Here is a 121,890-nt window from a genome sequence, read left to right as displayed (position 1 = left end):
CATTGACAATTGTAAGTGCAAAATTGCACCTGGACCCAAAGAAAATTATGGGCTCAGGCCCAATGAGCCTTAAACAATGAAATTTGTAGAGCGTGGGCTTGAAATCTAGTTTAAAGGTACTGAGAACTTGATAACAGGCTTTGGTGTGCAAACACTTGTAAATAATGAATGATAATGGCCGATGGACCTCCTCGGACGTGAGCCGAGGACTACTGTTATATTATTTCTCTTTCTTTCTTAAAGATTACAATTCTTAATTTCTTTCTTTGTTACCGACTGCCCCCTTTTTCTTTGGCCTTCACCCCCCTTAAATACTTCTTTTCCTGATACTTTATCCACGTGTTGCTCAAACCCCCCTTCCCCCTAGATATTTCTTCCCTTAGTGCCTTTGAATAGTGACCAGAAGTTTCAGCTCTACTGTTCAGGGGTCACTTCCCCATTAATGCGGCCAAGGAGGTAGGTGCAGAGTCTTTAATGTGGAGGTGGCAGCCTTTGCTCATGATATTTTTCTAACATCGGTGTATCTAGAAGGTTCAAGGTTTCCCCCTCTTAACCAACAGTTTTTCCAGAGTTCTGCCTTGACCTTCGTAGTGAATCTACGAGTTTTCTTGGGTCTGTCCGAGGAGAAACTCACCCTCGGATGTGTCTTCGGACCCTCGGCGTATGGGCCGATTCGCAGTACTTAACAAATTCTTAGCTCCAGAACAGATTGGCCCTCCTTGCTAGAGCCCAAGGGCCCAAATGCCCGCTTGGGTCCTTTTACTCCCCACAACAATAATCTCCTTTGCTGGGCCTTTTCCACGATTCCTGCTCCATTTGCGAAAAGGTTCCAAGTATACACACCCCATTCCTGCTCCAATTGCGAAAGGAACTTCGATGACATTGCCATTTTTGTCTCACACCACCATGAGCTTTGATATCATTTGTTAGGGAGATAAACACTTTAGGTAGTTTCCTTGAATAATTAATATAATATATAAAGACACAATTTAATCCAAAAGGCCTAAGTCATATGGGTACGTACTCAATTATATTATATTAATAAGAGGTGCTACGTCCACAATATTTTTACAACATTTTCACAACAAATCATAAGTGGTTAGTTATTATTGGTTCAAATTTGAACCTAACACTAAGATTACTTTTTTGCCCTCATAATAACAACCAATAACAACTTGCCACTTAAGAATTGTTGTAAAAATGTTGTAAACATATCATTTCTCTATATTAATTACTCATTCTTCTCATCATTATTCAATATGAGATTTCACTCACACATGTATACCCAACAAAACTTACATAAACAAATTTATACAAATTTGGTAAAGAGATCCTATAATACAACTTCCTAAAAAAAGAATTGATATCTTTTTTCTAAAAATTGTAATAGCATCATTTGGGGTGCACCTATGTCTACGGTTCAAACCCACCTCTTCCTCCCCATTTTCTTTATATATATTGATTATATTCATTACCACTGATAAGGACAATAACACCAGTAATATTCATATTCCTAAGCATAATTAGGGCGCCCTAATTGCAAAAGAATAATTGCATTAGTTTTAAGGCACAATATTCCCACTAAAGCATCCATTAAGATTAGTTTCATTCTTATCTCTGCACTAAAAAGAATCGCCCATTCAACGCTGAAGATTTATTTAGGGGTGTGCAATCAACCCACTAACCTGCTAAAACCGACTCAATTTAACCAAACTCGTCGAGTTAGGTCGGTTTTAAGGGTTGATGGGTTGAATTGGGTTGGCTTATGAAATTTTTTTAATAGTGGGTCGGGTTGAATGCGGGTCATAACAATTACAAACCCGCTTAACCCAACCCAACTCACCTATATATTTAAAATTTAAATTATATATTTAATATATATATTTAGAAATATATTATATAATTAATAATTTTTTTCCCCTATTCGGCTCTTCCTATCTACAACTCAATTACCTTGCAAATCTTAACAATCTTATTTCTCTCTCTGCAGCCTCCCACTCCCATTCTCCCACTCCACTCCTACTTGTTTATAACTAAATTGGGATACTAGTTTATGTATATTTTGTTTATTAACTCAGTTGGATATGTTTTGTTTATAATTCAATTGGAATATTAACTCATGAATATTTTGTTTATCAATTCAGGTGGCAAGTGTGATATATATTTTCTGTTCAAGTTAATAATAATAGTAATAAAAAAATAAAAAAACTGTCCAACCCATGGGTTCAATTCGGCCCAACCTAATCCATGTGGGTTGGGTTAAATTTTTTTTAACCCATCATGGTAAGTTGGGTTAAAAAATCTTCTCAATCCAACCCAAGCATACCCCTAATTCACTCTTGCTAGTTGCTACCTTCCACCAAGACAATGACTTTCCATTTTGTGAAATTTGCAAACCTATGAAGACTTAGGAGACCTACATTGAAAAGCCCCAGAAATATCCTAATTGTTTCGATATTTGTGTTGCAATTTTTCGTTTTTAGTTGATAATTCACATATGATAAATATGCCTCTTGTTTTCATGGAGAAGGTATTTAGTATTAAATGATACCATATCAGTAACATCAAAATCCAATAAGTATAAGACATATTAGTAAAGAATAACTACCTTACTAACAAATGAAAGACATGTGTTAGTGGGTAATTATTTTTGTATACATGCCTTTCATTTATTAGATTTTGATACAAATGATATGGTGTCATTTGATATAAAATACATTTTCGTTGTCCGTGATAGCACACCTAATGAAGAGGATTTGGATATGGATTTGTGCAAAATTCCTAAGCTCTTTTCTCCACTTTGATAGTCAAACAATCAATAAGTACCAATAAGTACCATCAAAACGATACATTCAACTTCAAAAATATTCAAATGCAAAATATGAAGTAGCCAATTCATTCAACGTTAATTCTTGACCGTATATCCTTGATCTTCTTGCCAACAACAATAAAAATTGTACAGGCATCATATATGCACCCAACCCATTAACTTCTATATACCCGAAAACTATGGGCCTAATAGTAGATAGTGGGCCATATAAATCCAAAAATCAACGATAAGTCGGAGACTGGGCTGATCGGTAATGATAATATCTTAGGGGAAATTGCCTACCAGGCACCGTTTGGTAACAGCATGCAAGTGCAAGTTTCAAGATAGTTACATCTGTCGCAAGAAGTGGGCCCCATCTGGTAAAAAATATATCCCAAGCGGGCCCCACCAACACAAAAAACCTCTCCCATCATCATGACAACTCCACTAAGAGCATCTCCAGTAGATTCTCTTGTACTGTTTGGAGAATAAACAGTGACATTTAGTTATTACTTACCCACTTTTTCAAATACACTGTCCAACAGATTATTGATCATATTCTCTATCTCATTTAAATATTATTTCTTCATTCATTCTTTATTCTTTTTTTAACAACTACACATCTTCCAACATTTTTTTATTCAATATCTGATTATTATAATAGAAAAAAACATTTGAAGAATGAATAGTAGCCCATCAGATTTGATGAGCTACTATTCATGAGCAAAAAAAAAAAATCCAAATATAGAGAAGCTGTTGGAGACTAGTTTTATGGTCTCATTCTCTATTATAGACAATATTTTGCCTATACATATACCATTGGAGATGCTCTAAAGGAAGTCTATAAATGGGGGTCAAAGGAGTGAAAAAGGTGGTTGGTAAATTTGGGTAAGAGAAATACACGAGATAAAAGTGAGAGAAACAACTAAAGAGGAGAAGCTCATTTCTAAGCTCGAGCCTTCTTGGGAGACATACAAAGGATAGTAGAATACAGGCTAGGCCTTAAGCTCCTTCACTTGGGCCATTAATTAGGTTGGCCTCAAGAGGTTTTCCCATTGTAAGAAACTATTTACCCACCTTAAATAAGTAAATTGGGAGTCTAACTTCAAAGTTCAAGAGGCATCTTAAGCTAAGATCTCACAAAAACAATTATTGCTATCATCAATCTTCTTCATAGTAAACTAGGTAGAATCTAAACCATATGCACCTCACTAAGGCTTACATGACTAAATTAGTCAAGTTGATAATCAGAAAAAGTTCATGGAAGTTCCAATTTATAAAAGAGTTAATATCAAGGGGATTAATTGTTCCAATTAAAATACAAGTACTAAATTTACACCTACATTAAAATTGAAGGATGATATTTGTAAAGACCTCTAAATTTAGGGTTTGTTTGAGATCCTTTTATTTTATTGAAATTGAAAACTTTTTGCTGAAAGTATTGTAGATAAAGGTAAAAGTTAGCTGAAATAGTACAGTAGGTTCCATGAATAGTACTAAAAAGTATAGTAGAGCCAATAAATAGTAGCAAAAATAAGCTGAATAGTAAAATAAACTGACTTTTTAATTTTTGTCAAACACACATTTAATGTAGGACGCATTATATTTGTCCTCAGATATTCCTGGATTCATAAAAATTTCTTTTGTTTTTTGTTGCATTTTTAATACTTTTTTTTTTTGCACATTATATTTTGAATTCTAGAAGAAAGGTTATTTTCTTTTAGCTTTTAAGGTTTTCCTCCTTATATAATAAGATCCTTAATCATATAATAAGTAAGCTATGGTTGCTATTCAAAAGTAACATACTTTGCAGGTTGGTTTTTTTTTTGGCTGAGCAGAAATTATAATTACCAAAACAAAGCATAGTTGCATTTTCACCTCTAATGAAAAGTACTGGAGTAATTTATATTTTTACATTTTAATAGTAAAAAGTTTCTTGAATATCACGTCTTTCAAATCTCAATGCTTCTCGTTTTCTTCTTTGTTGAATTCAATATAGGACTTCAGTTTAGGCTCATAAGTTTTCCTTTCACAACATTTCAAATCAGGGAAATTGTATGGTCTGATGTTGAAAGGAATTGGATTTTTTCTTTTTGAAAGAAAAGGAGTTGGATTTGATGTTTAAAGGCGCAGGTCATGTGGGAGCGTTTATTCTAAGTAATGATGGAGCTAGAATGTTTTTCTAAGTAAAGTCCAACTCTATATTTTGATATTGGAATTCTAGTCATTGTAGCCTAATGATTCAGTATATATTAGGTGGTAATTAGCTAGCTAATTATACATCTGTTGCTAAACTGTAACATTGATGGGTATTGAATGTGAGCATCATTTGTGTCACATCTTAGAAAATTCACAATTACTTTATATGAAAAATAGGAGAAATGTTATTTCTAACTTTATAATTTTCTTTTTTGATAGACTAAGTTTATAAATTGAAAGTCATGTTCATTATAAGAGGACTTAAGGCCTAAAGGAGGCATAGATGAATCTTGTTAATTTTGAAAGAGATTGTTTGACAAGAATGAATATATATGTAAAAAATCACTTAAGAGTAGAATTACAATATGAAAAGTGGCAAGTTTTTAATTATGAACAAGAGAAACTGGGTTTATGACTTATGATGGTTTCATGGTTTTGAATTTGACAATAGAAATTATGAAAGTTAGAGGAAAAACTGTATTAAGGGTCCAACCTACTCACATGGCAAACAATACCAATATTCTTTGATTTGTATATCATATTATACCAAAGATCATAATGATTGGTTGCTTGTTTGATATTTGGCGATCCTTGAAGAAAATAAGGTACAGTTTATGTGGAACAGACCTAAGAAAGCCGAATGATATGATGACAGAAGATATTTGAAATGAATAATGTATAATATAAATGGATCAATGTGGTGCATAAACATTTTGGCCTCTTGTGACTGGATTTGCCTAAAATTTTGTCCACAAAGATGTAAATTAATTTTGTGCTTTAGTTAGACATATGTAAATTAATTTTGTGCTTTAGTTAGACATACCTAACTATTTGTTAGTGAAAGACAACAACATTAGCTGTAGTGATATTTATATGGTGTACGTTAATCAAGGACAAGATGGCTAGCTAGATTGATGGAACTTTCTTTCAAACAAGCTAGTTGCAATTTTTATAAGTAATTTTTCCACAAATTATTTTACAATTTTTTCATCGTAACTCTGACGTAGTAAACTGTGAGCGATTAACTATTACTTATACATAGATTTACTATTTTTTCTTCATCAATTACACTCTACCATGTCACAGTTATAACAAGAAGTTATGAAAAATTATGCGCTCTTAGATTTTTCCAATATTTTTTTTTAAAAAAAAGTACCCTTTAATGAATCACCAAAGATACATGTATTAAAAAAATAGCAAAAAGATCTTCCGACAAGATAAAAGCATCAACGTAATCTTGCCGCTAATGATCTTGTCATTAGAAGAAGTGAAAGGTCCATTATTTGCCAAGGTTTTTGAATAATGATTCCTAACCCATATTAGTGAAGGATGGTAGGTATAATTATGTTCTTTCTCTTTGATTTTTATTTCTTTATTTTTTTTGAAAAAGAAAGAAAGAAAGAAAGTTTAGAATAGTAATTTAGTGAAGGTATCTTCTCAGCATAGATTAATGAAAAAGAGGAAAAGAACAAATATGAGTTTGTTGTTTTGTTTGTGAAAAAGCTTGTGCCTTGACAATGATATTGCACCTTCAAGAAGTCTTTTTGAACTCACCAAGGGAAATGTTTGACCCTATCAACCTTTGACATTATTAACCAACTTCATTGAATTATGTAAATTCTACTTTATGCCCTTGTTTCTTTAATCTTTTGGGTATTGGAGCGTGATGTTTTTGGGTTAATTTAATCTCATATAGTTTTAAATGAAGTGAGATGGAAATTTCTTCCTCAAAAAAAGAAAAGAAAAGAAAAGAAAATTTCATTCCTTAGAAAGAAAAGAAAAAAAAAAGAAAAAAAGAGTAGAATATGCTTAAGTGTGATCACTGCGTGTGTTACATGTTTGACATTAAACAACTACATGTGAAGAATGGAAATTGTAATTTGGAGAAATTATTTAAATTTTTTATAAAAAAAAAGTGTTGACAGCTCAATGGTTTTCAGTTCGGTGTTCTCATGTATTGAACTGATACCAAAACGACACGTGATATTAGACATGTATCGTATTCTTGTCACATCTAAACGTACTGGAAACTCCTTTCATCTGTTGTTAGCTCAAGGTAAAAAAAAGGTTGTTTTGCATTACTGACCAATTATATGAAATTATTGAAAAATATTTTAAAATCAACTCTCAAAAAGAGAATGAAATGGCGTGACACAACATCTGATTAAGTTTTATGTTAACGTGAAATGATGTGGATTTGATTATTGCTTTTGATAAATACTTTATATGTTGATTGAAGTCACATTTTTAGAAAATGATTGGTCATACTTAATCAAATTCAAACTAAAATTAAAAAATAAATAAAAAGTAAACCATGATGCATGTATGATTTTCGTAATCGCAATTATAACAATAAACACAAATCATCACTGAATTTCATCCCATTAAAATTCATTGACAATTTTGGATATTAAAGATAAACACACTGTCCAATCAGTTTTCAGTGATGAAACGATTGATGGGAGTGCAATTATATAGATGACTCATAATTATCTTTAGTAAAATGTGTTCACCATCATTGAATCTTAGACCACTCAAACCTTAGATTTGTTGTCTTTTTCATTCTTTTCTTTTTTTTTTTCTGTAAATAAGGGATTGCGCTTAGATTAATTCAGAAAAATGTCTTTTTCAATCGACTTTACAAGGTATTGAAATCCACGTTTTGTGGCATAATTCCAGGTTGGCTTCATTCTCTCGTGAGACTCTAAAACATTTCTGATTCTAACACCTCTAGGTCAAAGGATACTGACCAACTACCAAGCCCGAACCCTAACAACATACAAATTGACATTAATTTTTTTTTCAAAAAAAAAAAAAACAGACAAATTAAAATAAATTGTGATAATATAAATCATATATATACGTGTAACCCCTACTTTATTTTTCAATATTTTTCAAGTTCACAAAGATTACTTCATTCTTATGACACTTTGTTCCAAGCTTATCAAGATTTAATGGGGAAAAAAAGTTCACCTTCCAAGATTAAAAAAATTATTTGATGCATTTCAAAATTAAAAATATATATTAGTACTATTACTTAAGAATTGTGTTATTATTTCTTATCATATTAAAAAATCATATGCTAAAAATTTCTCTTTTTGTTTATTAAAATAAATTTTCTCTCTTTTACAGCTTGTGTTTTATTTTTATTTTGTTAACAATCATTCTTGTAGAAAATGTGGGCAAGGAAAAAGAAAAAGAAAACCATTTAGTTAAATATGGCATTCCTTTATCCTTTTGGTTAAATACATTTTAATTTAATAAAATTTTCTTTTCAATTACTTTTTGCTATCAAATTACTTATTTAAGATTTTGCATGTCAGTTTATTGTATTGTAATTTTTATAGCTTTTAATGCTCAAGATTGAACCTATTATTTTTAATATAATGATTACATTTGTAATTTATAATCATGAACTACCATAATTCTTTTTCTTTTTCATTGTTAATAGGATGCTACCTATCAAACATAAAATTAAGAAAGTAATGCACATTTAGCTTTGCTTTTAATGAAAAATATCAAAGTTCAACCATGACCTGAGGAAGGTCTAGTTACATTTACACAATACCTAAAAGGACTAGTCAAAATATAATTAAGACTTCTCATAATTATTTACATAGCTTAATTCGACCGGGTAAATACTTAATGTAGGACTCAATACAATATACTGATCCAATACACTTCACATAATATAGGGCATTTCATCTCCCCACTTAAATTCCCACATTAGTTCTGATATCATTTTTCATGATCAAAGGAAACATTAGTCACATCTACGCTATATTCCAAATGACTAGTCAAGTCACAATTAGGGCACCTTATTATTAACACTTATATAATCTCATTCAACTTAAAAACACTAAATATAGAACTCAACATGCACTCGCATATATATATATATATATATATATATATATATATATATATATATATATATATATATATATATATATATATCAAATACTTAAACTTTAAACATTTATAAATAAGATAGTTATTAATCATAATCAACTTGATCTTTTGCAAGCATGTTGGTTTTTGGGAGACAATGCAATAAAAGAAAAAATAAATCAATAAAAGTTACACTAGTGTGGCGTTTGGTACAGGATAATATTTTAGGATTTTTAGGAATGTTTAAAGATTTCTATGTTTGGTTGCAAATCACGCTAGGGAATCAGATGCTAGAGGAATGTAGATTTCTCCCTTAAACTCTTCTTAGTAGGAATGTGGATTTCCTTTAAAACAGGTGGGAATCCAAATTCCCAAACTTAAAAAAAATTGTATTTTTTTATAAATTGACAATTAACCATTTTTCCTTATCATTTAAGCAATTAAGAAAAAATATAAAACAAATTATTATGGATTAAACTCTTTTAAAAATTATTATTAAGAATAAAAGCATTTGAAAATTTAAATAGTTATTTTTGTATTATACTTGTCATTTTGAAATGTTAGACTATAATTTTAATGAATTTGTCATAATTAATAGTTTATATTTGGTTTTTCATTATTTATTTAGAGGAATATTTTTTTAAAGGACTTGGTAGTTCACATTCAAATTTAATGATAGAATGAGAAAAATAAATAATTCATTGAAGATTCTTGGGAATAAATCAAATATTATCATCTCACATTCCTAGGAATTTTAAAAGATTCCCAATGAAACCAAACATAAGAATAACTACATTCCTAAGAATCTGGATACCAAGAGTAATGTGAATTCCCTCGTACCAAACGCCACACTAATATTTTATATTTGGTTTTTCATTTTGTATTATACTTATCATTTTGAAATGTTAGACTATAATTTTAATGAATTTGTCATAATTAATAGTTTATATTTGGTTTTTCATTATTTATTTAGAGGAAGATTTTTTTTAAAGGATTTCGTAATTCACATTCAGATTTAAGGATAGAATGAGAAAAATAAATAATTCATTGAAGATTTTTGGGAATAATAAAATATTATCATCTCACATTCTTAGGAATCTTAAAAGATTCCCAATGAAACCAAATATAGAAATAACTACTGTAAGTGTACAATTGCACCTGGACTCAAATAAATTTATGGGCTCAGGCCCAATGAGCCTTAAACAATAAAATTTGTAGAGCGTGGACTTGAAATCTAGATTAAAGGTACTGAGAACTTGATAACAGGCTTTAGTGTGCAAACACTTATAAATAACGAATGATAATTGCCGACGGACCTCCTCGGACGTGAGCCGATGATTACTTCTGTATTATTTCTCTTTCTTTCTTAAAGATTACAATTCTTCCTCCTTTTCTTAGTTCCAGACTCCCCCCTTAAATACTTCATTTTCTGATGCTTTATCCACGTGTTGCTCAAACCCCCTCCCCCTAGATATTTCTTCCCTTAGTGCCTTTGAATAGTGACCAAAAGTTTCAGCCCTACTGTTCAGGGGTCACTTCCCCATTAATGCGGCCAGGGAGGTAGGTGCAGAGTCTTTAATGTGGAGGCGGCAGCCTTGGCTCATGATACTTTTCTAATATCGGTGTATCTAGTAGGTTCAGGGCTTCCCCCTTTTAACCAACAGTCTTTCCAGAGTTCTGCCTTGACCTTCGTAGTGAATCCCCGAGTTCTCTTGGGTCTGTCTGAGAAGAAACTCACCCTCGGCTGTATCCTCGGACCCTCGGCATGTGGGCCAATTCGTAGTACTAACAAATTCTTAGTTCAAGAACAGATCGGCCCTCCTTGTTAAAGCCCAAAGGCCCAGATGCCCGCTTAGGTCCTTTTACTCCCCACAACTACATTCCTAGGAATCTGGATACCAAGAGTAATGTGAATTCCCTCGTACCACCGCACACCCTTGGTGCGATGGTCACTCCACAAGTATAAGTGCTTGTGGAGTGTGGAGGGCAAGGGTCGGGATTTAAGTCTCCAGGAGGGAGCTTCATACACATATACACTTAGATTATGCTAGAGTAGAATTCTATCTTGTATTAAAAATATATATATATATAACTTGAACATGCTGAAAGCCCAATAGCTTTGTAACATAGTATGCTCTCCTTTAAATAAATAACTATAGTTCAAATCTCCATCTCCATTATTGTAGCTATTGAATTGATTATTGAAGAAAAAAAAACTATTGATTTTTATAATTTTTATAATTTTTTTTAACTTGAATACACACACACTCATGCATGCTAAAATTGAAGTTACATTTTAGACCGCATGAAAATTTTTCCTGGGACCTCAGGACAAGGACACATGGAATCAATAAATTACTATTTTTCATATTTGTTAAGATAGTTTATTGTGATTATTATATTATAAAATAAGTAATGTTATAGCTACAAACGATTTTACAATATTTTTACAAAATGTTGATGTGGTCAATCTTTTATTGATTTTCATCTATACCTACCATTAATATCACTTTTTCATTTACCAATAATCATTCATCACATCAGCAGTTTGAAAAAAAGTTTTAAAATAATTTGTATCTCTAGCATTATTCTTATAAAATTGGCATCAATTATAGATTCATGTGAAAGCTATGTCATCATAATTTCTAATTCATGGTAATTATTTTTTATCATTAAATTTAGTAATATACTTTACCAGATAATGTACCCAAAAAAAAAAATATTGGTTGAAAAAATGAATATAAATCTGTCCTAACTTTTGACGGATAAGATTTGTAAGAAGGCGGAGCAAACGCGTTGAGCTAATTAAATCATGAAAGAAAGGGACAAAGTCACTTATCATTGAAGTGACTTATGCCAGATTGATCCCCCGCAAGCTACAGAGACCTCCTATTTCTGTGAGAGATCCAGCTCTTTTAAAAGTGCACAAGTCATTGTTTATCCCCCTTGTAAATTTGTAGTTGGGGGGGAGGGGGGTGGTGGGGGGGCCATAGAGGGATTACCCTAGTTTACTTTCATTCAACATCATCCCGTACTGAACTGGACCGTTGCTAAATTGACAATTCACACAAATTTTTATGGTCTGGGGCAATGTATTTGAATATATCGGTTTTGTAACAGGCGCACTGATAGTAAAAGAAGGAATTTCATGGGCTCTACTGTATTGAAAAGCAACAAAAACATGTAAACAAATATCTTTTTTACTCGAATGGTACATGGCTGACTGCTCCAAAAAAGCTGATATATTAATTACTGACTTTGTGAGTTGTATCATTTCGGGTTTAAATGATAATCCATTTGATTTTGCAAACTAGCAACGAGGGTTCCACGAAAAATCCTTAATTGACACCTATATTAAAGGGTCATGTTAACGGGTGTTTTTAAGGTAATTATTAATAAATTATATTAAGAAATTTTTTAACACCATTTTTATTATAAATATAAAAAACTGTCAGAAAAATTAATTAATTTATCATTTTCCTATAAAATATTTCTAAGAATAGTTCCTAAACCAATGCCCTTATGACATTCGTTAATATTTCTCTGTATTAAAAAGCATTTAAACTTACACTATATTTGTTTCGATAGAAAACCTTCTGTAAAGATTGTTTTCTAGTGTTTGGTAATATAAAAAATAAAATAAAGTCAAAGGAAAATTATCTTTGATCAACAGAAAAAAGTATGACTTATTTTTAGATATTGTTTTTCATTAAATTTTTTTAAGAAAAACAACTTTATCTCATAGTAAGCTAAATAAGAGAAGTTAAAAAATTATTTAAGGTAATTACCAAACGTAAATAAATGAGATAATTTTACGGAAAATATTTTTAGAAAATTACTCATTTTCTAGAAAATATTTTTACTTAAACAAATAGAGCGTTAACTTTATCTAGAGAAAAATAAATCCCATTGAAGTTCAATAATCTTTGGTATGAATCTCTAGAGTTTTCTTTCAATTTTTACATGTTATTCATTTATTTTTCTTCAAGCAATTTGTTGAAAAATGTTTTCTACTAGTAATAAGTATAAGTGATTTCCTATAAATACACATTAATGTAGTTATATCTCCATTTGTATTGAAATTGGAGAAAAACATCCATGTACATATACAAATGGTACTAATTAATTTCCTTATAAAAAAAGGTACTCACATTGTATTTTTCAACTATTTAGTAAACTTTAGTTATGAAAATTTGGTCCCTCAATTATCAATTTGAGTCTATTTGGTGTCTTACCTTCTAATTGAAGTTAGTCCTTTCGATTAACATTCTTAATGAAATTATCTAACGCAATTAATTACACACAACATATGTACAATTCATAACTCTGTTTATCAACATTATTAATTAAATAAAATAAGGATAAAATTAATTTAATTTTGAAAAATTATGAGACCAAATTCACATAATTAAAAGTTGTAAAGGAAGGTATACTATTTTTTTTAATTCTTAATTTTTTCAATGGGCCGGGTCAATCCACCACATCAAGGACGGAATAGGATTTTACTCTTGGAGGCACCAAATCATGAACTAAAGAATTTTGACCATTCAAAAATAAGAATGTTTCTAAAATTCAAAATAATATATATATATATATAAAAAAAAATAGAATTTGCATTTATATAGTAACAACTAATAGCCGTAGGGCCTATTTATTCTTTTAGAAACTCCTCATTATTATTTCTTTCAGAAACTCTTTATCTAATCTATTGAATTGTGTAACTTCAACCCACTAGCATCATATCCAGCAATTAATCACCTGCTACATTAAAATTATGAACCTAATTAATCATATTGATTTAGGCAATCAATTTCATGGTTTCTCAAAAAAAAGTAATCAATTTCATGAAGCTTATTGAGCATATAAATAGATTCATTCAGACCCAATCCAAACACTCTTATACACTACAAAATGTAGAGGTTCTTGGAAAAGAATAGTGTTTTTTCTGGTGGAGCTTTGGGTTTCAACACCTTGTGAAAAGGTTGTTGTAGCCATACGATATTTGTTAGATTGTTGTATCCTTGAGAAGACAAGTCAAACAAAGTCTGCACCGGTTAAAAAAATTAGCTAACCGAGAGCTTGAATCTCCTTAAAGAGAGTGAGTGTCTAGTCCAAATAGTGTTGTGTAACTTTTCTCAAAGAAATAATATCTAGAAGTATTTTATTCAGTTTCTCTTTATGTTATTTCCATTTTTATTGTGTTTGCGCCAACAATTTTCAATAGTAATTTTATATATGATTGTAAAGTCTTGCAAATAAAACTTGTTTATCAACAAATAAAATATTAAGTTGTTCTACTTGTATGCCTCTAATAAATGATTTCTTTAGGGGGCAAAACAAACAATCCGACCCAATCTAGATGAGAACATGCTAGAATGGAGGCCCAGTACAATTAATTTGTAGAGGTGGATTGTCATGGTCAACCCTTCAAACCTTGGAATCTTCATTTGGTAATTTAAAGAAAGAAAATTGGCCAAGACAATAGCTTTAATAGAGAATAATAGCAAGGAAATAGAGATTCTTTTTCAAGGTCTTCCTTAGGCTGGTCGGAGAGCAAATAGTTCTTAGGATATACACTTCTTGGTTTCACAATTCTCAATCTCGCTCTCTATTTCTCTATTTCTTCCCTCTTAGATTTTTCTTGATCCCCCTTCTAGGAGGATCTTCCTTTCTATACATAGATGCTGGGATTGTATCCAAGCTTTCCACTTGGATGGTTGTTGATCCATCCTTGGTTACTTGTCCCATCATTACTTTGTAGGTGATGGTAGGGTAGGTTGCAGGCTATAAAGGCACTGTTCAAGGGCTATTTTGCCATTAATGCAACAGACTGAGTTAGTATGGTGCATTAAATAGGGAGGCGATGGGTGCTTTATTTGGAAACTTCCTCCTTCCTTTGCTTGCACGCCACTACTTCCTTCCTCAACCTTTAACCCTATGGCCTTGGTGGTTTGCCCCAAGTCTCTTGAGGAGTGTTTGCTCCTCGGGCAAACCGCCTTCCTTGGTTTCATTGACTGGATTACCCTGATCGTACTGGACTTAATCTGATGAATAGTTGGGTCCAGTTGCTCCTCGGGTTGAATCCATTTGGCAATCCTCTTCCTCCCACAATTTCAAACTAGCAAGTATCTTATCCATTTTATTTGAATTTTTTGATAAGAACTTTAGTGTGGATGAAGCAAGATGAATGACATCAAGTTTTCACATGATTATCAATAACTTTATGAAGAAAGTTAGAAACATTTTATATATAATTTAGAAAAACACAATTTTTTAATTAAAGAGAAAGCATTGAAGATATAAAGTTATTCCTTTATTAGGCAAATATTTAATCCATTAATAAGAATAACATACCATGAGCCACAAAGGTTCACATTTTTATTTATTTTCTTATTATATATGTCCATTATAGTCTAACTAAGAAATTAATTAGAGTTGCCAAATAACATATATATTTTAAATCCAAACACAAAGAAAAAATAAAAACACCCAAAAAAATCTTTAAGTGGAGAAAAACAGTACAACGATACGCAAATCCCAAAATGCTTAAAATTTTAACTTTGGATAACATAAAACAAATAATCATAGTGTTATGCCAATCACAAAAATGAATTAGATGTTCAAGTTTATTTTTTATTTTTTTAGGCTGGCTTTTTAATTTGGTGGATTAATTTTCAATCTTTTGAGGGGCCAAATATAACTTTTTAGATCCAATTTTCAAGTTATATATACTATAAATTTAATATAGAAAAAATTCAAGAGGGCTTTGGTTGAAGCATAGTTCCTTTCATGCTAACCACATCATCAGTCTATGAGATTTATAGAATGTCTTATGTTTAGGGCGTTAGTCTAGTAATAGACTAAGACACCACTTTTCTATAGTTCAATTAGTACTTTTTTTTATATTTTTTTTTATTAAAATATGTGGTTTTAAAAACCAAATCAGATAAATTCAATCGAGAACTGAAATATAAATTAATGAATTGAGGACTGAAATATAAATCAATCCAATCAAATGCTCAAACCAATAATATTTTTTTTAGGGAAAAAACCAATAAAAATTAGTGGTTCAATTGATAAAATTTTAGAAACAAACAATTTTTTATTTTCAATTTTTTTTTGTTCAATTTTTGAAATTCAAATAATAATAATAATAATTGATGATGACGAAAAATCACCAATTAGTTACGCGGTCATCACGTACTTGAAACAACACCTGCACAACACAAAAAGAGAAGACCTTAACAGAGAGCACTGGTGTGGTGCCTGCCAAAAACCCTCCGAAGGTCAAGTTAGAACTTTTCACAACCCTAGAGTGTCAGAGTTGAGTGAAGTATGCGTATCTTAATTTGTGAGGGCTTGGAGATATTTATAGTGGCGTAGGGTTGACATCGTGCCTTGGCCAAGAGGTTCTTTCCTTCTAGGAGAGTACTACCTCTTGGGTATTCTATATTTCCTAGAGATCTTTTCCTTATAGGGAAGATCATCATCAATGGCGCATATTACGGAATCCTTCTCAATTAGAGTTCTGCTCGTATTGGGACTCTTAGAACTACTCGTGAGACGCAAGTTATTTCCATTTATGAGTCCTTGAAAACTAGGTAGACTAGATGAATGTCACGTGGCTCTTACATCCATCCACTAGGTATCCGTACATCGTGGACCCGTCCTCTACCAACCCATCGGCCCAATGCCGTCTTGTTCATTCAAACGCGTCCGTCATTTACTTTTTTATCCTCTTCAGTTGCCCCCTCACTCCTTGGGTCCGTGACTAAAAACTGGATGGACCCGTGGAGTGACGATCTTCCTGTTCCTTGGAAACCAAACCTATCGTGACAGGTTGGCTGGGGGTTATTTATGATGTTGGACACGTGACATTCATCCAGTAGCTGGTCACTCTAAACGAAGCGCCCCTTCGTATTTTGTGCCGTTTGCTCTATATAAACTCGCCTTCCCTCCCTCATTCTTAACTCTTCATAGAAATCTTGAAATCGGAACGTCACCGTCGCCTTTGCAGGGAGTTGTACCGTTCAGCCAATTTATCCGTCGTCTATCACCTTATACTGCTCAATTTCAACCGGTATGTACTCTTTTCATTGAACTTTTTCTTTTTAAATCTCCGTACTTTTTTAGACCCGTCAGTGTTTTAGGGTTTACTGTCACATGTAGGTGATTTCTAGTGCGTCGAGTAATCATTTGTTTGTCCGCAACGGGGCGGGCTACGATGAAGGATTCTCGTCAGGTTAGAAAGACCCTGACGCTTCAAGTGAAGAAAGGAATCCATCCGCTACTTCTCCTTCCTTAGATGATGAATGTTTGGAGACAGATAGACCAGAGGAGGTCTTTAGTGACGGCCTAGACGGCGTTGATCCCCCAATCCAATTCATCATTGGTCCTAACGGTTTTAGGGAGTTCGTAATGCTACCCCTGTGGACGGTTAATGACTTTAGGTCCTCGGTTAAAGAATCTCATTTCAAAACTCTTAGGGCCAAGTACCGAATTCCTGATAACATTCGTCTCCGTCCATAAGTCAAAGAAATGTTACTATAAGGGTGTTGAAGGTGTCAGGGTTTATGAGTAGATGCTAAAGGCAAGGCTCAGATTTCCCCTAAGCTCTTTCCATCGTCGCCTCCTTCAGTATCTAGGTTTGGCCGTCACACAAATCTCCCCAAACGCCTAGAGGGTTTTCCTCGGCGTGGAGGTCTTGTACGGGGCCATGTTTAACAGTGCACGAAGGTTGACAGTGGAAGAATTCTTTCACTACTACCGTCCCACTGAGATTACAAAATCGAGGGGTATGTATAGCTTTATGGCCAGGAGCCCGTTGTTGAGGCTCGTGCGCGATACACTCGACTCTAATAAGAACTAGAAGAGTAGGTATTTTTTCATGGAAGGGGACGAGTGGATGTGTCATCTAGGTGATAACGAATATATGTCCGTCGACACAACATGGGGCATAATGCCTTCGTCTGGTATGTACTAGTCTAGTTTTCACCTGTATATGCTCAAGCCTTGCTTTACTTTTACCACGTTACCCTAACTGTCTTCTTTTGCAGCTCGTGACCGTCCACAAGTCTCACTGGAGTAGTGGAGCTTCTTGGAGAAATTTTTTAACAAGACCAAGCTCGAAGAGAGGACGTGGGCTAAATTGGTTACCCTTGACACATTCTACTAGTATTGTGAAGGTCCTAAGCCCACTGTAGCTGCCCGTCGTTACAACACTAGAGTTTGCAAACGTAAGTCCGTCACTTAATGCTTTTAATTTCTTTTCTGCTTTATATTTCCCAATGCTGTATATTGTCCACTTTTGTAGAAATGGATGATGCTAAAAGAAGGACCTTCATCAAACAGCAAGCGGCTAAAAAGAAACAGGAGACTAGTCAACCTTCCAAAGGGATGAGTTTAGTTGTTCTGTCTAAAAGGACGCAATCGGAGAAATCTGATCGTCATCCTAAAAAACCAAAAACCAACCCTAAGCCTGTCGTAAGGTTGGAAGTTGAGACCAAGAGAATGGTCACTCCCTTAGGGCCAGAAAGGGCAAAGGTTTGATGAAGGGTCCAGCTACCGTCGGTGAGAAACCACCCGTCCTCCTCCGAGAGGATTTTGAGTATGCACTGGAAAAGCTCTCGTCTATCATCACGATCGAGGACTACAAGGATCTTAGCAACCATGCTACTGAGGCGATGGGAAAGACAGGTCTTTTTAGCATCGCTCAGGTACCTCATATCCGTCTTTCCTTGATTATTATCATTATTATTTTTACCCTACTTATGACTTTTTTGCTTTTAGGCAATGTTGATGATGAAGGGATTGATGGGTCGCTGTCTGAACCATGAGACGGCCTTAGACCGTTTCAAAAAAAAGTCTAACGCGATGAAGGATGAGCTGAACGGTCTGAAGGCCTGGAAGGCGGGCATGTAGAAAAAATTTGCCTGCTCTGAGCAGGTCAGGGGAAAGCTAGAAAGGCAGATGGAGTAGTTGATGCAGATCTTGAAAGATAAAGAAAAAGAGATCATAGACGCCGAGGGTCAGCTCCGTTAGGCTAAAGAGGAGGCGATCCGTGAGTACCAAGACTCCGACCTCCTCTTAGCGGAGCTTGGTAGCTCCTTTGCTAAAGATTTTGATGATGCCCTCCGTCAAGTCAAGGCTTCATATCCAGCTCTGGACGTGTCCCACGTCTCTATTGACGTTCAAGGGCAGACTTTAGCTCAATTCGTCCATTCTAAAAGTACGAATGACTTGTTTACCGTCAATGACACTCTTGTGAATGAAGATCCGACTCCAATTAAAAGTCAAGTGAAGCCCGTCGAAGGTGATGTTCATCAACCAGACAATGAAGACAAGATTGAAAACACTACCAGCAACAATAGTCTCTCTTTTTTTTTTTTTCTTTTTTTTTTAAAGGATGCTAAGGACAGCTCTGTCCATCATGTTTTTTGTATGTGGACATATTCCCTTTTGTAGGGCTTAAGTAATCCAGTTGCTTTGTTTTTTATCCGTCTATTTGTATTTTTGATTGGCTTTGATCCGATGTGTAACCCCTAATTTAGGGTCCGTCCTATAGACAATTTTGACAGGCCGTAAGGGTCCGTCCTCATGTGAATTCGTATATACAATTAAATCCTATCTATTTGTGGGGTCGGTGATTCATCCTGTTGGTGAATCCGTCCGTATGATGTTAAATATGTGTAGCCGTCCTCATAAGGACTTACATATGAAGGGCCGTTGAGCCCATCCACCTTATGGATTCGGTGAATTTCTATCATCCTATTGGATAAAACCGTCCACTTATGTGGCCTTGATGGGCCGTCATTTTCGTCCACTAGATTTATAGTTGTAATTTTTGTCCATTTGATGAATTTCATCCTTCATGGGATGATCCGTCCACTTTGTGGACTTTACTAAATTTCGTCCTTCATGGGATGATCCGTCCATTTTGTGGACTTTATTAAATTTCGTCATTCCTAGGATGATCCGTCCACTTTGTGGACTTGTGGACTTTACTAAATTTTATACTTCATAGGATGATCTGTCCACTTTGTGGACTTTACTAATTTTCATCCTTCATAGGATGATCCGTCTACTTTGTGGACTTTACTAAATTTCATCCTTCATAGGATGATCCATCTACTTTATGGACTTTACTAATTTTCATCCTTCATGCGATGATCCGTTCACTTTGTGGTCTTAATAGATGAATCTCAGCGGAAAATATTCAATATGTTCTAAATAAACTCCTCTTATCATGATGGATGAGTAAACTATTGTTCATAAGAAATAAGAAAATTGCCCTTTGGGTTCTAAGAGTGCCGTAGAAAATAAAAACTACAATTATCTGCTGAAAAAGATAAACTGGGAATGAGGAGTGATGTTATCGTTGTCTTTGTTCATCGTTTACTGGTAGTACTTCTTCAGGTGCTCTGTATTCCATAGGTTATTCAACTTTCGCCCTTCCAATGTCTCTAGATAGTACGTTCCCTTCTTATGCCATAAGGTGATCCTATATAGTCCTTCCCAGTTAGGTCCTAGCTTCCCCTAGGAGGCATCTTTTGTAGCGCCGATTACTTTCCTCAAGACAAGATCTCCAACTTGGAAGTCTCTATGTCTGACCTTAGAGTTGTAATGCTTCGCCATGAGGTTCTGGTACCGTGATAATCTTTGCTCGACCGTTGCTCTGACTTCGTCCACCAGATCAAGCTCTAAGCGCATGGCTTTATCATTCTTGCTCTCATCATGGCTCCCAACCTGATAACTCATAAGCCTTACTTTTGCTGGGATGATTGCCTCGCTGCCATATGCCAGATGAAACAATGTTTCTCCTGTTGGTGTTTTTGCTGTTGTCCTGTATGCCCATAAAACACTTGGTAATTCTTTCGGCCATATGCCCTTTGCCCCCTTGATCTGAGTCTTGATGAGTTTGAGCAAGGATCGGTTTGTGACTTCAACCTACCTGTTGGCCTGTGGGCGGGCGGGCGACGAGTAGTAGTTCCTGATCCCTAGTTATGAACAAAAATCTCAAAATGCATCATTGTTAAACTGCTTTCCGTTGTCTAAGACAAGCACCCTTGGAATACCATACCTGCAAATGATGTTCCACACGAAACTTCAGATATTCTTCTCCGTGATAGTGGCCAAGCCTCCACCTCCACCCATTTGGTGAAGTAGTTAATGCCGACTACTAGAAACTTAAGCTGCCTTTCCGCTGTCAAGAAGGGGCCCATGATATCCAACCCCCATTGTGCGAACAGCCATGGGGCCGTCATAGGGGTAAGCTCTTCTGTTGGTTACCTTATGAGATTGCCAAACCTCTGGCACTTGTCATAGGCTTTGATGTATGCATCGGCATCCTTTTGTATGGTTGGTTAGTAGTATCCTGCCCGGACTAGCTTATGCACCAAAGACTGCGATCCAGAGTGATTTTCGCAGATTTCTTCATAGACCTCCCTTATAACATAGTCTGCTTCTTCAGAGGCGAGGTACCTTAGGTAGGGTCGAGAGAAACCCCTCTTATATAGGACGTCTTTAATCAGAATGAATCAGGCCGCCTTAACCTTCAACTTCCTCGCGACCTCCTTGTCATCTGGTAGCTTGCCGTCCTTCAAGTAGGCAGCTATTGGGGTTATCCAACAGCATTCATCTCTTATCTCCTGCAATTTGGTATTGTCTATTAGTAATGAGAGTTAAACGAAGGATAATACTTGGTTGGGGACTATCATAGGTTTTAATGAAGCCGCTTTTGCAAGTTGGTTGGCACATTGGTTCTCCTCCCTTGGGATTTGAACCAATTTTATTTGGAGGTTCCTAATTCGACCCTTCACTTCCTCGAGTTATCTTTTCATTCGTTCATTCTTGCACTCATAACTGCCATTAACCTGACTGGTTATGATTTGGGAATCGGAGTAACCAACTACACTCCTAGTTTCTGCTGCTATTGCAAGGTCTAGTCCTGCTATCAAGGCTTCATATTCTGCTTCGTTATTGATTGTAGAAAAGCCCAGACGGATCATGCACTCAATCTTATCTCCCTCTGGGGTATGTAGTACTACGCCAACCCCCCTTGCGTGTCTATTGGAGAATCCGTCTGTATGGATGCTCCACATGGGAGCTTCCTTTGCCCCCTGGTCTTTCGCAAAGGTGAATTTAGCGATGAAGTCAGCTACTATCTGTCCTTTCACAGCAGGTCGTGGTTGGTACCGAATGTCGAATTCACTCAGCTCGACCGCCCATAATGCCATCCGTCTCGTAGCTTTGGGGCTACTTATAGCTTTTCCCAGGGGCTTATCCGTCAGAACATTTATGTTATGTGCTTGGAAGTATGGCTTGAGTTTTCGTGCCACGATCACTAATGCGAAAGCTAGCTTTTCCATCTGAGGGTACTTTTCTTCTACTCCTTTGAGCGCTCGGCTTATAAAATATACGGGCCTTTGCACCTTATCTTCTTCTCTAATAAGAGCCACATTGACGGTCACTGGGGAGATGGCTAGGTATAGAAACAACTCTTCTCCCGGTTTGGATGGGTTGAGTAATGGCGGAGAAGAGAGATATGCCTTCAAATCTTCAAATGCCTTACGACATTCGTCTGTCCATTTAAACGATTTTCTCAGTGTGTGAAAGAAAGGGAGAAATTTGTCCATCACCCTTGATACGAACCTATTTAGGACTGCTATTTTGCCATTTAAGCTTTGTACTTTTTTTACCATCTTTGGGGGAGTCAATTCTATTATCTCTTTTACCTTATCCGGGTTGACTTCGACACCCATTTGGGATACCATAAATCCCAGAAACTTCCCTGTGGTTACTCTGAACACGCATTTGCTTGGATTCAGTTTCATGTTGTAAGACCGAAGAGTGTTGAAGGTCTCTTAGAGGTCGCTCAATTGGTCAAACTTTTGGACGCTTTTCACCAGCATATCGTCTACGTAAACTTGCACATTTCTTCCAATCTGGTACGCGAACATCCTGTTCATCAATCTCTGATATGTGGCTCCTACATTCTTGGGTTTAAAGGGCATTACTTTGTAGCGGAAGAGGCCTTGGCTTGTAACAAACGAGGTCTTCTTTTGGTAAGCTTCATCTAACTTGATCTGGTTGTAGTCGGAGAACGCAGCCATGAAATTTAAAAGTTCATGTCTTGCGGTCGAGTCTATCAGGGTATTAATACGCGGGAGCAGGTAACTATCCTTAAGGCAGGCCCTATTTAGATCTGTGAAATCTACACACATTCTCCACTTTTCATTGGCCTTCTCGACCATCATCACATTCGCCAACCAATTTGGATAGTACACTTCACGTATGAAATCTGCTTCTTGTAACTTTTGCACTTCCTTGGCTATGGCTTGGTCTCGCTCCGGGGTGAACGCTTGTTTTTTCTGTCAGACGGGAGAGAATGAGGGTGATACATTCAATCTATGGACTATGACTGACAGGTTAATCCCCGGCATGTCCTCGTGACTCCATCCAAACATGTCTTGGTTTTTCTTTAGGAACGTTGCAAGTGCTTGCCGTACTGACTGACTAGCCAAAGTACCTATTCTCGTGGTCCGTTCGGGCCTAGAATCATCGAGGGATACTTCTTCTAACTCTTCCACCAATTCTGCTACCGTCCGCTGTTCTTCTATGTTCATCGTTTGTAGGTGGTCGTCCATCTCCATCATAGCTATGTAGCATTCGCGTGTTGCGACCTGATTTCCACGCAGCTCTCTTATCCCATACTCTGTAGGGAACTTGATCATTTAGTGGTAGGTTGAAGTCACGGCCTTCCATGAATTAAGGGTGGGTCGTCCGAGGATGGCATTATAGGCAGATGAGTAATCAACTATGAGAAATGCCACGTCTTTAGTGATTTGTTGGGGGTAATCACCTACTGTCATGGACAATGTGACCATTCTGATAGAGTAAACCCTTGTCCCTCCAAAGCCGACGAGTTGGGTGTTCGTCGGGATCAGTCGTTTTCTGCTAATCCCTATTTGCTAGAATGCGGGGTAGTAGATTATGTCAGCTGAGCTTTCGTTGTCGACTAAAACTCGGTGCATATTGAACTCTCCTGCTCGTATGCTAACGACGAGTGCATCTTCATGCGGGTGGTGAAGGCGTCATGCATCCTCTTCTGAGAATCCGATGATGGGGTTGTCGATTCGTGTCATCTTTGGTACGGGCCCCTTCAGCTGGATGTTTTGAACCATTCATAGATAAGCTTTGCAGGCCTTTTTGGATGATCCAGCAGTCGTAGTGCCCCCTATGATCATTCTTATGTCCCCTATCGGTGGTCTGGGGCGCTCGTTCTCTCGTTGGGGTGCTTGGTTCTACAGAGGATCCTTCTTTTCTTTGCTAACAAACCTTTGCAATTTTCCTTGCCTAATAAGAGCTTCAATGTGTTGCTTCAAGTCGTAGCAGTCCGTTGTGTCATAGCCGTGATCTCGATGGAAGCGGCAATATTTGTCCCTTGACCTCTTGTTTGGATCTCCTTTCAGTTTGCCAAGAAAGGTTAGGGCACCTTCACCCTTGATCTGCATCAGCACTTGGTCGATGGGAGCTGTGAGCGGGGTGAAGCTTGTGAATTTCCCCATGGGTGGCTTGGATTGTTTGTCCTCCTGCCATTCCTCAGTCCTTGCTATTTTTCGTCCTCTGTCCTATCGTGTATCTTCTTGCCTTTCCCTTTTCCTAGGCTTTTCTTCTCGGGCTAGCAGAGCGTCTTCTGCGTTCATGTACTTGGTCGCCATGTAAAGTACGTTTGACATAGTCTTTGGGTCATTCTTGTATAGAGAAAACAAGAACTTACCCTTTCGTAACTTGTTGGTGAACACCGCCACGAGTATTTTATCGTCCACTTCGTCTATGGAAAGAGCTTTCTTGTTAAAGCGAGTGATGTAAGATCTTAGCGTCTCGTCTTCCTGTTGCCTGATATTCAACAAACATGCGGTGGATCTCTTACACCTGTGACCCTCAGTAAAGTGTGATGCGAATTGGGTGCTTAACTCCTTGAAGGTACCAATGGAGTTGGGCGTTAGTCTATTGTACCAGATCCTTACGGGTCCCTTCAGTGTAATGGGGAAGGCCCTGCACATGATCTCATTTGGTACTCCTTGAAGGTGCATTATGGTCTTGAAAGAGTCCAAGTGGTCTAAGGGGTCCTTAGACCCGTTATAACTTTCCACCTCTGGCATCCGAAATTTCGGGGGAAGGGGGCATGAACTGACAGACGCTGTGAATGGAAAATCAGTTTGCTGGACCAGATCATCGAGGTCGTTGGATACTTGTCCTCTGAGGGCGTTCATCATAACGTCCATCCGTTACCTCATTATCTGCATCTCGACGACTATGTATGGTGAGAGAGTATCACTAATAGATGGCCTGTTTGTGTCCTATTGTTCCGGCCTGCTTGGAGCATTGCTACCTTCCGGCTCCTCCTGGTTTCTTCTCTCAGCACTTTTTTCTTCCTGGTCTCCCTCATGTGTGCCAAGGCCTGCATTCTTTTGTTGCAACTGCTCATCCAGATCATGATTATGCTTGGTGATGCGCTCTACCGCTGCTGCAAGAGTTTGAACTTGCCTCTCCAAGGCCGTGGTATGCGGTTTGTCGCCCTGACTATTGTTGGTTGTTGCCATCGAATGAGTGAGTACCATGCAACTTTTGTCCGGGAAGCAATACGTATGCCTTGAAGTATAGTTTCCTATAGACGGTGCCAATTGATAATGACGAAAAATCACCAATTAGTTACGCGGTCCTCACGTACTCGAAACAACACCTGCACAACACAAAAAGAGAAGACCTTAATAGAGAGCACCGATGTGGTGTCGGCCAAAAACCCTCCGAAAGTTAAGTTGGAACTTTTCATAACCCTAGAGTACTAGAACTGAGTGAGTTATGCGTACCTTGATTTGTGAGGGCTTGGAGATATTTATAGTGGCGTAGGGTTGACATCGTGCCTTGGTCAAGTGGTTCTTTCTTTCTAGGAGAGTACTACCTTTTGGGTATTCTATATTTCCTAGAGATCTTTTCCTTATAGTGAAGATCATCATCAATGGCGCATATTATGGAATCCTTCTCAATTAGAGTTTTGCTCATATTGGGACTCTTAGAACTACTCGTGAGATGCAAGTTATTTCCATTTACGAGTCCTTGAAAACTAGGTAGACTAGATGAATGCCACATGGCTCTTACATCCGTTCACTAGGTATCCGTACACCGTGGACCAATCCTCTACCAGCCCATCGACCCAATGTCGTCCTGCTCGTTTAAACGCGTCCGTAATTTACTTTTTTATCCTCTTCAATAATAATAATAATAATAATAAGGTTGTGTTAACTGGTACCATAACAACAGTTTTTTGTCGTTCTTTTTTGTGGTTTGTCTTTTTTTTTTTTTTTCAATTTTATAGTTGTGAGACTCACTTCAGAAAGAAAAAAAAAATTAAAATAAATTGTGTGGTCAGATAAACATTATTCTTCAATTTATCTAACTTTTTTATTAAGTACGTTAATCCAACCTTAACAAGCAGCCATCGCCCTAGTTAACATTTGCCTAATACTAATAAAAAAATATATAAAATCTATGAGCCTACGGTGCTAATAATAGGTAGTCTTCGTGTGCCGAGGAAGTACTCCTATGTGACAAACATCAAAACCGCGTGGGTCCCCACCCAATGACTAAATCCATCCCTCGTGGACTTTTTCGCGCACGGCCGCAGTGTTTTGTGGACCCCACACTCTTTCTTAATCATCTTCTCACTTTGTGAGCGTGATTTCCACGCGCAAACTTAAACACTGACAAGTGTCTAATACGACACGTGGATTCTCTTCAAAGCGATTATAATCAAAATCTAACATACAGAGATTGAACTTTTTTTAGGTCCTACTCTGCAAATTTTAAAAAGTAAAAATAAAAAAGAGAAAAGGAGTGGGGAGATTTGGAGAATCAAAAGTGAGGAAGGTAGTGGGGACAGAGGGAGGGGTGGGACCAAATGTCAAAGAAAACTGCCCACCTGAATGCGGAAACTGCTCTGACAGCGATTTCCCGCCAAAAGCAGACAAAACTAAAAAAAAAGTGTTTTTGGGTTCTAAGAAAAAAAGAAAGAAAAATATTACAAATAGACAAAAGAAAATACAAAATAGAGAGAAATAGTGGTACTTTATTTATGGAAACAAAGAAAATGAAGAAAGTGACCTTAGCTCGTTGAACTATACACCAAAAATACCAGTCAGCTCAAACCCACTTTTAGCCACCGGCTCTTTTTTTGTTTTTGAGTCATAGTCTGTCTGTCTTTTTTTTTTTTTTTTTTTTTGTTTGAATAAGAAAAAAATTAGATTAGTATATAGTAGTATTTTCTTTCTAATATTACTTTCTAAGAAAATCTTTGTTCATGGAAGGCTGAGTTTTTTTAAAATATTTTTTTGTGTGAAATTTAAAATTTAATTTCATCAAAGCCTAAAATTGCCTGCTCAAAGGGGAGGGGTGGATTCCACCCAAATTGACTAAAATCGCCTATAAAATAGAGTAATTGCACCGCATCACAATTAGTAATTAATCGCACTACATTGCACTGTGCAGTGTGGTATGCAGTTTTATGATAAGGAAACCATATAAAATTGCACCACACCTCACTCATATATATTTTTATTTTATATTAAATATATATGAATAATTTAATATTATATGAAGTAAATTGCCAGCCTAACTTTAGTGTGTTCCAGTTTCACATTAAAAACAATTTCTTTTTGGTTTAACACAAAATCGAAAATTTAAAAATCATTCACTTTTCCATCTCACACTCTCACTCTTTTCTCTTGATTCTCTCTCACTCTCAATAGGCATGACTAGCAATGTATATGGTACACTATTATGCACATTACAATTGTTGCTTGTCAAGCATTTTTGTGTTACATGTTATATTTGTTTAGCATGTATAATTGTGTATAGCTTACTACCATGAATTATTATTGTGTTTTTTATATATTTGTGGTACTTTTAGTTTATTGTCAATCTATCATGAATTTTTTTTTTTGTCTTGTATATATTTGTGTTACTGTTTTGTTACACATGTTTTATATATATATATATATATAAACTTACTGACTTATTGTCATGGTTGTTAATAGTAAACTAGTAATTGACCATGACATCTTGAAAAATATACCAACCCAAAACCGACCAAACTGCACTTTGTACAATGCATCAAATTGCACAGCATTGCACGTGCGACTGTAAAATTGAGGTGCGGTGTGGTTATAACTTTGGTCAAACCGTACTGCAAAGTGTGATGCTACAAATGATTCAAAATTGCACCGAACCGCACCGCAAACATTCTTAATTATAACTCATAGTTAAAAAAAAAATTATCATAACTAAATATTGATAATATTTGAATATAGACATTCGTGTCATGATAATTATTATTGTCAGGTCAATAAAACAAAGATTTTATTTTGATGTATAAACAAGATTCAATCACAAATTCCTAATTAGATAACATGTGGTTTTACTAATTGAATTAATTAAAATCTACTTATACCATACGTATTCATAATGAATAAACCACTCAGAAAGTCATCGAGCAACAAATAAAGTGATACCAAACTCGACAAAATATATTGGAGAATATAAGGTGGATACTAAATAAAGTGAAAAATTACTTTATAATTAAACAAAGAAAAGTACATAACATAGACTAAGGTTTGAATCCCCCTGCCTCATTATTATACATATCTATTAAAAAATAACATAGACAAAATTCTTAAGTACTACACCATCTCTGCATTCTATGTATTTACCATGTTACCCTATTGTTCTCCTTTATCCCAACATGAACTTGTAAAAAATGTGAAATGTATGTAGTACTGGGTTGAAATTTTACTCAAGCTAACCGGGATGACAGAAAAACAAGAACAAAGAAAAAAGAACAATTGCTGATCTTTTTTCTTCAAAAAGACACTTTTATTTTGTCAAAAGACAAATCTTCTTATTGTCAAAGTTACAAAGAACTCTTTTAATGCGAGCTTAGATTCTGTCCCTCAAATGTTCTTATATGGGCATGTTTTCTTGTAGAATCATTGGTTCATTTCTTTAAAATAAGCTTTAATTGTCAAAAAGAAAGGTTTTTTCTTTTTTTTTTTGTCCTCCGTAATTGTCAAAAAGGAAAAAGCATATAATTTCTATTCTCTGTTTTTTTTTTTTTTTTCTTTTTTTGGAGGCTAGTCGCACCGTTGTAGTATTGTCTAGTCATTCAAGCTATATGGGTGAACTTGTTCTCTATGATCATGAATTCGACAACTCAGCACAACTTTTTGATGAAAGAATTGTACTTCAAAAAATTAATCATAATGTCTAGGAAATATACATGGAAAAAAACATTCGTAGGAAAACATGGTTGCTCTAAGCCATATGCCTTGTCTATTAATTGATTACACATTTCACGGTGAGAGCCTACCATCTAATTCCGCATAGCCATTGCCTAGGTGTTATTTTGATGCTACAACAACACCTTTTAATTTCTTCTAAACAATCATATGTATCTCTTAGGAAAAATTATAGATCATGTACTTATTTTGTAAATAGAACCTCAAGCTTTTACAAATTTACATATTAGAAATGTGAAACCTTAGGAGGTGTTTGGTTTTAGTTTTTAAACAACAATTTTCAGTTTTTAAACAATATTTCACGCATTTTTACGCACTTTTTCACTCACACGTATTTCCATAAATGTTTTCAAACAACAATTTTCAATTTTTAAACACATGTACCAAATGACTCTTAATATCAATCATTGGAGCATTTATGTAAGCTTTAAAGTTTTTTTTTTTTTTGAGGAAGATGTAAGCTTTAAAGTTGAGCCTAAAGAATTGAAGACATTTTATGAGACTATGATGGCATATATCTTTTTTATTTCGTTGATAATAAGTGGGGGAAGTGCATTTGAACTTAAATTCTATTTTATTGAAAGAATTGGACAATACTATTGAACTATAAAACTCTTGAGAGTTGAAACTGTGGTTGTTGAGTGTACACATGTGAGTGAAGTTCCCTATTAAATAAAGATTAAAAGAATGAGTAATTAATATAATATAATTGAGCGCATATCTATAGGGCTTAGGTATTTTGGATTAAAGTGTCTCTATATGTTATATTAATTATTTAATTATTTAAGAAAGTTCCTTAAGGTGTTTATCTCCCCAATAGTGGTAACGTATTTCAATTGATTATTAATCATTCTATTAGATATGAATATAAAGTTTTAGATGGTTTTCTTATAATGATTATAATAATCACAGCCAAGGTTTATTTTGGAGACTACAAAAATAAATTAAGGGTTTTACTATTTTAAGGAGTGAAATCTAAAAGTTAAAGGGAAGCAACAAATTGTAATTCAAATGATTTTTATCATCTCACTAAGTACTAACAGAATTGTAATTCAAATTACTTTTATCATTTCATTAAGAACTAATAGAATTTATAAGCTACCAAATAACATTATCTCCTGGTTTAATTGAAAGGACCAAGTGGAAAAATGTAGGCTTGAATGTTCACTACATGAGAGAATTATAATTCTAGCAAAGGCACTTAAGACATGAGGCTGGATTTGGCTTTGGGCATTCATTTTAGGTTTTCTATTTTTTGCTGAATGAATAATTATTTATTGAAACAAAAGTAACTTGGACCTTAACACTTCTCTAAGTTATATATTTTTGAGAATCAAAGGGCCTATTTGGTACAACATTTCAATAAAAAAAAATATGTTTTTAAATAACATTATATGTATTTCAAGATACTTTTTTACATACACGTATTTTCACACATATTTTCAAATAACAAAATACATGTTTTTAAGTGTATGTACCAAACACCCCAGAGCTTTTAGAAATTAAAGAACTACAACATAAAGTTCACTTAATTAAATTGTGGACAACAAAATTAATGTCTCTTCCAATAATAGAAATGGTCAAGCTAAATTTTGGGTCTTGTGTATTTGTTGTTTTATTAGACGAATTATGAAATTTGACTTTTAAAAATTTTTTTTCTCAAGCTAATATAAATATAATATGTAGCAGTACAAAGAAGAAAAACATCACAACTCTCACAAGCCAAGCCACAACCCACAAGTAGTGTTTTCAACCATGGTCAGAAAAATGACTTCATTGATGGGTTAGATTAACTACTTCTATCTCTCTCTGTCTTACATGGTTGGATATTAGCTGTCAAAAAATAATAATTTCATATACTAATTTTATTTTCAGAGACTTTTACTAAAATTTAAAAACATTTTTCTGAGCTTTATAAAAACACTTTCAGGACCGAAGCGTTTTCCTTCCCCCCAGCTTTCTTACAACACGCACTCTTTTCTTCTCTGTCTCTGCCTCTGCCTCAGTTTCAGTCTCTCTCTTTCTCTCTCCAATTCTCTCCCAACACTTTCATTCTTCGTTTTTGGTCTGTTTTGCCCTTCTTCTAGTATTCTATGCCAACTTTGTTCCTGTAGTTTTAGCTAAAATAGTGATCTTTTATTGTAAAAGTACGTAGCTGATTCAGTGGTTTCAGTGAACCTGAGTACCTAATTTTTGCTTAAAGTTCAAGACTTTACAACGTGAAAACTCAACCAACACTAGCAGAAGTCTAAACTAAGACGGTGGGGGGAGAAAGAGACAAAGAGAAAGAAACAGTTTTTGTTGTTTTTTTCTCTTCGTTTGAAGGTGGGGCTAGTCAAGTACAAACACCAATATAGACCATTTTTCTTTGAGTCTCAATTGGGATTTTGCTTAGTTTTGGTGATTTCTGAGGTGGGTTTGGCTTAAAAGTTTGAGATGATTGTGAGCTCCTCCTTTTGCAATGCAGACTCTCAGTTCTCTGTAAGTTCTTGAAGCTTTAATAAAACTTCAATTTGTTTTTTTCTCAATTTTTATTCTTGCTTTATGTTTTAGTTTTGATTATTTGCTTTACTTGTTAAAATAAAATGCATGTTGCTTATTGCTTAACTCAATTTAAGATTTTGTTGAAATTTATTAGCCAAATTGTATCCATTTAATCATGCCCTGTTAACCTTCTGGCCAGAGTACTTGCTTCTTTTGCTTATTTATCTATTCTCGTTGTTGTTGTTGAACTGATTGAACGGTGGGGATTGTGTTGATGACATTTCTTGACATACTTTGTCTAAGTTTGGATTACTTGCTGCCTTAAATGTTTTGGTATCAATTAAGACACTGTTTGGTGTATTAAATAAAAGTGGTATGGCAGATTATATGCACCAAAAAGGGACAGATTTTCATTCATGCATGGTTTAATATTTAATCTGGTCCCACCAAAAACAATTTCTTCTATTCAGTTTATTCCCAATTATACTCACCAAAGATTAATTAATTATTGTCATCTAATATTTTTGTATCATATAAGGAAATGAGTAATAGGAGCAATGCTCCTTCTCTCACATGATAGTGTGTCTCACTAATTAAATATTTATAACGGATCTATAATTTATGTGTGAGAACAGAGCATGTTGCCGGAGTACTGAATAATTTTCTTAATGAAACCCGGATAAGTGTTAGTTTGGCTAATCAGCGCGGTATGGTTAAATAAATCAGGGTCCCTTGGCCCATTTGAAAGAACTCAATGGAGAGTATTACTGATGAAATAGCTTTGGTCATATTATTATTATTATTATAATAAGTGTAGATGATTCTGTTCTTCATGGATTTACGGACCTGTTGTCTGCTTGTGAGCCTACTATTACTTAATTTTGATGATAAGATTTTTAATAATGTGGTTGTAAATTGTATATAATAAAATTTGATAGATGTGTATTATATTATGTTATGTCTTATGTCTTTGAGTATCGGATTGAAGATTAACCTCTGACCAGAACAGTGCATGTCTTGTTGTTCTTGATATAAAAGTTAATAATGTTAGGATTTGTTTTGCATGGTGTCGTATACGTTTCATATAAAATTTGATTATTTAAAGGTATAATGTAAATGGCAATAAAGTATATAATAGGCCCAAGATGGGTGCCTGTGTTCTAACTAGGATGCTTCTTAAATCAAAATCAATCACATTGGATGGTCAACTTTAATATTTTTATGCTTTGGTTATTGTCACACGGGTGGCTTTCTGAAAGTTGCACCTGTGTGGATGTTTCATGCATGTGACCTACCTTATAGGAAGTAAAAGATATATCTTTCACCCAGCTTAGGTTTCAAATTCTCCATTACTGAAATGCATTTGCTTCTTGAAGTTTTATTAAGTGTTTATTTATCCAATGAATATTAGATTCAAGTTTTTCCAGGTTCTTTTGGTCAGTACTGCCCCAGATGGGTTGTCCATTTTTGGTAAAACCTGGATTGGCACTAGATTTAAGAATATCTAGGAATCTTAATCTCTTAATAAGTCAATTATTAATTTATTTACAATTAGATATAGATGATTTTCTGGTCAAATTTTGTATGTTATGTTGCTCTTTGTTTTCTGGTGTCTTACCAAACACAAAAGCTCTCTTTCTTAACTCATTTAAGCAGAGGAGGACATCGATTGGGAAATTGGGAGAACATATTTGAGAGTGAATTATGGTATTTTGGAATTACCCAGCACTTGGGTAAATGTTAGGATATCTTTCTTTCTGATGTGTTGCACCTTTAATTTTATATATCTTTATCATTCTAAATGTTTTATGATGAGCTTATAAAAGAACTAAGGAAGTTCTTCCATGATTGCTACAACCTTGAATCTGCCGAGTAAGACACACTGTTTAGTTGTTTTGGATTTATGTACTTTATATGCACATTTGCTTACTTTGCTTTTGTCTGGTTCTTTTTATGGATACTGATTTTTTTTTTTTTTTCCTATTTTAAAATAGGGAGAAGAAGAAATAGAGGTTGGGAAGATGATGGAGCACAAAAGGAGTCCATGTTCTGTTGAACAAAGCAGCCTCACTTCTCTTGCATCCAAACGACATAAGGCTGATTTATCCGCCAAGGTTTTTTTTTTATCTCCTTTTCCTCTCTTTTACAATTTTCAATTGGAGTATGGTTTCCTTTTTCTAGATAAGCAGTCTCAAAGTAAAGCAGCGTAATTACTAATTAGTATTAATAGAAATTCAAAGAGATCACGTACCTTAATTTTACTAGATTACTGTTGTGCACATCTCAAACATTTTTTTTCCCAAAGGTGGTCCAAAATTTTCCTAATGCAGTTTTGATTCCATCTTGGTGATGGTTCAACTCTTATGAACTTCCTTAGATATTCCGGGAAACTATCCTTCATTACACAACTTATAATTTTGTTATGTTACTATCTTATTTGATTACTGTAAATAGGAGAGGAAGGAAAAGCTTGGTGAACGTATTGTGTCTCTGCAACAACTTGTTTCACCATTTGGGAAGGTAAATATGGAAAATCAATATTTCTAATTAATGCAAATGCTTATGACCATTCTTCTCCAGTAGAGTTTGTGAAAAATCATTTCTGGGTTCCACATATGTTCCAGTGATGACCTTAAAGTAATTACCATTCAGGGCTTCCCTTTTAAAAAGGAAAGAATTGAAGGGATGTTGTTTGGCCCTACAAGCTCATGTCATTTATGTTATAGCTCATCTATTACAGCTCTCAATGATAAGAGTTGTTTGGCATTGCTGTGATTCTGAAGCTTTTTGTAATTTCACTGCAGACAGATACAGCGTCTGTCCTTTGCGATGCAATGGAATACATAAATTTCCTTCATGACCAAGTTAAGGTTTGTCTTTCTCCTGTTATACACTTATATTGTGCTAAACTACCTTGTAGCTCACCAATTAACTGGCATCATGTGACACTGATATGAAATACATTCCCTCTGCTGGCTTAAATGCAACTATCTGATTCTGAAGTGAATCTGGTGACATAATCTTCCATGTATTCTTTCCATCATTTAAGGAAATCTGATTTGAGTGGTTGATATTACTCATTATTTCAGTTCAGCTAAAAAAATCTTTTCTAAGGGTAGGACCACACCTTGACCTATGCTTTGCAAGATTGTTTTTCCATAGTTTAAAAAACTGTGCTTCTAATTTACTCTCTTTTACAAAATAGATCCATTCTCCTGCCATATATTACATTGTGAATATCCCTGATTCTTCTTCAGCATTTGACTTGGGGACTGTATGCATTTCAAGCTAGAGTTGGGTTTAAGCATCACTTATTTTTTTTGGTAGTTCCTAGTTTCGGTTTAAGCATTGCTGTTTCTGTTCCATAGAGGAGTAGGTGCTCAAAGAACTGAACTGTAAAGTTATTTTGCTTTAGCTTATTCTAGACTGAAAGTTGTATTCTGTTAATAATCTTGGTCTAACTCTGAGATGTACTGTAATTAATTACTCAGAACCAATTTTAATTGTTTGGTTTGTTTAAGTTACCTAATGTGAGTAAATAAGCAATCTATTATGGGATGTTGCCCGTCACAGATTGTCTTTTAAAATGAAGGGTTGATTGATGAATAGCATTTAGTGTTGCTACACTAGCACTCTTTTGAGGGATCCAACCATGCCTGTGGTGTTTGAAATTCAGAATTGGTGATTTATTTTCCATGTTTAGTGCACCTTGAGCGATGTATCAGTATTCTAGTATTTGATGATTCAGGTAACATGTTTGTCTTTGATCTCATTGCTTTTGACTTTATGGGTGCTTTCAGGTGCTGAGTGCTCCATACCTCCAAAGTAACCCGAGTAAAATGCAGGTGAGCATGAATGATCTAGTAACGTAACTAAGTTTAGAATATAATTTTAAGTATCTCTTTTCCAAAACATAACTTTGTGAAGGGTATTGTCAATTTGTCATGACTCATGAAACCTGAAACAGTAGTAAGCTTTTTAGTGCATTTGAATGGATAAGAAGCCTGATGATTGTCCGTTAGATGACTATCTAAACAACAATTCCATAGTTAGGAATGGAAACGTCAACTGCAAATGATAGTATTGGATTGCTTCTAGAATATGTGGTGTACAATTTATCACTGCAATTAAAAGAATGTTGTCATGGCTATAATTTAAGGTTCATTTAAAATGTAAAGTGGTCTAATTTTATATGTCTAAATTCTACAACATGTCTTTTTTTCTTTTTTTGCCACATCGGTCAAAAGTTATGACTTGGGTATGAAGAAATTGGTCATTTTGTCTCCAGGAATTAGGACCATACAGCCTGAGAAGCAGAGGTTTGTGTCTTGTTCCGGTCTCTTGTACTGCTGGTGTTGCTCGAAGTAATGGTGCGGATATTTGGGCGCCAATCAAGACCACTTCCCCCAAGTTTGAGAAGGCTATTTCACAATTCCAATGAGAGAATCTGTTGCTTAGAATCGACGTGATTTGGTGCTGGTAGGGTGGTGGCATAATGGGTAACTAATTTTTTTCTGCACAACGAATTTTTGTTGGGCAGATGCAAATTTGGATCTGAAAATTTTAGTATGATGCACTAATGGAATTCTGGGATGTGAAATTATCAGTCTTAAAACTGTCTGAAAGCATTCCCAACCATTCTGATTTTAAACCAGTAATGGTAGAAGCATTACAGTATGGTACGGTTATCTCGTATCTATATACTGATTATGTGAAAATGTATATTTAGGAGCTTGAGTTGTATAATGTTCTGAGATAATGAATTGATGAAATATATGGAAAGAGTAATCTTACTATTTAACTGCATATACTGCTTTTGAGTGGTGTTTGTGGTGTGCTTTTGTAATGAAACCCTTTTTGCTCTCTCTTGTGTGTGTTTGTTTGTATATCAAAAAAATTAAAAAATTGCACACTGCTTAGTCCTCAAGGTGGTTCCTGCTGTGATTGCATTTATTGACATTATGTATAGGAAAGGAAAGGAAAGGAAAGGAATGGAGTAAATTGATGAATCAAAAAAATGATGGAGTCGAACCGAAGGAACTGGAACAGAAAAAAAAAAATTATGATTCTTATATTTTATTTGTATTCCTGTCAATAGGGATAAAAAGAAGTTATTTTTCAATTAATTAATAGGAAGAATAAGGCCCTTTTTGTATTATTTTTTTCATCACTCTTTACTCAATTTTCGTTACTTATCACTCAAAATACCCTAATTTTTTATACTCACCCGTTTGGCACACATCACTTAACTTGTCATCATTCAATTTTTTCATCTTTTTGTGGGCCCCATTCCTAACTTGGTTAGAGCAAAGTAGTTAGCTTCCCACCACAAACCCATTGGAAACCCACAGGTACAAACTCCTGAACAACCACCGAATCAACCCAATGCACCAAACCTCAAACCCACGGCTGAACCAAAACTTACAGGCACCACCATAATCACCCACGTCTAAAATCTCAAACCAAATACCAAACCCACACCAGTGACCACCACAATCATACCCACTTCTCAAATCTTAAACCAATTACCACCACAATCAAACCCACGGCCCACGCCCACCGGAAACCCACAACTTGAAACTCGATTTGAAACCCATGGCCACGACCCAAACCCATAGATGAGACCCACCCCCGCTGAAACAAACCCATAGACGAGACTCACCACCGAAATGCCGACCACTGATTCAACTTTAGCCACCGATTTAACTCCACCATTGAAATCTACCACCGAAACGCCACACATCAATACCCAACTCCACCATTGAAACGCCACCACAGATGAGAAGAGATAGATTAGAGAAAAGCAATGAGAATGGAGAGAAAAGTAAAGGAAATGGAGAAGAGAAAAATAAAGAGTAAAGGCAAAAAGATCCGTTGGAGCTACTCAGGGATGGGACGAGACACTGGCAGTGAAACCCGTTTGTGCTGGAAAATTACGAAATTACCACCAATATCCCATAACTCATAACTTGAAAACAAGTTTCCATTGTTTTTGAAATCGGTAACTCAACTCTAAAAAAACTCAGTTTTCCTAACTGAGTGAGCACACAGCAAATCATCCAAACAATGTTTATTAGTGTGGGCTCCACGAATTTTGGGTTATGAGTTAACAAAACTCAGTTTCGCAAAATCCAAACAAGGCCTAATTGTTTCTCTTCTTAGAGGAATCTCATATATCTAATAATATATGCATTTTCTCTTTCACAACATTCGGGTCTCATTCATAAAGAAATCTCATATATCTAATAATAAATATATTTTCTCTTTTACAATCTGTGAGCCTCACTCAAATATGTTTTCTTAAAATCGATATTTATCTTGATATAGTTGTATTGATGATTTAGATATGTTTTCAAAATCAAAAGTCAAGAGCCTTGTAATTCAACTGACATTTTCTAATATTTTGAACCAAAACGTCCGGGGTTAAAATCCCCTTTATCTAATTGTTGTAATTAATGAATTATAAAAAAAAATTTAAAAAAAGATTTCAAAATTGAGTTCTACAAATTGAAGGAAAATAGAGTTTTAAAAATAGAAGAAAACAATCCAGTGAACCTAGCATAAACTATATACCTATATTGAGATGGTAGACTTTTACAATTGTTTCTTCTAGTTGTACAAAGGTTTTGTTCTTCAACCTTGTAAACTCTCTATTGTAATCTCAACAAAGCTTTTGCTTGCCCTCCCATCCCCATGGCTCTAGAACCTTTGGAATTTTTATAAGCAAATTTCCTCCACGAATGAACCTTGTTTGTAACCTTGAACTTCGAAAATCAACGATGACACACTGTTGAAGAAAAAACCATATGGTTTTAAGGAATCAATGGTTTAGGCTCAAGCAAAAAACTCTAAAAAAATCTCATAGGGAGAAGAAACTTGGAGAGAGGGATCTAGAACTCTTATGGCCCGTTTGGATTGAGGGAAAGGGAGGAGAGTAGAGTGGAGTAGATTTAGCACAAAATTAGCTTACTTTTAGCTAACTCTACTGTACTTCCCTCCACTCCCCCTTCTTCCTCCCTCCATCCAAACAGGTCATTAGGCTCGAGGTTTGGCTCTTGGATTTGGTATTGAATGGTAACCTCTCACCCTTTCTCTGTAGCAAGGGTCGGTTTTCTTAAAAATAGCTTAACAAGTCAGTTTTGCAAAGTTGATTTTGTGTTCATGCATTTTTGTTTGAGCTTTGTCTGAATTTTGTTTGAGTGAGATTGATTTTATTTAAGCGAAAATTATGATGTTCAAATTTAAAACCTAACAATCTCCATCTTTGGTTTCTGTTTTCTTTGCCATACCTTGATCATCCTTCTTTTCTGTTTACTCCTTACGTGTTTGGTTGTGTTAACTTTGTTCATGTATTTGATCCTAGCCAAGATAAGTTATATCATTGGGCTCCTGTGTTTTCTTTTGGCTAATCTCATACTCAAAAAATACTATCGTTGATATATTCTCATGTCTTGCAAATACTCTGTGACTACTTATGTCACATTCTTTTCCTCATCCAATCAGAGTTTGTCTTTGGATATCATTTCCTAGTCATGAGAGGGAGTCCTTCCCTTCTCCTACTCTTCCAATATCTTTTACCTTCTCCTTGTTCTCCTTTGGTACCTTCGGTTTTGTAGGTTTATTGGTGTCTCGAGATAGGCACACTGTTTCTTATAACCCTTATAACCCTGATATTATATCTTCCTAGGTTCTCGTTCAGTGATCTTTTAGGCATATTGCTTTGCAATACGGTATACTTGTGCTCAACACCATAAAGCTCTTTTTTTTTTTTGGGTCCAATAATCATGTTTCACATTGTATGCATTTCTTTACTTATATCACATCTTTAATCTCTATTCCCCCACTTCTTTGCTCTAACGTTTGTTTTTTTTTAGAGCTAAGAGTTTTCTTCTCTATCCATTGAAAAACTTACAATAGGTTATCATTGGGTTTGCTTTGCACTATCCAATACCTTCCAATGAATCCGATACAGCTGACCATGTCATTGAGCCAGACAGCTAGTACAACTATCCCTTGAAACATATCGAATCAAATATCAGTTTGTATTGGTCATACTAGGATTTTTCGACAGTTTCGGCCAGTAATATCAATTTAAGCAAGTATCTTCTCTTCTATTTCCTCTTGCTTCATTTTCTCACATTTCTTCTCTTTCTTAACCTCCTTTAGCATTAACATAAATGGCTCTTAATCAAATATTATTTATATATATATATATATGTGTGTGTGTGTGTGTGTAATAGCCCCAAATAGTACATTGATACCTAATCAATATTGAAATAATTTTTACCTCCATCCATATTGAAGTGACCTACGGTACAATATTAACAACTTTGGTATACACTATACACAGATATATGATATTAATTATCTGGAGACCTTATCTCCCATGGCACACCCCAATTTTGTCAAGATCTTGCCTTTTGTCATGATTAGTTGTTTTTGGACTTTTAAATCAGCTTAATACAAAGCATGTACTCCTTCATGAAGAACTTCACAAGAAAGTATACATAAATCAACCCTCTCGGTATGTTGTTGCTAGAAGTGAAAACTTTGTATGTTGATTGCGAAAGGCCTTATATGGTCTAAAGCAGTGGACTCTTGCATGGTTTGGTTGATCTAGTGCTGTTGTACTTGGGTATAGATTCCAATATTCTACCTCTGATCATTTTGTATTTATTCGTCATGTTACTAAAATTATTGTCTTAATTGTTTATGTGTACCAAAAGTGATTCTACACTATATGTATGGTTGATTTGAAAAGATATTTGGATAAGCAATTCTCTATGTGCTCTTTGTTATTTCCTAAGGATTTAAGTTTACTTGTTCTTCTCAAGGCATCTCTTTGCCTCAATAGAAATAAATTCTTAATCTTCTGTCTAAGACTGGTATCTTAGGTGCTTGACTTGTTGATACTCTTGAACTCCACTATTAAACTTGATGGCAAGCACTGTGATTCGCTTCTTGATGTTGATTAGTTGCGAAGTCAGGATTCCTTACCGTTACTTGTCTTCATATCCATCAGTGTAGTTAGTCAATGCATACTCCTCGTCAATCTTCCCATGCAGTTATTTGCATTACCTTAAGGATACTCCTAAAAGAAGACTATTGTTACTTTCTCTATCTATGACATGTTTTAGTGATGCTAATTGGGATAGTCTTTCTTCTAGACAATCCACCTCTAACTATCATACCTTTGTTGGAATAATCTTGTTATTTAGTAAAAGGCAAAATGTTACGACCCGATTTAGTGCCAAAGCCTAAATATCAAGCTACGATTCATACTATTATTTTTAAAAAATATTATGGATTCAATCTCTCACTTGTACCTTGGGTATACTGTCTATGCACATGCATTGTGACAATCAAGCTACTACCTTTAATAACCATCTGGTATTCCATAAATGTACTAGACATATAAAGAAGAGAAGACAATATTATTGAGTTACAAGACTCTTGACTTTTATCATTTTTTTTATATGCGCATGTGATTTTACATTAGCATAAGAATATTCTTAGTCATTCCACAAATCCTAATATAAATAAGAGACTCGTTATTCTAGACCTAGACATTTGAGAAATTCTCTCTCTCTCTCTCTCTCCCTTTAATCCCAATATTTCATATTTTACAACTCAAGTCCCTCAAAAGACTGAAATATGAAAATAAAATTTTCATTGTCAGAGTTTAAAATTTCACTGAATTTTCAGAAGGAAAATTGGGGTGTTCATAATACATTAAAGACACAAATGGGGGAAGTGACGGCAGGAAAATAACTATCTCAGATTGCAGAAGCCGCCTTAACTTTTTCTCGTAGGAACTGCAGTACATGTTCACGTTTCCAATTGTCAATCCTGTGACAAGGTAGAAAAATAAAATAAAAATCTTAGTGAAAACTGAAAAGTCAGTAAAACTACTTTTATTCCCTCAACGAAAAAGAAAAAATGCATAATTAAACATGACATCATAGACATTATTCCTTTGAAAAAGCCTAAAACTAGAGGCATGTATTTTCAGTGCCACCATCGGACTACACAACTCTCAATTGCAAATGCCATAACCAAAGCAAAGAACAGAACCCTCATATGCACCCTCCACACCAATTTCAACTAGTTTAGGCACTGAATGGAAGCTAAATCTCAGGTGATATGAGGTAGAGATTGCACCACTCTTGAATCAAGGCATCATCAATTTTACTTTGACCTTTTTCCAGCTATATCGTTGGTTTTTTTTGGGGGTAATATTTGACTTCCAGATACCCCAAAATGGTAATAAGGTTCAGGTAGCTACAAATTTTGGATGAAGGCAATATCTATATTACTCAGTACCTCTTGCTTCACCCTACAATACTCATATTAAAGCCGACAAAAATGGTGAAAAATCTTTGGAAAACTGCAATCCAACACATGGAAACATAGAGTGCAACATATGGTGCATGACAAAGTGGGACAGAGAGAAAAGGGGAAGAAAAGAGCTTTGCTGTGGGGGGGGGGGGTGCGTTGTTGAAAGAGTTGAGCGAAAGGCAGCTAGCTACAATGCATGTGCCACCTTTAAAGGTTTCAGCGTTCAACTCCACTATCATTAGTCAGGTCAGGGAAATCTCTCAACCCAAATTCATATCTATCTGTGGCTGCTGTGCCAAAAGAGTGTGGGACCAGCAACAAATACTAATTGAAAGAAGCTCACCTTATTGTTTCCTTCTGTTGGCCTGCATCATCTAGCATAATCAGCTTTGGTGGAGAATTGAAAACATATTGAACTTTAACAGAAGGAAATTGATCCTTCTCTTCTTCAATAAAGCCCACAATTTCAGGATAGAAAACCAGTTTCCTCATGCAGACCTCCAGAAGAGCACCAGAATAGGTGATCTGCAGTTTCAGATAGTTAGTGACAAATATTTCTTCTCTTCTTGAAATAAAGGAACAGAAAAATAAAGTTGAGGAGATTTAAGATCAAGATAAAATGTATTGCACATAATAAACACTACGATGTCAGCCCTTTGGACAGGTCCCCAGTTGGATATGTAGCATTGGCACGTCTACCAAGGAGCCATGCCCTTTTTGAAACAACAAATACACTTCTAGGATACTCAAATAATTTCAAAAGAATTCTTCAAAAGTAGGAGTATGAGCAAGGTGGAAGGTGACATGAGTTCAATACCCACTGGGTGCATGTCTAACTAACGAATCAGGGAAAAAAAAATCAAAAAATCAAAAGTTCTAGACGTTCAGCAAACATGGGATAGACAAGCAGAAGACACAGATATCCATGTCCCTGTCCATGCAACATAGGTTTATTCATATTTTAGTATCATATTATGATTTATGCATATTTGTATTTTCTACTCCTTTCCTTGTCCTCCCCCTTCTCGCATCGTAAAATTGCCAAAATTTTCCTTATTTCTTAAATATTCACAAAGTAACACACATGAACTTGTACTGAATACGTATTTTACATATAAATGCACAGTTCTACCATGTTCCCTCCGTCTGTGTTCAGTTATTTTAGGACTTGTCTCCTCAGCATGTTTGTGTCAAGATATGGTTCTGGCTTTGTGTCTATGGCATGCAGCAAGTTTGATCAATCCAACGATGAAGAGAACCAAAGAGCACAATAGATCATGCTTTCAGTCACCAAAGTGATGTCATGGAGCCATTTTATACCATCTTAAACCAAATACCCATGAATCAGTAGTGGTGCACAATTTTTGAATCAACTTAAAATGGTCATCAAAATTGGGCTCTCATGAAGTATTATTTAAAGGAAAATAGTTCTGTTTACCTTTTATCTAAAATGAGTATATATAGAATTGGATATTATTTTCTAGAAGCCAAGATACATGTCATGATAACTGTACTCTGTGAGCTCTGACTCTGGCCATTATTTCAAATATCACCATGACACATAACTCGTGTAAATATGCAAAATTCTCTTTTGTCTATGAAGAAACTTAAAGGGGCCCAAAATTCAAACTACTTAACTACCCAGTGTAACAAAAAAGCAAAATCGCCCTATCACAGGTGTATATCAAATATACCAGTGGAAGGTCATAAGGGGCCCAAAATTCAAACTACCCAGTGTAACAAAAAAGAAAAATCACCCTATCACAGGTGTATATCAAATATACCAGTGGAAAGTTAAACAAACATCTTTTAACTACCTTCACTCTATTGAAAGCTGCACAAAATGTCCAGTAAGGGTTTGAAGTTAATAACTAATATGTTTGTGCAAAGCCTCGAGGAAAGGGGGACAAGGATACTGGAGTCAAACAAGCAAATTTTCATGAAGGGTGATCATAGCAGATTTTAAGACTATTTGAATTTTTTTTTTTTTTTTTTTAAATGCCCAAAAGTTTAAATGCAAAGCATAAATTTTAACTTCTTGAAATTTATTATATATACGATATTTTCCATACCTTGCTCATGGAATCATCAGAATCCTCTGTGCAGCACTTTAAACAGTCTGATACCAGATCTACAACAAAAACTCTGCAATTTAGCATTTTTATAACCATGCTGAAAGTAGTGTGTACAAATCAAATGCATTTTGAAGTTCATGAGCAAACTTGAGTCCAATAGATAAGTCAAAGAGTTGAGCAACAAGACAGACACTATATCTGTAAATTTCGTAGTCTATCTAGTACAAGGTTCCCACATCCCATCACCTACTGTTGTTGAATTATAGCTCAAGTTGTAATTACCCTTTGCATAGACTACAGGATTGCTAGTTCTAGTTTTTCCCCTAGTACATATGATATTGATGTAATATCTAGACTTCACAATAGTAACTAAATTCTAAGTATAATGATATAACATCATTTCTGAAAAAAAAAATTCAGGGGAAAATGAAATACCATTGAATCAGTTCCTTTCTCCTATTTTTGTGGTTTACAAGGATAACCTTTTAATGTGAAGAAAAAAATAAAAAAAAAACACAAAACCATGACGCAGGTAATCTTCTGCTTCTCAACAACAACAAAGTTTTAGTCCCAAAATTTTCGAGTTAACCATGGATCCTCAACAGACTAATCGTAATCAACTGCAAGTATATTTCTTGGCCATTCTGTCCTAGTCAAAAGCATACTTTCTTTCACTGCTTTAAACATGTTTATTTTTACTAGTTCAATCAATGCTATTCTAGACCATCCTATTAGTCTTTCATTCTCTCAACTTGAAACAAATCAGTCTTTCTCATTGTCACATAAATTACTCTCCTTTTCTCACGACCAAGCCATCTCAAGCGACTCGTTCTTATCTTGTCATTGATAGGAGTCACCCCTATCTTTAGACAAATTTCTACAATCAGTATCCTATCTTTCCTTTTATTTTCTCTAATTCATCTTAACATTCTCGTTCAACTACATTCGTTTATGAATATGTTGCCTCTTAATAACTCAAAATTCAATCCCATAAAGCATAGGTGGTCTTATAATGGTTTTTATAAATGGATTTTTGATGAGTTCTCCCCAAGTATAAGACCAGAGACTATAAAACCTTTAAACTAGAAGCCTTAAATTAACAAATAATGATCACTACCTAGGGTAGATTTTAAAAAGATTAACTGGAAATACATATGGCCAGAGGAGAACACAGGAAACCAAACTAGTGTATGCAAACTTCATCATGATGGGAAGAACACACTAATACCTTTGCTGGAAACCCAAATTTATCTCTTCCATAATTCTAGGATACTAAGTTATTCCAAACCATAACAATCCATTTAAATTGGGTTTCTTTGCCGAACCTACAAGAGCAACATTATTAGAGATGAATGGGAGTGCTTCAATCATATGTATACAAGAGGTCCTCTTAAAACTTACACTATGATCAACAATTGCATACAGGGATCTTAAAAAAATAATCTTAACCCAACAAATCAACTGCAGTATCCAAGGTTATTAACCTTGAGAACAAATCATACAAATACCAAAATAACAATTTACGAGTTAACTAGATTCAACTTTGTATTAAATTCCAATTCTAAATGAAGAAGAACACTTCCACTTCTCATTACTAAAGACAAAAAAAAAAAAAATCATAAATAATAAAATTTACAAAGAAAAATCTTCCATTCAGTGCCAAAAAAAAAAAACTTGTATAGCTTAAATCTCAATTTTACAACTAAGCAATACATTCTAACACCAAAAGCATTCAAAACCCAGAGAATCACATAACTAATAATCAGCAAATACCACAAAAACCAACCCAAAACAAATAAAAAGGCTACCACTCAGTACTAGAAAGCATAAAAATAAATATAACCCAATAACATATCCAAAACTTGAAAATTTAAATCAAGCAAAAGACTTTCAACCACAACCTTGGAAACCCAGATAATTAAATAACTAATAATCAACATAAAAACACAAAAAACTTGTAAAAAGAACAAATAAGATATGATTTACAGAGAAAGCTAGCATTCAATGACAAGAAAAAAGAAAACACAGATACAATTATCCAAAAAGAAAGTGAATTTGTGGGTAGATTTAGATTACCTTGATCCTTGACATACTCAGCGAGAGTATTGCAATCAGAGCAAAGAGCGAGTCCCGTGAAACCCAGATTCTCACATTCCCTTGAGCTCAGTCTCTCTTTTGCAATACCCAAAGGCACTACAGCAAACAGCAATACTATAGTATAGATATAGATCAACGAACCCATCTCTCTCTCTCTCTCTCTCTGTGTTTCTGCGTCGAAGACTCAGTTTCCTTTTCAGTTTACGATGTTATTGACTTGGTAGAACGGTGAAGAGGTAAACGGTAATGTTTTGAGAGCCCACAAGGTGTCGTTTTGAAGCCCAAGAGTTTGAAACGGCTTACGTTTGGTTTGTCATATGATAAGTTTTTAATTACAACGTTAATTTTTAAAAACGATGTTCATTCATCATTGTAAATTTTTTTATGATTTAGTATACACGTTGCAAATGGCCTCTATAATTTGGGGTGGATACTGAATAAGATTTACTGATATATTATTTTATATAAAAGTTGCAATTTGTGTTAATGTGTCGTGTTTATGTCGTGTCAAAGTATATATGTATGGATATTCAAAGATATTATTTAATAAATTTAATAATCGTTTCAAACTCCTCAATACTAGCTGTAAGTGCACAATTGCACCTGGACCTAAAGACAACTGTGGGCTCAGGCCCAATAAGCTTTAAACAATGAAATTTGTAGAGTGTGAGTTTGAAATCTAGTTTAGGGGTGCTAGAAACTTGATAAACAGGCTAAGGTGTAAAAATACTTGCGAATAGTAAATGATTATTGCAAAGGAACTTCCTCGGACATAAGCCGATGACAATTAATGTATTATTTTTCTTTATTCGTTGAAGGTTACAATTCCGAGTCCCTCTTTTTGTAACTGACTGATCCCCTCCTTTTCTTTGGCCTCTACTCCTCTTAAATACTTTTTTTTTTTGGTACTTTATCCACGTGTTGCACAAATCTTATCCCCTTCCTCTTGACACCACCTTATTCAAGTGTTTAAACAGTAACCAGAAGGTTCAGTTCTACTGTTCAGGGGTCACTTCCCCATTAATGCGGCCAAGGAGGTAAGTGCAGGATCTTTAATGTGGAGGTAGCAGCCTTTTCTTAAGATATTTCTCTAACACCGGTGCATCTAGAGGGTACAGGGATCCCCCTTTTAACCAACAGTCTTTCCGAAACTCTGCCTTAATCTTTCTAGCGAATCTCTAAGTCCTCCCGGGTCTATCCGAAGAGAGATTTATCCTCGGATGCATCCTCGGACCCTCGGCGTATGGGCCGATTTGCAGTCCTAACGGTCTTTTAATCAAGAACGAATTGGTCCTTCTTGTCAGAGCCCAAAAGCCCAAATACCTGCTCGGGTCCTTTTACTCCCCACACTAGCCTTACCTATTAATTAAATAGGTTGACATGACACAACCCATTTCAACTTGTTTAATATACAATTTAACAAAAAATAATATATCCTATAAAAAAAATGAGACTTTTTTTTTCCCTTTGTTTTAGGTAAAATGGCTAGACTTTAGAGTTTCAACAAATAATTTATCAATACAAATATTTTAGTTATTTTAATTACTTAATTATATTTAGAATTCAAATTAATTTTAGAGAAAATGAAATTTATTTATATTAATTGGGTTGATTTTGGGTTAAGTAAGTTAATGTAGAATTGACTAATTTATTAATTATGTTAAGTGTAACCCATTTTTGATACTAATACTTTACACTAAACACTCACTAACCCACAAAATTTTAGATATTAATTTGGATTGTGTGGTAGATAATTTAAATGGACAAAATTTTCTTCCAAACAAGTTAGGTAGATTGATCTTCCAGCTTATTACATGGCATCTCAAATGTCTCAAATGAGCTTCTCTTAATCACACATACTAGTTAATAGAGTGATTCTAAGAATACTACAAACTTTATTATATAGAACTTATAAAATTTATGTGTCACTAATCATAAAAAAAGTAATTCAAACATTCTTATACTCTCTCCATCCCAATTTGTTTGTCCTATTTGAAAAGTCAAACTTTAAAGGAAATATCATTTATTGTCTTGTATGCCTTATAAAAATGTATAAGTTTACAAAATTACCCTTAAATAAATTTATACGTTTTTTTTTAAAGAGTTATTCTTAATGAGGCAACTAAAAAGGTACCCTAATTAGATTAATTTTTAAAAATATTTGTTAGTTTTATTTTCAAATAGTTTTGAAAATAAAGTAGGGGTATAATAGGAACATAAGTAAATTAATGTCTTTTATTTTTAGAAACAGGACAATATTTTGGGACATTCCAAAATGGAATAGAAGACAAACAAATTGAGACGGAGGGAATATTATATAGTTGGAAGTGGCATTGATCAAGTTCATTGACACATTAGTTTGTAAATATTTTTAAAATATAATTGATAGTAGTTATAGCATTTTTTCTATTTAATAATTGTGTGCATTGTTTAAATGAGTACAACTAAGCCGTAGTAGCAAACTATTGGGATTGACTATGGATCCTCAGCAGACTAGTCAGTGTAGCCCTTAATCGTTTTTCATTGCATCTAGGGTCCAATGCAATGCATTATTAGTAGAGGGACGTTTCAACATGTGTTTGTATTGTATCCATTCATATTAAAGTCATTAAATTTTAGATTGGTTGTCAACCTACTGCAAACCTCCTCCTCCTTCTTTCAGACTTAAATCCAATGTGAAAAAATATATGACACTAAGTGCAATCACAAGAAAGACCAAACATCTAGATGACTAAATCTTTTGAGAAGACCATGATGAGGTATGATAAAATATAACTTCAACATCGTCTATGGAGGTCGTTTAGGACAAGATCAGGAAAGCAAAGGTTATAAGAACCTCGTCCATAAAAAGCTCGTCCATGTAGGAAGAAGCTTGGACGAGCTTCGCATGGTCAAGTTTTACAAAACCACATCGTCTCGTCCAAGGGAGTTATCAACCTCGTCCTGAATAAGGTCGTCCATAGGGGAACGACCTTCCTGGGAAGCGAGGTACGCTTGACAGGAGGACCCTTGGACAAGCCATTGACACTTAGGAAAATTCCTGGGTGTGTACTACAACTCCTTATTACATGCATAACCTCCAATGACCGTTATGTGAGAAAAATATAACTCCTAAGTAGTTGTGGAAGTTATCTCTGAACCCTCACACCTCCTTAAACCCAGGAGAGGTTACAAGTTTAATAACTGTCTTTAAGACACTATATAAACGCTCATTCAGACCAAACAAAGGTATGTTTTTTGACATTTCCTAAAAAGTTGGAACTCCAAAATTATAGAAAGAAAAACTAACTTTGTCATCGAAGGGTTCTTGGTTGGCATCTCCGATCACCTTTGATCGCTTTTCTTTCTTTTTCAGGCCATCAAGACAGTCGGTAGTTCTTTCTAATCTGAAGCATCCAGCCTACTGATTTTCTTCGCATCATCAGACCATACATCTAGTCTCTATATTTTTACCACTTCACCACTACAAAACTGTATGACTAATTTTAACTCCATTATAGCATATCATAACTAATATTAAAATGCTGCTAAATGTTTCCAGATGTCTTTAGTCACTATTGAATCTCTAATTACCGTTGCTAGATACTGCTTACTAACTCGAACTTATTGACTACTGGAAGAGGTACTCCTGTTCTCTTGCTCGTTGAATGAACTTCAATGTTTTCTAAAAAAATAAACAAAATCATAGAATTAAGGATAAAAATAACGGTAGTGACGAGGTGACCCATTGTTTGAGTTTTAACTAGTGAATATCAGTATGATTAGTGTTTTTTCTGTAATTGGATGCTGAGTATTTTTGTTGAATGAATTAGTGAATTGGATTTTGAAGTTGTAATGAATTTGTTGCAATGATGCAATCCTTGGGGTTCACTTTCATTATCATAGAAAGTGTTGGGTTATAAGACTTTAGGTTTAAATGTATTAGAACTCTAATTTGTAATGTTGACAAACCATGATCAAAATGGTTTAGTCTTGTTTAAACGTGCTCAAAGTATGTGTCTTTTATGTAAAGTTGGAATCGAGTTGCTGTAGGATTTATTGTGTATATCTGCCTGGTTCGATCGATCGAGAATTAAACTCGACCGATCGAAAGTCGTGTAGATTGTTTTTCTGTAGAATTTTCCAACTTAGCCCAAGCCCGTTTTGTGTGTAGGGTTTTGTGTTTTGCCCTAGGTATAAAAGGGAAAACCCTAACCATGTTTTATAGATACTTTTTATGCTGTGTGTGTGAATCTTTTGTGAGATCTAGATGTGTTTGCCTTCACATACGCTTAGGGTTATCAAGATCTAGATTGATGTCAAGAGCTTGGTGATCAATTCAGTTGCAGATTCAAGAGCTTAAAGATATACAAGCGGAAGTGCTTGTGCTTGCTGGGAATTCAAGAAAGAAGTAGTCCATGGACTCGGAGCTATCATGTGGTCGTGGTAATAAGTTTCCTACTCGAGGTAGCAATAGGATGTTAGTGGTCTAAGTCACTATTGTGTAAACTTTAATTCTTTCATAGTGGATTCAATTTTACCTTGAGGATAGCTAGGTTAAATCCTCCCTAAGTTTTTTACTGGTTTGGTTTTCCTGAGTTATCATATTGTTGTGTTCTTTATTTTCCGCACTTTACAATAATATGATTGATATGTGTTAACCTAGAATTGCAAAATTTATCTAAGTTAATCACTTGGCTAAATAACTAGTTTAATCTGTTTGTGTTTAAGGGGTCTAAAAACGTATAGAAAGGGATAGGCCCACTGTTGACCGGGGGGGTTGGGGGGTATTTGAGTTGGCTTACACAGTATTACTACTAGGCTAAAAGTGAATTTTTTTTTCTCACTTAAATTAAAATGCAGGATCAAAGGACTTTAAAAGAAAAAAAAAATCTTGCTTTATGGTACATTATTAAAATATGGTCATTCCTTATCAAAAAACATTCCTAAGTTGTCACATTTCTTCCAGGCTCTACCTCTCCATGTCCATTCTTACTATCTAAGATCATATAGGGGATTTTATAAGCAGCTAGTTCTTCAACTTCATCCTTGCAAATTTCACTAACCTTTTCAAATGGCTTATAGGTATAAAGCCAACTACATATCACATAATATACGAGATTTACTACTTGGATGCCACTAACAAGCCAATAGTAGTATTCCAATCTTCCCTTATTGTGGTTCGTATCAGGCAGCCAGTTGCTTTTCTTGCCAGAATACTTATGAACTAGTGATACTATCAGTGTACCAAAAAAGTCTCCCATTGATACTGCTATCCAATAGTGTGCTGCAGCAGTACTTCTCATGCTTTCAGGTGATTGATGATAAAGAAATTCTGTGTTCCCCACAAAAATGAAAACTTCAGCCAACCCATGCAAAATTGAGGTACCAACCAAAAAAATACTAATAGGAATAGTTGCTTTTGGATCATCCAATAAGTTGTGATCAGCAGCCACTGCTTTTCTCTTGATTTCAACAAATGATGCAACAACAATTCAAGAATGTTAACCACATAGCCTACACCCATTCTTTGTAGGCATGTGATACCTAATGGATTCCCAGTGAATCGTGAGCAAAGGGTACAAAGAGACGTTCATACATAATAAGGCCAATAAGCATGGTTATGTTGCTAAAGATAGGCATGGAGGCTGGAGAAATTAGGAAGAAGTGAGACGTGACAATCCATAGTATGAGCTTCAAGAATGGTGAAGCTAAGCTGGTGTGAAGATGAGGCAAAAAGTACAATTCCAGCTGCCCATATAGGAAATATTTGGATAATGGATTTTAATTCCTCGACTCGATGAATAGTGGTAAGCCTCCATAAATTTGGTGGCTTTGAATCTGTTGCATTGCTATCCGTTACAACTGCAGCTTTATCAAACCACCTGCAATCAAATACACAAGACTCAGTTTAACCATTCAATTTATGCTTGCTAGAATAATGGTTAAATTTAGAATTTCTTAATATTTTAAAATTTTGGGACAATAGGTAATTTTGTCATGGTATCATCAGAGCACGTGATCCTAAGTTCAAACCTGTCTTTGCTCTATTTTTGTACCTCCTATTTAATCAGTTATAAATCCCATGTGTTGGGCTCCATTTATTAAGGGGAAATAAAGTGAATTGTATTCGCCAACATTTATACTAATTGAACACACTATATTAGTAATGAGCATTCATGAAGTACATATCCCAAATTCTATGTGCTTCACTCTATCTTTTTATTTTTTAAGGCATCTTAAATAATTGAATAAGATTAGTCACTATTAGATGAAGACATGAAGTACCTCTCAAAACATGCTTTGCATCTACAGTGACGTTCTACATTATACTTAAAGAATGTTTTAAATTGCTTACTTAAATTGATTGGTGTGTAGAAGCCTTTCATGCAAAGAAATGGCAACATCGAGCTCTTTATTTTCATACAGGAAAGCAGGGTCTTTTGGTACTACTTCTTTCCTCTTCTTCACTCCTGCAACAACTACTTGAGCCAATCTAACCAAAGGACCACTCGCAGGTTTGATTCTATTGTAAAAAGGTGAACCCACCAAAAAGGCTATAATTGACAAGGCCATGGCTATGGTTGGAACTCCAAGACCCCAGCTCCAGCCCACATGTTCTTGGATGTAAATCACAATAGTCAGGGCAGTTAGTGTTGCCATTCCTATGCTAAAGTAGTACCAATTGAACAAATTCCAACTTCTTGCTGCTACACTTGATTTGGTCATGTCAAATTGGTCTGCAGCAAAGGTAACAACACATGGCCTAATGCCACTTGTGCCAAGAGATGTAAGTAGCAGAGAGATGTAGAGGACCCAAAGCTGCAAGGTTGAGGCTTCCTTGCAGTTCATTTGAGTTGGGCACGGTGGAGGCTGGAGCGTTGGCTGAATTGCTGATATGGTGATGCTAATCAATCCCTACAAGATGAAGAATTAGAAATTGATAAACATTCTAAATTTTCACAAGCCAAATATATGCTCATTAAGGTCGTAGGTAATTTTAGCATTTCTTTTATATATAGAGAAGTGCCAATTAAAGTGAAAGGCTCTTGGCTCATTATTGAGGTTATTTTATTTTATTTATAAATAAGGTAATCTATCTATTTCATATGGCTAGAATGAACAATTTTTTTTTCCGATGCCAATGTTAAAATAACAAAACAAAATAGGACAAAGTTTAGCTACAGAATCGGTTGTAGCCTTAGGTTACAAACTTATTCAATATCTTTTTATTGGAGGTGAATTTTGACAAATCCACTATTAGATTACATCTTCTTCTTATATCCTCTATGTTGGCAAAATTTTAAGGAAATTAAAGATCAATAGCTATGTCATCAATACATTTTTAAATAGCAAATTTTTGTAATTTAAAATTATGCATAAAATATAAGTTTATAGATTATATAGTAAACAATATCCGATTGACATAAAATTAGACATTGTATTAAGAGCATAAAAAACATGCAATTCAACGGTTAGATTTTTAAAATATGCAGTAATATTTATTTTATTGAGTGAGTTTGTAGCCTAAGGCTACAACCAATTTTGTAGCTAAACTTTGTCCAACAAAATATAGACAGACCTGGGAACATTCCGATAACGTTTCCATTACAAATAATGTGGGCCAAATGAAGGGCCCTTAATAATTAGAATAAAGCTAATGCAAGCTTTGTATGTATAATTTTCTATTGCACTCAGAATTTAAAAAAATAAAAGAAGAAAAAATTTCTATGGCTAGTCTTTGATTTTCCAACTGGAAGAATAGAAACTCCTTCTTTTCGTTGGATAAGTGGTCAAATCTTTTCCACATAGCATTCCACTTCTAGTGGTCCAACTTTCTTTTGATTTTGTTTATTCAACAATAGGGGACAGCCAAAAAAAAAAAAAAAAACACAATTCTAGATTGGGAGTTTAGTTTAGTTTAGTGAAATATTGGGACCAGTACTAATGTGTAGTATTAAGGCGGCTTAATTGCATTTGGATCAAAGTTGTGCATATCTAACTCCAAAATATTTACCAACTAGCATATGAAAAATAGTACTAGGAACACACTTTATATATATATATATATATATATATATATATATATATATATATATATATATATGTAGTACAAGTCAAGCTGAGAACCTTGATTTATTCATCCCAACTGATGATTCATTTGACCCCAATCAGTCCCAGTTATCATCATGCATCCATCATAAAGGCAATTGCATCTCTACATCCATTGTTTTAAAAGACAAAAGGTTTTTAAATAATTATTTGAAAATCTCAAATGATCCAAGTCTTTTTGGCAGGATAGAGAGAAAGCAATATTTAATACCACTAATAAGTGGATAATGACTTCTTCGACAGAGAAGAGGAACAAGGGGAAAACATCAGCAAGGGGCTATCCTCAAGACAAAAGACTACCGGCGGGACAGTCTTTTGTAATGCATGAAGGCGCATCCTCTACCAGCCATAGAGGATCAACATCCCTTCAGGAATTTGTCCCGACAATGGTGACATATTCCAGTGGTGATATGACTATTGTTTTGCAGGAAGTTTTATCCAGGACTTTATAATTCAATGATGGAGCTTATACAGACTTACCTCACTCCATTACATGTCTCCTTGATAACCTCCAATTTGCCTTCACCTTAAAAAACCAAGAACTTTTCCAAAGAACCCTCAAAGCACTAGAAATTCACCTAGTTAACCTTAAGGCTAGGAATGAAGTCTTAACCAGTCAACTCTTTGGCAAAGAGGATATCCATTCAATGGATAAAATGATTATTATGGGCACTGATTATGCTAGGCTTAGTCTTAAGACTTAAGCCACTCTAAGAAGTGCTACTGCCAACTTGCCATCAGATTTACAGTCCCGTATTCTGAGAAGTAAGGCTATGACAACATCCCTGGACCTTTGGTTCAAACATTTCAAAGTTCTCGTCACAGCCACTATCCCTAACCCAGATGATATTGATAATGTTCTCATGCAAGCCACATGGGAAGAACACTTTGGAAGCAGCTTCAGAGTATATGAAAATAGACATCCCTTTGCTGGACTTTTGGTTAACTATGAAGAAGGGGCAGATGATGATGAGAGAAACCCGGCTTGGCTCTCACAAATGTTTGAATTTGGTTTCATCAAATTCATCAAGCTAACAAGTCATGACCAAATCAGCCAATTACCACAAATTATCCAAAGTGCTGTTAAGCAAATCAATAGCCTTTTTGTTTCCATCAAATGTTGGAGTACTTTACCAAAATGGGACAAAGATAATTGGATGGAAGTCTAGCCCTCAAAGCATCTTGCCCTCAAAGCATCTTGTCCTCATCAGTGGCTTTACCTATCAAGGGCCATGGTATGAAGGAGACACATATCTTTCAGACAAATACCCTAATGCTCTGGCAGAATGCTGGAGGAACTACTTCAATAACCAGATTCTTGATGTTAGCCAAGACCTATGGAAAGACTACCATATTATAGGTTCTACAGATAGGATCTATGTTTTTGGAAGAAGACCATATGACTCTGCCATCAGAAATCTTCGAAGAACTGGTCCTGATAATCCTAAGAAGTTTCTCACAGGAAAGAATCCTGAGCATGAACCTCTCTTATATTGTGGACTCTGCAACCACTATGCTGCGTATCATGAGCATGAATGCAGCGATGATCCCCAATGGGATCCCTACGAAGGATATCCATCAGATGCTCCTGATACCGATTAAACAATCTTGACTAGCACTCTTTAGGATAAGATTCCAATCTGGTTACTATTCCAAATCAGCACCAGCCACTGATGTGAATAGTACTCGCACCCAGCAAATTCCCCGATAGATTACTATTCATCCATCAACAACAGATGAACAATACTCCGAAAAGTAAGGGGACAAGTCACTATTCATGAACAGTAATAGTTACTGTTCACAATCATTCACAGACACAATCATTTAGAAGCACTGTTTGCTTTCGGTGGAAAAGATTTTCACCTCAGTAAAAACATTTCACCTTCCATGATTACAGCAATCTTCAAAAGACTCCAAGGCTCCCTCCAGTCTATATAAGACAGCCAAGACTCTATTTTGAAGCAGGTCTAATTTTAGGAAGAACTCTAAAATACCTTAGAGGTTTAATTGTAGCTCTAATTACCTCACTCAGCTTTGCCTCCTCTTTACAACCCAATACTTGTAATCAGATGGCACCCCTTTACACTTGTAATACCTTAGTCGGTTTTCACAACTGTAACCCCATGGCCTCAGTCGACCTTTATTTGTATTTTCCACACATGGCCTCAACTGGCCTTAGTTTGTAACTTTACCAGGCCGACTGAGGCCATGGAGTTACAGTTGTGAAAATTGGATAAGGTATTACAAGTGTAAAGGGGTGCCATCTTATTACAAGTATTGGGTTGTAAAGAGGAGGCAAAGCTGAGTGAGGTAATTAGGGCTACAATTAAACCTTTGAGGTATTTTGGAGTTCTTCCTAAAATTAGACCTGCTTCAAAATGGAATCTTGGCTGCCTTATATAGACTGGAGGGACCCTTGGAGTCTTCTGAAGATTGCTGGAATCACGGAAGGTGAAATGCTTTTATTGAGGTGAAAACCTTTTCCACCGAAAGCAAACAGTGCTTCTAAATGATTGTGTCTGTGAATGATTGTGAACAGTAACTATTACTGTTCATGAATAGTGACTTGTCCCCATGCTTTTCGGAGTATTGTTCATCTATTGCTGATGGATGAATAGTAATCTATCAGGGAATTTGCTAGGTGCGGGTACTGTTCACATCAGTGGCTGGTGTTGATTTGGAATAGTAATCAGATTGGAATCTTATCCTAACTTAATCACTATCCAAATTATAACCACTGTAAGGATCTTGTGAATCCTAGAAGGGGTCGATTGGACAACGATTTACTGAAGCTTCAGAAGAGGCAGGAGAAACCTTTCCTTTTGTCTCTAGCTGCTCTGACTGGTCCATGAGTTGTTGGGTAAGGTCTTTTAGTTCTCTGCTAGATTCTCTGGCGATATGGACGGAGTCTAGGCTAGACTGGGATCTTGTTCTGTGAACAATGGGTTTCTGGACTGGAGGAGGATAGTCCTTGTAGACTTGGTTGATGATTTGTTCAATCTTAAGACTGTCCCACCATTTTACCGAAAATTCTCTGTCCAGGAGATTGGTATTAATTTTGTAGTCCCATTTACTAATCCAGTGAATCCTGAATCTCTGGGTGAAAAGTAGAATTACTGGAAATTGGGAGCGATGGCTTGAAGTCTTATATCTTGAATCAAAATATCTTAGGGCATCTTGTAATGGTTCTGGGAAAATTTGAGGGATTGATCCAAATATTTCCCACCACTTGAGGAAACATGAAGGAAGCTGGCCAAAAAAATCTTTGCTAAACATTAAAAACCATGAATGATCATAATTTTGGTTTTAAAAGAAGAGAACTTTTTCAAAGGCGTTCATGTAGTCATAATAACTATAATGGAGTTTTGAGCCTGAGGAAGACCTATAATTCTTGAGGGTCCTTAACAAAGAAGGATGTTGACCCCAATCTTGGCAACTAACGAAGCCTGTGATGATGAACTTGTGATAGAGGACTAGGGGGGTCCCTTTTGTTGAAGATATTTTCTATTTGAGCAAACTTCTCTTGGCTGAGGATGCTCTTATAGAATTTGATATTTTTCTCTGGATGTCTGGGTAAGAAATGCCATTCTGGTGGCAGGACTTCCATGGCTAGGGCAAGAGGATCTGTTATATGAACTAGGTGGGGTTCAATATAAGAGATATGCTGGAGGAAAGATTTCTTAACATAAGAAGATCTTCCTTTCTTTGCTGGGTAAGAAGAAGGCTTTTGGGTTTGGATAGGACCAAAAGGTTCTTCTTCAATGCAAGGGTTGATTGGTCTGGGTGCTGAAGTAGCTAAGGCTGAGCTGTAACTGGGTTGGCTATGAGGTGGTCGTTCATAGTTTGGTTTTGGGATTGTCGAAACCAAATAACGATTGGCAATGTTTGATGGTGAAGTTGGATTATTCTGTCCAAGGTTCTTTGCCTGACCAGGGGAGAATGGGACAATTTGGCTAGGAGTGATTGGGACAAGCTTGCCAGGGTTCTGTGCTTGACTGGTACCAACAAGGTTTTGCTATTTAGGCAACTTAAAGGGTTGGGGCTGTACGGGTTTCTTTTCGGACATCTTGGTTGTGACTCTGCAAAAATTCACGGGTTGAGAAATCAGTAATGCTGTTCTGGCTTCCTTCAATGAATTTAACATCAAAGTCAAAAACGGAAAGTATGGCTTGCCATTGTGCAAATTTTTTTTTTGATGCAATGTTTTGAACATCTTTTTCTAAAATATGTTTTGCAGATTTACAATCAATTCTTATTAAAAACCTTTGGTTCAAAAGATCGCTTTGAAATTTTGAAATGCATAGCACTATAGATAATATTTCTTTCTTAATAGTGCTATAATTGGTCTAAGTAGGAGTCCATATTCCTGAATGGAAACAGACTATCTGTTTAGGGGAATTAGGACAAATACGCTGGTGGAGAATGCCACCATATCCTACGTTAGAGGCATTTGTCTGAACAATCTTAAAGGAATTGACTGAGGGAAGTCCTAGACAAGGGAGAGTCTTGACATATTTTTTGATATGTTGGACAACTGTGGTATAGGTTGGAGTCCATGGAGATGGATTGGTTCGAAGCCTATCAAAAAGGGGTTTGCATTGCTGTCTGAGATTTTGATAGAAGTCTGAAATGTAATTGAGGGATCCTAGAAATCTCTGAAGCTGAGTTTTGTCTAGGTTTTCATCTGGGAACTTATCCACAAACTGGATAGCTCTAGCTATGGGTTTGATAACACTTTGATGAATATCAAAACCTAAGAATCGAACTTTGGTTTGGAAAAGTTTAATCTTTGGGGCTGAAACAACAAGACCATTAAGCGTGATGGTATGGAGAAATGCTTTTAGGTGTTTCTGATGTTGTTCCAAAGATTCTGAAAAGATGAGCACATCATCGATGTATACAATAGCATGGCTGGAGAATGGATTGAAAATCTCATTCATGATGTTTTGGAATTCAGAAGGTGCATTCTTGAGACCAAAGGACATTACATTCCATTCGTAGTGTCTGAAGGGTGTGGTGAAGACTGTCTTATACCTATCAAACTCTTTGATTTGTATATGCCAAAAACCACTCTTCATATCAAACTTATTGAAGACCACTGCTTTACTAAGCTTGTTGACTAAGTTTTTTTTGTTGGGAATAGGGTACCTAATCCATTCTAAGACTTTGTTAAGGGGCTTGTAATTGATAACTAATCTAGGGACACCTCTTTCTATCTCAGCGTTTTTCTGGACATAGAAGGCTGGGCAAGACCAAGGTGATCTAGATTTTCCGATGATTCCTTTCTTAAGGAGATCCTCTATTTCTATCTTGCAGGTATCCATGAGCTCTTGGTTCATTTGGATAGGTAGAGCTTTGGTAGGGATGTCCTTTTCATTGAAATCTTTGGCATAAAGAAGGGCCATCTCATGTCTCTTTCTATACCAAAAAGCTGTAGGTAGATCAGAGCAGATTTCCTGCTTAAGTTTTTCTTCAAACTGTTTGATCTTTTCTTGGAAGGTTTTACAAGTTAGTTGTTCCTCAACTTTCTTGTATCTCATTTCTTCCTGAAGGTACTTAAGGTGTATGGTCTTGGCACTAATCAGGTTTAAGGTTTTAGGGACAGAGACAACCTGGATGGTGCTAATGTTTCTAGGCTCTGGTCTATGAAGAAACTTAAACTTGACGGTCTGGCCAAAGGGATGGGTAGTAAGTCCTTTACTATTCACTGTAAATGGATACAGTATGCACAGAAAAGGATTTCCTAAGATGACCTTATTTGTCATATTTTTGACAAGAACAAATGTGGTTTTGAAACACATGTTGTGTTGACAAACATGTGCTTTTGGAAGTTTGAATTCAATCTGCATTTTTCCACCACTTGCGGATGTCAATCGCTCCGAAGTCTTCTTGAAGTACTTGGAGGGAATGATTCCTTCTTGAATGCAGTTAAGATCAGCACCTGAATCAATTAAGGCTATGACCTCGAATTCAAAATCTTTGCTAATGACAATCCTGACTTTGGAATGCCATTTCTGGAAGTTAATCCTACTGATGGTATCTAAGAACTTTTCACCGGATGGTTCTTGGATTGGATTAGCTGTAGGGTTAACTGTTTCATCTACTTCATCAGAAGGGTTTTGTAATGAGGGACCTTCCTCATTGCCTTGATGAGAAGTATTTTCCAATTGTTGGATCTTAAGCTTTTGCTTTAAGGTTCTAATTTCAAACTTAATTTCTTTAGCTTCCTCTTGAAGGTTGTTGACTGTGACTTCCTTCTTTGACTTGGGAAGCTTATCATGGATTTTCTCTGATTCTATTTTTGGCTGCTAGATTCCTAGTTCCTGTGTATTGGTTTCCTGAACTAGGTGTCATGACTAGTTTCACCTATACTAGGTTGGTTATAGGCAAGGTTATCCTTAGCGCCACAATCTTTTCTGAGATGGTTCCGTTTACCACACTTGAAGCATTTCCCAAACTCCTGTGGAGCGAGGGTTTCAAGTTTCTTGGCCTTTCTATAGGCCTTGGAGGCTATCCTTAACCTTGGAGCTCTGTTATCCCGATTTTCAAGTTTTTTCATCTTCTGACGTTTCCATTTGGCTTTTAGGGGTTCTTTCTCTTTTTCGGTATCAGAGGAGGAACTGCTAGAGGCTGTACGAATGTCTAAAACCTTAAGCAAGGGGTTTTGACTAGTTGATACTGATGAAGGGGTGGCTGGTTCCTTCTTCACTAGTTCATCTAGTTTCTGGGCGACTATTTCTAAAGCTGTTTTGTCCTTAGGGTAACTGAGGTTGGTGTGCCTAGTTGTGGGTAACTTGACTAAGGGTGGATGAGTAGACTGTACAACTTCCTTAGTTGCATTGGGTCCTTCTATGGTCCAGGCTTTGGTAAGAACACAAAACTGCTTGCGTCTTCCAAAGTAGTTCTCAAAGTAAATGAAGAAAGGGACATTACAAGATAATTCCTTCATGAATGTCTTCCATGCTTCTAATACTTTTACCTTTTTCTCTCTGGTGTGGTTGGCTCTATAGGCTTCTCTCTTGAGTCTGTTTTCTTCAGAATCAAATTCTTTGCCTAAGGCTTTTAGATAAGGGGTGAACTCTTTCCTACGTACTAAGAGCTGGTGGTCTATGGGAGGATACTGGGATTCTTGCTGAAATGGTAGTTCCATATCAGTTCTAGATGGGGATGGAGGGGATTGCTCTCGGTTGTCTTCCTCATTGACAACTGAGCCCTGTTTGGCTGTGTAGCAGGGTGTGCTAAGTTGGGATTTGGACTGGACTCCTTGGAGTTGGACACCTAGATCTCTTCTAGACCTTGGGAATGGAGATCCTAAAGGTCTGGTCGAGCTGTACTGGGATGCAAGTCTATCTCTAAGGTAGATAGGTGACTGCCTAAGGGGTTGGTGTAGATCTATTGGGGATCTAAACTGGGATTCATCCAGAGGTGTTCTACACTCATAATCTAGAGGAGTGCTAAGCCTAGATCTGTCAAAACTTAACCTAACCGCACCGTCGGCTAATTGCTGGACAAAATCTAGATCTGAATTCTGGGCTGGGTTTTGGATCTGTAGAGTATGGTTCTCATTCTCTAAAGTCCAATTGGCTGGGAATGTGACCTCTGTCCATTTCAGGGTTCTTGGGACCTGAATCTTGGCACTAGGGTCAATGGTTTGGATGAGAGTTCTCTCCCTTCTTCCTCTTGTCAAGTGCTCTGACATTCATGTTCGTTCTCATGCACTTGTAGTAAACTCTGTTTACCAAGGCAATCTGACTGGTTCCCTGCGTCATAAGGGTTCCATGGGTCTTGATATTGAGTGTGAGGGCTTTGATGACATTGTCATCATGGATGTGGATAGCAAAATCAGGGAAACAGTCAAAATGGACTGGTCTGTTGCTAAGGCTGGTTTCTATGGTTCCTAAGAGGCTATCATGAAACCTAATATGGTGAGCATCTCTGAGGGCCATAAGGATTGAGTTGTTCAAACCTATTCTGATGAGCGGTTTAACTCCGACTTGGACTAAACCTATGTGTAGAAAGTTATGTCCTTGCTTCCTATGTGCTAAAATGGCTGATGGGGATAACAAGTAGCATGTCTCGTACTCCTTGTTTATACCATAAACTTGTTCTATAGTCTTGACATGGTAATCTATCTTGAAAGCCTTTTTTTCCAAGACCATGAGGACTTATAGATCTGACTGGTAGAAACTTTAGAGATATTCCAATCTCCTATGTCTAGATCTACATTTGATAACTCATAAGACTCTGAATTAATTATTCCTACATCTGCTGGTATCTCAGGGAGGGACGATGGTTGGGAACATCTACTGCTAGTAGAAGAGTAACTTCTAAACAACCTATTCATTTTTCTGGATTAAAAGCTTAAATCAACAATTACAACCCATTCACCTTTATCCTCAAACTTCTCAATCTAACCCTTAGATATGAAACAGGGTATACTCTTAAGACAAAAGCCTTATCTGTGCAAACGCAATCCGACCACTTACTTCCACAATGGGGGCCACCCTTCACGCCTTCCACACGGCTCACACGGGCTGACCAAACCAAACCAAGAAGATACTGGACTTATAGGGCTAACAACACAGACCCGAACTTAGAATGTCTCAATAGTACTTCTGCAACAAACTTCTGGGCTAAACACAGAAACAAGAAGAAGCAGATAATTGGGATGCAAATGTTAATTTTTGAACAAGTAATCACAAAATAATAAACAAAAAAAGTTAAGGAGGCTCAGCCTACCAACGGTACAAGTAGAAGAAGATGACGAAATAGTAACAGATGAAGAAATAAATAAATGGGAATGGAAGAGTTATCATGAAATAGATGTAAAACAATATATGGGGTATGGAAGATATATCCATGAAAATAACTCAAAATAATATAGTGCTCAAAATAACTTGAATAACTATGGCGGCAGTGCCGACCAACTTGATTGAATGATAAAAATGTAACTTACAACTTCAACTGGGCCAACTTGGCTCTGATACCAAAAGGGGGGTAAAGCCTTTTTCCAAGACCATGAGGACTTATAGATCTGGCTGGTAGAAACTTTAGGAATATTCCAATCTCCTATGTCTAGATCTACATCTGATAACTCATAAGACTTTGAATTAATTATTCCTACATCTGTTGGTATCTTAGGGAGGGACGATGGTTGGGAACATATATATATATATATATATATATATATATATATATATATATATATATTCTTTCGCACACACTTGAAATACAATTAGGATTGTGACTTTGAGTCATGATAAGTCATAATGTCAATGCAATTCAAGCGTGTGTAATCGAATGTGTATAATAATTACTACCCTAAAATAGGTTGATGGGTGCTATTCGAGAATCTTTACCATATATTGTGATAATGATTGCAATACTCAATAGTGATTATATTAGGATCATTTAATCTGATATCTACGAGAATAACATAATGAAATTACCACTTGTTCTAAAAACATAAAAGCATTTAATCATTATTTTAACTTAGCTCATATGTATTTATTGAGATAGTAGCATAAGAATAAAATGGACTTTTGCTCTTATTTTTAAAAATATCCAGCAAATTGTCCATGTTCTGAAACTATATAGCTTCGTGGTCTTGTTTTGGAAAATTGAGTTCCAAAAGAGGAGCACGGTGCTTAATAGTTTGAAAGCAAGGACATTGTATTGAATATTTTAAAATATAAGTACAAAAGCCCATTTTCCTCTTGAAAGAATAAGCAAGAAGCTCTATTTGGATATCTCCCTAGCTGAGAGAGTTCCTTAAAAATATTGTCAATCCCAGACAAAAGACAACAATAGGAAGAGACTAGTTGTACGACTAGAACAAGAATTTGCGAACATACCAAATATGAATGGCATTGTTTTGATTCCTCCAATCTTCTTCTTCTTCTTCTTCGTCATGATTTTCCTTTCATCCCTTATCTTCTCTTGCTTCTGATCAACATTGGCCATGTTCTCTATGTCCAAGTACTCCATCTGTGGTTTTCAACTTCACATGCAAAGGCAAGTTCCAAGAGGACTACATATTACGGTCGGCAATTGGCTTTAGGACCAATTGAGTGCAGAGGCAAACTATAAGATAGGTGGGACCGTTAATGGCATTGTTTCTGCATGTCATAGAAAATACTACCCACTTTGTAAAACCTTTAAACTAAGGTAAAAAATGTATATGAGTTGTATTTAGCTTAGGTGGTAAAATATCGAATGAGAGATTTGGGGTTCAATCTCCACCTACACCAAAAACCGATTAGTGTTTTAGTCTAATGATAAAGAGTTATTATCATAAGGGGACCTCATAAATTGAAATTCTCTATAAAAAAAAAGAGGAAAAAAATAGAGTATTTAAAGGAGGTAACAGTGGATATTTAAGGAATATTATTTAGATTTTAAAAAAGTAATATTATTTAATGATTAATTTTTTTAGAAGAATTTAAGGATTTATTATAAATGGTGAAATTTACTTTTTATTTTCATTTATTGTTGACACATGACATTTTATTGAGATATAATTAAGTTTGATAATTATTAAATGCTTTCACACATGTTATTGTTATAGGTTTTGACAAAATGACACTTGTCACCATTTTGTGTATTTACTAGTTTTAGGGATTCAACTTTTATAATAGGGGTAATTACACTTCCATTCTTTGAGATTTGGGAGAATAACAGTACTCCACCCCAAATTTGAAGGAAAAAAAATACTTCCCTCTCTTGAGGTTTGAAAAAATTAACACTCCCCCTTTTTGTTTATATTTGTAATGAAATATTCTAAATTTTTATAAGAATCTATTTACAAAAGCATAATAATAGTTACTAAAAAATAAAAAATAAAAAATAAATTTGGAATAAAAATTCAAAATTTATCAAGTACCAAAATACTTGCCACAGCAAATCTCTCCATAAGCTATTGAAAAAAGAAAAAAAAAAAAAGACTAAGCAAAATTCACACTTAATACTTAAAATACACTTTAATAATTAAAAATTAAAAAAAATTAATTATGAAATAAGATAATTTTGAAAACCTAGATTAATACACAACATTTTTAATATTAATTTAACCACGTTTGGTCAATTGGATGTCAAAGTAGGAAAATGTTTTTTCTCTTCAACTTTGAGGTAGGGTGTCATTTCTTCAAATCTCAAGGGAAAATAGTGTAATTAACCCTTTATAATATATGACAATGCACATTCAATGACATTTTTTTTTTCATTTATTGTTGACACATGGCATTTTTGTGAGTTATAAATAAGTTTGATCATTATTAGATGTTTTCACACCTGTCATTTGTTATAGGAAGGGACTCGCGTCACCATTTGTGTATCCATATATATATATATATATATATATATATATATATATATATATATATATATATATATATTTTACACTAAATCCATCATAATCTTTCTCAATTTTTATTTTAACATAAAACTTGATAAAATTGAGGTTTAAAACCACTACATTAAAATAATATTTAATGACATAGCAACCAAAATTCGCATGTACTGATTACATGTTTCAACAAACCCTAATGTATTTTATTTATAAATAAGTTATTTGGTAATTAGTTGATATTCAACCACAAATCCTCAAAGTTTTGGGTGCAAATATTAATCCATAAAATTTCATTTTCTAAAGAGGATTGTACTTTCAATTTCCTTGTTGATTTATAGGCTATCTATATATATATATATATATATATATATATATATATATATATATATATATTGTAAGGACACAATTCAAATTCCCAAACTCTGACTGGTGGGAGATGGGCTTGAAAGGCCTTTCTTTACAATAAATTTGTAGAGGGTGGGTTTGTAATCTAGATTTCAAGGATGGTTTAGGCAATCAGGGAAAGGATGGGCTTTTGGCCCAATGAGACAAATTAAAGAGTTGTTTGCAAAAGTAAGACAGCGAATTCCTCCTCGGACGAAATCCGAGGATAGTTTATAATAGTATTTCTTTGAGTTTGAATAAAAATTTTGATTATCATCTACTATTGGCTTTCTCTCTTCTACTCAAAAAGCCCTCCTCTTTTTCTCATATGTCTTCCCTTCTATTTATACTCATTTCCTTCTCTTCATTATCTTCCACTTTATGGTTGCAATCCTCATTCCGGATACTTGTCCCATCCATTATTCCCTAAAGCCCGCTGGGATTAGGGACCAAGTTCCAAGCTCCATACTCAGGTCCCATCCTTCCATCTATACAGTCAGCGTATCAATTACAGAGCTTTTAATGTATGGGCGGTGGTAGCAGCTTTACTTTAGACATTCCACCGCTCTTTCTATTGCCTTCCACGTGTATTGTGTATTCCCATAATCGTAGGATTCTTTATAATATAACCCGGGGACACTAAACTTCTCTTCCCATGTCCTCGGCCTAATAATCCGAGGACAAATCTACTCCTCGGACGTATTTGGACATTTAGATACTCCATGATCATTTTGATGTCTTCGGATTTGGGTTTCCAGCCCAAATGACTTCGTTGGGCCATCCTTCATAAATTACTGGGCCCAATACCCCTACATATATATATATATATATATATATATATATATATAGAAACTAATCATAGATTCCAGCATATTTCATCCACTGGATTGAATCTAGACACATGAATTTTATATATGAACAATCAATTCTAAGATCATGTACGTAATCATACGAATAATAATACCAGAGACACAAACACCCCCTTTTCTTTGTATGACATGATGACAATAATCAAGCTTTGTTCCTTAGAATTATTGTTCCTACCACCTTAATGATAAAAAAAAAAAGTTTTTGTTTCTTTCAGATCTTAACAGTATATTTGATAGCATTGTAGAACCATACAGCACCGATGACAAACATATGGTCCTAACCCTTATGAATAAAAATTTTGTAGTCGTAACAAATCAAATATCAAAAACAGATTTTTGAAGTTTTGCCAATCAAACAATAGCCAATATATCACGTATACATAAGAATAAGGAAATCAAAACGGAAACAAACAAATCAGACTTTGCTAGCTGAAGTAAAAATCCAAAAAATTAAAAATTACCAAAATTTTTAATTTTATCAAGCATATTGTATTTTGTTTTTCAAAGCGATAAAGATCATGACATTATTAATCCAAAAATGAAAAGAAGCATACATAGCTTTGATACCAGTGCTAGAAAATAGAGTACATACATCTATAGGATCATGTATTCTCTTGTTCCACGTTGTAAGTTATGCTTCCATAGCTTTAAGAACAGTTGTTCATGGTGGTGCATGCTACTAGAGCAAGTTACACAATATCCAAGGCTTAAGAGCATCCACATCAGTGGATGTACAAGTTTCTAAAATAAACATAACTACTAATTTTACACATTTGGAGCAAAAAAACACACCCACATCAGTGGGTTTAAAAATGTCTAAAATTTTGTAAATTCATCCCTAAGCTACAGTAACCGTGTATATTAACAGGGTTACTGTAGCTCGTTTATACCATTATTTTATCATTTCCGTTCGCTCCTTTTTTTTCTCTCTCCTTTCCGTGCTCAACAAACCCAGTTAGTTAAAACTCAACTCCTCATCTTCTTCTTCTTTTTCCTTAGATGCACACAAATGCAAACTCACCCACACAGAGATACACTTACTCAAAAAAAAAAAAAATAGAGATACATAAACACAGAGCCACGGATCGTGATCGGAGCCTGCGGATCGTTGATCGGGGCCGCGGATAGTAGATCGGAGCCGCGGATTGTGGATTGGAGCAGCGGATCGTGGATCGGAGCCGCGGATCGTTGATCGGAGCAGCGGATCGTTGATCGAAGCAGCGGATCGTGGATCAGAGAGGGAGAGTTGATCTGAGAGGTGGATTGGAGAGGGAGGGTTGATTTGAGATGTGGATCGGAGAGGGAGAGGTGATCTGAGCTCGTGATCGGAGAGGGAGTTGATCGAGAGGGAGAGGGAGAGGGAGAGTTGATCAAGAGGCAGAGGCAGAGGGAGAGGGAGAGGGAGAGTTTGAGAGATGGGTGTAGAGAGAGAGAGCAAAAATCAGAACTGAGTTGGGAGAGAGAGAGCGCGCTATTATATCATGTAGTTGGGAAAGTAATAAAAAATTTTAAAAAATTGATTATTTAATTAAAAAGAGTGGTAGGATAGATGAATTGATGTTGGTATTTTGTAAAATTGAATGTGTAAAATAAAAAAAGTGGATTTTTAGTGTAAAAGTGGATGTGTAAAATGAAAAAATTGATGTGAATGCTCTAAGAGCCATAGAATAGAACCCAAAGACATGAGAAAATGATGAAGAGGAAGAATATATTCTATTTTCCATGAGTTTTACATACGAGGGAGGCTACACCCTTTTGTAACCCACTCCCATGTAACCTATAATCATATTAAATGGATCCAGCGAAAAGTCATGCCCGCTAAGTATTACTATCCAAATTCTAACAAATCCTGTAATACAATATTTATATAACAATTGTAAAGAAAATATATTTCATATCTATTAAGTTTTTCTAGAAAATGGTACACGTTTGGTTAATAACGAAAGATTCTCTCTCTCTCTCCTAAACAAATCTCTCCATTGTTTACCCAAAAAAAAAAGTAATTTTCATATTTTAATCAGACATGTCTTTTTCTTTCTGCCTCTCTCAAAAAGCCACTCTCTTTTCACTCCCATGACCTATCATTGCACTTTTCATTTAAAATATATAAGTTTTTATTTTATTTTTATATATAATATTATATATCCAATTGATGTGAAAGGAATTTATTATTAATTTAATTTCAATGGAATCCGTCTTTACTTTTGAAAGTTAAGGTAATTGGGTATTGGCTGATTCTATTAAATTTTTGTAAATTATAGATAAAAGATATCACTAACAGACAAAAAAAATATCTTGCTTGAAAATTATTGACTACCAGCCCTGATCTTATAATAAGGAGAATAGCAACTATAGTGACCAACAAGTGACTCATCCACGCAACTTTCAGGTTTGATTTCCCCGCAAATCCAATTCTAAGTTGTGACTTATTAAATACTTAAAATACGACCCATGTCGGCAATAAAAAAGCCCACAGAAATATTTGTTAAGTTTTTTCTACAACTGGGTGCTGATTATTTAGGTGAATGAATTACTGAACGGGATTTTTGAGTTCTGATGAAGTTGGCTTGCACAGTATTATTACTAGGCTGAAAGTGCAAACTATTATGCTTATTTCCCTTAAACTGCAGGATAAAAAAACTGAATAATCTCCTATCAAAAAGAAAAAAAAAAAAAAACTGAATAATCAAAAATTTTAAATTAAAAATAAAACCCCCTCTTTATGATACTCTCGTGTATAGTTAAATTCCTTACCAACAATCCTAAGCTGTCTCATTTCTTCCAAGGCCAAGCTCCACCTCTCGATGTCCATTCCTACCATCTAAGATCATAGAGGGGATTTTATTCCCAGCTAGTTCTTCAACTTCCTCCTTGCAAGTTTCACTAACCTCTTCCAATGGCTTATAAGTATAAAGCCAACTACATATCACATAATATACGACATTTATTACTTGGATGCCGCTAACAAGCCAGTAGTAGCATTCCAATTTTCCCCTATTCAGGTTCCTATCAGGCAGCCAGTTGCTTTTCATGCCTGAATACTTATGAATCAGTGATACGATCAGCGTGCCTACATAGTCTCCCATTGCTATTGCTATCCAATACAGTGCTAGAGCAGTATTTCTCATGCTTTCAGGTGATTGATCATAAAGAAATTCCAAGTGCCCCACAGACATGAATACTTCAGCTAACCCTTGTAGGCAAAACTGAGGTGCCAACCAAAAAACAGTAATAGGAATAATTGCATTTGGATCATCCAATAAGTTGTGATCAGAAGCCACTGCTTTTCTCTTGATTTCAACAAATGATGCAACAATTGTAGCAAGAATGTTAACCACATAGCCTACTCCCATTCTTTGTAGGCATGTGATGCCTGATGGATTTCCTGTGCATCGACGAGCAAAGGGTACAAAGAGACGTTCATACAGAACAAGGCCAATGAGCATGGTTATGTTGCTAAAGATAGACAAGGAGGCTGGAGGAATTTGAAAGGAGTGAGACAGGTGACGATTCATAGTGCCAGCTTGTAGAATGGTGAAGCTAAGCAAGTGAGAAGATGAGGCAAAAAATAAAATTCCAGTTGCCCATATAGGAAACATTCGGATAATACATTTTAATTCCTCGACTCGATGTACAGTGGCAAGCCTCCATAAATTTGGTGGCTTTGAATCTGTTGCATTGCTATCTGTTACTATTGCAGCTTTATCAAACCACCTGCAATCATATACACAAGACTCAGCTAAACCATTCAATGAATACTAGCTTGAATAATGGTTAATTAATTAAACTCAACACTTCCTAACATCTTAAAATTTTGGGACAACAATTAATTTTATCATGGTATCAAAGCAAGTGATCCAAAGTTGAAACTTGTCTCAACTCTACCTTTCTACCTCCCATTTAAACAGTTAAAAATTCCACATGTTGGGCACCATTTATTAAGAAGAAGCAAAGTGAATCATATTCACTAACATTTGTACTTATTGAACACAAGATATTAGCAATGAGCATTTGTGAAGTATGTATCCCAAATTATATGTGCTTCATAGTTCACTCTATCTTTTGCATCTGCAATCACATTCTACATTATACTTAAAGAATGTTTTAAATTACTTACTTGAATTGATTTGTGTGTAGAAGCCTTCCATGCAAAGAAATAGCAGCATCAAGCTCTCTATTTTCATACAAGAGAGCAAGGTCTTCTGGTACTACTTCTTTCCTCTTCTTCACAGCTGCAACAATTACTTGAGCCAATCTAACCAAGGGACTACCCTGAGGTTTGATTCTATTGTAAAGAGGCGAACCCACCAAAAAGGCTATAATTGACAAGGCCATGGCTATGGTTGGAACTCCAAGACCCCAGCCCCAACCCACATTATCTTGGATGTAAACCACAAAAGTTTGGGCAGTTAGTACTGCCATTCCCATGCTAATGTAGTACCAATTAAACAAATTCCAACTTCTAGCTGCTACACCTGATTTGGTCATGTCAAATTGGTCTGCAGCAAAGGTAACAACACAGGGCCTAATGCCACCTGAGCCAATAGATGTAAGTAGCATAGAGATGTAGAGGACCCAAAGCTGCAAGGCTGAGGCTTCCTTGCAGTTCATTTGAGTTGGGCATGGTGGAGGCCGGAGAGTTGGCCGAATTGCTAACATGGTGATACTAATCAATCCCTGCAAGATGAGGAATGAGAAATTGATAAACATTATAAATTTTCACAAGCCAAATATATGCTCATAAGAAACACTAAAAATTGTTGTTAGACTAAAATAAAAATATGATTACATTCGATCCATATTAACTTAAAAAAACAGGTTTTTTGTGAAAATATTGTTAAATTTTGTTGTGTTTTTAGACTTTGTCATGTGAATAAAGGTTGGCTTAAAAATGGTCAAATGAAACTAAATGATCAATAATACAGTCATGCAAAATTTTTAAACTAACTAGTCGCAAACTCGCAATGCGTGGGGACAGGGATGGAAAAGAATTAATGGCTATATCTTTCAATTCTGGTGTTGGGCCCCCCTCTTTGAAAACCATAGTCCCCCCTTTCCTCCAATCACCCCAGCTCAACTAGCAAATACCCAACATAAAAACTTCACAAAAACAAAACATAAAAAAAATCCTAGCCAGCCCAGTAATGAGTAACAATATTATTATTATTATTATTATTATTATTATTATTATTATTAATTTTTTTTCTTTATTGGAAGATGATTGCATCTTAATGTATTAAGAAACAATGATTTTGTATATTTGTCTTGATTGATAGTTTGTCAATACTTAATGGATTCCTATTTGGAGTTTTTCTTTTTCTTTTTTTTTTGCTTATATTCTAGCTCCCCAGCTCGAAATCCTAGGTCGATCATTACTTGAGAATATATAATTATTTTGGGATGTGGTAATTAATTTTAGAAATTGTTTAATTTTTAGGGAGATCTCCCTAAAAATTAAACAATTTCTAAAAGTAATTACCATCTCTCTATTTTGACCAATATATAAGTTTATCATTTTTGGTGTTTTCGATTGATATTATTCTTCTAACTATTGTTATTATGCATTATATTTTTCTAATTTCTTTTGGTACATTTAAATTTATTACTCAAATTTTCATTCTCTTAAGGAGATTATCATAATAATCAAAACTTATTATTTAATTACAATTAATATTATTAAAATAATTGATAGTAGTCTCAACTCAAACATGTATTTTTTCCCTAAAATAAGTAGACCAAAGTGGATTAAGGTGGACTAGATGGACAGAAGTAGATCGATATGGATTGAAGTGGATTGAAATGAACCGAAATTGACCAAATTGGAGAGAAGTGGGACCAAATAGACCTAAGTAGATGAAATTGGACAGAATGGACCGAAATAAAGCAAAGTGGACCATATTGGACCAAAAGTAGACCTAAATGACTGAATGTTGAGCTGTAGTTAGCAAACATAACTCAAAAAATTAATAATAATTATAATAAGGTGCAGTTGAACCATAATCTGTGATAAGTAATATATTCCATCATAATATATTCCAATATGATGGAAGTGGTTTATTGTTAAAGTAATATCAATCAAATTTGTTATTTCATTAATATTTTTAACTAAATTACTATGCATCCTGTGATTCTATTTCTATGTGCCTATTGAAGGTTTTATTCCAGTTGAATTTGATACCAGGTTGAGAGTTAGTACACCACAAAAAAAGCATACCACAAGTACCATTTTTTATACAAAAGCAAAAAGAAAGGGAAAAAAAAAAAAAAAAAACTCTTTGCTAAGAGCTTTATATTATCTCTATCTATTGACATTGATGAAAATGATACGAAAAAATCTTGGATGAGACGAGCGTATAAGCCCTATGTCTCACCTAATACCTTCTCAAATGATACATGGTTCTCTAAATAGAAAACGAACTGGACCCTTCTACCTAGCCTCGAATACTACATTAGTAATAATAAATGCTACGCTTAAGCTTTTAGATATATATAGATATAATCTATCTCATTATGGGCCAAAAGATTTTCTCATAGTTTTCATTATTCTGATTAGCTAAGGTACGTCGAATGAACTCTCATGATGCATAGTATCTACAGTTAAAAACAGTTTTTTACAACACTAATGTGTAGTTAATTTGTATCTTCCCTTTAGACTTGTAAAGCATGGTATTGTTGTTTTTACCAGTTCGTAGATAATAGAACCAGCCATTATGGTCCAAAACCGCCCGGCAAAGGAGTCAGCAATTAAAGCACCAAACAATGGCATGAAATTGGCAGTTCCATTGAAGATGGTGAGTGTGTTGGAGGCTTGTACCAGCGGCACGTTAAGCTCTTTTGTTAGGTACGTTATCATGTTGGAATGGAAACCAGTTGCTGCAAATCTGTCACATATTTCATTTGCTGGGAAACAGAGGGGGACAATAGTTAGTATACTTGGCTCATAAATTTCTAATTATCATTAAAATAGCATGTGGAATTTAGGCATACGTATGTGTCAATATATATTGTGGCACAAAGCTTTCAAGCCTTGTACAAGCCTCCAACACACTCACCAGTTGCTGCAAACTGTCAAATATTTCATTTGGTGGGAAACATGGGGGGCAATTGTTAATGTACTTGGCTCATGAATATAATTGTCATCAAAATAGCACGAGAAATTTAGGCATACTTATGTGTCAATACATATTGTGGCACAAAGCTTTTAAGAAAAGTGATAAGTTATATTAAGAGTACATGCTATGCCATAAATATTACAATTTTTAATTAAATTTTTTTTTCTTCAAAATGATGTGTCATAAATCATAAAAAAATTAAATATTTATTTATTATAAAATTGATAGTTCTAATGATATAAAATTTTTCATATCTGCTAAGGTGACAAATTTTGATTGAAGCACAATAAAGTGATATCAATTGTGGTCGTGGTCCCATTGTAAGTGATGTTACATTAATCATAATTTATCCTCTCAATAGATTGTGAAAATTTATGAAATTTGATTTGTCCATCACATTATGGTAAAATTATTAGTTACTTTAATATTCTCCTTAAAAAATAATGAATATAGTAAAACATGAAAAAATGGAGTAAGGTTGTAGATATTTTTAGTATTTCTTGTATGCATAGGAAAGTGACAATTAAGCTGTAAGGCTCGACTCATTGTTGAGGTTAATTTATCTTCTTTTCTTTTTTTGATAAATAAGGTAATCAATTTTTTTCATATGGCTAGAATGAACAAGTTTTTTTTCGATACCAAAGTTAAAATAACAAAACAAAATATAAACAGACCCGTGAACATTACGACAACGTCCCCATTCCAAACAATGTGGGCCACATGAAGGGCCCTTAATAATTAAAAAATGCTAATGCAAGCTTTGAATGAGTAATTTTCTATTGCACTCAGCATTAAAAAATAAAATAAAAGAAGAATAAATTTCTATGGCTAGTCTTTGATTTTCCAAATGGAAGAATAGAAATTCCTTCTTCTTCTTTTCGCCGGATAGGTGGGTCAAACCTTTTACACACAGCATTCCACTTCTAGTGGTCCAACTTTCTTTTGATTTTGTTTATTCAACGATAGGGTACAGCCACAAAAAAAAACACAATTCTAGATTGGGAGTTTAGTGAAATATTGGGACCAGTACTAATGTATAGTATTAAGGTGGCTTAATTGCATTTGGATCAAAGTTGTGCATATTTAACTCCAAAATATTTACCAATTAGCATATGAAAAATAGTACTAGAACAAACTTTATTATATATATTCTTACGCACACGCTTGAAACACATTTAAAATCGTGACTTTGAGTCATGATGTCAATGCAATTCAAGTGTGTGTAAAGTATAGTAATTACTACACTAAAATAGGTTGATGAGTGCTTTTCAAGAATCTGTACCATATATAGTGATAACGTTGCAATAGTCGATAGTGATCATATTATGATAATCTAATCTGAGATGTACGGCAATAACATAATGAAATTACCAATTGTATTAAAAACATAAAACCATTTAATCATTATTTTAACTTAGCTCATATTTATTTATTGAGATAGTAGAATAAGAATAAAATGGTGTTTTGATTTGAAAAGAAGGAAAAATGGGCTTTTGCTCTTATTTTTTGAAATATCTAGCAAATTGTTCCTGTTCTAAAACTATATAGCTCTGTGTTTTTGTTTTGAAAAATCGAATTCCAAAAGAGAGGCACGGTGCTTAATAGTTTAAAAGCAGGGACATTGTACTTAATATTTTAAAAAATAAGGGCAAAAGTCCATTTTTCCCTTGAAGAGAAGAACCAAGAAGCTCTGTTTGGATATCTCCGCAGCTGAGGGAGTTCCTTGAAAATATTATTAATCCCAGACAAAAGACAACAATAGGAAGAGACTAGTTGTACGACTAGAACAAGAATTTGAGAACATACCAAATATGAATGGCATTGTTTTGATTCCTCCAATCTTCTTCTTCTTCGTCATGATTTTCATTTCATCCCCTATCTTCTCTTGCTTCTGATCAACATTCGCCATGTTCTCTATGCCCAAGTACTCCAGATCTGTGGTTTTCAACTTCACATGCAAAGGCAAGTTCCAAGAGGACCCTATATTATGGTCGGCAATCGGATTTAGGACCAATTGAGTGCAAAGGCAAACTATAAGATAGGTGGGACCGGTAATGGTATTGCTTCTGCATGTCATAGAAAATACTACCACTTTGTAAAACAGATAAACTAAGGTAAACAAAAAAAATTATAGGTTGAATTAGCTTAACTGGTAAATTTTTTAATAGTTAAATAAGAAATTTGGAGTTCAATATCCGCCTACACCAAAAACCGATTGGTGTCTTAGTCTGATGATAAAGAGATATTATCAGAAGCAGACCCATTAAATTAAAATTCTTTAAAAAAAAAACATAGAGTATTTAAAGGAGGTAACAATGGATATTTAGGGAATATTATTTAATGATTTATTTTTTTAGAAGAATTTAAGGATTTATTATAAATGGTGGAATTTAATTTTAATTTTTTTCATTTTTTTTTATACAAGACAAAAATTTTACTCTAATCTAATCTAAATGTATATATATATATATATATATATATATATATATATATATATATATATATATATATATATATATATATATATATGTATGAAACTCCTTCTTAGAGACTTGAACCCTAACCCTTGCGTCCCCACACCCCACAAGTACTTATATTTGTAGAATGACCATCACATTAAGAGTGTACGGTATAAAATTAAGTCTAAATGATATGTCTACAATATTTTCACAATATTTTTACAATAAATCCTAAATGGTAGGTTGTTATTGGTTATTATTATTGGTGGAAAAAAGTAATCTTAGTGTTAGGTTCAAATTTGAACCAATGACAACTAACCACCTATAATGTGTTGTAAAATTACTGTAAAAATGTTGTGGATATAGCACCTCCCTTTGACAAAAGAATATGTGTCACCATTTTGTGTATTCATCAATTTTAAAGATCCAACTTTTATAATAGGGGTAATTACACTCTCATTCCTTGGGGTTTGGGAGAATAACACTCCACCCCGAACTTGAAGGAAAAAACAATTCCCTCTCTTGAGATTTGAAGAAATTAACATTCTCCCTTTTGTTTATATTTGTAATGAAGTATTTTAAATTTTTATAAGAACCTCTTTACAAAAGCTTAACAATAGTTAGTAAAAAATAAATAATAATAAATTTTAAATAAAATTTTAAAATTTATCAAATACCAAAACACTTGCAACGACAAATCTCTCCGTAACCTATTGAAAAAAGACAAAAAATATTAAGCAAAATTCACACTTAATATTGAAAATACACTTTAATAATTAAATTTTTTTTAAAAATAAATTTTAATTATAAAATAAGATAATTTTGGAAACTTAGGTTAATACACAACATTTTTAATATGAATTTAACAATGTTTGGTCAATTAGATGTCAAAAGGGGGAAAATGTTTTTTGCCTTCAACTTTGATGTAAAGTGTTATTTTTTCAAATCTTAAGGGAGAAGAGTATAATTACCCCTTTATAATCTATCTTCTACATATATAATAATATGTAAAAATGAGAGAAACTCAAATTATAATTCCAAATTGGAGTTCCAATTTTACGCCATGTGTCCTAAATTATTTATTCTTAAAAAGTTTTATTTCTTAATTTTGGAATCAAATGTAGGACCACATCATAAATATTCATTTAAGTAAGTTATTAAAAAACAAAGAGTCTAAAATAAATGAATTGTAAAAAAAAAAAATGCTTCACAATAATTTTTTTTTTAAAAAATGGACAATTTACATTTTATACCTAATAATATACTTACATAATTTTTTAAAGAGTTAACAAAATATAAAAATGACTATCAATAGTATTTAAATTATATATATAGGAATTAGTAATTAGTTGATGTTCAAACACAAATCCTCAAAGTTTTGGGTGCAAATATTAATCCATAAAATTTCTTTTTCAAAAGAGGATTGTACTTTCAATTTCCCTGTTGATTTATAGGCTATATATATTCATAGGACCTAATCATAGATTCCAGCATATTTCATCCACTGGGTGGAATCTAGGCACATGAATTTTATATATGAACAATCAATTCTAAGATCATGTAATCATACGAATAATAACAGAGACACAACCCCCACTCCCCCCCCCCCCCCCCTCCTTTTTCTTTGTATGACATGATGACAATAATCAAGCTTTGTTTCTTAAAATTATTATTACTACCACATTGTAGAACCACACAGCACCGATGAAAAACATATGGTCCTAGCCCTTATGAATAAAATTTAGTAGTCGTAATGAATCAAATATCAAAAACAGATTTTTGATGTTTTCCCAATCAAACAATAGCCAATATATCACGTATGCATAAGAATAAGGAAATCAAAACGGAAACAAACAAATCAGACTTTGCCAGCTGAAGTAAAAATCTAAAAAATTAAAAATTACCAAAATTTTTAATATTATCAAGCATATTGTATTTTGTTTTTCAAAGCAATAGAGATCATGACATCATCCATCCAAAAGTGAAAACAAGCATATACGTAGCTTTGATACCAATGTTAGAAAATAGAGTACATACATCTATAGGATCATGTATTCTCTTGTTCCAAGTTGTAAGTTATGCCTTCATAGCTTGAACAACTGTTGTTCATGGTAGTTATCTAAAGCGTACGAGCCATTGTATAGAACCCAAAGACATGAGAGATAGAATGATGGAGAGGAAGATATATCATATTTTTCGTGAGTTTACATATGAGGGAGGCTACACCCTTTTGTAACCCACTCCCATGTAACGTATAATCATATTAAATGGGACTAGCCAAGTCCGCTAATACCAAATTCTAACAACTCCTTTAATACAATATTTATATAACAAGTTTAAAGAAAATATATCTCAGATCTATTACGTTTTTCTAGAAAATGGTGCATGCTTGGTTAATGATGAAAGATTCTCTCTCTCTCTCTCTTTCAAAAACAAGTCTCTCCATTGTTTTTCAAAGCAATAGAGATCATCACATCATTAGTCCAAAAGTGAAAACAAGCATACCTAGCTCTGACACCGATGTTAGAAAATAGAGTACATACATCTATAGGATCATGTATTCTCTTGTTCCATGCTGTTAGTTATGCCTCCATAGCTTGAACAACTGTTGTTCAAGGTGGTGCTTGCTACTAGTGCAAGTTACACAATATCCAAGGCTTAAGAGCCACAGGGTACATGAAAGAATGATGGAGAGGAAGAATGTATTCTATTTTCCATAAGTTGTACATATGAGGGAGGCTACACCCTTTTGTAACCCACTCCCATGTAACCTATAATCATATTAAATGGGACTAGCCAAAGGTCATGTCCGCTAATACCAAATTCTAACAACTCCTTTAATACAATATTTATATAACTAGTTTAAAGAAAATATATCTCAGATCTATTAAGTTTTTCTAGAAAATGGTGCATGTTTGGTTAATGATGAAAGATTCTCTCTCTCTCTCTCTTTCAAAAACAAGTCTCTCCATTGTTTTTCAAAGCAATAGAGATCATCACATCATTAGTCCAAAAGTGAAAACAAGCATACGTAGCTCTGATACCAATGTTAGAAAATAGAGTACATACATCTATAGGATCATGTATTCTCTTGTTCCATGCTGTTAGTTATGCCTCCATAGCTTGAACAACTGTTGTTCAAGGTGGTGCTTGCTACTAGTGCAAGTTACACAATATCCAAGGCTTAAGAGCCATAGGGTACATGAGAGAATGATGGAGAGGAAGAATGTATTCTATTTTCCGTAAGTTGTACATATGAGGGAGGCTACACCCTTTTGTAACCCACTCCCATGTAACCTATAATCATATTAAATGGGACCAGCCAAAGGTCATGTCCGCTAATACAATCCAAATTCTAACTCCTTTAATACAATATTTATATAACAAGTTTAAAGAAAATATATTTTATATCTATTAAGTTCTTCTAGAAAATGGTACATGTTTGGTTAATAATGAAAGATTCTCTCTCTCTCTCTCTCAAAAACATGTCTCTCCATTGTTTAACCAAAAAAAAAAAAAAAGTAATTTTCATATTTTAATGAAACATGTCTTTTTCTCTCCGCCTCTCTCAAAAAGTAGCCCATGCAACAAGTCACCATTAAACTACTCTTTTTTCACTCCTATCCTTGCACTTTTCATTTAAAATAAATAAGTTTTTATTTTATATTATAAGTCTATATATACTAATACTGTAATACAATTGATGCGAAAGGAATTTATTATTAATTTAAGGTCGTTAGGTACTGGTTGATTCCACTAAATTTTTGTCAATTATAAAGAAAGTATAACCAAAAAAACAAGTAAGTGGAAATATCACCCAAAAAACAAAAAAAAAATCTTGCTTGATAATTATTGACTACCAGCCCTGATCTTAAGTAGAAAACCAACGATAGTGACCAGAAGTGACTCAACCACATGACTTTCAGGCTTGATTTCCCCCACAAATCCAATTCTAATTAGTGACTTATTAAAGACTTAAAATACGACCCATGTTTGCAATAAAAAGGCCCACAAAAATATTTGTTAAAGTTTTTTCCATAACTGGGTGCTGATTATTTATGTGAATGAATTACTGAACTGGATTTTGGATTTCTAATGAAGTTGGCTTGCACAGTATATTATTATTAGGCTGAAAGTGGAAACTAGTCTACTTATTTCCCTTAAACTGCAGGAAAAAAAAAAAAAACTGAAAAATCAGTAAATTTAAATTAAAAAAAAAAAAAACCACTTTAAGATGCTCTAGTGTATAGTCATATTCCTTATCAACAATCCTAAGCTGTCTCATTTCTTCCAAGGCCAAGCTCCACCTCTCCATGTCCATTCCTACCATCTAAGATCATAGAGGGGATTTTATTCCCAGCTAGTTCTTCAACTTCCTCCTTGCATGTTTCACTAACCTCTTCCAATGGCTTATAAGTATAAAGCCAACTACATATCACATAATATACGACATTTATTAATTGGATGCCACTAACAAGCCAGTAGTAGAATTCCAATCTTCCCATATTGAGGTTATCAGGCAACCAGTTGCTTTTCATGCCTGAATACTTATGAACTAGTGATACAATTAGTGTGCCTACATAGTTTCCCATTGCTAATGCTATCCAATATAGTGCTAGAGCGGTACTTCTCATGCTTTCAGGTGATTGCTCATAAAGAAATTCCAAGTGCCCCACAGATATGAAAACTTCCGATCCGGTTAACCGGAAACCATCCCTTCGAACGGTTCTTTTAACGGCCAAACCCGTTCAACATAAAAAAGTCAGTGAAACATATGAACCGAGGTTGAACCGCCCGGGTTTAAGAACCGTGGGCGAGTCTTACGGTTTAAGCCAAGCTCTTTAACAAAAATAAAAAGCAAGCTAAAATGATTTATTTCAGCCGGTAATAAGACAAACAAACATAATATTTTACCTCAGTGCAGTAGTTCGCCACCTAACCCATCGCAGACAACGCAGGTTGCCCCTGCTTCTTCTTCTTCTTCTTCATTGTTCCTTCTCTGCTTCTTTTTTTGTTTTTCGGGGTCTTCCTCCAGTTTAAGTAAATGACTTGCTTCAACTTCATTTTTGCTTTTTAGTTTGGTGAGCCTAGCACGTGTGACGTGACAAAGCTTTGGAAATGACAAAAATGAGTTTGAAAGTTCCTGACTCGTATATTGAGTCTTGGGCACCTCTCAATATGAATTATAATAGGGTCCATTGTTTTATAGTTTTGTCGTTTTTGGCTTTTGTTTATCATTTTTTTTTACAATTGATGACGTTATGTTGGTTTTTGAAACATTATAATGAAAGTAATGATATAAAAATATATTTAAAAAATATTCTTTATATTTATTCAGATTATTTAAGTCATATTTTTTTACGAATTTAATATATTTATTTATATTTTAAATAATTATTAAATTAATTATGATATCATCACGGTTCGATCTGAAGTCCAACTTCAAAAATCTTAAATCTCTTTCATTTACGGTTCTGTGAACGGTTTGAATTTTGTTGCAAAACTAAGGTGCCAACCAAAAAACAGTATTAGGAATAATTGCATTTGGATCATCCAATAAGTTATGATCAGAAGCCACTACTTTCCTCTTTATTTCAACAAACGATGCAACAATTGTAACAAGAATGTTAACCACATAGCCTACTCCCATTCTTTGTAGGCATGTGATGCTTGATGGATTTCCTATGAATCGACGAGCAAAGGGTACAAAGAGACGTTCGTATAGAACAAGGCCAATGAGCATGGTTATGTTGCTAAAGGTAGACAAAGAGGCTGGAGGAATTTGAAAGGAGTGAGACAAGTGACGATTCATAGTGCAAACTTGTAGAATAGTGAAGCTAAGCAGGTGAGAAGATGAGGCAAAAAGTAAAATTCCAGCTGCCCATATAGGAAATGTGCGTACCCAATTATGGTGGTTGGGCTCGACCCCTCCCTAGGCTCACAATCTATTTGTATTGTGGGTTTTGGATTTCCTACTATGGGTAGTCTTATGCTTGGTGACTTGGATGTTCCCTGATTTCTACAAACCCCTCTTCCCCGATATTGCGCTCCTCCCTTAGTCTGATCGTTCCTTCTCCCAGCTTTCTTTCTCTCTAGAATTGCCAACCCCTATCTCTCCTTTTGTTCTTCTATTTATAGCCTTAGATGAGTGGAGGTGTCATGATTATTCCCCTTTACTAGTGCAATTGAAGGTCTAATACTATCATCTTTAGGTGGGTTTCAGGTGTGAGAGTGGTAGTGGCTTTGGAACTAATTCCCACCTCCAAAAACTTGCCCAACAGCGATATCCCCGAAGGCACTACCGGGCAATCGGTCATAGGATATCTCCAAGCTACGATGTCCCCGACCAGGTTAAAAAATGATCGGGGGGATTCGCTTGGGGTATCCAGGCACAGTCCTATCTCAGCTTCGGGGTACAAATTGGGTCTCGGGGCGCTTGAATTGAGGCCAAAGGACCAAAGATAAGGGTAGAGTTAAAAAACACATCGCGAGGCTTGGGCCTGAGGCCTATAGGGCCTGGGGCCCAACCCTGTACAATAGCAATCGCAAGGCCCAAGGGGTCTGGGGCTCAACCCCATACAGGAAACATTCGGATAATGCATTTTAATTCTTCAACTCGATGTACAGTGGCAAGCCTCCATAAATTTGGTGGCTTTGAATCTGTTGTGTTATTTTTTAGACCCCTTAACACAAGTTGATGAATCTAATATTAAACTAAGTTGATTAACAAGTTCATTAATAAGATCTAGGTTAAACCAATGTGTGTAAAACAAAAATAATGCGGAAATATAAAGAACACTCAGATATGATGACCTAGGAAAACCTAACCGGTAAAAAACTTGGGGATGATTTAACCTAGCTATTCGCAAGGTAAAAACAGATCCACTATAAAAGAATTGAATTTTTTACAATAAGATTTAGACCATTAACATCCTATTGCTACCTCGAGTAGAAAACTTACTATCACGACCACGTGACAACTCCGAGTCCACAGACTACTTCTTTCCTTAATCTGTAGCAACCACAAGTTCTCCTACTTGTGATTTTGAGACTCTACTCAAAGGTTTCAGATCTTCTTTAAAGTTCTTTATACAACAACTGAAGAAATCATCAAGTTCTTGACGTGAATCTTGACCTTGATAACCCTATATGTGTGTATGAAGGTAAACACCTCTCAAATCTCACAAAAGATTCAACACACAACTCTCCAAAGACTTGTAAAACATAGCTAGGGTTTTTCTTTTTATATTTGGAGTAAAACACAAAACCCTACACGTCAGAAGGGCTTAGGCTAAATTGGAAATTCTATAGAAAATTAAATCTACTCGACTTTCAATCGATTGAGTCTAATTTTTGATCGATCGAGCCTTGCAGATTTTGACCAATAAATCCTGCAATCACTCAATTCCAATTTTACATAAAATCACACTTTGAGCAAGCCTAAACCTAGACTCTATGTTTTGATCATGGTTTGCTAACAAAATACATATTGAATTTCTAATACATTAGTTCCTAAAGTCTTAGAACCTAACATGTTGCATTGCTATCTGTTACAATTGCAGCTTTATCAAACCACCTGCAATCATATCCACAAGGCTCGGCTAAACCATTCAATGAATACTTGTTAGAATAATGGTTAATTAATTAAATCCAACATTTCCTAACATCTTAAAATTTTTAGATAACAGGTAATTTTATCATGGTATCAAAGCAAGTGATCCTTAGTTGAAACTTGTCTCTGCTCTACCTCTCTACCTCTTATTTAAATAGTTAAAAATTCCACATGTTGGGCGTCATTTATTAAGAAGAAGCAAAGTGAATCATAGTCACTAACATTTGTACTTATTGAACACACGATATTAGTAATGAGCATTTGGGAAGTATGTATCCCAAATTATATGTGCTTCACTCTATCTTTTGCATCTGCAATCACATTCTACATTATACTTAAAGAATGTTTTAAATTACTTACTTGAATTGATTTGTATGTAGAAGCCTTCCATGCAAAGATATAGCAGCATCGTGCTCTCTATTCTCATACAAGAGAGCAGGGTCTTCTGGTACTACTTCTTTCCTCTTCTTTACTGCTGCAACAATTACTTGAGCCAATCTAACCAAGGGACTACCCGCAGGTTTGATTCTATTGTAGAGAGGTGAACCCACCAAAAAGGCTATAATTGACAAGGCCATGGCTATGGTTGGAACTCCAAGACCCCAGCCCTAACCCACATTATCTTGGATGTAAACCACAAAAGTCAGGGCAGTTAGTGTTGCCATTCCCATGCTAAAGTAGTATCAATTGAACAAATTCCAACTTCTAGCCGCTACACTAGATTTGGTCATGTCAAACTGGTCTGCAACAAAGGTAACAACACAGGGCCTAATGCCACTTGAGCCAAGAGACGTAAGTAGCAGAGAGATGTAGAGGACCCAAAGCTGCAAGGCTGAGGCTTCCTTCCAGTTCATTTGAGTTGGGCGTGGTGGAGGCTAGAGTGTTGGCTCAATTGCCGATATGGTGATGCTAATTACTCCCTGCAAGATGAAGAATGAGAAATTGATAAACATTCTAAATTTTCACAAGCCAAATATATGATCATAAGAAACACTAAAATTTTTTGTTGCTGTTGGTGTTAGAATAGAATAAAATAAGATTACATTCAATCCACCGCAACTCAAAAAGAAGTTGTTGTGAAAATGTGAGATTTTGTTCTGCTTATACTGTCATATGAATAAGTGTGCATAAAATTTGTCAAATTTTTCTACCAAAAAAAAAAGAATAGTCAAATTAAATTAAAAGATCAATGATGCAGATCTTGTACACTAATATAGTCCATCTCATTATGGGCTAAAATATTTTCTCACAGTTTTCATTATTCTGATTAGCCAACGAACGTAGCATGTATATGAAAAATTACGTGCGTTTAGTGAAAAATGATTTTTTACAACATTAATGAATAGTTAAATTATAGTTCCCCTTCTTAATTTATCAGTAAAATGGATTCTTTTAATAGTGATATTTAGACCTGTAAAGCATGGTATTGCTGTTTTTACCAGTTCATAGATAATAGAACCAGCCATGATAGTCAAAAACCGCCTGGCAAAGGAGTCGGCTCTTAAAGCACCCAACAATGGCATGAAATTGGCAGTTACAGTGAAGTTGGTGAATGTGTTGGAGGCTTGTACTAGCGGCATGTTAAGCTCTTGTATTAGGTACGTTATCATGTTGGCATGGAAACCAGTTGCTGCAAATTTGTCACATATTTCATTTGTTGGAAAACAGAGGGGGCAATAATTAGTGTACCTAGCTCATGAATATAATTACCATTAAAATAGCATGAGAAATTTATGCATACTTATGTGTCAATACATATAGTGGTACAAAGCTTTTCGAAAAGTGTGTTAGAAATATATAGTTGAATGATTAAATTTATCATCTTATTAACTTAAATTTTTGGGACAATTTGTAATTTTATATGGTATGAGATTCTAAGTTTGATTATTATCCAGTATTTTAACAAAGTGGTAATTTATTTAAGAGTACAAATTTTAATACATAAGATTTTTTTTTAACAAAATGATCGATGTTTCATAAAAAAAAAAAAAAATTAAATATTTATTTATTATGTTGTCAATTTGTAAACTCTCTCTAGTAAGATTGATTAATAATTCTAATGCTATAATAATTTTCATAACAATGTGATAAATTGTGATTGATGTAAAAATCAAGTAATATTAGTTGTGGTTTCAGTGCAAGTAATAGTGCACTAATCACAATTTTTCACCTCTAACAATTTGTAAAAAGTTATGAAATGTGGGCCAAATGAGGGGCTCTTATAAAAGAAGGTTTTTTATTTTCCATACAGAAGAATAGAAATTCCTTCTTCTTCTTTTCGCTGGATAGGTGGGTCAAATCTTTTCCACGCAGCTTTCCACTTCTAGTGGACAAAGGTCTTTTATTTTCCAAACAGAAGAATAGAAATTCCTTCTTCTTTTCGCTGGATAGGTGGGTCAAATCTTTTCCACACAACTTTTCACTTCTTGTGGCCCAACTTTCTTTTTATTGTGTTTGTTCAACGATAGGGGACAGCCAAGACTAAACTTAATTCTAGATTGGGAGTTTTGTTTAGTGAAATATTGGGACCACTACTATTAAGGCGGCTTAATTGCATTTGGATCAAAGTTATGCATATCTTGAGATTTATTTGACTCCAAAAGGAAAATTGGTAAATCTCAAATTAGCATATAGGATACAAGTATACATAGACTCCATTATACACATACATTTCAAGTGTGATATTAAAAAGGGCTTTATCACTTGCTCCGCGACACTAACTGCCGCATGCAGTTTTGGTGTTGGCGTGTAAGTGTATTTCCTTATCACTATATGTGTGTGTGTGTGTTTCTAAAAAAAAAAAAGTGTAAGAATATGTGTAATAAGGTGTGTATAATAATCACTACCCTAAAATAGGTTATTGGACTGTTTTAAAAAATCTTTACCATATATATAGTGATAATGTTGCAATACGTTAGTAATTATATTAGGATTGTTAGACATTACAGCCCAAGTGGCCTAAACCAATTCTACACTCATGTACTTGTAGAAAAAACATATTAACCTTATGTTAGTCTATGGTTAGCTTAAGGATAGTCAAATATTCTCTAATATATAAATTCTACATTGGATACATTGTAACACAAGTGCTTAATATTAATATTAATATGCCGCCACTCCCTCGGTTTATCACTCTGTTTTTTCTATAAATTCACAACTGCTACGACCTTTAACCAAGTCTCTCTCTCTCTAATGTTCTGGTTCTCTAGTAAGAATCAAACCATGGCAACCCACATAAGCTTCTCATGCTTTCTTTTACTCCTCACAATCTCAACCATTGCAGGTCTCTCTCATCAATCAGTACTCTCTTATTTCCTTCAAAAACTATACGTGTTTGTAACATTCTAACGTTTTTATGCTTTTTTGTGTGTGTGTGTGTGTGTGTGTGTGTGTGATTGCAGAGTCAGCTTCAATAGGAATCAACTATGGCCGAATCGCCAATAACCTGCCCACACCAACCCAAGTGGTGCAGCTTCTCAAGAAACAAGGACTCACCTGAGTCAAGCTCTATGACACCAACTCAGACGTTCTCACTGCCCTAGCCAACTCGAACATAACCGTAGTCGTTGCTCTCCCAAATGAACTCCTCTCTTCCACAGCGAAAGACCAATCATTCGCTGACAATTGGGTTAGCTGTGTCTCACTTATAAATTCATTGTGATTTAATTGATTAAATAGTCTAAATTAGATTTTATAATAGGTTTACTATAATATATACTTTTTATAAATTTAAATGAAAACAATTTAGAAAACAATAATAAGATAGTAAAGCAAACAATAATAAAATATATAACAATACCTCATGTTTCACAGAATCAACATAAAGCAAAAAATAATTCCATTAAACAATTAGTAAGATAGTAAGATTCATCAAATAATATTTATAACGTCGAGGAATTATAATTAGTGAGTGCCTCTGTCAGGCAACTAAGCAACTAACTAGCACTAATATTACCCCCAAAAAAAAAAAAAAAATCACAGTTGTCGATGGTCTCTCCCACAACGGCGCTACCGTGCTTAGTCTGTTATCTTTTCTTCAATCATTTGTGATTTTTTTTTTAGGTTAAGGTAACGTGATATTGTTTTATTTTTGCATTTTTTAATGTTTTATTATTATTTTTTTTTATCAATTTGGGTTGGAGTCTCCAGGTTGATACTGTTTTCTTTTCTCTTTCCCTTCTTTTCCTTTCTCTTCCATTCCCTCAGCTTCAACCATAGCTTAAATGTCTGTTGAAGACACCGAGATGTGCCAAATTCTTGAGTCACACAGAAAACCGCGATTTCGGGCCCCGATTTTAGCTTTCATTTTGTTCTTCCTTTATTCCCATTTGGTATCATTTTTGTTGTTCCTGTCCATACTTCCCCCTGTTGTGAATTAGTTTGGGGAACTTTAGGTATTGATAACTTATGTCTGCAAAATGTATATTGGTTTTGCTTTGGCTTTTTAAATTTAGCGGTCTTAGTTTTTAGTTTTGAGAAAATGCTCAAATATGAGTTCATTGGAAAATATGTTTATCTTCAATCTTTCCATTGTGATATAAGAATCATGACAAGTTTTGTGTCAGTGTAATATTCATGTCTGAGAAGATAAAATTGTTGTGGGATTGGTTTGCAAGTACATGAAATGAAAGATTTCAATTAGGGGTGTTAATGACTCGAGTTGGTTCGGGCTGTTTTCAATCAATCCTCCACTTGAACCGACTTCGTGAGTTGGGAACTTTCTCACTGGATAGTGACAGATTGATTGGTTCGTAGTCAGAGATCAGGTTGCCTTGTTCAATGAGTTGGTGGTGATGGATCTGTTAGTGGGGGAGAGAGAGAGGGATGGGACGAGGGAGGTAATAAGGATCGGGTTTGGTAGGTGAAAATAAATTTCTTACACCCAATTGAAAACCCTTTTTTTTAGGATTTAAATATGTGCTTATTGAATGGAAGTTGAAATTACCTGGATGGGTTGAGTTGGTCCAATCTTCCTGAGTTGGTTTTTTGTGGATTGATGGGATGGTATAGGTTTTAATATCTTTTGAAGTTTGGATTGGGTCAACAAAATTTTAAAACCGAGTAACTCGACCCTACACACATTATTAATAGTTTGAAAAATATATCTTTTCTTGAATTTATTAGTAGTTTGATTTATTTTGGATTTTGGAACAAAATGTAAATTTTTTAGTTGAATTATATTAGTATTTTAAAATTTAGTTGGATGCAATTGGAATATTAAAGTCAAATTATGTAAGTTTTAATCATTTATTGAATGAAAACATTTTAGAAAATAAAATAAATTCGACAAAATAGCCTAAACTAGACAATCCAATCCACATCCATCTTTTTGGAGTTGGTAGGTTTTTAAAGCTATTATGGGTTTTGGTTGGATTAGAGATTTTTCAATGTGAGTGCTTAATTGGGTTGAAAAATATCTCAAAATTAACCTAATCCTATCCAATTCATGCTAACCCAACTTTTTGGGTGCAATCAAGCCTAGTCAAATCACATGGGAAGGATTCTCTTCATTTGAATTCCTTTTACAAACTGACACATTATTTAAAATTTTAGATAACATGACAATATATACTTTTAAATTTGTAAAATCTAATTTAGACTATAATATAAACGAAATGAAAAAGGTTTAAAATGGAGATAAGTGAGACACAATATATCAATTAAATCACAATGAATTTATAATAGGTTTACTATAATGATGTGTGATATTTAAGTCCTTACTGTCACCCAACTAACAGAAAATACTGGCGTGGCTAAAAAAACTGGCATAGTGGTAGCAGTGTGGCACTACTAATGGAAAATGCTGACGTGGCTAAAAAGACAGGGCTGGATTCTCTTGATCTTTTCGATGGAAAATGTGGTTGGGACTTAAAAATCCTTCCAAGAGTACAAACTTTCCTTTGGAAGTGTTGTCATAACAGCATAAATTGCACTCTTAATTCACATAAATTGGTTGAACACTTCTTTATGTTTTTGTTGGGTTGTTGGCGCTAAGATTAAATAGTGTAATGTCATCGTAAGTCGTAAAATTTAAGGTGAAATTAATTTTAAAAAAACCATATAGTTTCAAGGAGGTTTCAAATTATGAAACCTTATAGTTTTCTAAGTATAAACTAATAAATTAAACGGTTAACTTTTATTTCTCTGTCAGTAACAGTAGGATCCAAAGGTTCCAATGCATGTAATATTTACTTAATCTATATTCTATATGTACACACCATTCATTGAAGGTGAAAAATCTATGGGCTTGGTTTCTTTCTTTTCCTTTTTATTTTTTATTTTTTATTTATCATCCTTCATTTGTGATACCTAAGAGGATATTGGGAGTGGGTGTAAGGAATTTAAGGGCTGTCTAAGAGCTTGGATGAGGAGACACGTTGCCCTTATATATTTAATTATCAAATAATTTTATCTTTATTGCTCATCTTTGTTTAATCTCACAATAGTTTCAGGTTTTGATTCCCATATTGTGGTCAGATATAATTCTGCTAACTTTAGGTCCCTTCTTTTGCAACATACCAGCGGAATGGTCTTGAAAGAATTTTGTATTCATAAAAAATTGTGCATTTAGTCTACCTTCATTGGTCATTTGGATTAGATCAATGTTTAAATCAACTATACTATTCTTTCTAAATTTTCTCTAGCCTGATGACCATTGTTTGATTTTCTCGAGGCGAGGATTAAAGAATTGGCCCAGCAACTACAATAGATTCAACTAAGCAACTCCAACCAAATGCAGCACTCCCATGCACCCTGAAATCTTCTATTGATTCTTGCATACGTTAGTTTGGCCTAATGGGGGCATAATTAGTATATTAGTGCTTCCAACTGCTGTGAACAAGGTTATGTTGTTTATCTGTAGGTACTCCAAATGGTGTTTCCCCTCTTATATTCAAATGATAGGCTGTGATGAAAGACTCATTTTAGATTTCATTTGAATACACCTTCAAGGGTTACTTTGCTTAATTGTTTGTATCCTCGATTTCAATATTGAATCTCTTTTTTTAGTAAGTAATCTCAATATTGAAATTGATACACATCATAGGTGTTTAATTTGTAGGTTTGAGTTTAGAGATCAAAGAAAGTGTTGTAGCAATATACCTTAAAAAAATAAATATTTTTTTGTAGTGTTAGTTTTTTTGTAGCAATAAACATTTATCTTCTTCTCCTATTCTTCTTCTCATTTTTTAAATTTTTTCCTCAAAATTTTTTATTATCAATTTATCACTAGAGAGTAGAGAGCTTGAGTTGTGTTGAGGCAGAATTTGAAAGAGTGGGTGGGCTAAATGATGCAGAGGTTTAAGGCTGCCTTGTTGCTGAGGCGCAACAATCTTCGCATTCACAGTCTTCGTTTCCTCAACCAATACCACACAAGAGCTTTCTGTTCTCTTTTGGACACTACTATTACCGATGAACTTGACAACCAAGTCAGTTTCAACTTTCAAGAATGCCCTTTTGTCTATTCTCTTTCTTTAACCCCCACACGCTAACTCTCTTTCTCTCTCTGTCTCTCTCTGCAGGTATTGGTTGAGGGCAAAGCTTGGTATAGAACAGCAATTTTGAACAGGCCTTTGAGAAATAGTACTGCAATGGTGTGTGTCTTTTACTAGATACTCTTTGTTACTTTGTGTGCGTGTTTGTGCTTTTTGGCTATTGGATTGGCACCCAATTTGTAAAAATTGGCTCAATTGAAAGATTTGTTGTCTAGGTCTTTGTTTTTATGGTGTTTGGTTGGGAATTATTATGTTTAATTGGGTTTACTCCAATTGTGTAATATCCTGTATCTGTGTTGTTATATACCCTCCATTTGGTTCAACTGAAAACATTACTTGGGTTATTGTTTTTATGGTGTTTAAATTGATAACTATTGTTATGCATAGTTATATGGCTTGAGTTTGCTCCGAGTAAAGCTAGAGACACAACCAAATTCACAACTAGTTGAGGTGGCAAATTATGATTTGTAAATTACAACTTGCAAACTCAATTGTTGTGAAAAAAGTTGTGGACTTTATTGTGCCAGTAGACTTTTTGTGGTATTGTGATAGTAGAGCTAAAACTATTATAGGTTCTTTGTAACAGGTTTGAACAATGTATTTGATGCAAAACAGGTTCTTTGTAACGGCAAAACAGGTTCTTTGTAACGGGTCTGATGCAAAGCGCACTGAAAAAAAAAAAAAGAACCTATAGCGGCGGTCAAAAAGCGCCGCAATAGGTGCATATTTTATGTATTAAATGAAACCCTATAGCGGCCTACGCACATATAGCGGTGCCGTGTATCCGCTGCTAAAAGTCAATTGACACGAATTCGAACGTCGTATGGTGGCGGTTTTATGCCCGTTGCTAAAGGGCGTATCTACAGCGGCGGGTTTTTGTACCGCCGCAATAGAGATACTGCGTCGCAACAAGGTTGGCGGGTAGAACCGCTGCAACAGCCGCCGTTGCAATTGGTGAAATGTACCTATAGCGGCGGTTTTTGGGGCTTTTAGCGGCGGTTTTGGCCCGCCGCAGTAGGCCAATTTTTTTGTTGTGGCTTTTTCATTGTAGATGTGGACTGTCAAGCCGAACCACATAAACTTTTATGTGTGCTCTATTTTTCGTGCTTCCACTCATCATTCAATCATCACACACCATCACACAACTTTAACAAGAATCATCTAATCTGAAACATACGGTGATAACATAATGAAATTACCATATGTTCTAAAAATTGATAAAACTTTAACAAGGATCATCTAATATAATACATACGGTGATAACATAATGAAATTACCATTTGTTCTAAAAATTGATAAAAAGAAGAAACAAATTTAACTAATTAATCATTATTCTAACTTAGCTCATATGTATATTTTGAGATGGTAGCTTATAGATACTCAAACACAAGAATAAAATGGTGTCTTGATTTGGAAAGAAGACAGTCGTATGACTAGAACAAGAATTTGCGAACATACCAAAGATGAATGGCATTGTTTTGATTCCTCCAAGCTTCTTCTTCTTCCTCATGATTTTCCTTTCATCCTCTATCTTCTCTTGCTTCTGATCAACACCGGCCATGTTCTCTTTGTACAAATACTCCATCTGTGGTTTTCACCTTCACATGCAAAGGCAAGTTTCAAGAGGAGGTCTATATATTATGGTCGGCAACTGGATTTAGGACCAAGAACAGTGGAGAGGTCAACTATATGATGGACGGGACCCACAGGACTCCATTTGGTCCTGTGGGTATTATTTTCTACGACATGGAAGCCATACCATTAATTTAAGTGCAAATACAACCTCAATTAGTGCAAATATGTCATAAGAAATTACATCTCACCAATGGACCAAATGGAGTCTTGTGGGTCCCGTCCATCATATAGTTGACCAAATTTATGGAGGCTTGCCACTGTACATTGAGTCGAGGAATTAAAATGCATTATTCGAATGTTTCCTATATGGGCAGCTGGAATTTTACTTTTTGCCTCATCTTCTCACCTGCTTAGCTTCACCATTCAACAAGCTCGCACTATGAATCATCACCTGTCTCACTCCTTTCAAATTCCTCCAGCCTCCTTGTCCATCTTTAGCAACATAACCATGCTCATTGGCCTTGTTCAGTATGAACGTTTCTTTGTACTCTTTGCTCGTTGTTAGGTTCTAAGACCTTAGGGACTAATGTATTAGAACTTCAATATGTATTATGTTGGCAAACCATGATCAAAATATTTAGTCTAGGTTTAGACTTGCTCAAAGTTTGGTTTAATATAAGTTTGGAATTATTGCAGGAAATTATTATTCTATTTCTGCAAAGCTCGATCGATTGAAGAATAGACTCAATCGATCAAGAATCGTGGATCAAGAATTTTTTGTAGAATTTTAGTCGGCCCAAACAGCAGTTCAAGCCCATTAAGGATTAGGGTTTCAGATCTATTTCTTCTAGTAAATAAAAGAAACCCAAAACACGTTTTTAGAAGGGCTTTTAACAGAGAGAAGAGTGTGCCTCTTTTGTAGATCTAGGGTTTTGTATCCAAAAACTCTCTAGAGTCTTTTTATTTGTGCTGTGTGTTGAATTTCTTGTGAGATCTAGAGGTGTTTGCCTTCATACATACTTAGGGGTATCAAGATCGAGATTGATGTCGAGACCTTGGTGATGGTTTCAGTTGCTGCATAAAGAGTGTAAAGATATACAAGTGGTGTACTTGTTGATGCTGTGGATCTAAGAAAGAAATAGTGCGTAGACTCGGAGTTGTCACATGGTCATGGTAGTAAGTTTTTTACTCGAGGTAGCAATAGGATGTTAGTGGTCTAAGTCGCTATTGTAAAACTTCAATTCTTTCATAGTGGATCTGTTTTACCTTAAGGATAGCTAGGTTAAATCCTCTCTAGGTTTTTTACTGGATTGGTTTTCTTAGGTTATCATATCGTGTGTTATTTATTTTTCTGCACTGCTTTACATGATATGATTGTTATTGTTTTAACCTAGATCTAAATAATTTACCTAAGTTAATCACTTGGCTAAATAACTAGGTTAATCTGTTAGTGTTTAAGGGGTCTAAAAACTGTACACTCGTCGATTCACAGGAAATCCATCAGGCATCACGTGCCTATAAAGAATGGGAGTAGGCTATGTGGTTAACATTCTTGCTACAATTGCTGCATCATTTGTTGAAATCAAGAGAAAAGCAGTGGCTTCTGATCACAACTTATTGGATGATCCAAATGCAATTATTCCTATTACTGTTTTTTGGTTGGCCACTCAATTTTGCCTACATGGGGTAGTTGAAGTTTTCATGTCTGTGGGGAACTTGGAATTTCTTTATGATCAATCACCTGAAAGCATGAGAAGTACTGCTCTAGCACTATATTGGATAGCAATAGCAATGGGAAACTATGTAGGCACACTGATTGTATCACTAGTTCATAAGTATTCAGGCACGAAAAGCAATTGGCTGCCTAATAGGAACCTGAATAAGGGAAGATTGAATGCTACTACTGGCTTGTTAGTGGTATCCAAGTAATAAATCTTGTATATTATGTGATATGTAGTTGGCTTTATACTTATCAGCCACTAGTGACGTTAGTGAAACTTGTAAGGAGGAAGTTGAAGAACTAGATGGTAGGAATGGACATGGAGAGGTAGAGCCTAGCCTTGGAAGAAATGAGACAACTTAGGATTTTTTTTTTTTTTTTGAGAAGGAACTTGGATACTTTTATTATTGTAAATGAGTTACATTCGAATGTAAAATTGAAACAATATGAGGAGGAACATCTTCCATCCAAACTTGAAAATTTGGCACGCTTATAGCATGTTTCGCTAGATTATGAGCTACACTATTGCCGTTTCTCTTTACATGAGAGTACAACACTCTTTGAAAATGACTCGAGAAAATTTTTACATCCTCCACTAGCAGACCCAATGGGCATTGGTACTTATCTTGTGATTTCAAAGCTTGGATTACGCCTAACGCATCGCCTTCAAGTATTACATCTTGGAACCCCAGCTCATGTGCAAACGACAAGGCTTTCAGAGCAGCCAACACTTCAGTCTCCTTTGCCTTATACGCCTGAGAAATCTGTTCTGAACATGAGGCTAAAACAGCACCATTGCAATCCCTTATTACAACTCCAACACTTGATTTATTTAAGTCCTCAAATACCACTCCATCAAAATTCACTTTCACAAAGCCGGCTTGCTGTGCTCTCCACTTGTTTCTTCCAATTCCGTGGTTCCTCATCTGCAAAACTGATGGTTCGGTGCTAGCTCTGTACTGCACCTACAATGCAGCAGCTTGTACAGCAGCTTGGTGCAATGGATCAACTTGTAAATTGAGCCTCACCCTATCCCTTTGATTCCAAACCATCCAAGCCGTGAATGCTAACAGCTCCAATGATTTTCCCTCCTCTATCATCCATGACAGCAGCTCCCTTACACCTGTGAATTCAATTTTGCACCTAAACCCCCATTTTTCCTGATCAGCCCAAACAATATCCAACTTCGGACATGACCACATAGCATGCATTGAGTCTTCTACTACCATTTTACACCTCTCACAGATCGGATCCTCCAAGATTTTCCTACGCATCAAAGCATGTTTGGTTGGAAGTACATCACGACATGCTCTCCACATAAAATTTTTGATCTTTGGTGGAGCTTGCATCTGCCATACTTCCTTCCAAACTTTCTTATGGCAGATTGGAGGAGTTTGGGAGTTTAATTGCAGCTCCTCTTCTTCCTTAAGGAATCTATATCCGGACTTGCAAGAATAAATTCCTGAGGAAGAATAAGGCCAATACAAGTTATCTTCTGCCACATGTTGACTTAGGGGAATTTTCTTTATCAACTTCGCATCCTCTTCCACAAATAAACCATCCACCATCTCTTCATTCCATCTTCTTGTGCTTGGGTCAATAAGTGAGTCTACGGTATGATTTTCAAAACTTTCCAACGGGCAAGTAGGCAGATACGTTGGATGTTTTCTTGGCAGCCAACGTTGCTGCCAAATGTTTATTTTGGTGGAGTTTGGATACAACTTCTGCGTTTCCACGTCGCGTTTTGCTTCCTTTTTTTTTTTTTTTTTTAAACCCAGCCGCAAGGTTTGACTATTCAGCCATGAACAGTGCACAAATGCACTGTTCATGGGTCCCACAAATTTCACTTTTCAGCAACTTTTTCATTAAAAATGGGTCCCACAGTACTATTCACACATTTAAAAATTATTTTGTTACAGTGTTTTCAGTTTTCAGTTTTCAGTTTCAGCAAAATAAGTTCTATCCAAACGGACTCTTTATCCCCACTTCACTATCATAAAAGTGAAGAAGTTGCTATGCAAAGTAAGAATTATTATAGGAAAATAAGTTCGCTATGTTTTAATGATAAAAGGAATCAAGGACAGCTCCACATTAAGCCAGGGTGGTCATAGGACCACACCTTGTACCTTGACATGGAAAAAGTTTTTTAAAAATTTATGATTTTTTTACCTTTAAAAAAATTTGTGACCACCCTAAATTTATTTAGGCCCAATGTAATTAAATTTTGGACAAAATTTGGCAACAAATTTGGTCATAGACTAAGACTACAGCCCCACTTAATATATATATATATATATATATATTTTTTTTTATTGGATGTGAATTTTAACAAATCTACAATTGGATTACATTTTCTTATTATATTCTCCATACATGAAAATTTTCAATAAGACCAAAGATCACTAGCTTTATCATCAATCAAATGTTTAAATTTTGAGTTTTTGTAGTCTAAAATTATACATAAAAAATAAGGTTATAGATCAAATAGTAAATAATATCCGATTGGCATGAAATTTGACATGAGTTTTAAAAATATAAAGAATATGCAATTCTATGGTTAGATTTTCAAAATATGGAGCTAGCCACGATAATTTGTTTAGTGAGAGCGGTAGCCTCAGGCTACAACTAAGTTTGTAGCCAAGCTGTTTCCTTAAACTTTGGTCCCCTTAACAATATATTAAACCCTTACAAACAAAAAGGAAAAGCCTAAATTTTTTATTATTAATTGAACTAAAATTTAGAAAGAAATGTAGCTTTCAACATTGATAATTAAACTATCATATTACGATTTTAAAATAAGAAAACTCGTAGAAAGAAATTGTAAGACTTTATGTATTTGCGTGTGGGGTTTTTTTTTTTTTTTCAATACATGAAATTCTCTTTTTATTAAATTTTGTATAATTTAAATTTGATAATGATCACTTTGAAAAAATTTCTTGGAGCCACCACTGAAAAGAATAGTATTTTTAAAAAACAATGAACTAAACTTTACTTGAGTTTCATAATCGTTAGAATTAAATATGTTAAGAGCATTGCAAAGGGTCTAAAATAAGCATCTTAAAATCTAACCAGTGCTAATTTTATACAATACAACAATGTTGTTCATTGCTTTGAAGGGTCCCTGCAGACTAACTTATGTATATAATAAATTTAAATATATTACGACAGGTTAATTTTCCTTAATCTTCGATATGAAATTGCTTAAGTAGATTATTTATAAAATTTTAGAGGGATATAATTTTTTTTCTTATAAGAAAAAAGATGAGTAATCAATACGCTCAATTAAAGTCAAATTCATACAATGCAAGACTTGGACAAACATTAATTATTAGTTGTATTTTATTCATGTGATACATAGCTTAATCAAGAAATGTATGTGAACTCAAGAAATATTTCAATAATATAATTAAAATTGAATAATAAAAGAGCTACTGGAATTAAAAAAAATGATTTAAGTTACATAACCAATAATGTAATAAAAAATTAAAATTTCTTTGAAATATTGAAACTTTTATAAATAAGTTTTAATCAGAGTATTAATTTTTTAAAAGATTGGTAATAGAATTTCATTTTCACTTAAAAAAAAACCTTATTCATAATTTTAATATGTTTATAATTAGTCACACGCCGAAATTTTAGCAGGATATTAGAAACGTATAAAATTAATAATGAAGCCTATTTTAATTTCTAAAGTTCTGAAACCCTCAAGTTTTAATTAGATAAAAGTAAGTTGATTATTTTAATATTCCTTTAGTACATCACATGTATATGGAGAAAAATGAAAAAAAAAGAAGAGATTTTGAGATAACATCCACTTTTTTTTTTTTAGATAAGAAATTCGTAACTTTCATTAAGAAGAAGATAAAAATAATACATCTTGAGTCAAAGAAGACTCAATCATATTATGATTTTTCCCTATCCAAGTTACATAATCGAAAACATCCTTGACATGTTGTGCCAAGTTGTGTGTTGGACAATTGTCTTCCCACTTGACGTGGTTCACTTGCACTCTTCCAAAGTCTTGTAGCTTTTGCCGAATTCCCTCAATAATATTGCAAATTGTACCAAATGTTCCATGCTATCATGAGTACTAACTCCAGAGTATCATCCCCCACACGTTGTGAAAATTTCAGATGCCACAATGTTCACAAACTTAGGGAAGACCAAGCGATGGGTATCAAAAGTGAGTCCCGAGAGCTGCCAGACCTCAGGAGCCTCATCACATTTCCAAAAGATATGTGCACTACTTTCAATTCCAGCTTCACAGGCTTCACATGCAAACTGGATCAATTAGAACTTTCCTTCGACATAAATTTGCCTTTGTCGGCAATATATTCTTGCTTGCTTTCCATGCGAAGGACTTGACTTTGTTCCATGCGAAGGACTTGACTTTGTTTGGGATATTTAGCCTCCATATTGTTTTCCAAAATATTTTAGAGTTCTCTACGTTATATGCTTCCCCAGAGGTGTTGCCTGTTCCAAATCCACTGCCAATTTATATGCACTACGAACTGTAAAATTACCCTTTGGTGTATAGGGCCATATCAATCGATCACCAGGCAGTTTTGTACTTAAAGGGATGCTCAATGTAGCTTTCGCGTCATCGGGGGAAAAGAATCGCTGGCCGGATCATATCAAACCGCCAAGCCTGAGTACATGGGTCAATGAGAAGAGAGACCTTTGCAAGATAACATCCACTTGATGAAACCACACCTGCAAGATGCAATTTTTTATTTTATTTTATATAGTGTATATTATAGTCTGATTTAGACATAAGCTTATATAATATGTGATTTTTTTTTTGATGGGAATATAATATGTGATTTTATTGTAAATGTTTGAGTAATTTGTTTGGACATAAGTTTATTTAATACGACTTCCGTGACCCCATTTTATTACGCTTTGCAAATTGCAAGGAAAATGTAGTCGTTACATAACTCATAAGGAAATTTCTATTAACATCAATGTGGCATTATTGAGTCCATGATCTCTTGGTCATGATCACTTGCCCTTAAAAAAATAATATTATATTCCCTTCGTTTCATTTATCTTAAACGAAGGAAAATAAAAGGCAAAAAGACGAAGTATTTTCCTTCATCCCCACGGTCCTCCACCCATTTAGGCCATGAAATACAGAATAATTTAAATTCTTTATTTCTTAATTCCAATCTAAAGATTCATAAAAAAAAAAAAAAATCTAATCTAAATAAAGTAATGGCCGAGGTGATGAATTATTTATATAAATATTGAACCATACATTTAAGCTTAGACAAAATTTGGTTACAAATTTAGTTGTAACCTTAGAGCATCTTCAATAGGCTCTCTAAAGCCAATTACGGAGAGCAAAAAAAAAAAAAAAAAACCCTACAATAGCCTCTCCATCTCCAAATTATTTTTTAGATTTGCTACAGTAGCTCTCCAGACATAAAGAGCACTGTAGCAATTACTGTAGCACCTCTAAACAATATTTTCCCTTAAAATAAAACCCGTTTGAATAAAAAATGACTTTTTTCTCTTTCCTCCATTTCTCTTTCTTTTGCACTCCCTCTCTCTCTCTTGCTTCTCTTTAGAAAAAAAACTCTCTCTTTGCTTCTCATCAGAAAGCAACGATGAAACACAAAATCGACGAAGCTCTCAATCAAAATACAAACACAAATCACAATTTTAAAACTAATCAAATTAGAACCAAAAAAAAAAAGGAGCAAAGCTGACCCATCTGAGTCTCAGTGGGGAGGAGAAAGAAGCTTGTCCTCTAGCTTTTGTCATCCACCGACAATGTGAGAGAGAAAGAAAGAGAGAGAAAAATAGAGGAAGATAGAGATAAGGGAAAGGTGTGGAGGAGAAAAAAAAAACGGAAAAAATGAAAGAAAATAATCATGCGGATGAAAAAAAAAAGAGATAAGAGAAAAATAGAATAAAAATTAAAAAATTAAAATTGAGAAATGCTACACGATATTTAAATATTGAACCATACTTATATAAATATGGTGATGAATTACTTATATAAATATTGAACCATACATTTAAGCTTAGACAAAGTTTGGTTACAAATTTAGTTGTAACCTTAGAGCATCTTCAATAGGCTCTCTAAAGCCAATTACAGAGAGCAAAAAAAAAAAAAAAAACCCTACAATAGCCTCTCCATCTCCAAATTATTTTTTAGATTTGCTACAATAGCTCTCCAGACATGAAGAGCACTGTAGCAAGTACTGTAGCACCTCTAAACAATATTTTCCCTTAAAATAAAACCCGTTTGAATAAAAAATGGCTTTTTTCTCTTTCCTCCATTTCTCTTTCTTTTGCACTCACTCTCTCTCTTGCTTCTCTTTAGAAAAAAACTCTCTCTTTGCTTCTCATCAGAAAGCAACGATGAAACACAAAATCGACGAATCTCTCAATCAAAATACAAACTCAAATTACAATTTTAAAACTAATCAAATTAGAACAAAAAAAAAAAAAGGAGCAAAGCTGACCCATCTAAGCCTCGGTGGGGAGGAGGACCTGCAGTGGTGGGAGGAGAAAAAAGGTTGTCCTCTAGCTTTTGTCATCCACCGACAATGTGAGAGAGAAAGAAAGAGAGAGAAAAATAGAGGAAGATAGAGATAAGGGAAAGGTGTGGAGGAGAAAAAAAAAGGAAAAAAAGAAAGAAAATAAACGTGCGGATGAAAAAAAAAAAGATAAGAGAAAAATAGAATAAAGAATAAGAAATTAAAATTGAGAAATGCTACACAATATTTTCACAATACTTTCACAATAAATCTTAAGTAGTTGGTTGTTACTAACTAATACTAATGAAAAAAAATATTTAAGTGATGTGTTCAAATTAAAATTAGTAATAACTTACTACATATGATTTATTGTGAAAATATTGTAAAATGTTAATAACATAGTACTTTTCATTAAAATTGGATGAATGAAAGAAGACTGAAAAAGAAATATTAAATAAAAAATGAAGAAATAATATTTAAATGGGATAGAGAAAATGATAGAGTCTGTTGGAAAAGTATATTTGAAAAAGTAGATATGTAAAAGGTAATATAAACTCTTCACTCTTCAAATAGTACAAAAATTTGAAGAGACTGCTAGAGATGCTCTTAGGTTACAACTCTCACTAAAAAAAATTAATATTACTACATATTTTTAAAATTTAACTGTTAAATAACATATTTTTTTTTATGTTATTAACACACCTATCAAATTTAATGTAAATCGGATATTATTTACTATTCGATCTATAAACTTATTTTTATGTATAATTTTAAATTACGAAAACTCAAAACTTAAACATTTGATTGATGATATAATTTTTTTAATTTTTGATTTTAGAAAATTTTTGCAAATATGAAGTATATAAGAAGAAAATACAATCTAACGGTAGATTCATCAAAATTCACATTAAATAAAAAATATTAAATAAAATTATAATTTTAAATTAAAACTAAATTTGTAATCAAATTTTGTCATTTAAGCTGCATGGAACGGATTCCATAGGACACGTACAGACGTGTTCTAAAAGATCAAGAGGAGAAGAGAAGTGTTTTAGTCAAATTCCTCTACTCTGATTAAGGTCCAATTTCACACAGACATCTGTATCCCTCACAACCATAACCTACCACAAAGGCCAAAATCTGAAACTTTGGATGGGATAGACAGTAATTCTTTTGTCTTGATACTCTTGCCATTTTATAATAAAAGATTCCTATTGATATGATTTGCACCATGCATATACATTTTGGACTCCTATTACACCATTTTTATAAAAAAGTTTATTGAATTAATATTTTAAAGATCTCACTTCAATTTCACATTTTCAATACTTTTGGTATGCATGTTAAATTTTTTATGAATCAGATGTTGTTTGCTTTTCGATTTATAAAAAATAAAAATCAAAATTTAAACATTTTACAAATGAGATATTTATTAATTTGAAATTATTTGAAAATTTTGTAGAACATAAAAGGATATAAGAAGAAAATAGAATCTATTAGAATATATATATATATATATATATATAAAAAAGCAATGATTGTTGCACAAACGCTAACACGCTGTATACACACACCAGTGCGTATGTGTAGTGTGCGTAAGAGTTGCTTCCAATACAAATAATACACAAAAGACAAAATCCAGTTTCTATAATCCTGTGTGATAGAGTGTACTGAGACCTCATTGAATATATGATGTGGCAGCTCCTGATTGGTGGCATAAATAATCCCTTTTCTGCCAGCTCCGGACAGAACAAACTCAATTAGTGCCATTATATGTGACAAAAGACATTACATCACAGTAATAAAGTGCATTTGTTGGTCCCACCTATCTTATAGTTTCCTTCTGCACTCACTTGGTCCTTAATCAATGGCCGACCATAATATATAGCCCACTTAGAACTTGCCTTTGCATGTGAAGGTGTGAAAACCACAGATATGGAGTACTTGGACAAAGAGAACATGGCCAATGTTGATCAGAAGCAAGAAAAGATAGAGGATGAACAGAAGATCATCATGAGGAAGAAGAAGAAGAAGCTTGGAGGAATCAAAACAATGCCATTCATTTTTGGTATGTTCGCAAATTCTTATTCTAGTCGTACAACTGTCTTTTCCTATTGTTGTTTTTTTTGTCTGGGATTGACAATATATATTTTCAAGGAATTCTCACAGCAACGGAGATCCAAATAGAGCTTCTTGGTTCTTCTTTTCAAATCAAAACTCAATTTTATTCATATGTTTAGTGTGTGTCTATATATATATATATATATATATATATATAAGTTGCGTTGAAGTTACACCTGGTGTAACTCTAAGCAATATTACACCACCCAATAACTTATTATTGAATTAATATTTTGAAAATTCAATCGTTGAATTATATGTTTTATATATTCTTAACATGCATGTCAATTTTTGTGTCAGTCAAATGTTATTTACCATTTTATCTATAAACTCATATTTTATGCATAATTTTAACCTACAAAAATTTGAATTTTAATAATTGATTGATGACATGGATATTAATTTTTGATATCCTTGAAATTTTGCAACCATGAAGTATATACAAAGATAATGTAATCTAACGATGGATTTGTCAATATTCGCATCCAATTAAAATATTAAGTGGTGTAACATTACTTAGAGTTATACCAAGTATAATTTGAACCCAATTCATATATATGGCTATATATATATATATATATTCTGTTTTTGATAAGTCTTATGTTTGAATATCTATAATCTATGAGCTACCATCTCAATAAATATATATTAGTTAAGTATGAATAATGATTAAATGGTTAAATTTGTTTATTTATTTATTTATCAGTTTTTAGAACAAATGGTAATTTCATAATAATATCACCGTAAGTATCAGATCAAATGATCCTAGTATAATTACTATACAACATTGGATTATCACTATATATGGTAAAGATACTGACTTTTTATATGTGCTAATTTGAGATTTACCACTTTCCCTTTTGGAGTTAAATAAATCTCAAGATATGCACTAACTTTGATTTAAATGCAATTAAGCTACCTCAGTACTATACATTAGTAGTGGTCCTAATATTTCACTAAACTAAACTCCCAGTCAAGAATTGTGTTTTGTTTTGGCTGTCCCCTATTGTTGAACAAATACAATCAAAAGAAAGTAGGACCAATAGTCCTAGAAGCGGAAAAGAAGAACAAGAAGAAGGAATTTCTATTCTTCTATTTGGAAAATAAAAGACCGGCAATAGAATTTTCTTTTCTTGGCTGAATGCAATTGAAAACTTTTCTCTCTCTCTCTCTCTCTCTCTAAGGTCCCTTTCGTTTGGCCCACATTGTTTGAAAATGGAATGCTGTCAGAATATTCACGGGTCTGTCTGTCATTACCTTCCCTAATTGTTCAAAAGTTAAATTAAGCATATGAAAATCATAAAATACTACATGAGTAAGGAATCTTTTGGAATTTATTTATTTGGTTGAAATTAAAATTTTTTTTTATGAAAATATTAAAAATAAGGTAAAATTTAATTAAAATAGTACAATAAGATTTATGAATAATACCATAAAGTGTAATAAAATTTATAAATTATAGTAAAAATAAATTAAATAGTAAAAATCTGTTAACATTTTTCAATGTCCTTGTCTTGAGTTGTGGAGAGTTATGGAAGGTCTAAATATAATATATATTTTTATTTTATTTCTTTATATTTTGACTCATGGTGGGGTTGATACCTCTTTTTTGTTGGAAGAATGGTGGGTTGATACTTACTTATTGTAAAAAAATTGTGAGATATTTTTGGGACACTAGATGAACTTGTACCAGGCAGCAATTCAATAACTTCTGCATGAGCTAGATTAACCACAATAATGGAATTTCCTCCCCTTCAATAAGAGAAGGTTTAGAGTTTAAAAATCTTGACAAGGAAGATATTTTTGGTAAGGGCTAAGGGAAGTGAGTATTGAGATGATAATAATTGTGATTTATGTCACTATTATTAAATGAATACTGATATTAACCTTTTTTTTTTAATGATTGGTAGTGATGATGTAGGTAAGATTTATATAGAAAAATTTGTTGTAATCCTAACATCACTCTTAGAATAGATTATAATCACTTATCTTGAAGGCTTGAAAGCTTTGTGCCACAATACATATTGACATATAAGTATGCCTAAATTTGTCATGCTATTTTAATGATAATTATAAATTCATGAGCTAACTACACTAATTATTGCCCCCTTTGTTTCCAGCAAATGAAATATGCGACAAGTTTGCAGCAACTGGTTTCCATTCCAACATGATAACATACCTAACACATGAATATTCAAATTATAGTTTTTTTTTAGTGATTGGTAGTGATGATGTAGGTAAGATTTATATAGAAAAATTTGTTGTAATCCTAACATCACTCTTAGAATAAATTATTATCACTTATCTTGAAGTCTTGAAAGCTTTGTGCCACAATACATATTGACACATAAGTATGCCTAAATTTCTTATGCTATTTTACTGATAATTATAAATTCATGAGCCAGCTACACCAATTATTGCCCCCTCTGTTTCTCAGCAAACATAATATGCGACAAATTTGCAGCAACTGGTTTCCATTCCAACATGATAACGTACCTAACACATGAATATTCAAATTGCAGTTTTTTTTTAATGATTGGTAGTGATGATGTAGGTAAGATTTATATAGAAAAATTTGTTCTAATCCTAACATCACTCTTAGAATAGATTATAATCACTAATCTTGAAGACTTGAAAGCTTTGTGCCACAATACATATTGACACATAAGTATGCTTGATTTCTCCTGCCATTTTAATGATAATTATAAATTCATAAGCCAACTACACTAACTATTTCCCTTTCTGTTTCCCAGCAAATGAAATATGTGATAGATTTGCAACAACTAGTTTCCATTCCAACATGATAACGTACCTAACACAAGAGCTTAACATGCCGCTGGTACAAGCCTTCAACACACTCACCAACTTCGGTGGAATTGCCAATTTCATGCCATTGATTGGTGCTTTATTTGCCGACTCCTTTGCCGGGCGGTTTTGGACCATCGTGGCTGGTTCTATAATCTATGAACTGGTAAAAACAACAATACCATGCTTTACAGATCTAAAGTTCACTATTTATAGAATCCCTTTCACTGATAAATTAAGAAGGAAAGCTATAATTTAACTATTCATTAATGTTGTAAAAACAATGGCTTAACTAAAGGCATGTAATTTTTTCTATTTATTATGATGAGTTCATTCTGCTTTTAGTCCTTAGCTGATCAGAATTGTTAGAAATACTGAATTGAATAGTATTGTATTTCTCACCGAAAGAATATACATAAGTGCCTTTATATAGGAGGCATATGAGTGCAGTACAAGTAAATATGAGTGTAGTACAAGTAAGAGTGCTATACAAGTAAGAGTGCTAAACAAGTAAACTAGTTTGGGCTTAAAGCCCACAACACTATATATGTTAACAGCCCCCCTCAAACTCAAGGTGGATGTGAGACCAACTTGAGGTTGTCAACCAAAGTACGAAGACGTCCCTTAGGATGTGACTTGGTGAAGATATCTGCAAGTTGATCTGTAGAGGAGACTGAGATTAGCTTGAGAGCACCATGGACAAGATGATAACGGATAAAATGACAATCGATCTCGATGTGTTTAGTCCGTTCATGGAAGACATCATTGTGAGCAATATGAATGGCACTTTTGTTGTCACAATAAAGAGGAGTAGCAGAGGATGTCGACACACCTAAGTCTTTGAGAAGCCATCGTAGCCAAAGAAGCTCAGATGTGGTATCGAAGGGCACGATATTCGCCGCACTAGAACGAGCCACATGAGTTTGTTTCTTGCTTCGCCAAGAAATCAGAGAAGACCAAGAAGAAAGCAATACCCAGTGGTGGACCTTGCGATCAATGATCTCCTGCCCAATCAGCATCAGAAAATGCACGGAGAACAAGAGGAGACCGAGCAGAGTAGAAAAGACCATGGAAGAGAGTGCCCTTTAGGTACCGAAGAATGCGCAGAACAGCAGCATAGTGAGTCGATCGTGGAGCAGACAGATATTGGCTCACCTGGTGAACAACATAGGAAATGTCTGGACGAGTAACAGTGAGATAAACTAGGCTGCCAACTAAGCGTCTGTAAAGAGAGGGATTAGACAATAGTTTCCCCCCTGAAGGAGTTAGATGCGCATTAAGCTCGACTGGAGTGTCAACAGTCTTGCTATCAGTGAGTCCAGCTCTAGACAAGAGTTCAGAGGCATACTTGGCTTGAGTAATGTAAAGTCCATCTGTAGAATAAGTGATTTCAAGACCCAAGAAGTAGCTGAGATGTCCAAGATCTTTCATCTCAAACTACTGACTGAGAAAATCCTTGAGTTCTTGAATGCCACTGAGGTCATCACCAGTTATGATCATATCATCCACATACAGGAGAAGTAAAATAGTGCCTTTGTCAGTGCAACGAAGAAATAAGGCAGAATCATAATGACTGGCCATGTAACCCAAACGAGAGATGGTAGAGCTGAACTTGGCAAACCAAGCACGTGGAGCTTGTTTAAGGCCATAAAGTGCACGTCGAATGTGACAAACCTTGTTTGATTCAACAGAGAGACCAGGAGGAGGTTGCATATAAACTTCTTCACTCAAATCCCCATTAAGGAATGCATTTTTGACATCCATCTGGAAAAGATCCCATTTACTCGGCGAAGAATAGCCTAAGAGGGCACGAACAGTATGAGATACGAGCAACGGAGCAAAGGTCTCTTCATAATCAATCCCATACTCCCGTGTAAAACCTTTTGCAACAAGACGAGCTTTGTAGCGCTCAATGGACCCATCGAGCGAGTCTTAATCTTGTAGATCCACTTACAACCAACCACAGATTTCCTGTGGGGGAGAGTGGACCAAGTCCCAAGTATGGTTTTTAGATAATGCATCAAGTTCCTCTTTCATTGCAATCTGGCCATAAAGGGTGGTGGAAGCCTCACGATAGGTGTGAGGCTCGTGCAATGTAGCAAGGGTAGTGTAACAATGATAGTCAAGTAAATGTGCAGGAATGGACCTTACCCGAGGTTGAGTGACGAGGTGGAATGTCTTATACATGATCTTCAAAGGAGCGTGGAGCAGGGGAACCAAGATCAAGGTTGGGTAGCTCGTCTTCGACCTGCTCATCTTCCACCTGTTCATTAAAAGGGGAACTAGGAAAGGGATCAAGGATTTCGGTGGTTAGACAGAGAAGTTAATAGGAGAATCAGAGCGACTACAAGAGGATCAAGACTGTGAGGGTCGGGAGCAAGCTACAGAAGGAATTTTCGTCTCATCTGGAAATAGATCTAAGCAGGAAGAGGAAGATAAAGAAGTACGGAAGTGAGAGAGCTCAACAAAGAGGCGATGTTCCCAAAAGACAACATTGCGGGAGACACGAAGACGATGAGAAATAGGATCATAACACCGATATCCCTCGAGTTTCGCCATAACCAAGAAAACAACAAAGTCTTGACCTAGGCTCAAGTTTGTTATGCTCATGTGGTCGAAGAAGAACGAAACAAGGTGAGCCGAATGAGCGTAGGTGGTGATAGTCCGGGAGGTGACCCAAAAAGGCGCTCATATGGAGTTTGATTTTGAATGACAGGATCGGGAATGTGATTAATAGTATGAACGCATGAAGAAGAGTGCTTCGCCCCAAAAAGGAGCAGGGAACTTTGGCAGAGAAGAAGAAGAGCACGAACAAGGTCAAGAATATGACGAAGTTTTCGTTCGGCTCTACCATTTTGCCGAGAGGTACCCGGACAAGTTAGTTGATGAACAAGGCCATAGGAATGCAAAATAGCTTGGAAAGCATATTGAGTGTACTCAAGAGCATTATCGATCGAAAAAATTTTGATACGTTTAGAAAATTGAGTTTCAACCATTTTTGCAAAATTAGAATACACTTGCAATAATTCGTAACGACGTTTCATATTAAAGATCCGGCTATAGCGAGAGTAATCATCAACAAAGACAACAAAATATCGAGATCCACCAATACTAGAGACAGAGGAAGGTCCCCAAACATCGAATGAATAAGGTCAAAGATATCAAAGTGGATATAGATTCACTAGAATTGAAAGGCAAAGCTGGTTGTTTTCCTAATTGACATGAAACATAATCAAAATTTTCTGTAGACACTGAACCTAGCAAACCTCTAGAAGCCAATTGTTGTACACGGGAAGAAGATGCGTGACCAAGTCGAGCATGCCAAAGAGCAAGAGAAGGAATAGAAGAAACCGGCAGAATGCGACAATAGAAATAGGAGCAACAAGTGGAAGACGAAGGTTGTCCACGGGAAACATACGCCCAACTCTGGGACCGGTCCCTAGCTCCTGTCCCGTCCTTGGATCCTGTACAATACACCCAGAATAATCAAATATGATACGATAACCCAACTCAGCTAATTGTCCCACAGAAAACAAATTGTAAGAAAGGTCAGGAACATTAAAGACCCCAAAAACGAAGAGGTTGGAGGTTGAAATGGAACCTATATTATGTCCAGACATTGTGGAACCATTTACTGTGCGAATAGTAAGAGGGTTTGGTGCAGGTTTAAGTTCAGAAAATAAGGACGAGTGAGGTGTCATGTAATTGCAACAAGCAGAATCCATAAGCCAAGAGGAAGGAGACATACCGGACAAAGCTGAGAGAGAAGAGGAATAAGATGCATTACCAACCATACGAATGACATTGGCGATGATGTTTTTAAGGTCATCTGTGGTCATGGTGAAAGTGTGACTTGAAGACTTAGACTGTGCAAAGACGGGAGCCATTGGTTGGACACTCTCAATGTTAGCAATAGTGGCAGAAGAACCTGAACCAGCTGATTTATTGCGCTGAAAGCAAGTCTCAATATTATGGCCAAAACGTTTGCAAAAATTGCAAAAGCGTTTGCTAGATTGTTGGCGACGATTGTTGCAAAAGGAAGAAGACCTGGACTGCAAAAAGTCAACTCCAGAAAAGTCAACGGTCAAAGGTCAACAGTCAACGGTCAACGGTCAAAGTCAACGGTAGCTGACGTGGTAGGCTGATGTGGTTTGCTGACATGGCAGATGACGTGGCAGCTAACGTGGCGCTGACGTGGCTAGGGCTGACGTCAGCAGGATCAGTATGGCGCGTGGAGGCGCGTGAGCAGCGCGTGGCGGCGCGTGGGCGCGTGGAGGCGCGTGGGCACGTGAACCGAAGTGCAGAAACTTTTGGCGGCGCGTGGAGACTCCAATGACTGTGAGGTTTTCACGAAAAGATAGATCGGAGCAAGACGATCTTCGTGGTACCTTCGAAAAATTTTTCAGAGCAATATTCACGGCGGTGCCGAAAAAGGCAGTGGTCTTTGCAGTGTTCGGACTCCTCAACGGCGGCTGATGCAGATCCGGAACCTGAGGACGATGTCTGGAAGACTCGAAGGTTCAACGGCGAAAGGCTGTGGCAGTTGTCGTGACAGCGGAAGCAATATTGAGAACGGAGTTACACCAATAAAGACAAAACTGCTAAGAAAAGGTCGGAGCAAAGGTGGCTCGATACCATGTTAGAAATACTGAATTGAATAGTATTGTATTTCTCACCGAAAGAATATACATAAGTGCCTTTATATAGGAGGCATATGAGTGCAGTACAAGTAAATATGAGTGTAGTACAAGTAAGAGTGCTATACAAGTAAGAGTGCTAAACAAGTAAACTAGTTTGGGCTTAAAGCCCACAACACTATATATGTTAACAAGAATAATGAAAACTGTGAAAAAATATTTTGGCCCATAATGAGATAAATTATATTAGTGTACAAGATCTACATCATTATCCTCTTATTTCTTCATTTGACTATTTTTATGCAAACTCTTGTTCATATGAGAAAGTCTATGGTATAACAAAATTTCACAATATTTTTACGATAACATTCTTTTGAGTTGTGGTGAGTGTGAGTGTAATCTTATTTTATTTTATTTCATAATGACTAGTGATGAGATTGAGACTTCAGCTTATTGTGAAAATGTATGCAATTTTGTAGTGGACATATACGAATCCATTCATATATAGTTAAAATATTTCCACATAATCTACATCATTTAAACCACTACTTAATCAATCTATTTTATATATATATATATATATTCTAGGATTTGAGCCGGCAAAGGTAGGATTTGAATTTGAGAAGAAAAATTTATATACACATATCTACACAAACTTGAATGTAGTATATCAAATGCTTTTTCAATGTAATAAAATATACAATAATATATATATATATATATATATATATTTATATATATATATATATATATTTATCTCTTTAAAGAACAATTTGCATGAACACATTTTTTTTCTAATTATTTTTCAAATTCAAAATGTCACCTATTGTGATAAAAATACATATAGCTTATCTAGACTAATTTATTAAATGAAATTTCACTAATTTATTGTTGTAGATAGAATAAGTACAACTTACGTAAATGTATATTATTATGTAATTATCCCAATATTTTATTGCTTACTACACAATTTCTTATGATGGAGAATACGTTATTACATAAAAAATTATTGCATTGTATAAACAAGGAATATTTTCCTTCTGTTTTTTGCATTAATTTTAACATATAAAAGAGATAATAGCGTGTTGATTATAAGTCTAAAAATATAAATATATCAACAAAAAATAAATAAAAAACAATCAAGTTATAACTGGGAGGGGACAAACATTGTAAATTGAGAATTATGTTTGAAATTTTTTGGGGGGCAGGGGGCAATATAACTAGTTGTTATAGTCAATTTAGCACTCAAATGCCAAGGTCCTTAATAATAATACCATATGTTGATAAGTACTGCAGAAAAATTCCCAACTATCATCACTTGGGAAGCTTATGCCTATAAGCAATGTCACTTGCGTTTGTACATTTTTGAAAGAACAACAGCAATTGTTAGTGCTTCTTATGAGCATATATTTAGCTTGTGAAAATTTAGAATGTTCATCAAATTTTCATTCTTCACCTTGCAGGGATTGATTAGCATCACCATTTCAGTAGTTCTACCAAAGCTCCGCCCTCCACTGTGCACAACTCAAGTGAATTGCAAGGAAGCCTCAGGCTTGCAGCTTTGGGTGCTCTACATCTCTCTACTGCTTTCATCTCTTGGCTCAGGTGGCATTAGGCCTTGTGTTGTTACCTTTGCTGCAGACCAATTTGACATGACCAAATCAAGTGTAGCAGCTAGAAGTTGGAATTTGTTCAATTGGTACTATTTTAGCATGGGAATGGCAACACTAACTGCCCTGACTTTTGTGGTTTACATCCAAGATAATGTAGGTTGGGGTTGGGGTCTTGGAGTTCCAACCATAGCCATGGCCTTGTCAATTATAGCATTTTTGGTGGGTTCACCTCTTTACAATAGAATCAAACTTGCGGGTAGTCCCTTGGTTAGATTGACCCAAGTAATTGTTGCAGCTGTGAAGAAAAGGAAAGAAGTAGTACCAGAAAACCCTGCTCTCTTATATGAAAATAGAGAGCTCGATGCTGCTATTTCTTTGCATGGAAGGCTTGTACACACAAATCAATTCAAGTAAGCAATATAAAACATCCTTTATGCATAATGTAGAATGTCATTGCAGTTGCAATGCACGTTTTGAGAGCTACTTCGTCTAATAGTGACTAACCTATTTCATTTCTTTGAGATGCCTTAAAATTAATTTGGGCATTAGCCATATATCCTTCATAAATAATCATTACCAATATCTTGTTTAGTAAGTACATGAATGTTACTGAAGACAATTGTCTTCTCTTCCTCTAAATAAATGTGGCCCAATATGTGGCATTTTTAATCGTTTAAATGGGAGGTAGAGCAGATACAAGTTTGAACTTAAGATCACCTGCTTTAATAACTTGATAAATTTGTCCCAAAAGTTTAAGTTAAGAAATGTTGAATTCAATTACTTAACCATTATTCTAACACTTATAATTTGAATGCTTAAATTGCTTCTTGTGTATATGATTGCAGGTGGTTTGATAAAGCTGCTATCGTAACAAATAGTCATGCAGCAGATTCAAAGCAACCAAATTTATGGAAGCTTGCCACTGTACATCGAGTTGAGGAATTAAAATGCATTATTCGAATGCTTCCTATATGGGCAGCCGGAATTGCTCTTATTGCCTCATCTTCACACCTGCATAATTTCACCCTTCTACAAGCTCGCACTATGGAACGTCACTTGTCTCACTCCTTCCAAATTCCACCAGCCTCGATGTCTATCTTTGGCAACATAACCATGCTCGTTGGCCTTGTTCTGTATGAACGTCTATTTGTGCCCTTTGCTCGTCGATTCACTGGAAATCCATCAGGAATCACATGCCTACAAAGAATGGGTGTAGGCTTTGTGATTAACATTCTTGCCACAGTTGTTGCATCATTAGTTGAAATCAAGAGAAAAGTAGTGGCTGCTGATCACAACTTATTGGATGATCCAAAAGCAATTATTCCTATTAGTATTTTTTGGTTGGTACCTCAGTTTTGCCTAAATGGGGTAGCTGAAGTTTTCATGTTTGTGGGGCACTTGGAATTTCTTTATGATCAATCACCTGAAAGCATGAGAAGCACTGCTGCAGCACTCTATTGGATAACAATATTAATGGGAAACTATATGGGCACACTGATGGTATCACTAGTTCATAAGTATTCTGGAAAGAAAAGCAACTGGCTTCCTGATAGGAACCTCAATAGGGGAAGATTAGAATACTACTACTAGCTTGTTAGTGGCATCCAAGTATTAAATCTCTTATATTATGTGATATGTAGTTGGCTTTATACTTATAAGCCATTGGAAGAGGTTAGTGAAATTTGCAAGGAGGAAGATAAAGAAGTGCTAGCTGGAGATAAAATACCATCTATGATTTTAGATAGTAGGAATGCCCATAGAGGTGTGGAGCTTGGAAGAAATGAGACTGCTTAGGATTGCTGATAATGACTATGAACTAGTGTACCGTAAATAGGGTTTTTTTTTTTTTTTTCCTGCAGTTTGAGTGAAACAAGCAAACAAGTTTCCACTTTCAACCTAGTAATTATACTGTGCAATCCAACTTCATTAGAACTCCAAAATCTAGTTAAGTAATTTATGATGGAATAGCAGAAGTTTTGATGCTACTTTGTTGGCTTAGCAAAGCCTTAATAGAAGAAAAACAAACTAAACACTCACAATATAGAGGGGAATGAATATTTTATTAGACACAACTTCAAACTCACAAACAAAGAGAAATCAAGTTTTTAGCATTTATAAAAGTCTCAACAACAAAGGCTATGGCCTCGTACAACTCCTACAAATAAGGCTACAATCTTTTACAAAAGTGTTGGGTTATAGATTGACCCAAGTTAATTAATTCAATTACCTAAGTTGAATAATTAGGTCAAATTACTTGCAAATTGTAGAGACACTAACAAATCACCAAATAAATTACTAAGCAGCAGATATTAAATAGACACGATGATTTGTTGACAAACGAGGAAAACCTCTCGCAAGGTATAAACTCTACTGGGTGATTTTCAAGTTACCGCTCCTAAAAATTCACTAATCAACAATCAAACGGTTACAAGTACGAGAAATCTTCCCACTACCCTAGCCTGTTCCAAAATATCAACCTATAGTTGTTTGCTCTTGTTAAGGACATATTTTATGTAGTTGGCAAATCTTTTGACAAAACGCACTTTACTTGTATTTGGATTGATCTAGTTAGTGTTTAATACTTCAAAGAACATGTTGTTCAAGTCTAGTATTAAAGCCATGAAGATTGGACCAAGAAACAAGTGAAGAAAAGGTGTTTACTAAAGTTGGACACCTGCTGGACACTTGCGGATAGCTGTTGGACACCTGCTAGACACCTGGTGGACTGGACACTTGGTGGACAGCTGCTCGATAGATGCTATCTATCAATGTTTAATGAGGCTCGACAGATGCTATCTATCGAGGCTATCTATCGATGTTACGAAAATCAGAATTTTCAGATCTGATTTTTGGGCCAGACTTCTGTATTTGTGTATGGTTTCTTTTCTCACAACCCTAGAAATATATAAGACTTATTTTTGAAGCCGTCACATAAGAGAATACAAAGAGAACAATTGCAAAAGGTGATCGAAGCCTTATTCTCTTAAAAAGAAGCTACTGCGTCTTTGCGTCTTCGGGTTTTGTAACCAAGTGCTTCTTGATCTTCATTGTTGAAGAAGTGAAGAACTTTGCAACCAACATCCTTCTTTCTCAATTTGGTGAGTGAGTCACGTACTGGGATTCGTACAAAGGAGTTAGTCACGTACTGGGATCTGTGCATTAAAGGGTGGCATTCATGTATTGAAGAGTTCAGAGGTTTTGAAGCGGTAGAAGGTTTCCGCTGTGAGTTCATCTACGAGAATTGTAGAGTTTAGGAACAAAGATTTTGTACTAGATTTGAAACTTTTCTTTACTATAGTGGATTGCTTTTCGGGAAGGTTTCCTCCCAGGTTTTTTACTGTGAACTGGTTGGTTTCATTGGTTTTCTTGGGTCATCATATCTTGTCTTATTTATTTTTTCGCTGCACTTAGTTTTGACATGATATTGATGTTTTTTTGTTTTAACAAATTTTATGCATAATAAATCTAATTAACAACTTGAGTTAAAACTTGTTAATTCTATCAACCGGGGTCTAAATTTCCCAATAAGTGGTATCAGGGCGGGTACACTCTGATTGGATTAATTTCCTGACTGTGATCCATGACCCCCGTTGTCATGAAAACTTTGGGAGATTTATTAAAAGCTTTGAGCTTTTTAACTCAATTTCAGGAGTATTCTAACTCCTCTTTGTCCTTTAGTAGTCATACTAGAACACGTGCCTTTTTATCGTCACGGCCAAAGACTCGTGCTGTGTGGGTGAGAAAGGAGTTTAAGACTTAATTTTCTTTTCTGTTTGTCCTCTGCTTTAATTCTTTCTATATAAAGTAGGACTCTCTTTGCTTGATTTCTTATCTGCTTTTAGAATCATGCTTTCATGCATTTGCATCTTTCTATCATGCCTTCATGCATATGCATCTTCCTTTCATGCTTTTATGTTGTTTCTTTATTTTTTTTTAATTGTTTAGTTTTTATTTTTTTTTGTTTTCAAAAAAAAAAAAAAGGAAAAATTGAAAAATACAAAAACAGTGTGTGTTTGTGTACATCGGTTCTTGTGAACATTAAAATGGCCTTTAAAACAGAGTTTTCTAAACTTTGTATCTCTTGTAACTTAGATAAGCATTCTTATGCATAGCTAAGCAAGTGAGCTTTGTAACTTTTTGTTTGTGATGAGTAAGGTTAAGTGATCTCTTGTACTTAACACTTGTATTACTCTTTTTGACGGGTAGGACTAGAAAATCCTAAAAGGCATTAATAACCATCTCACCACTGTTACCCGCCAATCATGATATGACATTTGTATGCTTCGGCATAGCAAAAGTGCAATGTCAATGACATCTGTATGCTTCGGTATAGCAAAAGTGCAGTGTCAAAAGCTTAACATAATTGAGTATTTCTTTTCTCTCCTTTATATACCCATGCATGATTTGCTTAATAAAAAGAAAATATGCAAAGAAAATAAAAGCAAAAAGATCAAAAAAGCCTTAAATATGATTGCAAGCGTGTTTTTTAGGAGATGTGGGAGTTATAGGATGTACCTCAAAGGTGATAGTCCCCATCAAACAGTTATGATTGTGTGTGAGTTAAAGTGATTTTCTCATATCTCAAATCGTCATAACTTTGAGACACTTATGCAATCTTGCGATGTTTTCACACATAACACGCAATATTCTTTGCTACTCTTGATACATGTGCAGATACAATGTGATTTGGCCATCACAAGGTTTACATGTGTTGATGTATGCTCACTAAACTGTCTTGAATTGTTTTTGAAATATAAAATCGGTTAGACTTGTTTAGTGTGTGAGTGTGTATTTTGAGATCCCTGTGCTTAAAATTTTTGTTGAGAGATGATTTTGAGAATCTAATATGTTGATTGAATCATTGGTTGAGTTGCATGCGTGATTGCATTCATGTTTATATTTTTCCTTCTCAAAAAATGTTTTGAAAAGTTGGCTCGACACCTCTTCTATACCTCCTCAATACCTGGCTTATCTATCGAGTTCTTCTGTTGCCTTTTATCGCAATCTCGACACCTCTCAATGGCTAGGTGGATCGATCGAGAAAGTTTCTGTCTCATCGATAGCTTCTCGATAGCTGTTCGATCCATCGAGGTATGCTAGATAGCTTCTCGACACCTCTCAATTCATCGAGATCCTCTGCATGCATTTTTTTACATGTTTCGCATGTTTCTTTTATCTTGTCATCCACAGCATCTTGTTTCATTACATTCATGCATTTTTATGGATTCTCTGTACCCCTTTGATCATGTTTAATCATCTTTATGTTTCTTGAGTGAAGCTTTCTAGCTTCTTGTACCCATTGTCAATTGTGACAAAAAGGGGGAGAAATTGAAGAATTTGTGGTTTCTTTCTCTACAAGTTAGGGGGAGAAATACATGCCTCTATAAGGGGGAGATGTGTTTCATCTTTTTAGGGGGAGTGTTTACCTCCTTGATTGTTGTTGGAGCTACTTTTAGCTTCTTCTTCTTGTACCTTAGGTCTTGTGATCATGTTTACACACATTGTGCTTATCTTTGATATATATGCGATGATGTATGTTTTCTTCACCTACCTCTACATGTGTTGTTTCTTTTCTCTCTTTATACACATGTTTCTTTATTTGTATGCAATCTATTATTTCTGTCTCACACTAAGATACCTTGATGAGTTTTGTTTAAAGTGTTTCAGAAATACAGGTTGTCAAAGTCTACTTGCCATGAACTCTCTTCTTGCAAAGTTTTTCAAGAGTTTATGTTAAGATAGATTTTATTGTATTCAACAAGTGAGTATGAGTTGAGTGATTTATGACTTCTCTCATATGTTCATTTGTTTGTTATGGTTTTGTCAAGGATTGCCAAAGGGGGAGATAGTTAAGAACATATTTTATGTATTTGGCTAATCCTTTGACAAAACGCACTTTACTTGTATTTGGATTGATCTAGGATGTGTTTAATACTTCAAAGAACATGTTGTTCAAGTCTAGTATTAAAGCCATGAAGATTGGACTAAGAAACAAGTGACGAAAAGGTGTTTACTAAAGCTGGACACCTGCTGGACACCTGCGGATAACTGCTGGACACCTGGTGGACAGCTACTCGATAGCTGCTCAACAAATGCTATCTATTGAGGTTTAATGAGGCTCGACAGATGCTATCTATCGAGGTTACGAAAATCAGAATTTCAGATTTGATTTATGGGCCAGGTTTTTGTAATTGTGTAAGGTTTCTTTTCTTAGAACCTTAGACATATATAAGACTTATTTTAGAGGCCGTCACATAAGAGAATACAAGGAGAACAATTGCAAAAGGTGACCGAAGCCTTATTCTCTAAAAAAGAAGCTATTGCGTTTTTGCACCTTAGGGTTTTGTAACTAAGTGCTTCTTGATCTTCATTGTTGATGAAGTGAAAAACTTTGCAACCAATATCCTTCTTTCTCAAGTTGGTGAGTAAGTCACGTACTGGGATTCGTGCAAAGGAGTTAGTCACGTACTGGGATCCAAGCATTAAATGGTGGTGTTCATATATTGAAAAGTTCAGAGGTTCTGAAGCGGTAGAAGGTTTCTGCTGTGAGTTCATCTACGGAGATTGTAGAGTCTAGGGACAAAGGTTTTGTACTAGATCTGAAACTTCTCTTTAATATAGTGGATTGCTTTTCGGGAAGGTTTCCCTCCAGGTTTTTTACTGTGAAATTGGTTGGTTTCATTAGTTTTCCTGGGTCATTATATCTTGTCTTATTTATTTTTCCGCTGCACTTAGTTTTGACATGATATTGATATTTGTTTGTTTTAACAAGTTTTATGCATAATAAATCTAATTAACAACTTGGGTTAAAACTTATTAATTCTATCAATCGGGGTCTAAATTTCCCAACAGTTCTAATACCTAATTGGACTTGATCTTATTGTAGACTTCTTCACATGCACGGATCCCATCATGTGACTAACTCCAGTAACTAATTAATTGTTGTTAGCTGCAAAGTTTTTTACTTCAAATCATGTTGAAGATCAGGAAGGACTTGGTTATAAAATCCTAAGGCGCACAAATGCAGCAATTTTTCACAAAGTGTATGAGTTCTTTAATTGAGTCTTTGTAACTTTGATGACTTTAAAATAAGCCTTTTATGTGATCTAGGGTTGTAGAGAAAGAAACCCTAATAATCCAAGTTATCATAGGCTGAATTTCAAATCTAAGATTTTTGAAATCGTAATTCTTGATAAATCGAGCTTGTGTTGAGCTTCTCATCAATTCTTGATAGATGCTAGTGTCAAGACCAGTGTCGAGCTTTAATGAACTAGCTTTTTTTCACTTGTTTCTTGGATCGATCTCCATGTCTTTAATGATACCACTTGATGTAGCTGAGCAAAGTACTTCTTGATATATTAAACCAAACTTAGATCTACCTAAATAAAAGTAAAGTGTGTTTTGTCAAAGGATAAGCCAGTACACAGAAAAAATGACCCTAACAAAAAGTCTCACAAATAAGGCTGCTACCTTAAGCACTCTCCAATACTTTTTCCCTTACTCTAGAAAATATTAGGTTGCTACTTTGAGTACTCTCTACAACTTTTTTCCTTTCATTCTTTATATTTTTCTCTCACTTACATTCACACCACATCTCTACGACCATGTACAAAGTTTCAAACCAAGTGGAATTACAGGAGTTATCTTTATTCTAATGACTTTTCAATTCAAGAAAGACACAAAAATTATAGAATGACAATAGATACAAACAATTATGGAAAAACAAGAGACAAACTATTATGGAAAAATCAAGAGGCACATTTTGGTTTACCGTTTCCAACTATTCATTCACTGAAATAATTAGCATTTTTTTTTAGAGAAAAAAATAATTAGCATCTAGTTATAGAAAAAACTTAACAAACATTTTCTTAGGCCTTTTTGTTGTGAACATGTGTTATACTTTAATACGTATATACTAATTAGAATTGGATTTGTGGGGCAATGAAACCTGAAAGTTATGCGGATGAGTTACCTGTTGGTCACTATTCTTGTTTTTCTCCTTTTATAATCAAGGCTAATATGATATAATATTAGGTCTAAGACAATAATTTCAATCAAGATCATTTTTTGTTTTTGTTTTCCACTTACAATTTTTGATATATTTTGTTTATGATTTACAAAACTTTAGTAGAATCACCCAATACCCTTAACATTCAAAATTAAAGACAAATTCAATTAAATTTAAATTAATGATAGGATCCTTTCACATCAATTGTATATAAATAATTATATACAAAAAAAAAAAAACTTGTTTATCTTATAAGAGTAAAAAAAAAAGTGGTTTAATGATGACTAGTTGCAAGAGCTATTTCTTTAGAGAGGCAGAGAGAAAAATATAAGTTTAATTAAAAGATGAAAATGACTTTTTTGTTTTTTGTTTTGTTTTTTTTGTTTTGTTTTGGTGAGTAAACAATGGAAAGAGTTGTTTTTAGTTGGATGAGAGAGAGAGAGAGAGAGAGAGAGAGAGAGAGAGAGAGAGAGAGAGAGAATCTTTCATTATTAACCAAACATGTAACATTTTCTAGAAAAAACTTAACGTATATAAAATGTATTTTCTTTAAAATTGTTATGTAACTATAGTATTGTAGGAGTACTATTAAACAAAAAGTACAGGTTTTTAAAAAAAAAAAAAAAAAAAATTTTGAGAGCTTTAGGCAATTGCCTAAAAAAGAAAGATGACCCACTGTAAAGGTGTAAGGAGAAGAAAATTTTCAAACTCTTCCTATATCTTTTTATTGGATGTGAACTTGGAAAATCTAATCATTGGATTGTACGTTCTTTATGTTCTTAACATGCATGTCAAATTTCATTGAAATTGGATATTATTTACTATCAATTAATAAACTTATTTTTTATCCATAATTGTAGATTACAAAAACTTGAAATTTAAACATTTTTATTAATGGCATAGTTATTGATCTTTGATCTTCTTGAAATTTTGCAACCATGAAGGATATAATAAGAAAATGCAATCCAAATGTTAGATTTTCAAAATTCATACCTAATAAAAAGATATATGAGAAGTTTGAAGGGTTTCACTTCATACTAATTTGAAGAAAAACCTTTCCAAAGGTGTAATGCCATTTTACTATCGATATTCTCAATTCACTTTAGCTTGTCGTGATTTCACCCATGACTGTGAGTAGGGGTGTTCATAGGCAGGTTTGTGCTCAACTCAAACTTGAGCTAATCACTACTGTAAGGGGAGAATGAAACCGCCATCGACCCATGAGGAACAAAAGTTTAGTCAAATCAAATCTTAATGAGTGGGAGATGGATTTAAGTCGAAGTCATTAAAATGGTGGAGAAAGGAGATTCCT

The 121,890-nt window shown here is 34.7% G+C and overlaps 5 protein-coding genes, 1 long non-coding RNA gene and 3 pseudogenes across 9 annotated transcripts; 4 read left to right on the top strand and 5 right to left on the bottom strand.

Annotated features, from left to right (window-relative positions):
* Positions 1-20,434: 20,434 nt before the first annotated feature.
* LOC142632349 (uncharacterized) lies at positions 20,435-21,120 on the bottom strand. The gene is made up of 3 exons (XM_075806778.1): positions 20,979-21,120; positions 20,850-20,895; positions 20,435-20,741 (listed from the first exon to the last, which is right to left on the bottom strand). The coding sequence occupies exons 1-3, from the start codon at positions 21,118-21,120 to the stop codon at positions 20,435-20,437; spliced, it is 495 nt and encodes a 164-aa protein (XP_075662893.1).
* Positions 21,121-31,164: 10,044 nt separating this feature from the next.
* LOC142631615 (transcription factor bHLH153) lies at positions 31,165-36,585 on the top strand. Of its 2 annotated transcripts, none has more exons than XM_075805822.1 (6): positions 31,165-31,731; positions 33,729-33,848; positions 34,189-34,254; positions 34,539-34,604; positions 35,535-35,579; positions 36,023-36,585. In XM_075805822.1, exons 1-6 carry the CDS (start codon positions 31,687-31,689, stop codon positions 36,173-36,175), a joined length of 495 nt encoding a protein of 164 aa, XP_075661937.1. In that variant the 5' UTR covers positions 31,165-31,686; the 3' UTR covers positions 36,176-36,585. The 2 variants fall into 2 exon arrangements, with proteins under 2 accessions (XP_075661937.1, XP_075661938.1); XM_075805823.1 differs by lacking the exon at positions 31,165-31,731 and adding an exon at positions 33,492-33,606.
* Positions 36,586-41,379: 4,794 nt separating this feature from the next.
* LOC142632273 (uncharacterized) lies at positions 41,380-46,532 on the bottom strand. Its single transcript, XM_075806699.1, has 4 exons — positions 46,224-46,532; positions 44,145-44,203; positions 42,416-42,597; positions 41,380-41,583 (listed from the first exon to the last, which is right to left on the bottom strand). The coding sequence occupies exons 1-4, from the start codon at positions 46,387-46,389 to the stop codon at positions 41,511-41,513; spliced, it is 480 nt and encodes a 159-aa protein (XP_075662814.1). The 5' UTR covers positions 46,390-46,532; the 3' UTR covers positions 41,380-41,510.
* A 4,637-nt stretch (positions 46,533-51,169) lies between these two features.
* On the bottom strand, positions 51,170-53,832 carry LOC142632348 (protein NRT1/ PTR FAMILY 3.1-like; annotated as a pseudogene).
* Positions 53,833-69,693: 15,861 nt separating this feature from the next.
* Positions 69,694-78,657, bottom strand: LOC142631234 (protein NRT1/ PTR FAMILY 3.1-like). Its single transcript, XM_075805351.1, has 5 exons — positions 78,544-78,657; positions 75,854-76,113; positions 73,618-73,835; positions 71,053-71,612; positions 69,694-70,649 (listed from the first exon to the last, which is right to left on the bottom strand). Exons 2-5 carry the CDS (start codon positions 75,954-75,956, stop codon positions 69,698-69,700), a joined length of 1,833 nt encoding a protein of 610 aa, XP_075661466.1. The 5' UTR covers positions 75,957-76,113; positions 78,544-78,657; the 3' UTR covers positions 69,694-69,697.
* A 2,120-nt stretch (positions 78,658-80,777) lies between these two features.
* LOC142631232 (protein NRT1/ PTR FAMILY 3.1-like) lies at positions 80,778-93,196 on the bottom strand (annotated as a pseudogene).
* LOC142633125 (uncharacterized) lies at positions 87,279-91,918 on the top strand. 2 transcript variants are annotated; one of them, XR_012843811.1, is made up of 5 exons: positions 87,279-87,401; positions 87,520-87,746; positions 90,792-90,980; positions 91,414-91,545; positions 91,639-91,918. It is a non-coding gene; the product is annotated as an uncharacterized LOC142633125 (long non-coding RNA). The 2 variants fall into 2 exon arrangements; XR_012843810.1 differs by having other exon boundaries at positions 90,792-91,545.
* Positions 93,197-93,487: 291 nt separating the features above from the next.
* On the top strand, positions 93,488-95,210 carry LOC142632346 (protein NRT1/ PTR FAMILY 3.1-like; annotated as a pseudogene).
* An 8,012-nt stretch (positions 95,211-103,222) lies between these two features.
* LOC142631233 (protein NRT1/ PTR FAMILY 3.1-like) lies at positions 103,223-114,465 on the top strand. 2 transcript variants are annotated; one of them, XM_075805350.1, is made up of 5 exons: positions 103,398-103,462; positions 106,123-106,183; positions 106,269-106,486; positions 112,421-112,980; positions 113,416-114,465. In XM_075805350.1, the coding sequence occupies exons 3-5, from the start codon at positions 106,316-106,318 to the stop codon at positions 114,158-114,160; spliced, it is 1,476 nt and encodes a 491-aa protein (XP_075661465.1). In that variant the 5' UTR covers positions 103,398-103,462; positions 106,123-106,183; positions 106,269-106,315; the 3' UTR covers positions 114,161-114,465. The 2 variants fall into 2 exon arrangements, with proteins under 2 accessions (XP_075661464.1, XP_075661465.1); XM_075805349.1 differs by lacking the exon at positions 106,123-106,183 and having other exon boundaries at positions 103,223-103,462.
* The last annotated feature ends 7,425 nt before the right edge of the window (positions 114,466-121,890 follow it).

The sequence above is a fragment of the Castanea sativa genome, chromosome 4 (genome assembly GCF_040712315.1).
Source record: "Castanea sativa cultivar Marrone di Chiusa Pesio chromosome 4, ASM4071231v1".
NCBI lineage: Eukaryota > Viridiplantae > Streptophyta > Magnoliopsida > Fagales > Fagaceae > Castanea > Castanea sativa.
The sequence above is the reverse complement of the archived record's forward strand: the minus strand, read 5'-3'. Positions and strand labels throughout refer to the sequence as shown.

Coding starts and splice junctions, on each gene's coding strand:
- LOC142632349 (XM_075806778.1), bottom strand. CDS start 21,120: ATGGGCCCCTTCTTGACAGCGGAAAGGCAGCTTAAGTTTCTAGTAGTC. Junction 20,896..20,978: donor GTGTGGAACATCATTTGCAG/GTATGGTATTCC, acceptor GTTCATAACTAG/GGATCAGGAACTACTACTCG. Junction 20,742..20,849: donor GCCCGCCCACAGGCCAACAG/GTAGGTTGAAGT, acceptor ATGGGCATACAG/GACAACAGCAAAAACACCAA.
- LOC142631615 (XM_075805822.1), top strand. CDS start 31,687: ATGATTGTGAGCTCCTCCTTTTGCAATGCAGACTCTCAGTTCTCT. Junction 34,255..34,538: donor TTGTTTCACCATTTGGGAAG/GTAAATATGGAA, acceptor ATTTCACTGCAG/ACAGATACAGCGTCTGTCCT. Junction 35,580..36,022: donor GTAACCCGAGTAAAATGCAG/GTGAGCATGAAT, acceptor TTTTGTCTCCAG/GAATTAGGACCATACAGCCT.
- LOC142632273 (XM_075806699.1), bottom strand. CDS start 46,389: ATGGGTTCGTTGATCTATATCTATACTATAGTATTGCTGTTTGCTGTA. Junction 44,204..46,223: donor TGAGTATGTCAAGGATCAAG/GTAATCTAAATC, acceptor TTTTTGTTGTAG/ATCTGGTATCAGACTGTTTA. Junction 41,584..42,415: donor CAACAGAAGGAAACAATAAG/GTGAGCTTCTTT, acceptor ACCTTGTCACAG/GATTGACAATTGGAAACGTG.
- LOC142631234 (XM_075805351.1), bottom strand. CDS start 75,956: ATGGCGAATGTTGATCAGAAGCAAGAGAAGATAGGGGATGAAATGAAA. Junction 73,836..75,853: donor AACAATGCCATTCATATTTG/GTATGTTCTCAA, acceptor TCTGTTTCCCAG/CAAATGAAATATGTGACAGA. Junction 71,613..73,617: donor GTTCTATTATCTACGAACTG/GTAAAAACAACA, acceptor CTCATCTTGCAG/GGATTGATTAGTATCACCAT.
- LOC142631233 (XM_075805349.1), top strand. CDS start 103,330: ATGGAGTACTTGGACAAAGAGAACATGGCCAATGTTGATCAGAAGCAA. Junction 106,487..112,420: donor GTTCTATAATCTATGAACTG/GTAAAAACAACA, acceptor TTCACCTTGCAG/GGATTGATTAGCATCACCAT. Junction 112,981..113,415: donor GTACACACAAATCAATTCAA/GTAAGCAATATA, acceptor ATATGATTGCAG/GTGGTTTGATAAAGCTGCTA.